Genomic DNA, 144,179 nt, shown 5'->3' with positions numbered 1-144,179 from the left:
ACTGATTGAAATTGACCGCGAAGTGAATGAAATGAATTTTCGACCATCGACCTAATGGAATCTTGGAAAATAAGTAGGTTGGTTAGCTAAAGTAGCATCTACTACCCCAAAATCCTATATGGTACGTCAAGTAAATCATTCTGGTTTAAGAGATATGTTTATTAAATGAATAAAAAAAGAAATGAATAAAAAGAGAGGAATTTTTTTTTATATGCTTATATATACATATTTATATAAATAACTTGTAACGCCCTGAAATTCGGGGGTCGAGCATAACTCAGCTTCCGAGTTTCAAAACATCACTTATGTAACATATGCAATGATGAATGTATGTTGTCTGTATGAGTGTACAAACCATGGAGTAGATTAAGCCAAACTGCAAACATAATCCAAAGATAGGTGAAATCTGCAAGCAGAAGACTGAAGAAACATATATGTATATCTATATAAGTCCCTGAGATATGTATGCTCTGCCAGGTCATAATTACAAGTGTTTGTTTTCAAAATATAAATATCAAAATGAAATCATCCATTACAAAAGAAACCCAGAATCCCCGTAGCTCAGGGCACGGCTCACATGAACCCGCCTGAGAACTGCATAAAAGAAAACGCGTCCTCGTCATCCTTATACTCCTGCTCTGCTTCGGGGGTCGCATCATCATCTGCATCTAAGACAGAGTCTGGTTGGTGTTAAAACACCGTCGCAGAATGTAAGAGTGAGTGATCAACTCAGTGGAACTATACAGTAAAAGTTAACATATTATCAAATCGATCAAACAGTAATGATAAGGCAATACAATCAAACACGTCCTAATTAATGTATTAGAGAAAAATGTATGAGAGAAAAAGTTCTCCTTGAAAAAAAAAATATATAGGTGGGACAGCGAATCGGGGTTAGCCCGATCGACCCCGACTCGCTGTTCACCCTCTTGCAATCGAAGGGTTATGGCTTCGGTTATATAAATATGTATGGCTACGATTATAATCCGTAGCCAAAGGGAACTCAGGCTTTTGAGCTGAAAAAGCAGGGGCATTTTCGACCTGAAAATGGGGCCGTACAGTTGGGGCTTATTCTTGGGAGCTCAAAATAAGTGGGCTTATTTTTGGGAATGGGCCATAAATGGGTCGTACAGTAGGAAATTTCCCAAAAACAAATTCTGTTTAAATATCGGTTTGCAAAAGGATTTCTCAACTGTCATCATTTTTTTTTTTCCTGTATCCAAATAATCGCTCTCCCCTCTTCTTCTAGTTGTAGGATTTTCCTGTCTGGTCGAATTGGATTTCCGCCTCTGGATTCGTGCTGTTGAGATGAAAAGCTTCCGAAACGATGGTGGTGGTTACCCGGCCTCTCAGTCCCATCGTGCCACCAGCAGTCTGTAAGCTCTCTCTCTCTCTCTCTCTCTCTCTCTCTCTCTCTCTCTCTCTCTCTCACTATCTAATTCTGTTTGATAGATGAATTCATTTACATCTATTTGTAGATTGTCTACATAGGTTTTCTTCTTTAGCTTTCTCTGCTGATCTTTCAGTTTCTAAGAAGAAGAATCTCTGTAAGATAATACGAATTTCAGGTTTTCCTGAAATCCCTACTGTTTTTAGTTCTTTCCACTATTCTTTCAGTGTATGTTTGGATATTGGGGTTGGTTTGATGCTTTTCTGCCCTAATTCAAAATCCAATCTATTCCTTGCGCAAATCTTATCGGATTTTGATCTGGGGCCAATCCGTGCCGCCCTAGAAGGAAAGTGGAGCTGATAACCATCTGTGAAAATATCGCAGTCACCCATGCTTCTGTGGACGCCCAAATGGTCACCGTGCGTTTTTCTTTCCGTTCTAAGGATTTGTGGGATTGATTGAGTTTTGGTGTTTGATTCTTGTTATTGCTGTTTGGGATGAAGGCATGGGAGACCCAACAATGTCCGGAAGCCAACAGCAAAGGATGCCTTATCCTATCTCAAGAATGTGAGGGAAACATTTCAGGATAGCAGTGAGAAATACAATGATTTCCTCGAACTCATGAAAGATTTTAAGGACAAGAGGTTTGAAATCAACTGATTGTTTATCCTCTCTTTTCCTTTCTCCTTCACTATCTGCAGCTTATTCATCTGTTTATTTATTTATTTTTTAAATTTACCCCGTGTTTGGTTACAGGGTCAACACCAATGGTGTTGTAAAGAGGGTGAAAGAGTTATTCAAAGGGCACCAGAATCTCATCTTGAATTTCAATTTCTTCTTGCCTAAAGGATCCCAGATCACCCTCAATGATAAGCCTCCAATGAAGAAGACAGTCAATTTTGATGACAAAGTAAAGGTGAGAATTCGATCTCAGCTGCATTTTGCAGGGTGAGTTTGTAGGACCCACCATTGAATCTAGCTGCCTAACCATCTGATATGTGCGATATTGTTAGAAGCGAAGAGCTGTGAATTACCATGCTGATCACGATCTCGGCATTGATGGTCCTACTCCAAATTATAAAGCAGTAATGAAAGTTGTCAAGAGGCAGAGGAAACACAAGCGGGATTATAAATATTTGGGGTGTGACAGCACAGATATAGATAATAGGGAGTGCTTCCCTCACAAACAGATGTCTGATGGGGAAGGAGCCAAAATCTTTGGAGTGCATCCCATTTTGGGTTTTTCTTATAAAGATAAAAATGCCTTCAAAAGTGAGTTCCCAATTATGCCATATGATGATACTATACATGTGTATATTGGTAGTTGGTTGTAAGCATCTTATGTTTGTGATTGATTTATGTGTTTTGTTGTTGAATAGCCATAGATATACATGTGCATGTTGTATTATGCATTTTACGTTTTTCATCGAGTTACTTGTTTCTTTCATGGTTTAATATCCATCACAACTTGCAACTATACATGCAGAAGTATCACTTTAATCAATCCTGTTTAGATGCACTGTGCAATATCTTTTATTCTTCAAACACGAACAGTGTGATAATACTGTTGGATTCATAATACCTTCTTGAACTGGACCACGATTTGATTCGGTGGTTGTTCTCCCATCGAACGGGCTCATGTGTGATTGTGTTGCATGCAGACCCAGACATGTGTGTCTGGAGTGGACCCACTTTGATCGTACTTATGATTGGTAGCAATTGATAGATGAGCTGAAAATAACTAATAATGCACTTCCATGGATTGGTTGTAAAAACAGTCTTTGTACATAGGGTATTTTTGAGAAGACCTTCTATAAAATTTATAATCTTTTAAAGCTGTTAGTTTGCTGTTTTAGTAAAACTCTCTGCTGTTAAACTGATAATCTTTTAGTGATTTATCATTTATCGTGTCACAGGATATTTTGGTATTTTGAAGGTCTTTCATGAAATGTAGAATCTTTTAGAAAGTTGCTTGTTTCATGTTTTAGTAGAAGTCTGTGTTAAATTGATAATCGTTTATATTTAACTAAATTGTCCCTGTTTCATCGAGTTACTTGTTTCTTTCATGGTTTATCAGTTTTATGTTAAACTGATAATATTTTGTATTATGCATTTTACGTTTTTCATCGACTTGTTTCCTTCATGGTTAAATATCCATCACAACTCAACTCTATAGATGCAAAAGTATCACTTTAATCAAATCCTGTTTAGATGCAGTATGCGATAATCTTTTATTCTTCAAACATGAACTGTGTGATAATACTGTCGGATTCATAATACCTTTTTGAACTGGACCATGATTAGATTAGTTGGTTGTTCTCCCATCCAACGGGCCCATGTGTTATTGTGCTGCATGCAGACCCAGACATGTGTGTCTGGAGCGGGACCCACTTTGATCATACTCGTGATTGGTAGCAATTGATAGATGAGCTGAAAATAACTAATAATGCACTTCCGTGGGTTGGTTGTAAAAACAGTCTTTGTACATAGGGTATTTTTGAGAAGACCTTCTATAAAATTTATAACCTTTTAACGCTGTTAGTTTGCTGTTTTAGTAAAACTGTGTTAAACTGACAATCTTCTAGTGATTTATCATTTATCATGACGCAGGATATTTTGGTATTTTGAAGAAGATCTTTCATGAGATGTAGAATCTTTTAGAAAGTTGTTTGTTTCATGTTTTAGTAGAAGTTTGTGTTAAATTGATAATCTTTTATATTTAGCCAAATTGTCCCTGTTTCCACTAATAGTCTTTTTGGGGTTTTTATCCCAAAATTCCTCGGAGATTTGCATTTTATCAAACAATGCCTTTATGAAATGAAATTTAGGGGAGATGCTTTCAAGCATTGAAAGTATCAAAATGCCCTTGTTTTGATTTTTCTTTAAAAGGTAGTGGAGTTGAGAATTGTGGGGCCCATGCAGTATGTGTTTAACATCCAATCCGGCTAACATATGAAAATCACCATGATGATGCAAGACATGAAAATTAAATATGATATGCAAGATCTCAGGCTTTAGATCAAACTAATTCAGAAATATTCACATAAAATTTCCACATCCCATACAAAAGTTCAAACATTCAAGCAAGGGGAATCTGTGCCGGTCCAGGTCTACATATGTTAGGCCTGGATCAATAAAAATTATAAGCCAAACGATACTCAAAGGGAAGTAAAACTCATCCACACGTGCACAGTAATCAGTCCCTAATCTAATGGATTCACCAGTTTCAATTTAGAGAACCATAGGATTAGAAAAAAGGGGTAAACAAATTGAAATAATGCAATCTAGGGTAAAGGTTATGGAAAAGAGGTATGAGAGAGAGATAAAATAGACGAAAATTCTGAACCTGGCGACAGTTCACGCGTGCGGACAGTGGGCCAGGCTTGATGCATGTGCGTAGGGGCCTGACCGCACGTGCTAGGGGGCCCCGAATGCGGAAAACACCTCCTTGGCTCTGGTCGGCCAGGGGAGGGCTTCAAAACCTTCGAGTTTCGTGTCAATCGGATACGCAGTCTGTGCGTGGTTCTCCGCCAAGTTTCAGCCCTCGTGCAGGGCTAGATTCTGGAAATTGGCTGTAGGGAGAAGAACTGAATGGTTGTACAAGGTGAGAAGTATGGATGATAGAAGATAGGGGCGGATTGGGATAGATGTAACTTCGTACTACGGTAGTTTGCCCTTTGATAAGGGAGGGCTTGTCACCCAATTGGATTTCCACAACTCAAGAACTCAAAGGAGTAGAAAAACGCAGAAATTTTTATTAATCTTCAATGAGAAAAAAAATTCTACAAGCGGTGTCTATTTATAAGAAAACCCGATACCCCAAAACTCACGCTATGTGTGCAACGTATTACTTGGCGATGAAGTAATAAAAAATAATAACTAATCAAAGTAATCTAAACCATCCATGATATTCTAAATAACATTAACAAGCAAGACCTAAAATATGAGATTAATCAGACTAGTGGGCCACGATCACGAAAACCCATGATGGGCTTTACTTGACTATCGGACCCACTCCAACGAACCAAAACTCAGTCTTCTAACTACGAGGCTCTCCCTGGACGTCATCATCGATCCAGATCGACGGTGGGGCCCTCCTTACGTACGTGCGCAAGGGGGGCGGCGTGCGTGTGCGTGATGTCCCCATCAACTCTCCTCGGCTACGAAGATTTCGCCACTGGCAAAACAAAACTCCTGAACCGCTCCAAGATGTCAGGATCAAGTCTCTGAAGTTCCTCCTCAGTGAGCCACGTGCTGTCTGAAGCTGGGCGCGCCTTCCATTTAATCAGGTACTTCTAAAATCCGCCGTTCGACGTTGAAACTATACGATGGTCCAGAATATCCCCCATTTCCTCTCTGGGTGTGTGAAGGTTATGTATGGGAGGTAGAGGCTGGGAAGAAAAGTCGGGAAGAGATCATGTATCAAGGGACAGATCTGAGAAATTAGGATGGGTGGGCGAAGGGCCGGAAAAAGTATCAGGGGTCTCCTGAAAAGCAACTAGATCCTCCACATTGAATGTGAAACTAATTCCCATGGAAGGGGGAATATCTACCACACGCATTGAGACTGCATCGTTTTATAATTTTGAAGGGCCCAGCGCTACGTGTGTGTAATTTACGAACGCCCCCCTGAGGATACCATTCGGGCCTAATGCGAACCATCACCCCTACATTGAATTTTTGAAATACTTATGTTGGTCTGCAGAAAATTTGTAATGTTCATTACTAGTAGTGATCTTTCGCCTGATTTCTTGATGCAATGAATGAATGTGATGTGCAGAAGACTCTGCAGACTCTGATGGCCTATGGGACAGTGACATAGGGACGAGGTCAATAGGCTTCCTAGGCTTATAACCAATAACGACCTCAAAAGGACTTAGACCCATGGACCTATTGACAGAACTATTGAACGCAAACTCGGCTATAGGTAGTACGGTGTCCCACGTCCTGGTGTGCTCCCCTACTAAACATCTGAGCAAACTTCCTAGGCTCTTATTGACCACCTCAGTCTGGCCATCGGTTTGAGGGTGATAGGCAGACGAAAATTGGAGCCTAGTATTCATCATGTGCCATAGTCTCTTCCAAAAGTAACTTATGAATCACATATCACGGTTAGACACTATAGTTTTTGGTAACCCATGTAGTTTGATGACCTCACTAAAGAACAACTTGGCAACATGAGATGCGTCTGAGGTATTAAAACAAGGAATGAAGTGGGCCATTTTAGAAAAACGGTTCATGACAACAAATATGGAATCGTGTTTTCGAATAGTCTTGGGGAGTCCAAGCACGAAATCCATACTGATGTCCTGCCAAGGGATGAATGGAACTGGCAAATGTGTGTATAATCCTGTATTTTGTTTCTTTTGCTTTGCCAGTTGACAAATACGACACTACCCTATAATTCTTGTCAGGTCTCACTTGAGGCTTGGCCAATGAAACCTATCTTCTTTGATGCGCTCGAGGCTCGTGGTATGCACAAGCGGTCACTCCTAAACAAATACCCGTTTAAAATCAAGTACTCATTGCTAGCTCCTGATGGACTCTCTAATAACGACGCGTACACAACTCCAAAATCTGGACACTCAGAATAATCTTCTTTGATGCGCTCGAGGCCTGTGACTTCGACACTTATGGAATTGAGTAACGCGACTCGACGACTCAACGCGTCGGCAGGCTTATTCTCTACATCGGCCTTGTGCTTAAGCACAAAAGTGTACTCTTGAAGGAATTGAGCCCACTTGGCGTTCCTAGAGTTTAATTTCTTCTAAGAGTTCAGATTTCTCAAGGCCTCGTGATTTGAGTATAAGACGAATTCTTGCGGCAATAGGTAATGACGCCAATGGCGCAGTGATTGCACTACCGTATAGAACTCTTTGTCATAGGTAAAATATTTTTGCTTCGCCTCATTCAGTTTTTCACTAAAAAAGGCGACAGGGTGCCCTTCCTGACTAAGTACTCCTATGCCGACTTCTGAGGCGTTACATACGACTTCAAAAGCTTTTGAAAAATCCGGAAGTCGCGTGACTTGAGCTTTGGTAATCTTGACCTTTATCTCCTTAAAGGCTTTCGAGGCTGCCTTTGTCCATTGAAACTCTTCTTTTTTATGCAATCCGTGATGGGAGTCATAATGGAACTGAAACCTCGAATGAACCACTTATAGAAGGTGGCTAAGCCGTAAAAGCTGCGCACCTCATGAATATTGCGGTGTTTAGGCCAATTGACTATGGCCTTGACCTTCTCGGGATCCGCCGATACGCCCTTAGTTGAGACAACAAAGCCCAAGAAGATAACACTACTAGACAAAAACGCACCCTTCTTTAGGTTGGTGTACGGTTTTTCAGCTCTAAGGATCCTACAAACTTGCCTCAAATGGTTGAGGTGTTGTTCCTTGGTCATGCTATAAATCAAGATATCATCGAAGTATACGACCAGGAACTTCCCCATGAAGGGCCTCAACACTTGGGTCATCACACGCATGAAGGTGTTGGGGCGTTAGTTAACCCAAAAGGCATAACTAGCCACTCGTATAGCCCATCATTCGTCTTAAAGGCCGTCTTCCACTCATCACCAGGGTGTACACGGATTTGGTGATAACCACTTTTGAGGTTAATCTTTGAGAATATGGTAGCATTGGCCATCATATCGAACATGTCATCAAGACACGGTATGGGAAACTGATACTTGACTGTGATTTTGTTTATGACCCTATTATCAACACATATCCTCCATGTGCCATCCTTTTTAGGTGTAAGAAGGGCGGGCATGGCACATGGGCTCATGTTCTCTTGAATGAAACCCTTCTTTAGAAGTTCGTCAATCTACCTCTTCAACTCAGCGTGCTTCTTTGTGTTCATTCTGTAATGCGGGAGGTTTAGTAGATTCGCCCTAGGGATTAAATCAATGGTATGTTGTATATCCCTTATAAGAGGAAGCTCATTCGGTAGATTATCAGGAAAGACATCATGAAACCCATGCTTTACCTAAACGGCCTCAGTGGGTAACTCTATGCTAGCCACAAGGGCGCATACCATCGAGTTCGCCTCCGTTTCTCGCTCAAAGTCCTTGGCAATTAGAATATGGAGTGATTTGGACTTGGACTCATTCAATTCTTTTGAACCGCCCGTACCACTGTGTGGTGGACTCCTTTCCAGTCATGTTCTTTGGTGGCAGTGGATTTAACTTTACCTTCTTGCCCTCGAACCAGAATGTACACACATTCGTACGAACAAATATGGTAACATCCCTGTTATAGAGCTACGGTCTACCCAGAATGATATGGCCAACATCCATGAGAACAACATTACACCATAGTGTGTCTTTATAAGATCCAAACTGAATAGGAACAAGACAACGGTGCGAAACTGGATGGAAGTTTCATCAACCTAGGACATTCTATAGAGTTGAGGATGAACTTCAAGCTTCAAGCCTAAACGGCTCACAGTGCTAGTCGATGTCACGTTGGCACAACAACCACTATCTACGATCATCTTACAACTCTTTTCTCCACATTTTGCATAAGTATAGAAGATCATATTGTGGTGCCAGTCATCAGTGTTCTTGGCTTAAGACAAAGCGCAACGCACAATTGTGAGGGTCGCAGACTCTTGCGCTCCCTCTTCCTCATCACTAGGGGTCTCTACGGGCTCATATTCTTCCTCTTCACCGTCACTCTCTAGGGGCACTACTTCCACTTGCCCATCAATAAAGAATACTTTGGTGCCCTCTCTCATGCTGCACTGGTGGGCAAAGTGACGAAACCCTTGACACCTAAAACACCTGGTTGCCCCACTTTCACGCGAGCTAGACCCGACAATTTCTTTACCCTTATCATCCTTAGGCCTGGATTGAAAATTATTGGAAGGTTTGTTTTGGTACCCAGTGTTAGGTTTAGCCCCAGAGGAGTTGGCCTTAGCACTAGGATCACGAAAGTCAAACCGTCTTCCCACATATGCCTTAAGGTATTACTCGACATCTAACACTACTTGATACAACTGTTCAATAGTGTCTCTGTCTTTGGCGAGCTATTCTCTCTTAATGTCAGGACGGAGGCCCGTTTTAAAACGAGCAAGGGTGAGTATGGGGTCCTCATCAACCACGCAACGGGTCAAGTACTTTTCGAACTTCTCAATATATTCAGTAACACTCATGGAACCCTGTCGAAGAGATTGCCATTTCTCAATCAACCGTAGGCGATAAGAGAAAGGGAGGTACTTCTCCTTAAGCGTTTCCTTCATTTCTCCCCAATGGACTATTGGAAACTCCCTCGTTCTTTCTTTCTTTCGCTCTACCATCGCCTAAAACCTCTTTGCTTGGCTCACAAGCTTCATCTTGGCAAATCGGACTCGACGAGCATCTGACATATTGTACCACTCAAAATAGTGGTCCATATTCTCCAACCAATCTAAAAAGGCTTTAGGGTCCAAGTGGCCATCAAACATAGGGGCATCTACTCTGACACCCTTGAGGAGTTGCGCATCTGGGTCATATTGATCATGATGTCCCTCACGGGGTGGGGGCACGGGTGCGCGCCCATGACCAATTCCTTGGCCACCTCCATTCTTTGGTCTAACCTCCAAACCACCTGCCTGAGATTAGGCATCTTCCCCAATGGTGGGGTTTGTCTCGAGGGAAGTCTCTAGTTGGGTAACGCGCACATTAAATTGCTTAAGGCGTTAGTCCATACATTGTTCCAAGTGCTTACCCAAAGACTCAACCTGCTGGGTTAACTTGTTCATTGATTCTTGCAGTTGCTCAATGTTTAGTGTAGGGTATAAGCCAAAACCACGACCCGTACGTGTGGGCATACAATTTCTAACTCCACCTAAGGACCTTCCACTACGACTATATGCAACTAAATGAGACAAAATGATCCGATGAAACTCTATATGAGGGAAACTACACAATGTTACCAAAATCCAGCAATATAGTTGTCAAAATAAGGGGATAACAAAAAGTTACAGCAATGTGAATTGCGAACTTCCTGATAACAGAAATTTTAGCAATTAATATCAGGAACTACGGATTTCTAAACAGCTATATACGATGAAACTGGATGCATGATGGACTTAAACAAACTAACCCTAAACATGTAATGCATTCCCCTATAAGAGCCCTAGGCTCTAATACCAAATTTGGTGCAAGACATGAAAATTAACTATGATATGCAAGATCTTAGGCTTTAGATCAAACAAATTCAGAAACATTCACATAAAATTTCCACTTCCCACAAAAAAGTTCAAAGATTCAAGCAAGGGGAATTTGTGCAGGTTCAGGCCTACACATGTTAGGGCTGGATCAATAAAAATTATGAGCCAAACGATACTCAAAGGGAAGTAAAACTCATCCACATATGCACAACAATCAGTTCCTAATCCAAGGGATTCACCAGTTTCAATTGGGAGAACCTTAGGATTAGAAAAAAAGGGAAAACAAATTGAAATAATGCAATCTAGGGTTAGGGTTATGGAAAAGAGGTATGAGAGAGATAAAATAGGCGAAAATTCTGAACTTAGCGACAGTCCACGCGCGCAAATAGCGGGCTGGGCCTGATGCACGAGCGCAGGGGCCTGGCCACACGTGCGAGGGGGCCCCGAATGCAGAAAAAGCCTCCTTGACTCTGGTCGGCCAGGGGAGGGCTTCAAAATCCCCGAGTTTTGTGTCGATCGGATGCGTGGTGCTTCGTCGAAGTTTCAGCCCTCCTGCAGGGCCAAATTTTGAAAATTGGCTGTAGGGAGAAGAACTGCTGCAAAAGCTGACGGATTCGAAGCGAGGATGGTTGTACAAGGTGAGAAGTATGAATGATAGAAGATAGGGGCGGATCGGGATAGATGTGACTTTGCACCACGGTAGTTAGCCCTTTGATGAAGGGAGGGCTTTGCACCCAATTGGATTTCTACAACTCAAGAACTCAGAGGAGTAAAAAAACGCAGGAATTTTTATTAATCTTCAATGAGAAAAAAAAACCTACAAGGGGTGCCTATTTATAAGAAAACCCTATACCCCAAAACTCGCACCATGTGCGCAACCTATTACTTGGCGATGAAGTAATAAAAAATAATAACTAATCAAAGTAATCTAAACCATCCATGAAATTCTAAATAACATTAATAAGTAAGACCTAAAATATGAGATTAATCAGATTAGTGGGCCACAATCATGAGAACCCATGATGGGCTTTACTTGACTATCGGGCCCACTCCAATGAACCAAAACTCAGTCTTCTAACTAGGAGACCCTCCCTATATGTCATCATCAATCCAGATCGACAGTGGGGCCCTCCTCCTTGTGGGGGGACGGCGTGCGTGCGCGTGTGCGTGTGCGCGTGATGTCCCCATCACATGATGTTCACTCCACCCAAAAATTAGGCCGATTGAATCACTAGATAGGCTACACATGAATTTAGATGTTCTTGAGTGGTGTATATTAGTTTCTTTATGGTTTGGCTCATCTTATCATTTAATTTGCCAAATGATATGGTCAATTTGTTGGATGGGGTGGATGTCAAACATATACCTTGTGGGCCCCACAATTCTCGATTCACCACTTAAAAGAGAACTGAAATGAGGGTATTTAGGTAATTTCTTTCCTCAATTCATGCCACTATACTCATGAGCACGAATTGTACTACCCACAAAAAATGCCTCTCCCAAATCGAGAGATGAGGAACCTAGTGAGCTTTCACATGACTAACCTCTCATGATCATATGATTAAGTGAATCGCCCTCGCTCCTCTCTCTCGCCTCCACCCATCCACACCCATATCCAAACACACAATGGGAGATTTCATTTCACATTAACCTTTGTCAGTTCCTCCTTGAGCTGTGACCCCAAGCTCAGATTAGTAATACTTTACACAATGAAACAAGTCAACTTGAACAGCAACCCCACAGCAGAGCAAATCATTAAAATCAAGGTCCCCACTCAATCCTCATCCTAGTATTGTAGCCTCAGGTTCATGGATTAAAATTGGCCGATACAGGTGTATTGTATCTGTATCAGCTCGATACAATATGCGACATGAGTTTGTATTGACCCCAGTTAAAAAGTTGGGCCATATCAGCCAATACGGGCTGTATCAGCATCAATTGGCCACAAAGGCCCAACTTTTGAAAAAAAAAAAAAAGTTCTCAATTTTTATCAAATTTTGTCTTATACCTTTTTTTTTTTTTCCCTTTTAGATCATTGAGGAATCTTAGGAATTTGTTTAGACTAGATCTAGATCTATTTTGGGGATATAACAAAACATTTGAGTGTATTCGATGAATCGAAGTGGAATAGACCATTATGGAGAAAAATCAGAAAAAGGTAAACCATTGCCTTTTTGTTTGTGTGTGTGTGTATGTGTTCTAATCGTCTTTTTGTTGTACTTCATTGTAATGGGTCCTTATTCACCAAATCATGTTTGATTTTTGTTCATTATGGTCCATGTGATTGATTTTCATCAGGTCAAGCTCACAAATAACATTCTTATTAAAGAATATTGGATACTCCATTATCTACAAGTCCAAAATACCAAGAAAAAAGGAGAGATTCTTGAATATCTCATTGTTTTCCTTTTTATGATATTTTTCCTTAATTCTTTGGCTTGAAAAAAATCAATCAATACAGTTTGATACAGGCTAATACTGGTATGCAATGCCATATTTTATCGTTTTTCAGCCAGGCCAATACATCCCCTGATACCGACATTCAGAACCAAGCTTGGGTTATGTTTCTTGGAAAAGATGCTAATAAGTTTTACTTCATTGAGCCAAAACAGGGTGGGTCACCTTAAAACCCAATTAGTTATGGGGATTACAGTTGTGTAAAAAAAAAAGAGGAAAAAATACTACATGTCAAAGCTTGAACCCACGTTGTTCACTTGAAAATTGCACTCTACTCATTAAACTGACTGCAGATTTGGTCAAGTACTTTTGTCTTTTATGATTTTTAATAAAGCAGATTTCCTGGCAAAAATGGGCCAGAGAGGGTCTGACCAGTGAGACTGAACTGCCCACAAAAATGGGTCAAGCTCTGGTCCAGGTTCTAAGACCATGCATTTTCTTTTTGGATTCTTAAGTTTTGAACCTTTTTTTAATAAAATATATACAGATCTTTTGCCGTGTGCAGAATCTCTAGGGAACAAAGTACATCTAGCTACACGTGAGGTAGATGACAGGGATAATGAAAGGGATTGTGAAAGAGACGATGGGGAAAAGGATAGAGACAGTGAAAGGGAGAGAGATGCACAGTGGGAGCAGTTTGACAAAGTGCCTGTGCTCCAAAACAAAGAAAAACATGTAACCAAACCAATCTCAGAGCTTGACTTCTCAAACCGTCAGAGCTGTAACCCTAGTTCTCATCGTCTTCCAGAGAATGCAATTTTGATTCCTAAGCCTTTCTGTTTATCTAGAAATTATGATCTTTCAATGAATTTTGTGGTTCCCTAACCAGTCTTTCATGTTTTTGGTTTTGCTTGACAGTATCGAAGGCCTCCAGCTAGCCACCGGACAGAACTTGCGGCATCTGTACTGAATGATGATTCGGTATCTGGAAGTGATGATTGTGGCAAAAAACAATATGAAGAAATTCTATTTAGATTGGAAGATGATAGGTGAGAGAGTTGCTCGTTGCTATTTTCAGCAATACTGTTTTTCCTTAATGTTAATCTTCAAATTGGTATCTACTCATAAAAACTGCCTGCTTGGTAACTGAGTTCTTTTTCCATCAATATGGTACCAAAAAAGATGACAAAAGGGGGAAAAGGGAGTTAGTCCTTGGTGCTAATTCTTCTCTGTAAAGCCAAAAAGAGTTTCTCCTTTCCCCAATGCCATTCTCTGCCTCTTGTTTCTTTTTCAGGAACGTTGACTTCCTGTATTTCTGTCCATTTGAAAGTCATTGCCTTCAATTATGCACAGAAATTATTATTATTATTTTTTTGCAATCAGTGATTGTTACTTTTACCGTTTCTGATTGCTGTCAGGTTTGAGCTGGACATGCTGCTAGGGTCACTTAATTCAACTATCAAGCGTGTGGAAGATTTAAAAGAAAAAATTGATAATACGATCAAGCCAGACAGTCAAATCCACATCAAGGACCACTTTACTGGTTTGTATATAAACTGATTTGAGAATAAAAGACTTTCTTGGACATGCTTATTTTTATATTTGGAGATAGATATATTTCTATGGTTTATGAACTTGTTTGTTCATCTCTTGCTTCCCCTTGCAGCTCTCAATCTAAGGTGCATCCAACGATTATATGGTGATCATGGGCTGAAATTTTTGGATGTACTACACAAGAATCCACGTGCTGCATTGCCTGTTATAGCAACTCACTTGAAGCAGAAACTAGAGACATGTTTAAGATGTCGTTCAGATTTTAATAACGCATGGGCTGAAACTAGGCTAAGAATTATCTCAGATCAGTTGACCACCATTGCCACGGCTCACATATAAGGCGCCCTACCAACTGACTTGGCTCCTTGCATTCTAGAAGCTTGCTGATGCTCGTTTCCCAATGTCTCCATCCGAATTCCTGCTTCATGTCCCCTGCCTGCATGCCACTAGGCGGCTTGGTAAGCGTTAGCATGCCCATAATTTATTTTTGCAGAATAGTTTTGGAAAGGATAATAAAGAAAATTTGTGCGTGCGTGTGTGTGTGTGTGTGTGTATTAAAATAAAGAGAGGTCATTTTTCTTTCTTTAAAGTTGTATGGCATTTGTATTATCATCTGGAGTATTGAGCATATCTACTCCAGCATTGGCTTAGTAATAGACCATACTATTAACGGCTTAGAGGTTTCATGTATTGGATATTGTGACAATAAAACTAGAACAGCAATATGGTCTGTTTGGCCCCACAGTATTGTCAGTGAATATACCCAAGTTCCCTTGATTTCTAGTAAGTTTGAATCAATATTCCGGACTGTGAACTCTGTTGTGAATTGTAAGAGAAAACTGAGTTATAAATTCAGATTGTAAATCATAAGATTTTTGAATTTTTATTTGAAAATCTTGAAAAGCATGGCAGGTCCTGAAAGGCAATGTTCGTACATTCGGCATTAATTTTAAGGATGTGCTTGGGTTTTTATGGTTCCCAAGGTTGATAAGATGCCGAATTGCTGCGTTTGAGACAAGAATGGACTCGTCATGTGCCAATCACCAAGTTTTAGATGATAGAAGGCAGAAAATTGCTTGTCTTTTTTAATGCAAGCTGCCTTTTCCATGCTGCCCATACACGAATTGCATCAGGTTGGATTGGGAAGCCGCATCATCAAACCACAATTTGACAATTTGCCGAACTCTACTCAGTAAATATATAACATCACAACAACATGTAGCATTTCTCTTTTGTCATGACCCATGTAGAGCAGCCAGAACTTCTAAACTTGTCATGGAAGTGCATATGTGTCTAAATTCATCGGGGAAAATTGCACAGTAAATAGTATTGAGAGCTTTGACATTATAGGTATGCGCAACTCTCTTATCGACACTCCATTTGGATTTTTTTTTGGGAGCACTAATGGTGCTACCCATCAATCAAAACATGTTTCATAGGAATTGTCCATCCTCCTTCGATAATTTCTCACACTGAATGATATGTGGACATTAGAAATATCTTCATCCTAGCCTTCTAATAGGCGTAGTTAGACTCTTCAAAGTACAATGGTCGGGTGACGGTATTACCCTCTTGGTTAGACGGCATTCTTAAGCTCTTAGGATCAACTCCAGGCGGTTAAGCTTTTCAGAAGCCACTTGCTCTTATACTAAATGAAATTACGGTTTTCGTGCCGCAATGAGTTTAAGTGCGGAGGTATGGTGGATCTAGAAAATGAAGGCTATGTCCTAGAGTCGAGGTGATTATGACCTAGTTAAAAATATGCATATTTAAATACTTAATTTTCCAACTTAAACTAATTATCAATTAAATTAAGTAAGGCAATATAACTCTAAGGCTTCCAAGCCAATAGAGGGTCCAATCACATAGACTACAAAGATATGCAAGCATTTATAATTAAGCATTCAATATATTAGTGTAATTAAACAAGATGCATAAATGATAATTCCAGACACAAACATGAATAGTGGCTTCGCTATTTGCTTACTCCACTCCCGGCGAACGCACTCAACCCATGAGTGTACCAGATTTCACTATTGGAGGTTTTAAATTAGGTTCACCTCTAACCTTTACAACCCTACACGAGGGACTCTAAGATTTATACCCTACACAAGAGCAAGGGTCCTACTCCCAAACTCGACAATTTAGGCCCTACACCCAAGCTAAGGTCCTCCATAAGAACCTGGTGGTTCAGGCTTTACACAAGAGCCAATGTCATACTCCTAAACCTTAGATTTATGCCCTACATAAGAGCAAAGGTCCTACTCCCAAACCTAATACGTATTATCCTGCCGAAGGCCTATACAAGGACTTGAGTTGGTTTTTCCTTTAGCTAACCAACAACCTAGGTCCTATGTAAGAACCACGAAATTTAGGCCCTACAAAAGAGTCAATGTCCTACAAAAGAACCTAGGTGAATTTGAACACAAACTCTTGCACTCCAACCTACACAAGGAGTACAAACATAAACTCCTACACATGACACTTGTTGAATTGAGTCCCTTTTGATGATCATCTTGGGTTGCTTGATCTCTGCTCTTCCGTGCTTCAATAAGCTCCTCCCTTGATCATGTTCTTGCAACTTCGTCAAGGCTTTAGCTCCATGATTAATCTCTTTGCATTTAATGCTTTTTCAAGATGACCAAGGTGATGAGAGTGAGTTGAATCTCCTACAACTAATGGGTAGTTGTTTATCCTAGGGGATTTAACTAGATGGGTATTATAGAAGAGTTGGAAAAGGATTTACCAAGAATGCTTAAGTCCAATCTCCAGGAAATGGAGGAGTTCAAATACATCTCAATGTTGAGCTTGGAATCTTCATTAGAGTTGTAATATCAAATGAGATGTCTTAAAACTCAATGGAATAGAGGCTTATGATGAGAGATTTACTTATGGAATCACCCTATCTTCTATTGCTCTAAAAAATCATCAAAAAGCCCAAGGACCGAATCCCCTTTATAAACAGTTCGAGCTCTAACGGTTAAATAATAGGCATATTTTGGTCATGTCGATGTCATTGAAGGGTCTTCGATGCCATCGATGATTCCTTTGATGCCATCGAAGGGCTCCCCGATGCCATCGAGATTTCCAACCAAAAATTGTGTTTGCTTGCTGGACAATTCTGGAATCATTTTGATTGCATCGATACGATTTTCGATTGTTCGATGCCATTGAGAGAGTCAGGGGAAAAATTCCAAAACCTTGCTGGACATTTCATGATCTTAATCGATGCTATCGAAACTTAAGTTTTCGGACCTCGATGCCATCGAGAATTCTAGCCATAAATCCAGTTTGTTTGTTAAACATTCCCGACTCTCAATTGATGATATTGGCCAGGTCTTCGATGCCATCGAAAGCTATTCGATGGCAGCTCGATGCCATCGAACATGGACTAGAATCTGCTATTTTGGGTTATCTTCTACACAACATATTCACACCTCTTCTAACATTCTTTATCATGTTTTTCTTGGTCTCGTATGGCTAAGGGATGATCAAATTAATATTCCTAGTTGGGATAAGATCATCTAGAGATTATAGGATTGTTTTGGTTAGGGATTAGGTTCACCAAGGCATCTCTTTTACCTGCATGTGCTCCTTGATGCTTTTGCTTCGCTTGTGTCTTCCGTCTTCACCTTCCAAAGGCTCAACTGACTACATGACATAACAATTCACGTGATTGACAAACCCGGGTGCAAAAATGCGTGCACTAACAATCTCCCCCTTTGTTAATTACGTGACACAAATCTAACCTAAGACATTGTCATGGTCCATACCAATGACATACCAAAACAACTAAACAAATTTATATGTCAAATATAAAAGATTTATAACTCGATACACTAAGACATGTAATGCAGCAATGCTACCCCTGAATTGCTTCCCTGATCAAATCTGCAACATAACAAACACAAGAGAATGCATTGTTTCGGTGGGATTTGATCTTTCTTCCCCTTTTTGTTAGTATTTAACAAAGGGTTAGTCCAAAACAAATATATCAATAAAATCATGTGTAAACCAACTTTATAAGTCAAAGATATACCTTAACATATTTATATTAACAAGGGTTAGGGATGCGTATTAACATGAAAAACATGGAGCATGCAAATTAAGGTCATTCAATGAAATATCAATGAAAACAAGAATGACTAAGGACGATTTAAGCTAAAACATGTAATGTATTGTTTAACAAATTTAAAGCTTAGATTACCTTAATGCAAATGAGGCTTAATCCTCAAAATTTTCCTATTATGCACATCATGAGGCTAGAATCCTCTTATTTAACTATATGTTCAAGTATGAGACTGAAATCCTCAAATTTAGCAATAGAGCTCAAAATAGGAGGCTTGATCCTCTGATTTGCCATTTTAGCTCAAATAGACCACTAAGGTCACCTCCTTGTGGAGTTATGATCTCCCAAATTTCTTGGGAGGGATGGTGTGATGTGAGCCGACAAAATGCACATGTGACTCTTATCTTCCACACTAGAGGACTCATCTTAAGTGGATTCAGACTCTTCCATATCATCATATGTTGCTGTCATTGCCTTGGCTTTAGATTTTGTTTTGTAGGCACAATCGGGGGCAAAATGTTCATAATATCTACAGTTGTAACATTAGACCTTTTTATATGGTTTAATGGATTTTCCTTTATGTTTGTCCACCTTCATGTTCTTGTTGTCACAACTCTTTCCTCTAGTAAATTCAAGGAATTTCTTAAGTGTATCAGTTTCCTCTTCGTCCACATCATCACTATCACTTTCAGATTTTACTTCTTTATGTTTATGTGAATGCATATATGATGATTTAAGGACGACTAATTTTTTACCTTTAGAGGGAGCTTTAAAGTATAGTTCAAATGTTTGTAGGGAACCTATAAGTTCTACTTTCATCTCATATATATTCTTACGCTCTTCTATAGAGGTTATCTTGGAAGTGAACCTATTCGGTATGGATCTAAGTATTTTCCTACGTATATGCCCTTCCGGAACCCTCTCTCCTAAACCCCACAGAGAATTGCAAATGTCATTCAATTTAGAGTAGATTTCCATGAAAGTTTCAGTCTCTTCCATCTCTCTTCCATCTTAATGTTTTCAAATTTTGTGGCTAAGAGATGAAGCTTCGATCTTTTTACGATGCTAGTTCCTTCGTGGGTGATTTCCAAGATGTCTCACACTTCTTTACCTATTGTACAAGTGCATATGCGTCTAAATTCGTCGGGAAAAACCGCATAGTAAATAGCATTAAAAACTTTGACATTATAGGTATGTGCAACTCTCTCATCGGCACTCCATTTGGATTTTTCTTTGGCCGCACTAATGGTGCTACCATCAATCATAACCTATTCCATGGGAATTGTCCATCGTTCTTCGACAACTTCCCACACTGAATGGTCTAGGGACATTAGAAATATCCTCATCCTAGCCTTTCAATAAGCGAAGTTAGACCCGTCAAAGTACGGTGGTCATATGATGGTATTGCCCTCTTGGTTAGACGCCATTCTTAAGCTCCTACGACCAACTCCAGGCAGTTAAGCCTTTCAGGAGGTAATTGCTCTGATACCAATTGAAATTGCGGTTTTCATGCTGTAATGTGTTTAAGTGCGGAAGTACGACATATCTAGAAAATGAATGCTATGTCCCAGATGGAGGGTGATTAAGACCTATTTAAAAATATGCCTATTTAAATACTTAATTGCCTAACTTAAACTAATTATCAATTAAATTAAGGCAATATAACTCTAAGGCTTCTAAGCCAATAGAGGGTCCAATCACATAGGCTATAAAGATATGTAAATAAGCAACTAGTCTATACAATGATAGTGAACATGTGTGTGGGATGTGCTACTTATTAACTTAAGCATTCATCTAATCATGCATTCATAATTAAGCATTCAACACATTAGTGTAATTAAACAAGATGCGTAAATAATAATTCCAAACACAAGCATGTATAGTGGCTCGGCTACTTGCCTACTCCACTCTCGGCAGACGCACTCAACCCATGAGTGTACCAAATTTCACTATCAGAGATTTTAAATCAAGTTCACTTCTAACCTTTACAACCCTACACAAGGGACTCTAAGATTTATGCCCTACACAAGAGCAAGGGTCCTACTCCCGAACTTGACAATTTAGGCCCTACATCAGAGCAAGGGTCCTACTTCCAAACCTGACAATTTAGGCCCTACACCAGAGCCAAGGTCCTACACAAGAACATGCTGGTTTAGGCTCTACACGAGTCAAGGTCCTACTCCCGAACCTTGGATTTATGCCATACACAAGAGCAAAGGTCCTACTCCCGGACCCGACATGTATTCTTCTGCCAAAGGCCTACACGAGGACTTGAATTAGTTTTTTCCTTTGGCTAACTAACAACCTAGGTCCTACATAAGAACCACGAAATTTAGGCCCTGCGGAAGAGCCAAGGTCCTATGAAAGAACCTAGGTGAGTTTGAACACAAACTCTTGCACTCCAACCGACACAAGGAGTATAAACATGGACTCCTACACATGACACTTATCGGATTGAGTCCCTTTTGATTCTCCTCTTGGGTTGCTTAATCTCTGCTCTCACATGCTTCAATCAACTCCCTGATGCTCCCCTGATCATGTTGCTGCAGCTTCACCAAGCCTTCAACTCTACGATCTATCTCCTTGCATGTGATGCTTTTTCAAGATGACCAAGGTGATGAGAGTAGGTTGAATCTCCTACAACTAATGGGTAGTTGTTTATTGTAAGGAATTCAACTAAATGAGTCTCCTAGAAGAGTTGGGCAATGATTTACCAAGAATGCTTAAGTCCAATCTTTAGGAAATGGAGGAGTTCAAGCACATTTCAATGTTGAGGTTGGAATCCTCATTAGAGTTGTAATATCAAATGAGATGGCTTAGAACTCAATGGAATAGAGGCTTAAGATGAGGGATTTTGTTGAGTGTCAAATATTACATATTTCTCCCTATTTATATCTTGTTTTTATGAACATGATAATTCTTAATGGGTATATTTTATACATGTTTATATTGCGAGGTGAATCTGAGAGCTTGGATTGAAAAGAATGTTAAAAGCATGGATTTGATGTTCAAGAATCACTAAGGCAAGGGATGGATCTTAGGAGACTAAGATTGAAGAATTCACATGCCAAAGATCCAAGGAAAGCAAGTGAGGAATGAAAATAATCGAAGATTTGAAGTAAATAAAAGAAATCCTAAAAATTCGTGCGAAATTCAGCTAGCTTGAGTTTTGGTTCGGCTAGCCCAAGCTTGAAATTCGGCCAACCAAAGAAAATTCGGGTGAAATTCCAGCAACATTGTCTTTTAAATTCGTGTGAAATTTGGCTAGCCTAAGTTTTGGTTCGGCTAGCCCGAGTTTGCGATTGGCTAGCCGAAGGCTACGCAGATTTTATGTGGACTGCGTAAATTTGAGCCTTTTTCCGGATTTTCCCAACTCGGTATGGAAGTTGGAGTTCCCCAATTATAAATAGGAGTTCCTAGGATGCTCCAAAGCATCTTCTAGGGTTTATAAAGGGAAATGAGGCCTAGGTGGAGCGCCGACAACGTTCTTCTACTCCGATTTTGTAACACTCCGTACTTTTCAGTACTCATGTGTTATTATGTAACCTAACTTGGTATAAATACAAACCTAACTTATTTGAACATTTAGCTTCACTCTAGTCTAAATCTGACCATGGAAAGTAATTCTCGTCCATAGATCGAGTCATCCGCCCGTTGAATTTCAAGATGGACCATCAATCATTAACAAAACTTAATGTTAGATTTTAATTTCCTATGATAAATAAATCTAACCGTCCATAATCAAATTTGAGACTTGGACCATTGGATTCATTGTCCATCAGACTCACAACCCATAATCTAACAAACTCACCCCTTGGTTAGCCCCATTAAGCCATCTGATCATCGAATCTACTATCGAATTTCATCTAAACAAGTCATAGGGCCCTTAAGATAGCTGATCTTCAGCTTCAGCGTCAATATGACCCTCAGATCGAAGGAGATAAGTGACTTAAAGCAATAAATAAATAAAGCAGGCCCACTATGATCATTCACTTAAATAAGTTGAATCGTTTGTCTGACTCTAGATGATAACCCAACCACTAGATTGTAGGAAATTGTCATTAAACACACTAGGATTAAGCGTTGTGTCCCACCTTGAGCTTTGAATATGTCTAACCTTTGATCAAAGATGTTGATTGGGCCTCAAAAAGCGAATGAATGGTCTGGATCTGCAAAATACATCACAGTGGACCCTATACAAAATTGTGTGTGCACCAGAGATGGTGCACCGGCAGTACACCAAACTGGAGAATCGATCAAATGAACTTTGACCCGATAAAAATAAGAAAAAGGAGAGTTTCTCTCCTTTGTTTCTCACCAGCGAGAGATTTTTAAATCGGGCCCACCGATTGAGTCCTGATCAACGATCGAAACCGTCAATCATGCTCAGTAGGTAAAACCGCCCAAAACCTCATCAGCATCACACACTCAAGCACATGCATGTGCTTATAAACATTAGCATAAAACGGACCCATGTGCAACGGCTTCTGAAAGTGGAAACTCCGCATTTTGCTTAGCTGGCAATCTGAAAGCAACGCCTCTCTCTTTAAATTAGCCGTCAGAGTGGAGAAATCTTAGCCCTTTAATCGAGCCGCACTAAGGTTGTCGCAGCTTTAGAGAAGTGGAAGGAATCCCACCGTTTTGTTGTTGGTATGATCCTAGCCCCTGTATCCCTTATAGAAAACTTCGAGGACATCACGACCGTCGATGTTAGGGCAATAAGAAGTCCCGCTCACAGCACGCATGCGTTCGTCTCGCAAAATGTCACGGCTGCGCAAGTTTTTCGGCCACAACCGAAACGCTCGGAACCCACCTAGAAATGGTGGACGACAGTCCAGATGGTGGGTCCCAAAAGCCCTAGGGGTCTCATTTGGACCCTTCAGCACTAAGAAACTAGAGGGATAAACCACTATATTGAATCCACCATTAATGATCTCGTCATCTTCTTGGTTTGGTGAGAAATATCACCAGATTATGTTGGGCATCGATCGAGAACGTCCACCATGTGGGCCATATCAATAGAAACACATAGAAGTAAACTGATCGGGTCAACACATTCAAATCCGAACGTGATCAGCTAAGGAGAGCACTAATAAAAATCAAGCTTGGTGCACTGGTTTTGCGCATCTCGGTAACTAATCCTTGATTAGTTACATTTGAACTATCATGAACGAGATTAGTAGAGTCTATTAAAGGCTGCCTTTAGGGTAGCCCTTTCGAAAATAGAAAGGAAGTGAGAAAGAGAGAATGAGAGCACTGTTTTTGGCTGCACCAACTGACTTAGTGAGTTGATAGGGCAAGCTTTGTTCTATCTAGCTGGGCGTTCTCTAGCTGGGAGCAAGAAGGAAAGACAGAGAAAGAAAGGAGAAAGGGGAGGAAGAAGCAAAGGAGAAGAAGACTCGAAAGAGAAAGAGACTGCGCTGGTTCATTGCATCAGCTCGATTCGAGTTGAGTTGCTGACTCGCTCGGGCTGGGTGGAGTCAAGTCCAGTTGCTGGACCTCCACAGCAGAGAAACAGAAGGAGAAGGAAAGAAAGAAAAACAGAAAAGAAAGTAGGAAAGAGAGAGGAAAAAGAAGAAGTGAGGGAGAGAGCCGGGTCGCCCACCAGCTGCACCGTTGTTGCCGAGTCCATCCATCCAAGTCTCGTCTCCACTGTTGTCCAGAAGCAGAAGAAGAAGAAGAACAAGAAAATAAGAAAGAAAGATGGGTTTGAGAGAGGAACAAAGGGAATGAAGAGAGAATGAGAGAAGAAGCCAAGTTTTAGAGGTCGACTCATTGCCGAGTCAAGTTGCAGCCACGAGTTCAGCGACTCAACGAGTCATTTGGGCTGCCGATACTCAACTTTAGGCTTGAGTTCAGGTCGATGGGCGAATCCTCTAGAGAAAGAAATAGAGAAAAGAGAAAAGGAGAAGATCAGAGGTAGGGCTGTTCACGAGTCAAGCTAACTCGAAGAGCTCGCTCGAGTTTAGCTCGGATTGACTCGGCTTGAATGGCCGATTCAAGCCAAGCCAATCTAATTATTTGAAGCTCGAGTTGAGTTCAAGCCAAGTTCGACCTAGGGGTATTTCAACTTGACTCGACTCGAAGCTCGAACTCGAGCTTGACTCGGCTCGATTAATAAATATATTAAATGTTAAATATTTTATATATATATATATATATATATTATTAATATAAGTTTTAAGTTTAAACTTAGAAATAAAAAAATAAAAAACAAACCTTAGAGTCTCTACCCGACTGCACGCACCCCCTTCCCTTTCCCTTTCTTCTCATTCTCTGCCCACTGCCAGCCGCACGCCCGCCTTGACCACCACCACCAGTTTTCATTTCAGCTCCAAAATAGTACGATTTCAATCTCTTGAGATCTACTTCTTAGGCGAGAAACCCAAGAAATTCGAGATGGGTTCTTTTCAGATTTGTTAGAGCTTCAAGGAAATCCAATGATCTGATTGGCTAGAGCTCTTTACTTAGATTTCTGATCTGTGTTTTGCTTTGTTTCTTTTCTAGTACTTGGATTTTTGCTAGTGGAAGAAGATCAAGAACAGATCGATTCTTACAGGTTTCCTCATCCGATTCGAAGCTTTGTTTGGTTTTTTCATCAAGTTTTTGCTTTGATTCTTTTAAGATTTTTGAATTTTTCATCAATGGAGGAGGATCAAGAACAGAATCCATTACTCTCTCACCCAACAAGCTCGAGCTCAACTCGAGGTAAATTCGACTCGACTCAAACCACTAGCTTGACTCGAACTCGACTTGATAGCTTTGGCAAACAAGCCAAGCTTCAATGTTGAGCTCGAGGCCAAGCTTGAGCTTGAGCTCGAACTCGAGTACATCATGGACAAGCCAAGCCAAGCTTGGCCCACCTCGACTCGACTCGACTCGATGCCCACCTCTAATCAGAGGGGATAGTGTTGCTGCCGAGTTGCTAGTGAGTCATAGTTCCGAGTCGAGCTGAGTTGGGGGTAGTCGGGTTGTGTTTGTCCTAGTTCAGGCCGAGCCTAGGGTTGCTGACATATCAGTTGGCAAAGAATGAAAGGATGAAGAAGAAGGAAGAGAGACAATGAAAGAAGGAGAAGAAAGGTGGATCAAGAGAAAGGAAGAAGATTGTTTTGAGTCGAAGCACAAGTGGACTAAGTTGTCAACTCAGTGAGGTAACTCCTTGCTTTCATACTTTTTTGAGTTAAATTAAGGGTCAGATTAGAGTTATTATTAGTTTTTAATATTTCAATTGTAGGAAAAATTATTTATCCTCATATTGGAATTCACCTCTTTCAATCAATAAAGTTGGTTGTCCTATGAAGGTGAGTTAACCGTATATCCCCTAATTTGAACATCAATTATAGTTTAAATGGAATTATTAAGCCCTCTTTGAATTGAATGTAGGATATCCAAATTATCAATGTAAGCCTAGCCTGGAACCTAGTTTGAGTGCACTTTTGGGTCATCTCTAATTACTAAGGTAAAGGACCTCTAGAACCATTCAATTAAGCTTTTCATAGACAAATATATGTTAAATGGCTGGTTTGAATGTGAGAAGTGGATTTTCGAAATTTTCATATTTTAATCCATAACCATTGGAGTACATTCGAATCCATTAAATCCTACTCATTCGTGTATGGTATTTTAGGCTAGAATGGGCATTTAGTAATCCTTAGTGATCTCTAATCAAGTAAGGAATGAATCCACATCTTAAGGTGAGGATCACCCTTCAAGCTTTACTATATCATGATAATTAGCGTTGTTTATTTATATTAATTGATTGTTTAATATAGTATTAAGAGGAAATGATGATAAATGTTAGTCTCTACATGTGTAATTATTTACAAATGATTGATAATTGGAGTTTAATTCAATTATATGAATATGCTATGGATCTCAATTACCTTTGTTTAGGTTAAGATGAACATTTTAAATGTACAAGTGCTACTCAAATTGTACGTGGCTTATTTTACCACTTGCGATTGCCATATGGTGTTTTGGGAGACCCTCAAACTAGTGGTCAGTTATCCTGATAAGATTAAATAGAACGTTTGTTGTAGAATTACCATCTTGTGGGTCATTTGTGCCTATAAGGCTTTTTGAGAATAATCTAATTTTTATCCCGTCCTTGGGACGGGCTATTTGCCCTGGTGGTTTTGATAGAATATTTGCCTATGTGGCTTTGACGGACCATTTTCGTACGACCTTGCGATGGTAAGTTCCACTTATAGAACTATAATTGGACACTAGTTGAGTAGGTTACCTTTAAACATCCTATTTGTCAGTCTTATGAGCCAGGGATGGTGGAGTAGGACAATATTCTTGAGCTGTCGGCCTATGCTGGGTGACAAACCCCCCATAGTGACCTTTGAGCTTCCCTAAAATGATTGTCTGAAATTAGAATAATAATAGTTGGGCTAATCCTGCATCTTCATCGCATACAGACTTTACCGGGTGGTCGATATAAGACGCGGAGTTTTCTTGGGGTCACTACGTGCTTTACTGTAGAGTATTTTACCTGGTGATCCTAAGTTTTTATTGCATGCATTCGACTACCATGGGCCATCCTTTTCACATGGACTTTTTCGAGTGTCTAGTTTTCTTTGGATGTACATAGAGTACTCTTTCAGGAAGCTAAGCCACCTTGGGTGTCCTCTTTACATGGTCTTTTCTGGGTGGATGGTTCTCCTTAGGGCGTATCATTGAGTACTTTTCCGGGTGGCTAGTTCTCCTTGGGTGACCTTTTTGCCAGCTGGATGTGCATCCACAGGTCTGTGAGCATATACATGCATTCATACATTTAAACAAGATTATCTTTGTGGAATTTATCTGATGAATGCGTATCTGATGAACCTTATCTAATTTCTAAGATAATCATTGTGGAATATTTGTTATGCACTGTTCCTGATGAATATGCTTAATTATCTTGATGATATGATAAATCCTTGGGGGTTATACTTCACTAAGATAGCCATTGATGCTATTAAACTGTTTTCAGTGTGCAGGACACATGGATGATGCGTGAGTTGACTCTAGTGCGTTGCCTGGAGAGATCAATGGCTATGCGGCTCTAATTTCTAGACTACTTTTATTATTTTATTGTTCAATCTTTAATTATGAAACATTAGTTTGTATAAGTTTTTGGAATAATTGGCTATGTATATTTGGACTCTTTCTTATACTTGATTTGCTCATATTTCGCTAGATTACTAACTCTGATAAAGAATACGCGCACACACACACACACACACGTGATATTTGAGCCATCGTTAAAAGTTAATGCTCAGGTTTTTGGAAAATGAGTAGTGTACTCGGGTTCCGACAACTGGGGTGTTACAAGATGGTATCAGAGATAGTCTAGACAAACCTTGCCTATGGGAAACAAACTTATACAAACATTTAATGTCTCAAGTTGAGACGTTGGATTTAGATATTTGAACCTAAGCAAACTTGTCCTAGACTTAGAGAAAATTTGAGAACGTAGAAACCCAAACTTAGGTCCCCTTTTGAAATTAACAGGATAGCCATCAGAACGTACATAAAATTCCCTTAGGATTAAGGAGAAATCGAGAACATAGAGACTCGAAATTCTAAGTTCCCTAGAATGTTGTTTGGATAATTGTAGAACCTATAAATGAACTTAGATTCCTTTGAAATTTACATTTAGTTATTTGAACTTAGAAACTAAAATTAGGAATTATGGGAGAACAAATAAACTGCTATGATGTATATTTGATTAAACAAGAACGATCCTTGAACTTAACTTCCAATGAACTTTTTCGCAATCTAGGATTTGAAATTTTCCCAAAATTTTCCTTAGTTGAAATGACATCGTCAAGACACTCAGTAAGTGAAATGAACTTAGGCATTACAGAAGTTCCTTACCATCATATTATACATTAAGTCAAACATAAGTAACTACTAAACTTAAGAAATCTTGTTAGCAATTATAATTTGAATTCCCTAAAACATCTCATTAGTTAGAGACAATGATTCTCCCAAATTTCAGCACTTATGATTAACTAAAAGTGATGTTATAGAATTTTGGGTAAATTTTCAACCCTAAGCCGAGCATATCGGGATTAGATTTGAAATCTTAGGGGAATCTGGCAATCTTTAAATTTAAATTTTATTTAGAAATTCTGATCTTAAAACTTGCAAGTAGTACCCTAAGTAATAAGATTGCACACTGAAAATATGACGGTCATTTGGATCTGTTCACATAGATTTCGGGGACTCTCGCCATAAAATTTTTTTTTAAAAAAAAAGAGAGAGAGAGAGAGAAGAAGAAGATTTCATGATATCCCCCAGGAGTCCGAATTAATCGAGATCATGAACTGACCGAAATGCATTTAAGCAAAACATATGCGGTTTGATCCAAATTTTAATCATAGCAAACCTCAACGATCTCAATGCCTTGATCAAGCAGAAGATCGAGATTTACCAGGATTGGAAGAAGATACTGGCGATTCCACTGTTTTGCGCAAGCAGAGGATTGATGTATCAGGTTCAAACTCACTACAAACATCCATTCGTGTTAGCTCGAACACCTAAAATAGAAAATCGTATTGTACCTTTAGGATAACCCTACCACTTGTACTGTAATAATTGGGATGTGCGCTATCGAATCTCGACAGCGAGATTCTTCTTTAAGGGGGGTAGATTGTAATGACCCTAGTTTTGATAGATAGTGATATGTGTTTGTACACACAAACAACCTTTATAAGAAAATAATGAATGCTTATAATTACCATAAATTATGTTGTCATTGTCCCTAATCATATTAGAAGCACTGAATTTTGATGACGAAATTCCCTTTAAGAGGGTTAGATTGTAACACCCTGTACTTTTCAGTACTCGGGTGTTACTATGTAACCTAACTTGGTATAAATACAAACCTAACTTAATTGAACATTTACCTTCACTCTAGTCTAAATCTGACCGTGGAAAGTAATTCTCATCCATATATCGAGTCATCCACCCATTGAATTTCAAGATGGACCATCAATCATTAACAAAACCTAACGTTAGATTTTAATTTCCTATGATAAATAAATCTAACCATCCATAATCAAATTTGAGACCTGGATCATTGGATTCATTGTCCATCAGACTCACAACCCTCAATCTAACAAACTCACCCCTTGGTTAGCCCCATTGAGCCATCCGATCACCGAATCTGCTATCGAATTTTATCTAAACAAGTCATAGGGCCCTTAAGATAGTTGATCTTCAGCTTCATTGTCAATATGACCCTCAGATCGAAGGAGATAAGTGACTTAAAGCAATAAATAAATAAAGCAGCATGGCCCACGATGATCACTCACTTAAATAAGTTGAATCGTTTGTCTGACTCTAGATGATAACCCAACCACTAGATTGTAAGAAATTGTCATTAAACACACTAGGATTAAGAGTTGTGTCCCACCTTGAGCTTTCAATATGTCTAACCTTTGGTCAAAGACGTTGATTAGGGCCTCAAAAAGTGAATAAATGGTCTGGATCTACAAAATACATCATAGTGGACCCCACACAAAATTGTGTGTGCGCCAGAGATGGTGCACCTGCAGTATACCAAACCGGAGAATCGGTCAAATGAACTTTGACTCGATAAAAATAAGAAAAAAGAGAGTTTCTCTCCTTTGTTTTCCCGCCTACGAGAGATTTGAAATCGGGCCCATCGATTGAATCCCGATCAACGATTGGAACCATCCATCATGCTCAGCAGGTAAAACTGCCCAAAACCTCATCAGCATCACACACTCAAGCACATGTGCGTGCTTGCAAACACTAGCACAAAACGGACCCATGTGTAACTGTTTCTGAAAGGGGAAACTCCACATTTTGCTTAGCTGGTAATCCGAAAGCAACGCCTCTCTGTTTATCTTAGCCATCAAAGTGGAGAAATCTCAGCCCTTTAATCGAGCCGCACTAGGGTTTTCATAGCTTTAGAGAAGTGGAAGGAATCCTACTGTTTTGTTATTGGTATGATCCCAGCCGCTGGATCCCTTCTAGAAAACTTTGAGGACATCACGACCATCGATGTTAGGGCAATAAGAAGCCCCGGTCACAGCACGCATGCGTTCTTCTTGCGAAATGTCACTGTTGCGCGAGTTTTTGGACTGCAACCGAAACATTCGGAACCCACTGAGAAATGGTAGATGACAGTCTAGATGGTGGGTCCCACAAGCCCTAGCGGTCTCATCTGGACCCTCCAGCACTAAGAAAGTAGAGGGATAAACCACTATATTGATTCCACCATTAATGATCTCATCATCTTCTTGGTTTGGTGAGAAATATCACTAGATTATGTTGGGCCTCAATCATCGATTGATAACATCCACCATGTGGGCCATATCAACAGAAACACATAAATGTAAACTGATCGGGTCAACACATTCAAATCCGAACGTGATCAGCTAAGGAGAGCACTAATAAAAATCAAGCTTGGTGCACTGGTTTTGCGCATCTCGATAACTAATCCTCGGTTAGTTACATTCAAACTATCTTGAATGAGATTAGTAGAGTCTATTAAAGGCTGCCTTTTAGGGTAGCCCTTCCGAAAATAGAAAGGAAGTGAGAAAGAGAGAATGAGAGCATCGTTTTTGGCTGCACCAGCTGACTCAATGAGTTGGTAGGGAGAGCTTTGCTCTGTCTAGTTGGGCGTTCTCTAGCTGGGAGCAAGAAGGATAGATAGAGAAAGAAAGGAGAAAGGAGAAGAAAACTCGAAAGAGAAAGAGACTGCGCTGGTTCATTGCACCAGCTCGATTTGAGTTGAGTCGCTGACTCGCTCGGGTAGGGTGGAGTCAAGTCCAGTTGCTGAACTTCCGCAGCAGAGAAACAGAAGGAGAAGGAAAGAAAGAAAAAGAGAAAAGAAAGTAGGAAAGAAAGAGGAAAAAGAAGAAGAAGTGAGGGAGAGAGCCGGGTCGCCCACCAGCTGCACCATTGCTGCCGAGTCCATCTGTCCAAGCCGCGTCTCCACTGTCGTCCAGAAGCAGAAGAACAAGAAGAAGAAGAAGAAGAAGAAAATAAGGAAGAAAGATGGGTTTGAGAGAGGAAGAGAGGGAATGAAGAGAGAATGAGAGAAGAAGCCGAGTTTTAGAGCTCGACTCATTACTAAGTCAATTTGTAGCCATGAGTTCAGCGACTCAGCGAGTCATTTGGGCTGCCGATACTCAACTTTAGGCTTGAGTTCAGGTCGATGGGCAAATCCTCTAGAGAAAGAAATAGAGAAAAGAGAAAAGGAGAAGATCAGAGGGGAGAGTGTTGCTGCCGAGTTGCTAGTGAGTCATAGTTTCGAGTCGAGCTGAGTTAGGGGTATTCAGGATGTGTTTGACCTAGTTCAGGCCGAGCCTAGGGTGGCTGGCATATCAGTTGGCAAAGAATGAAAGGATGAAGAAGAAGGAAGAGAGATAAGGAAAGAAGGAGAAGAAAGGTGGATCAAGAGAAAGGAATAAGATTGTTTCGAGTCGAAGCACAAGTGGACTGAGTTGTCAACTCAGTGAGGTAACTCCTTGCTTTCATACTTTTCTGAGTTAAATTAAGGGCCAGATTAGAGTTATTATTAGTTTTTAATATTTCAATTGTAGGAAAAATCATTTATCCTCATATTGGAATCCATCTCTTTCAATCAACAAAGTTGGTAGTCCTATGAAGGTGAGTTAACCGTATATCCCCAAATTGAACATCAATTATAGTTTAAATGGAATTATTAAGCCCTCTTTGAATTGAATATAGGATGTCCAAATTCTCAATGCAAGCCTAGCCTGGAACCTAGTTTGAGAGCACTTTTGGGTCATCTCTAATTAGTAAGGTAAAGGACCTCTAGAACCATTCAATTAAGCTTTTTATAAACAAATATATGTTAAATGGCTGGTTTAAATGTGAGAAGTGGATTTCTGAATTTTTCATATTTTAATCCATAACCGTTGGAGTACATTCGAATCCATTAAATCTTAACCATTCGTGTATGATATTTTAGGCTAGAATGGGCATTTAGTGATCCTTAGTGATCTCTAATCAAGTAAGGAATGAATCCACATCTTAAGGTGAGGATCACCCTTCAAGCTTTACTATATCATGATAATTAACATTGTTTATTTATATTTATTGATTGCTTAATGTAGTATTAAGAGGAAATGATGATAAATGTTAGTCTCTACATGTGTAATTATTTACAAATGATTGATGACGGGACTTTAATTCAATTATATGAATATACTATGGATCTCAATTACCTCTGTTTAGGTTAAGATGAACATTTTAAATGTACAAGTGCTACTCAGATTGTACGTGGCTTATTTTACCACTTTCGATTACCATATGGTGTTTTGGGAGGCCCTCAAACTAGTGGTCAGTTATCCTGATAAAATTAAATAGAACATCTGTTGTTCAATTACCATCTTGTGGGTCATTTGTGCCTATAAAGCTTTTTGAGAATAATCTAATTTTTGTCCCGTCCTTGGGACAGACTATTTGCCCTACTGGTTTTGATAGAAAATTTGCCTATGTGGCTTTGACGGACCATTTTCGTACGATCTTGCGATGGTAAGTTCCACTTGTAGAACTATAATTGGCCACTAGTTGAGTTGATTACCTTTAAACATTTTATTTGTCAGTCTCATGAGCCAGGGATGGTGGAATGAGACACTATGCCTAAGCTGTTGGCCTATGTTGGGTGACAAACCCCCCATAGTGACCTTTGAGCTTCCATAAAATAGTTGTTTGAAATTGGAATAGTAATGGTTGGGCTAATCATGCTTCTTCATCGCATATGGACTTTACCGGGTGGTCAATACAAGATGTGGAGTTTTCTTTGGTCACTACGAGCTGTACCGTAGAGCTTTTTACCTAGTGATCCTAAGTTTTCATTACGTGCATTCGACTACCATGGGCCGTCCTTTTCGCATGGACTTTTTCGGGTGTCTAGTTTTCCTTGGATGTACATAGAGTACTCTTCCAGGAAGCTAGGCCACCTTGGGTGTCCTCTTTACATGGTCTTTTCCGGGTGGCTAGTTCTCCTTAAAGCGTATCTTTGAGTACTTTCCAGGTGACTAGTTCTCCTTGGGTGACCTTTTTGCTAGCTGAATGTGCATCCTTAGGTCTGTGAACATATACATGCATTCATACATTTAGACAAGATTATCTTTGTGAAATTTATCTGATGAATGCGTATCTGATGAACCTTATCTAATTTCTATGATAATCATTGTGGAATATTTGTTATACACTGTTCCTGATAACTATGCTTAATTATCTTGATGATATGATAAATCTTAGGGTTATACCTCATTGGGATAGCCATTGACGCTATCAAACCATATTCAGTGTGCAAGACATGTGGATGATGTGTGAGTTGACTCTGGTGTGTCGCATGGAGAGATCGATGGCTATGCAGCTCTAATTTCTCGACTACTTTTATTATTTTGTTGTTCAATCTTTAATTATGAAACATTAGTTTGTATAAGTTTTCAGGTAACCACAAGAATAATTAGCTTTGTATATTTGGACTCCCTCTTATACTTGATTTGCTAATATTCCGCTAGATTAATAACTCTGGTAATGATATATATATATATATATATACACACACACACACACACGTGATATTTGAGCCACCATTATAGTTTAACTCTCGGGTTTTTGAAAAATGAGTTGCGTACTTGGGTTCCGGGAACCGGGGTGTTACAGATTTCTTCATGGGTTCTAGTAGATCTTTCTATTTTCTTATATTTTTGAGTTAGATATGACTAGCTAATCTTTTAGCTAGGCCTAAGAAGTGAAGGTTGTAGCGTGTTGGGATGTTTATTTTGCTATCATTCTTATTTATGTTGAACCTCATTGATTTCTAATATAATATTAATGGAATATTTTCAGTTTTCTGTGATTTATTGTGACTCAAATTACAAAAGACGTTGTGATAGCTTTGGATATCTTCTTTTCCTGTTTTGAGATTGTGAGATTGCTAAATCCTGTTGTTCGCCATTGTCTCATGGGCATGGTAGGGTGATGAAATCCCTTCCAGTCATTACAATTCTCCTCCATAGAGAATTAGGTCAATGAAAAGTTCATATTTGATTTAAATTGCTTTATCTTCTAATTGGATAGGATATGACTTCAATTCCAATTGTGTTTATTGAATTAAGTAAGGTAGCATCTTGGTAGCTACAAGTGGATCCTTGGCACCCTAGTTCCCACCTTTCGATTGATAGTTTTAATCAACATTATTCACAATTACTCTCTTTTATTCCATATTTAGGTTTAGATTTTTTTCTAGTTCTGGTTCTAGTTATTTTCAGAATATATACAAGTTTAGTCCCTGTGGATTCGACCTCGGTCTCACCGAGTTATTACTACATCGCGACCCCACATTTGGGGCTGTGAACAAGTTTTTAGCGCCATTGCCGAGGACTACGACTACATTTTTTAGGATTAATTAGCATTAGAATTAGTTTAGGAATAGGGTTAATTTTTTCTTTTAGGTTAGGATTTTCTGAATTGTTTTTAGGAAATAACATTGTTTTATGTTTTGTAGGATCATAACATAACAACTCTAATAGGGTAACCTCTCTCCAACTCTCTTTCTTTATAGATTTCTTATTTTCAGTAGTTTTCTCTTTTTTAGGTTTTATTTGTTTAGAAATTGAAGGTTGTGAGTATTTCATGCCAAAGTGGGTTCGTGACAACACTCAGAGACTTTTGAGTGAAAGAGGTTTAGTTGAAGGACTCACAATCCATTGACGAGTTAGAAAACCCCCAAATATTCCTGAAATATCATCTGCGAGCATGGCTCAAGAATATTATGTTGATGAAGATCTTGTGCATCACACACTAGCTATTAAGATAGTGCGTGATGAGTATGAAGTGCATTAGGTTCCACCGGTTCGAACTTTACGAGATTATTTACAACTGGTAAGAACAAGTACACCTTCCTGCATAATTCTCTCAATTAATATAGGAAATATGGACTTCAAACCTGAGATGATCCAATTACTTCCTAAGTTCCATGGACTTGATTCAGAAAATCCATATATGCATATTAAAGAATTTGAAGAGATTGTTACAACCATACATTTTAATGATGTTCCTTCTGATACAATTAGCCTTAAATTATTTTCATTCTCTTTAAAAGCAAAAGGCCAAATCATGGTTTCATTCACTAACGCCTAGATCCATTGGCACATGGACAAAGATGAGTCAGGAGTTCCTTAAAAAGTTCTTCCGGCTCATAAAACCAACGCTCTTAGATGGGAAATAATGAACTTTTCCCAGAAAAATAATGAGACATTCTTTGAATGTTGGGAACGGTTCAAAGACTTACTTCTCGCTTGCCCATATCATGGTTACAAAACTTGGCGAACAATTGATCTTTTTTATGACGGACTTAGTCCGAACATGTGCCAATTCATACAGATAATGTGTAATGACAAGTTCATGGATAAGAAACCAGAAGATGCCTGGGATTACTTTGACATGTTAGCTGAAAACTCCCAATCATGGGACACATCAAACCACGCTACTAATCCCAAGGGAGTGCCAAGAGAGTTAGGAATACGTGTATTCAAGGAGGAGGATGATTTTAATGTACGGTTGACAACTCTCACACGAAAAATGGAGAACTTGAAATCTAGGAAGGAATCAACTCAACCCAAAGCAGTCGTCGAAACCGTATGTGAAATTTGTGATAGTAATGTGCACCCAACCAAAGATTTTCTTACAATCCCAACTTTTCAAGAGGTATTTCGCATTCAAGCAGATACTACAAATGCTTATCAATGGCTACTTAGTGAACCAAATTCTTACACGCACACTTCTGATTGGCGGGACATTAATTAGAGAAATGAACCAACTGCAAATGTAACCAATTATCCACAAGGGTCATCTAGTGGACCTCCACCTAGGAGAATTCTTGAGGATACATTAGATGCATTTAAGTAGGAGCAATTGCAGGCTATGAATGAAGTTAGAACTTTGGTTGCAAGACTTGAGACACAACTGAATGTTAGGGAGACTGGGACCTCTCCGGCCTAGCCTCAACCTAACCTAAAAGGATAATTTGAAATAAGTGATCTCAACTCTTCAATTCAACATGGGAACATGTTAAAGCCATCACCACCCTGAGAAGTGAAAATGAAATAGACAAGGAGATTACAAGGAAGGTTGAGAAACCCAAGGAGTCTAAAAATTCAAAGGATGGTGGTGAATCTAGCAATGCTCCATATGACAAAGAACCATCGTAGGGATACAAACCCGTGGCCCCATTTCCCCAACGTCTCATCACATCAAAAAGGCTGAATGAGAATCAGGAAATTTTAGAGGTTTTCTAACAAGTCAAGATCAACATCCCCTTGTTGGATGCAATTAAACAGTTTCCATCTTATGCAAAATTCCTAAAAGATCTATGTACGGTAAAGTAGAAGTTGAACGTACATAAGAAAGCCTTTTTTACCAAACAAGTGAGTGCCATTATAAATCAAAACACTCGCTCAAAATACAAGGATCCTGGAAGCCCTACGATCTCATGTGTAATAGGAAACTTCCAGGTTGATAAATCACTTTTGGACCTTGGGGCTAGTGTTAATCTAATACCATACTTAGTATACGAGCAATTGGGCCTTGGTGATTTGAAACCCACCAAAACAACATTACAATTGGCCAACCGCTCGATTAGAATACCAAGAGGTATGGTAGAAGATGTATTGATCCAAGTTGATAGATTCTATTACCCGGTAGATTTCATCCTCTTAGACACATACCCGGTTACAAATATGGGCACTCAAATTCCTGTCATATTAGGCTGACCATTCCTAGCCACTGCTAATGCCAAATTAATTGCCGGAATGAAATTATGAAGATATCTTTTAGGAATATGACCGCAATATTAAATGCGTTTAACTTGCACAAACCACAAAAGGATGAAGACATGATTCATGAGGTGAACTTGATTGAAACATTTGAAGAAGAAGAGCCTCTTTCAATTGAAACTCCTGAATCACTGGAAGTCTGCTTGGCACACTTTGTGGATTCAAATGATCCAATGATACAAGACAAAGTGGATGCCTTGTCGGATTGTGTCCCGATGCCTAATATTGGCTGAGAAGTTGATAACACTCCTTCCACTAACACTGAATTCTTACCATTACAGGTGGAGGAGACACTTTCTGAATTGAAGTCTAAAACTTTGAATTTTAAAGAGACCACGATGATAAAATTTTCTATAATTCAATTATTTATGGCCTCTTATTCACCGCTGCCCACTAACATTGAATATTTTTCTGCTGCAGGTAAAACATACACTCTTTGGACACCCCAAGAAGTAAAGAATAAATTTTTTAATGAGGTGCTTAGATTTCTCTAGCCGATGACGGTCCAAAACATCCAAACTTACTCCAAAGTAGGTTTTTAGATGATCTTTTTGAAAACTTTGTTGAGAAATCTATTAAGATACTCGCTGGAGGAAGAACCGTTGCCTTTGGATAATCATTAGATTAGGATTAGATTTCTTGCTTTCCTATGATTAGGATAGTTGTTTTAATTTGTGTTTAGTCTTTTTACTAACTCATTTACATGTCAAAAACTTTGGAAAAGCTTTAATTCTACTTCTTTAGGTATTATCTTCCCATCACTTCCCATTTCTTTTCATTGTCTCATGCGCATTGTATGCTTATATCTTTTACATTGAGAACAATGTAGATTTTAGGTTGGGGTGTGTGAATTAGGTAAGATTAGGTAAACTAATCAGTATTTTCTTAGTCTTTGAGCAAATTTTTTTGAAAAAATTCAATTTTTCATATTAAAAACCTATTTGGGAAGCGATAGTTTGTGCACTTAAGAATGCTTTGGGTATGATGATAAGATAGAGATTGAACTTTGAATCGTTGGAATTTGATCAACTGAGTAGCATATCACTTAAGCTCTCTCATCTAATCGACTAAGAGGAAGTTTGAATATCATGTTGATCTAAGTCACATGCCACATTCAAATTGCTTTTTGTGAATTATGCTAGAATTCCTGATTGTTATTATGTTTATCATTGATAGATGTTGAGAATTAAGTCTGGAGAATTTTATCCACCTTAAAAGATGAAAAGAACTAATTAAAAAATATTGAGATCGACAAAAAGGTCATGTATGGTGAAAAGACTGAAAAAGAATGAAAAAGAATGTAAAGTTTGAGAAGAATTAATAAAAACAGACCATCGATATAAAATCAAAAACTGAAAAAAGAAGGAAAAGGGGATAAGTTCGGAATCAGCACTTGATTATTCAAGTAATCCTGAGTTGATGAGCATAACTAACATTATGAAATAATAGTACTTTTATGGAAAGTAAGTTGAAATTCATTAAGCACGTTGGAAAAACTTAATATATGAACTTATGCTCTTAATTAATTGATGAAGAACCTAATTGATTGATTGCTTGTTTGATTCGACTCTAGGTTTTCAAATTTTCACTCTCGCTTCTTTGGATTATACTCATTCATATTTGTTTACACAAAAAATTGTTTTCTGGAAGAGCTTTGAACATTGAGAATTGAAGATTATGTCACGCATGTTTTGCTCGGGACTAGCAAAATGCTGGCAGGGGGGTGTGTTAAGTGTCAAATATTGCATATTTTTCCCTATTTATATCTTGGTTTTATGAACATGATAATGCTTAATAGGTATATTTTATACATGTTTATATTGCGAGGTGAATCTGAGAACTTGGATTGAAAAGAATGTTAAAATCATGGATTTGATGCTCAAGAATCACTAAGGCAAGGGATGGATCTTAGGAGACCAAGATTGAAGAATTCACATGTCAAAGACCCAAGAAAACCAAGTGAGGAATGAAGAGAATCAAAAATTTAAAGTGAAGAAAAGGAATCCTAAAAATTCACATAAAATTCAACTAGCCCAAGTTTTAGTTCGGCTAGCCCGAGTTTTGGTTCGGCTAGCCCAAGCTTGAAATTCGGGTGAAATTCTAGCAATATTGTCTTTTAAATTTGCACAAAATTCAGCTAGCTGAAGTTTTGCTCGAGCTAGCCCAAGTTCGCGCTCGGCTAGTTAAAGGTTATGTAGATTTTACGTGGACTGCGTAAATTTGAGGCTATTTCTGAAATTTTCCAACTCGGTGCAAAAGTTGGAGTTCTCCAACTATAAATAAGAGTTCCTAGGATGCTCCAAAGCATCTTCTAGGGTTTGAAAAGGGAAATGAGGTTTAGGTGAAGCGCTGACAACGTTCTTCTACTTTGATTTCTTCATGGGTTCTAGTAGATCTTTCTGTTTTTCTTATGTTTTTTTATTTAGCTATAACTAACTAATCTCTTAGCTATGGTTAAGAGGTGAAGGTTGTAGCGTGTTGGAATGTTTATTTTGCTTTCATTCTTGTTTATGTTGAACCTCATTGATTTTCAGTTTGATATTAAAGGAATATTTTCAGTTTTGTATGATTTATTGTGACTTAAATTACAATAGATGTTGTGATAGCTTTGGATATCTTCTTTTCCTATTTTGAGATTGTGAGATTGGTAAATCTTGTTGTTCACCATCGTCTCCTATTTTTCTTATGTTTTTGAGTTAGCTATAACTAGCTAATCTCTTAGCTAGGGCTAAGAGGTGAAGGTTGTAGCGTCTTGGAATATTTATTTTATTTTAATTCTTGTTTATGTTGAACCTCATTGATTTTTAATTTGATATTAAAAAAATATTTTTAGTTTTCTATGATTTATTGTGACTTAAATTATAATAGATATTGCGATAGCTTTGAATATTTTCTTTTCCTGCTTTGAGATTGTGAGATTGGTAAATCCTGTTGTTCACCATGGTCTCCTGGGCATGGTAGGGTGATGGAATCCCTTCCAATCATTGCAATTCTCCTCCATTAAGAATTAGGTCAATGAAAAGTTCAAATTTAATTTAAATTGCTTTATCTTCCAATTGGATAGGATAGGACTCCAATTCCAATTGTGTTTTTTGAATCAAGCAAGGTAGCATCTTGATAGCTACAAGTGGATCCTTGGCACCGTAGTTCCTACCTTCAATTGATAGTTTTAATCAACATTATTCACAATTACTCTCTTCTATTTCATATTTAGGTTTAATCTTTTTCTAGTTCTAGTTTTAGTTATTTTTAGAATACTTACAAGTTTAATCCATGTAGATTCGACCTCGGTCTTACTGAGTTATTACTACATCGCGACCCTACACTTGGGGTTATGAACAGATTTACATATGGAATCACCCTACCTTCTATTGCTCCAAAAACCCATAAAAAAGCCTAAGGACTAGATCCCCTTTATAAACAGTTCGAGCTCCAACGGTAAAATAACGGGCAGATTTCGGTCTTGTCGATGTCATCGAAGTGTCTTCGATGCCATCGATGATTCCTTTGATGCCATCGAAGGGCTCCCTGATGCCATCGAGATTTTTAGCCAAAAATCATGTTTGCATGCTGGACAATTCTAAACCCATTTCGATTGCATAGAAAATCGTTGTTTGATGCCATCGAGAGAGTCAGGGAAAAAATTTCAAACCTTGTTGGACATTTCAGGATCTCAATCGATGCCATCAAAGCTTAAGTTTTCGATTCCATCGAAGGGACCTCAATGCTATTGAGAATTCTAGCCATAAATCCAGTTTGTTTGTTGGACATTCCCGACTCTCAATTGATGACGTTGGCCAGGCCTTTGATGCCATCGAAGGCTGTTTGATGGTAGCTCGATGCCATTGAACATGGACTGGAATCTACTGTTTTGGGCTATACACAATAGATTTGCACCTCTTTTAGCCTTATTTACCATATTTTTCTTGGTCTCCTAAGGCTAAGGGATGATCAAATTAATATTCCTAATTGGGATAAGATCATCTAGAGGTTATAGGGTTGTTTTAGTCAGGGGTTAGGGTCACTAAGGCATGTCTTTTACCTATATGTGCTCCTTGATGCTTCTGCTCTGCTCCTGTCTTTGGTCTTCACTTTTCAAAGGCTCAACCAACTACATGACACAATGGTTCACGTGATTAACAAACCAAGGTGCAAAAATGAGTGCACTAACAATCTTCAATTGATTTCCCTTCAATGTTATGCATTCCGCTATTAATGTGATGATACAAACCTTATGACGCCTTTGAAAGGGTGAATAGTTGCATGCCACTTAGCCACGATAAACGTGTCCAATGATGAGGAAACACATCGGCCACGCTTAGAAAAGACCTATCGAAGAATGAATCTATCATAAATATGGTGATGATTCTATCAGCGAGGCCGTCTCTCATAGTTCTTTCAAAATAAGAGATCTTCCTAAAGATGTTCAGAGAAGTAGTAGCGATTGAGAAGTTTCTAAACATTGGAGATTGAACCCTTGTCCAAGCCAACCTGATTTGGGTCTGAACCTAAGTTGGGGGATAGATTCTCATTGGATAATTCTTAGTCGTCCATTAATTGGGATAAAGGCAATGAAAGAGTTGCTTGAGAAGGCAAGATCCGGTCCACTTGACACATTAGGGATATGAAGAGACAAAGAGTACCTAGATGCTCAAGAGTCCCATCTCAATATGTGACCTGAGGAGAGTTAGGATTTAATGGATCCATCGTTCCGAGCATCCAAAACTGCCCTATAATGAATGATCAAATGCCAAAGCAAGCCAGATCTAGACTATCCAATACCTTTTGATGACTTCTGGCCAAATCCATTTAGTAGAATGACATCAAAGATATAGAGCGATCAAGACTGGCCTAGGTCCAGCCCTAGATCGGGTTATTCTGATCAAAGGGATTTCAATAGATCTTGGCCTAGTCTCAGATAGACTATGGACACCCTGCAATGGATAAAGATCCAAGAAGCTAGGGAGTCTGAATCTACTACAATCATTCTTCCCAATCAAGTCACTAGTTTCGGAGTAATCAACGGGATTTACATATCCAGAACAATGACGTGAGTGTGAAGGATCCAGAAGTTATGAAGAAGCCCTAACGAGGGTTTTACTGCTTTGACAATCTATAAAATGAGTAATTGGAGAAGTGCTCAGTGCCCTACACCAAACACATCAGTCTATCTTTTATTTTTCATTCCTTTATGTTTCTTAGCATAGCTTAGCTTAGTTTAGAACTACCTAGCGGCTCCTACTACAGTACCTTATCAGTAGAGATAGTCTTTTTGGAACCTTATGTTGTAAATTTTGGTCATCTAAGTTACAATTTGGTTGATTACAACTTTCTTTATTCATCTATTCTGATAAGTGTTGTGAATGCCTCCCCCCACGCGCGAGCGCGGCGGTGGTGCCCTCGCTTCCTTGACTTTGGTATTGATTTATTATTATAGCCAAATATGTTATTGACTCGGGTGTAAAAATGTATTTAATTCGGAGTCGCCACTAGCTAAATGAAGCTTAAAATCTACGACCAGCTAGAAATTGTAGAATTGCTTAGGGATCGGGGAATCGTAAGGGTCGGGGAATCTCACGATTCCCTAATTCAAGTGACTCCATGGTTGGTCTTTGACCGTAGATTTTGAGTAAGGGCCTCTGTGACAGAAAAGGAAGAGATTAAACACAATTTTTCGCTTGCAAAACATGCGATCTCTACTCCATAAGATTTTATAAATTTTGGAGATTCGATTGAGTTTTGACATTTTTATATTTGGTTGTGCTTCCAAAAACCCATAAGGTCGAGTAGGCAAAAATAAGAAAAAACTATCTAGCCTTATTACATTGCAAAGCCAAGTGGCCCTGGGTAAGCAAAATAAAAATAAAAATGCAGTGAATAAAATAAAATGACAACTAGCCTTACTTTTAAGATACTGGGTAGGCAAATAAAGTAAGAGAAAATGGAAGAGGGAGAATAATGTAAAATGAGATATAAGAAAATGTGGATATAATTGATGCACTTGCAATGTGTTGAGTGGAATGCGAATTAAATAGAGATAGACAAACTCTTAACTTCAATAACTTCTTTAATAGTCATTTTTTGTCTCCTATATTAGGCAACATGTCGGCATGTTGGAAATCTTTAAGGTACCTTTTGCAGCACCTCCAGATGAACTCCAACCCTTGGACCCTCTCTTTATTTTTCAATTTATCTTTCAGCTCTTTGAGTTTTTCTCTCTCGCTCTTTGTTTATTTCTCTTTCATTTTCTCCCTCTCTCACTTCCCTTGTTCCTCTCCCTCTTCGTATTCCTTCGTTCATCAGATTCCTTATATAAGCGTTGGCAGCGGCATTCTGCTGCCAACGGCCACTACTCATAGATTTAGAATAAATAAATAATAATAAAGATAAGATTATATATATATATATATATATATATATATATATATATATATATATATATATATATATATATATATATATATGTCATGAGAGAGAGCCATTATCACAAAATTCTCGAACATCGAATCCCACGCCGACAACCTCCGTAGTACCCTATTCTCGGCTCCTGACACCCATATACTAGGTTCCGATCCTGGGATCCTACAAGGAGGATTTTTCAACTTGAATTTATTCCGTAACAAGCATAACCATAAGCATAACCCATGAACAATAACCAAGACACCATCACAAAATCCACTATAATAAAAAACTTTAAGGTACAATGCTCATAAAGGGAAATACAATGATAATAATAACAGAAACTCCTGAAGCTTGACTGTACGCTCCTAGCCCTACTAAGCCACGGCTGTGTTCTGGCGTCACCTGGACGCATCAATCGTGCATAAGCTTATAGAAAGCTTAGAGGGTGGTGGGAGTGTGTGCACAATATAAACATGCTCAGAATGCAATATCAGAGTAATGTGGAATATGCTGGCGAATCCATGAATACTATCAGCCGTACCAAGGCTATACGATGCAAGGCATGAATGCTATCGGCCATATCAAGGCCATGTAATGCAAGATGCAACTCAAGCATACCAGTCCTCATCCGAATCCACATATCAATGCAGCTCATCACTAGAGCATCAAATATCAGTATAGTTCTCACTCTGGATAATCATCGGGGTCTGAAACACTCTATGCCAGCTTACCGCCCCTATCCGAGCGTACAACTGGGTAAGCGGAAGAGACCTCACTATCCACCTACCAATATCGGGCCCGGCTCATCGATAGTGGACCCATTCCTCAAGCTGATCAAACTTAACCTAGATATTACCTTCTCACTCAGGCGGGTAAGGTCACACTCCTTTCTAACTGACCACAACACATTGGGAGATGGGGCCTACTGGTATACGGCCCTCGTGCGCTCATGTATGCACTCGGTCTCGATGTTGGAGTCATCCTCTGGTACCATCGGGTTTAGAAATTTTCACCCAGGGACATCTATGGCGCCCCGATGCTAGTAACAGTATTTTTGGTATCTAATCTGGCTCTCCACGATGTGCCTGTGGAGGCCATGACCCTGATGTCGCTAAGGCATATAATAACCATATCACACAATGCAAGATGCATGAGTCATACAATCCAGTCATGCATCAATCCTGCACGTACCGTGCGCTCATGCGGGACAACACCACCTATCAGGGAGTCCCATAAACAACTTGCCAGAAGGTATATGCAATGGTCAACCTCATCTCATCACAAGCATGCAGATGATGCATTTGAGCATGTATCATGATGCAATGCTGTCACATACTCATAATCGGTATTGATAATTGGCATCAATAATTGGCCTATATACAAGGCGAGATCCATAGATGAACAGCCGATCTAAACCATGATATAAAGAACGGCCCTCGGCCGTGGATATATCAATTCCGGTAGCATGGAGTCTACGACGAGGATGGACCATGTAATATCAATGGGTCCTAATAATTTGGGTTAACACACTAAGAGAATGATGAGAATGGGCCTAACAAGGCCTAAAGGAAGGTCACAATATGGACATTTAACCATCATTGCCCATCAATGTGGACATTTAACCAACATTGCTCTCAAGGAGTGTCCCACATAGAGCCACATGTATAGTGGGCCCATGGCCTCACACAAGGGCCTAATATACATCACGATGGGCCTCACTCAAGGGCCTAATACACATCACGATGGGCCTCACTCATGGGCCACATATGCATCATATTGGGCCTCACTCATGGGCCTTATATACATCACATCGGGCCTCATCATATGAGCCTCGTATACATCAAATGGGCCGCAATATATGGGCCTTATACACATCAAGTGGGCCGCATCGCATGGGTCTCATATACATCTCATTGGGGTGGGCCCTGCACATTCCAAATGGGCCCACCAGATGAACAGCATGGGTGTACAACACCTACATCAAGTGGGCCGCATCAATGGGCTTTATATACATCAAGTGGGCCGCATCACATGGACCGCACCAATGGGCCTCATTACATCAAGTGAGCCGCATCACATGGGACGCACCAATGGGCCTCATATACATTAAGGGGGCCGCACCATCTACACCATTCATCTATTTTAGAGATCATTTTAGAGCATTTCCTTAAAAAAATAATCATATCGAAAGATCATTTGGACGATACCACAAATAACAGTGGAGATGATGATTTCCACTGTTAATAATACACAGGGCCCACCACAACATTTATTTTCCATCCAATCTGTTCACATGGTCACCAATGACCTGAATTAAGAGGAAAAATAAATTTCATATAGGTCTAGAACTTCTGTGACTCTACAAGGTTTCAATGGTGGACGATCATCTTCCACTACTGCTCGTGGGTCCCTACCGTCCAGATGGATGGTGGGATATAACATATACCTCATGATTAGGGCCCGCCGTCTAGATGGATGGTCTGGATGAAACACATACCACGGTGGGTCCCTCAGAGCTTGGTGACGTCTAGACACAGCAATCGCTATGCTACTGCCCACATAGATGGATGGTAGGATATAACATATACATAGAGGTGGCGTCCACAGAACTTGCTGACGTCAGTCCAGATGAACGGACGGCTGGGATAAAACCCATACATCATGACTAGGGTCCACACGTCCCAAAAACGGACGGTTTGGATATAAACTACATGCAACATGGTAGTGGGGTCCACGTAGATGAACGGTTTAGATGATTAGACCCCACCTGCTGACGTCAATTTATCAGTTAACAGCTGGTGGGAGGTATCCCAGCCAATCTGATTCAACAGGTGGGTCCCACATGGGGCCCACCATATACATACATACATACATACACACACACACACATATTGAAAAGGTCCAGCGTCTAGACCTGGACGCTGGAAGGACGGTATGGATTTAGAATACATCCATCAAGGTGGGCCCACCCCAAATGTGTGGCACATGTGGGTGGGTCCCATGTTCTAAAGAGGACGACGTGGATATAAACCACATACATCGGGTGGTATTCCACCTTGGATGGACGGTCTGGATCATTGCTGGCCCCACGTGTGGGTGCCACACATACATTCCAGTGGGTCCCACAGATGTACGTTGGGATATAACACATATATCATGCAGGACCCATGCTTACTGACGTAAATACAACAACTATATAGCTGGTGTGAGGTACCCCAACCAATCCACTTTCATATCAGGTGGGTCCCACGTATGGCCCACCAGAGTTTTGAATCAAACAGATATTTGTGTTTTTACTTCATCCAGGGATGCTGGACCAGGTGGGCCACACTCCATCACAAGAGAGAGAGAGAGAGAGGGTGTGTGTGTGTGTGAGGGAGGAGCTCCGCCACTATGAGCTCCTCTCCGTTTACAACACATACATCAAATGGGTCCCACCACAAGTGGGCCCTAAAATAAAATTAACGGTAGAAATTCTAGGATCACCCACCAATTGGCCTTCTTCTTTAGCTCCTTGGAATGCTAATCTCCTAACCTCATTCTTTAATGGAAGACGATGAAGATTGAAGGGGGAGATGAGAATTTAGGGGTAGGGAGTGGGCCACACACTAGGCTTTCTCTCCTTAGAATTTTTCTCTCATGGAGGCTTGGAAATGGTGGAGAGAATGACAGAGGAGAGGGTATTGTAAGAGAGATGGAATGGGAGGAATGGTTGTGCAAGGAAGGGTGAGTAGTGTAAGAGAGGGGACATACGAGTTGACTTTGGGGATGGGAGAGAGATAGGTAGGGTATGGGTTGGTACTTGACCTGTGATGGGTTGTGTACTTGATTGATTGATGTGATGGGTTGTAGAGATTCTCTCGGGATTTACAACGTGCGGCGTTTTCCTCGAAATAAATGCGAGCCCACAACTCATGGCCTGGGTATCTCATCGGCACGCGAGATGCGGTAGGGTACAAGTATCGGGCGAGCCGACTCTGATATACGGGATGCGACTTAGAGTCACGTGCAAATGCTATCTACGCGTTGCGGGTCGCCCAAATTCGACCACGGAAGCCTATGGAATGATACATCTTAATGGGCCTTACAATATATATATATATATATATATATATATATATATATATATATATATATATATATATATATATATATAAGTTAATAAAAGTAATGAGTACTTTTATATATTAAAAGTAATTATCACTTTGTATATATATATATATTATATATTGTATATATAAGAAACGTAATGATTAGGTTTTATTTTTTTCGAACAATTGTTTAAATGTTTATATCTTCTTTGTTATTTGTCCATTTTCGATTGTCTTAATCTTGTTGGAAAGATAATCAAATAAACTTCCTAACAAGATTAGAATCACTTCAATCGGACTCCATTTGACCTGTCGAAAGTACGACCATTCAATATATGAAATCGATTATTTGCAATTTGACCGATGGTCTGTTTTTGATGATCTTAGGCTCATTGGAATTATCGCTTGATAAGCTTTTTAATGCAACTAAAATCACTTCAATTGTATCCCGTTTGACTAGTCTAAAGTGTGGCCAAAGTTTTTACGGCTTTAGTCGTTGGGCAATGCATGGTTTTGATAAACAAGCCGGATCTTTCTCAATATTACCCAGATTGGAGGAAACTTAGGGCCCGTTTGAGAGCATCGATTTGGACCCCTTGGATTCGGAACTCCCTGTATTTGAAATCCTCTCACTACAAGAAAATCCACTTTTACCAACGAAAAAATTCGTCGCTAAATGATGATTGTTCGTAGGTAATGGGTTTTACCGACAAATTTTTTCGTCGGTAAAAGACCGAGGGAAAAGGCTTTTACGAATGAAAAAAGTTTTAGTAGGCAAAGATAAGACTTTTACCAACGAAATTTTTCGTAGGTAAAAACTTTTGACAAAACTTTTACCGACGAATTGTTTCATAGGTAAAAATGATCACGAAACTTTTACCTAAAAACTTTTACCGACGAATGTTTTCGTATGTAAAAATGTTCACGAAACTTTATACTACAAAATGTTTCATAGGTAAAAATGTTCACAAAACTTTTACCTACGAAATGTTTCGTAGGTGAAAAATATTTATGAAACTTTTACCTACGAAATGTTTCGTAGGTAAAAATTTTTGCCTGTGAAATTTTCCATAGGTAAAAATGTGGTCGAATCTTTTACCTAAAAAAGTTTTCGTAGGTAAAAAACGTGGATGAAACTTTTACCTACGAAATATTTCGTAGGTAAAAGTCTCCTTTTTTTCTTTTCACTATTCGGGCAAAAATTCCTGACATACACCTGTTACAATATATTTCATCATATTCTTCATGATATACACCTGTTATAATATATTTCATCATATTCACATTCACATCCATCTAAACACAAACTACGTACATCCATCCAAACATAAACAATCTTATCTACATCACATTCATCCACGCATAAATACATATAAGTTTAACATCATAAATAAAATACAAAAAATTATTCATAGCCTATTTCCTAGTGGGGCTCACAAAATTCAGTGTGGTGAACACATCGCCGAGATTATTGTGCATACACACGTAGGTCCTTACTCATGCCTTCATGGTAGATTCAAAATAGTTTCAATACAAGGTCACGAGTTCAAGTACCCATTATGGCCGTAAGCGACTCTGGTGTGTGAGTGTGTCTTAAAAGAAAAAGAAAGAAAGAAAATACTGATTTATCTTTTGGGTTGAGCCTAATGGTACTTGGTGATTTCTCATCAGGTAGAAATTATTATTAGTTGTTTTTAGAAAGGTGAGATTAGGCCACTTATAATTATATTAACATGATAAAATGTTGTATGTATATTTGAGCAGACACCACAAAATAAACAATCCTATGGAAAAAAATAAATGAAAAGAGAGAGAACATATGAGAGGTGATCCTTATCTTCTTTGATGGATTCAAGCTGCATGTGCCCTACCCAACTTCCTATAAGGAGAAGTTATATGGGTCTTAGAATAATGTTGGTGACAAATCCACCTTGTCTATTAATATTATCATATTGTGTTAGGATATGAATCTAAAAATGAGATAAATCCAAATCTCAAATAATCTATGCAATAAGCGATAGTGGAGATGGAAATAGATGCATTGTGATGCTTGAGTTTGAGTATGCTTGCCAACATAGCAAGATTTTCTTGTTTGTTGCCATGTGATTGGGCTACATTATTACATCAATCGGGTTCGGGTTCGGGATCGGGTTTAGGTTTGGGTTTTCAAGTTTAGGTTTAGGTTTAGGTTAGGGAGTTGGGATTAGGATTAGGTGTAGGTTTAGGTTTAGGGATTTGAGAATATATTTAGGTTTTAGGTTTAGGTTTAGGTTTTAGGTTATAGGTTTAGGTTATAGGTTTAGGTTTAGGTTTAGGTTAAGATTAGGTTATAGGTTATAAGGTTTTTTCTTTTTTTTTTAACACACGCACACACACCCCCACACACACACACTGTGGGATTTCACCACCGTGGGTACTCGAACCCTTGACCCGGTGTTGAAACTCCTGGGAGTCTACCACCTGAGTAAGAGTAAGGACCCAGGTTATAAGTTTAGGTTATAGGTTATAGGTTATAGGTTAAGGTTTAGGTTATAGGTTTTCGTTTAGGTTAAGGTTATAGGTTTAGGTTTAGGTTTAGGTTTTAGGTTTTAGGTTTAGGTTAAGGTTTAAGTTTAGGTTATAAGTTATAGGTTATAGGTTATAGCTTTAGGGAATTGAGAATAGGTTAAGGTTTAGGTTTAGAAAATCGGATTCGGGTTCAGGATCGGGTTTAGGTTTGGGTTTTCAAGTTTAGGTTTAGGTTTAGGTTAGGGAGTTGAGATTAGGGTTAGGTGTAGGTTTAGGTTATAGGTTTAGGTTTAGGTTTAGGTTTAGGTTAAGGTTTAGGGAATTGAGTTTAGGTTATAGGTTATAGGTTATACGTGATAGGTTAAGGTTTAAGTTAAAGGTTAAGGTTTAAGTTATAGGTTTAGGTTTAGGTTTAGGTTATAGGTTTTGGGATTTGAGAATACGCGTAGGTTATAAGTATAGGTTTAGGTTAATGTTGTAGATTATAGGTTTAGGTTATAAGTTTATGTTAATGTTGTAAGTTATAGTTTAGGTTTACGGATTTGAGAATACATTTAGGTTTTAAGTTTAGGTTTAGGTTTTACGTTTAGGTTAAGGTTACAGGTTTAGGTTTAGGTTATAAGTGTAGGTTATAGGTTTAGGTTTAGGTTTAGGTTAGGTTATAGGTTAAGGTTTAGGTAATTGAGTTTAGGTTATAGGTTATAGGTTATAGGTTAAGGTTTAGGTTATAGGTTATATGTTATAGGTTAAGGTTTAGGTTATAGGTTATAGGTTTGGGTTTAGGTTTAGGTTAAGGTTTAGGTTTAGGTTATAGGTTTTGGGATTTGAGAATGGGTTTAGGTTATAAGTATAGGTTTAGGTTAATGTTGTACATTATAGGTTTAGGTTATAAGTTTATGTTAATGTTGTAGGTTATAGGTTTAGGTTTAGGGATTTGAGAATACATTTAGGTTTTAGGTTTAGGTTTAGGTTTTACGTTTAGGTTAAGGTTACAAGTTTAGGTTATAGGTTTAGGTTTAGGTTATAAGTGTAGGTTATAGGTTTAAGTTTAGGTTAGGTTATAGGTTATGGTTTAGGGAATTGAGAATAGGTTAAGGTTTAAGTTTAGGAAATCGGGTTCGGGTTTAGGTTTGGGTTTTCAAGTTTAGGTTTAGGTTAAGGAGTTGAGATTAGGATTAGGTGTAGGTTTAGGTTTAGGGATTTGAGAATACATTTAGGTTTTAGGTTTAGGTTTAGGTTAAGGTTATAGGTTTAGGTTTAGGTTATAGGTTATAGGTTATAAATTTAGAGAATTGAGAATAGGTTAAGGTTTAAGTTTAGGAAATTGGGTTCGGGCTCGGGATCGTGTTTAGGTTTGGGTTTTCAAGTTTAGGTTTAGGTTATGGAGTTGAGATTAGGATTAGGTGTAGGTTTAGGTTTAAGGATTTGAGAATACATTTAGGTTTTAGGTTTAGGTTTAGGTTAAGGTTATAGGTATAGGTTAGGTTTAGGTATAGGTTATAGGTTATAGGTTATAGGTTATAGGTTATAGCTTTAGGGAATTGAGAATAGGTTAAGGTTTAGGTTTAGGAAATCGGGTTCAGGTTCGGGATCGGGTTTAGGTTTGGGTTTTCATGTTTAGATTTAGGTTTAGGTTAGGGAGTTGAGATTAGGGTTAGGTGTAGGTTTAGGTTTAGGGATTTGAGAATACATTTAGGTTTTAGGTTTTAGGTTTAGGTTTATGTTTTAGGTTATAGGTTTAGGTTTAAGTTTTAGGTTTAGGTTAAGGTTAGGTTATAAGTTATAAGTTTAGGTTATAGGTTATAGGTTATAGGTTAAGGTTTAGGTTATAAGTTTTAGTTTTGGTTTAGGTTATAGGTTTAGGTTTAAGTTAAGGTTTAGGTTTAGGTTATAGGTTTAGGTTAAGGTTTAGGTCTAGGTTATAGGTTGTAGGTTATAGGTTATAGCTTTAGGGAATTGAGAATAGGTTAAGGTTTAGGTTTAGGAAATCAGGTTCGGGTTCGAGATCGAATTTAGGTTTGGGTTTTCAAGTTTAGGTTTAGGTTAGAGAGTTGAGATTAGGATTAGGTGTAGGTTTAGGTTTAGGGATTTGAGAATACATTTACGTTTTAGCTTTTAGGTTTAGGTTTATGTTATAGGTTTAGGTTATAGGTTTAGGTATAGGTTAGGTTATAGGTTAAGGTTTAGGGAATTGAGTTTAGGTTATAAGTTATAGGTTTAGGTTATAGGTTATAGGTTATAGGTTAAGGTTTAGGTTATAGGTTAAGGTTTAGGTTTAGGTTATATGTTTTTGGATTTGAGAATAGGTTTAGGTTATAAGTATAGGTTTAGGTTAATGTTGTAGGTTATAGGTTTATGTTATAAGTTTATGTTAATGTTGTAGGTTATAGGTTTAGGTTTAGGGATTTGAGAATACATTTAGGTTTTAGGTTTAGGTTTAGGTTACAGGTTTAAGTTTAGGTTATAAGTGTAGGTTATAAGTTTAGCTTTAGGTTAGGTTATAGGTTAAGGTTTAGGGAATTGAGTTTAGGTTATAGGTTATAGGTTTAAGTTATAGGTTATAGGTTATAGGTTAAGGTTTAGGTTATAGGTTAAGGTTTAGGTTTAGGTTATAGGTTTAGGTTTAGGTTAAGGTTTAGGTTTAGGTTATAGGTTTTGGGATTTGAGAATAGGTTTAGGTTATAAGTATTGGTTTAGGTTCATGTTGTACGTTATAGGTTTAGGTTATAAGTTTATGTTAATGTTGTAGCTTATAGGTTTAGGTTATAGGTTTAGGTTTAGGTTTAGGTTTAGGGATTTGAGAATACATTTAGGCTTTAGGTTTAGGTTTAGGTTTTACATTTAGTTTTAGGTTACAGGTTTAGGTTTAGGTTATAAGTGTATGTTATAGGTTTAGGTTTAAGTTAGGTTATAAGTTAAGGTTTAGGGAATTGAGAATAGGTTAAGGTTTAGGTTTAGTAAATCGGGTTTGGGTTTAGGTTTGGGTTTTCAAGTTTGGGTTTAGGTTAAGGAGTTGAGATTAGGATTAGGTGTAGGTTTAGGTTTAGGGATTTAAGAAGACATTTAGGTTTTAGGTTTAGGTTTAGGTTTAGGTTTAGGTTTAGGTTTAGGTTTAGGTTTAGGTTTAGGTTTAGGTTTAGGTTATAGGTTATAGGTTAAAGGTTATAGCTTTAGGGAATTGAGAATAGGTTAAGGTTTAGGTTTAAGAAATCGGGTTCGGGTTCGGGATCGGGTTTAGGTTTAGGTTTTCAAGTTTAGGTTTAGGTTAAGGAGTTGAGATTAGGATTAGGTGTTGGTTTAGGTTTAAAGATTTGAGAATACAATTAGGTTTCAGGTTTAGGTTTAGGTTAAGGTTATAGGTTTAGGTTATAGGTTTAGGTTTAGGTTATAGGCTATAGGTTATAGGTTATAGCTTTAGGGAGTTGAGAATAGGTTAAGGTTTAGGTTTAGGAAATCGGGTTCGGGTTCGGGATCATGTTTAGGTTTGGGTTTTCAAGTTTAGATTTAGGTTTAGGTTAGGGAGTTGAGATTAGGATTAGGTGTAGGTTTAGGTTTAAAGATTTGAGAATACATTTAGGTTTTAGGTTATAGGTTTAGGTTTAGGTTAAGGTTAGGTTATAAGTTATAGGTTAAGGTTTACGTTATAGGTTTTGGTTTAGGTTTTAGGTTTAGGTTTAGGTTAAGGTTTAGGTTTAGGTTTAGGTTATAGGTTTTGGTATTTGAGAATAGGTTTAGGTTTAGGTTATAGGTTTTGGTATTTGAGAATAGGTTTAGGTTTAGGTTTTGCTTTAGGTTTGGGTTTTGGGGTAGATCCAAAGCTCAAGTGGACCTTGAAACGAATTGGGGCCACAAAAGTTTTCGATCAAGCTGATATTTGTGTTATTCCTTCTTTAGGTCTAGGTCTGTGTGAACTTACCAACAGGTTGGATCTCATATAACCACCATGGTAGGTCCCAGGAAGGAATCAACGGTCAGGGGCACTGTCCCCACCATGATGTTTAGTTTTCAGTATTATTTTTACGTGTAGGTTTAGGTTTAGGGTTATACTAGGGTCTGCTTCAACAATTTCGAGCTAATACATAAACACGGCCTGTCCAAATGGCCAGGCCACTCCAATGCTGTCCATAGAAAATAGATAGCTTCATCATGATTATAACAGTGGTTCCCACCTTCCAAAGACCCCTACTCAACATCCGGATAGCTCCGACGCACATTCGGTTCTGCTCCATCAACTTCGAGCAAATACATAAACACGCCTTGTCTAAATGGTCAGGCCACTCCAATGCTGTCCATAGGAAATGGACAGCTTCATCATGGTCATAACAGCGGTTTCCACCTTCCAAGGACCCCCGCTCAACATCCGGATAGCTTTGACGCACATCCGGGTTTGCTCCATCAATTTCGAGCTAATACATTTGAAAATAACATAAAAGGTAAGTAAAGCAAGAAACATCCATATGAAGATATTGGGGAGAATTACTAGTGTATCTATATTCCTTCTATGTACTAGGTTGATTTTGAGTTGATTATGACTAAGATGTTGATATTACATTATATGTGATGAGGGTTGCATTATTAGTGTATCTATATTCCTTCAAAGCAATCACTTGGACAGTTATGAATCACCAAATGGGAGGCCAACACATGTACAATTTGCTGGTCCTAGTAAAATTAGTTGACTGAACATTGTGTATTTCCTCTACTTAAAATGGTGTCCATTAAATGCAATTCTTAGAAGAAACTCACAGTTTAGTGGGCTTAGAACTTCTTTTCTCCTGCCTTCCAATTTCTCCTTCATATCAAAAAGAGACTTGAACTGAGGAGCATACGAAACCTGTAGTTGATTCCTTAGGAAAACAAACTCATCTATTTTCCTCTTTGCAAACCTGCAAAAATCAGGCCACATATTCAAATACACCATGCTATGGCCCTACATTCACAGTTGAATACTCCAATGGCCACATAATGGAAATTATGAAAAACAGAGGTATATTTGTTGCATTTTGAATCTATTGCACCTTATTGAAAAACAAAATGTGCATATTCAATTAAATAGCCCAAATTAGATGCTAGAACATGTTATAATTAAAAATTCATTATGAAAGAAATTCAAATAGTCCAAACAAAAAGGAAAGATGGATGAGGGAGAAATTTTTAAATCAAATGGTCCTAAAAAATGGATTAAAACAATCACTTCATGACTATGAAAAATCAATGCCATTAGCAAATATCACACACCAAAAAAAAAGAGAAAAAAAGACATTGCCTGCATTTAAACTAAGAGACGCTTCACATCTGTTTGGAGGCAGGCATGTCTAATCAAACCAGGGATACCAAAGGCTACACATTTCATCTGAAAGGAAATGGATTTTAGAAGTACGTAGTTCAAACAACCCAAAAACCTGATATGCAAATCGTAAACCATTGAGATTCACTCCTAATCTAAACAGTCAAGAAATTCAACATGATTTCAAAAGGGGGGATGTTATTATCCTCACTCATTCATTTTTTTTCACTGGTAATTGTCTCAAGTACAAGTTTCTGCTTCTATGGAGTTGGAACTCTCAACACCTATATAAAATGACACTGACAAAGGCCCAACCTGTTGTGTTACGATAATTCCGAATGGAGTTAATGCTGAAAATGAAACAAGATTGGTTTTTAGTAAATTTCTAAAAATTGGGATCATTTCATGCATTCTTTGATGATTCTGATATCTTGTTTACTTGTAATTGCTTCATATTCAAGAATGATGAAACTTGCAACCATGTGCAAGAAAAGTAAGCACCAGAAAAGGGAAAAGCAAGTAAAATCAGGTTTGACAATGCTAGAAGCCAAGTCATATCTGAAAAAAGTGAAATAAAAGTTGATGTGGAATTCTGAACAATTCTAGTGAGGAATGGTTAATTGATTCAAATTAACATATCATGCAACATACTTTTCTAGCTCATGTCTGATGTCAAGTGCTACTTCTTTGATAGCAATTACCTTATAAAGGCACTTATAACTGAGTCAAGGGAAGACGTTCTCCATTTGATACATGGATCTGCCACTCTACAAGGTGTTGGCCAACAATCATCTCAATTACAGGGTGCTCAACCTATGAATATGCTCAACCTCAAAAATAACCACCTGGTTGAGAATATTGGAAGTACTAGTGGATGTCTACTACTTGTTAGATGAGCTGGTAGAGACAAGTGCACCTCTATAAAATTGCCTATGAATGGCAGTTGATTCCACCTCTGTAAATGTAGAAGGGAGACCCTGGATTGGGACCATCCACCTAATCTGGTCCTACTTTGCATAGACCATGGTTAAAAGCATCTAGTTAGAAGGATAACCTAAGTCACATTAGTGAACAATTGCATATTGATAAGACGATTCAATTTTGAATAAATAAATAACAAAACCATATCAAAAAAGACATTTTAATTTCTATTTTATACATTAGGAAAACAAGGTACAAAAATTAGTTCACTGATGTAATTGAAAGAAAGTGAGAAATACCAAGTCTAACCCAAAAACATATCTAGATCCAAATCTCTTTGATTCTTGGAAGTTTCCAGAAGCTGAGACAAACTATTAGCTACAGTTAAGTCTCATCAAACTTGAGGGTTGGATTGCTATAATTTCCAAAAAATTTCCATGAACCAAAATGATTTTATCTCAAGCCCCAAATCTGCGTCTAGCTCTCAGCAATTTTTCTCACAAACAGATGTCAGTTACTTAAACTATTGAGAATCAGTGAAAATGAAAGGATCTCATGCAAACAGATCTATTGAACAGAACTGAAAAAAAGAAATGCAACTATACTTAAAATTTTCAAAGAATTCTTCAGTCATGTTTGCGCTGATTTTGATATGCTGATTTAATGGCAGAGTGATGTTATCACTATCTTTTTTTTTTCTTCGAACGGCGACGCCTCATCACCACTATTAAGTGACTAGGCACGAGTGACCTTACATTCAATTAGATGGCAAATAAACATCATGGTGGGCCCCAAGGAAGATTTAACGATGGGTGCTCCTCCATCTTGGTGGATGTTCCATCAACACTGTTTCTTGGGGCGGGCACACAGCGGTTTTGGATCAAGCTAATGGTTGTGTTGTCCCTTCTACCACGTTTGTGTGACCATAACAATAGGTGGAGGGCACATCACCATCATTATGGGCCCCACTAGAAGATTCAATGGTGGGAGTCAATCACCGTAATTGCCTATGGTGGGGTCCATTTAAGCTTAGATCAAGCTGACATTTATGTCTTCCTTTACTACAGGTCTGATTGAAAAAAAAAAATAACAACAACAGCATGGTGGGCCCTATAGAAGGGTTTCAACGGTGGACAGAAAACCACTGTAGCTACTGTGGTGGGGTCCATCAAGCTTTGGATCTACCCCATCTGTGGGCCCTGCCCCCACGTCCAGGTCTAGGTGACCATATGGATAGGTTCGATGATAGACAGACATCACAGTGGGCCTACAAAAAGGGTTTCAACGGTAGAAAACCCAGCACCATTTTCTGTGGTATGATCCATCACACTCTGTAAGATATTTCAGACATGATGAAACCAGGAGAGAGAGAGAGAGAGAGAGAGAGAGAGAGAGTAGCATACTGCTGCGGCTGTTGGAGAAGGGGAGTTGCGGCTATTGGAGAAGGAGAGTTGCGGTTGTTGCTGGTGCTTGTTCCTCTTGCCGGCCGGAGTGGAAAAGGGAGATCGAGAGACGTTGGAGAGAGAGAGACTCTTTCGGGATTTGGGGATGGGGCACACGATTTGGGGATGGGGCGATTTGGGAGAGAAGAGGGAAAAAAGGGTTTTGGGAGAAATATTGGTGTGCGTGATTTGGGGATGGGGGGAGGAAAAAAGCCCTGATAACAATGTTTCTTGTAGTGAGAGAGACTAAGAGAGGACGGTGGAGAGATCAGAGAGAGAGGAAGAGAGAGACAGAGAGAGGGAGGGAGAGGATGCGTGAGAGAGAGAGAGAGAGGAACGAGAGAGACAGAGAGAGAGAGAGGCATAAGGCCTCTTGGACGGAAGCGGATTGCGTATTGAGTAACTCAGTATGTTAGTGTACTGAGTAAACTCTGTGGGGCCCATCGTCATTCATGCATTATATCAACTCTGTTCATCTGTTTTATCATATAATTTTAGGGCTTTAAACCAAAAATTAATCATATTCAAAGTTCAAGCAGACCACACCACTTGAAACAGCATGAATTGAAGTATACCGTTGAAAAGTTCTTAGGGGCCCGCAAAAGTTTTAGATTAAGATGATATTTGTGGTTTCCCTTCATCCATTCGAAGTATGATCTTATGAACAATTTGAATGACAAATAAACATCACTGGGTACCTTAGAAAGGTTTCCAACGGTGGAAATCAATCCTTCCACAGTTTGCTTTAGTATGATCTACTTGAGATTTTGATATACTTCAATTTTGGGCTCAACCCTTAAAATGATCTACAAAAATGGATGGACGGCAAACTTTTGTTGCCTTTAGAAGTTTTTAATGGTGGGTGTCACTGTCCCACTATTTTCTGTGCTGGGGTCCACTAGAGCTTTGGATTTAACTCGTTATTTGGATATTGCCCTAAAATGATCTCTCCAAATGGATGGAAGGTGTGGATATAAAACATACATCATGGTGGGGCCCAAAAATGAGAGGTATATAAATATCAGGTGGACCACACCACGTGAAAACAATAGTGATTGGATATCCATCATTAAAATCCTTGTAAGGCCCATTGTATTGTTTATTTGGCATCCAATCTGTTTGTTAGGTCATACAGGCCTAGATGAAGGGGAAAAACAAAAATCATCTCGATCCAAAACTTTTATGGCCCCCAAAATGTTTTAAATGATTGACGCTCATTCAACACTATTTCCTATAATGTGGTCCATTTCAGATTATGATATGCCTCATTTTTAGTCTCATGCCATAAGATGATCTTTAAAAATAGATGGACAACATGGATTAAACACATACATCATGGTCGGGCCCACACAGCACCAACCACCAGCCATTGGATGGTGTAGGGGGAGTAGCCAATCCGTTCCCCTTATTTGTCGTGCGGTCTATTTAATATTTGGATATGATTCATTTTTTGGATAATTCTATAAAATGATCTCAAAAAATGCATGAACGGTGTGGGTTGATCCCAAATTTTTAGTAAATCCAAAACTCAAGTGGACCACGCCACACAAAACAGTGTGGAATACTGATTTCCACCGTTGATACCTTCTTTGGGCCTACATTAATGTTTATTTGTCATCCAACATGTTCATAATATCAAAAAGATATGAATGAAGGGAAAACACAAACATCAGCTTGATCCAAAACTTCTATGAATGTTATTATTAATGGTGTATGTTCAATCCCCACTTTGTAGTCCACTTAGGCCTTGGACCCGCCCCATTTTTTTTAGTTAATATCTTAAAATGATCTGAGAAAAGCATTGAATGGTATGAAGAATGTCAATCCATGACTTGGGTGGGCCAAGTGCTTAAGAATAAAGTCAATCCATGACTTAGGTGGGCCACACAACATAATATAGTGGAGAGGAGTTTCCTTAAAATTTCATAATCATATATTAGGACTGCAACTCACATAATATAGTGGAGAGGAGTTTCCTTAAAATTTCATAATCATATATTAGGACTGCCTAAATGTGATTCACATATCTAACCCACTCATTATGTGTGTCCCACTTGGATGAGGGGTCAGACCCAGTTTCAACCACATTCAAAACTCACGTGGGCCCCATCAAGTACTTTTATATTTTTTTAGATGTCTTCACATAGTTTTAGATGGTATGGCCCACCTAAGTTTCGTATACGGATGATTTTTAAGATATCTCATAAGCTAAAGGGGACACATCAAATGCACGGTGTTGATGTTTGACACACATCATGATGGGCCCCAAAAAACTTACTAACATTAATTCTTAGGTTCTCAGGGTGTCAATAAGTTGGGTGACAATTTTGACCAGAATATTTGACCCATTTTACATGTCTAGTCCATTCACTCTATTTTACTGATCATTACCCTCAATTTGACTAGTTACTCGCCCCGATCATGCTACATATGAGAAAGATATTGGGCAAACAAGATTGATCAACAATTTGAGTGAATTTTGATTTAAACATTTGAAGTTATTTACTCTTCAATCTGGACTAATCAAATTGTCCAAAAATGGTTAAAGGTTGTTCATAATATCAAAAATATATGAATGAATCGAAAACACAAACATTAGCTTGATCCAAAACTTCTATGGCCTCCAAGAAATTTTAAATGGTAGAGGTTCAATCACACTATTTTTTGTGGTGTGGTCCACTTGAGTATTGGATATGCTTCCTTTTTGTTCTTTAGACCTCAAATTATCTATTAACATAGATGAATGGAGTGGATAAAATAAATAAATAACAGTGGACCCCATAGAGTTTACTCTGGTAAGGGTAACGAGTAACTCACCTAAATGTAGTGGAGAAGGGTTTCCTTAAAACATTCATAATCATATATTGGGCCTGCCTAAATGTGATTCACATATCCAACCCACTCATTATGTGTGTCCCACTTGGATGAGGGGTCAGACCAAGTTTCAACCACATCAAAAACTCATGTGGGTCCCACCAAATGCTTTTATATTTTTTAGGATGTCTTCACATAGTTTTAGATGGTGTGGCCCACTTGAGTTCGTATACAGATGATTTTTGAGATATCTCATAACCTAAAGGGGACACATCAAATCCACGGTGTTGATGTTCGACACACATCATGATAGGCCCCACAAAACATACTAACATCAATTCTTAGGTTCTCACGAGGTCAGTAAGTTGTGTCACAATTTTTACCAGAATATTTGGCCCATTTTACATGTCTGGTCCATTCACTCTATTTTACTGATCAATACTCTCAATTTGACTAGTTACTCGCCTCAATCAGGCTATATATGAGAAAGATATTGGGCATACAAGATTGATCAACAATTTCAGTGAAATTTGATTTAAACATCTGAAGTTATTTACTCTTCAATCTAAACTGATTAGATTGTCCAAAAATGATTAAAGTTTCAATTAGTGGATGTGCCTAATAATTTAGTAATTTTATTTTTCACAGATAAATTTCAATTTCCGTTTAAAAAAAACATTTTTTTCGAAATGTATATTTTTTTACTCTTAACAAAATATCATTTTTATTATAAAATATTTCAAAAAAAAGTTAAAATACAAATTTTGAATTTTTATTTTCAAAATCTCAAAAAATGTGTCATATTTTAATTTTTTTTCTCAAAAATTTCAAAATGCCGATTTTTTTCTTCAAAAGCATCATTTTGTTCTCAAAATTTTTCTCCAACATTGTTAAAATTTCTAAACTTCTCAATATTCTTTTTCATGTGATATTACAAATCATTTAAATATTACCTTTTAATTAATTATATATATATATATATATAATTCCACTCATATGATATAAAAACCACACACACACACACACACACACACACACACACACAAACATATTACCTTTACCGACGATTTTCATCCGTCTGGAAAAAATGCTTTTACAGAGGAATTCTTTTTTCGTCGGTATAAACATTATTCCCGACGGCTTTGGTTCGTCGGTAAAACTCTTACCGCGAAACTTTTCAAGGTAGCGGGAAAATTTTCTAACTTCAAATTATATCATTATTCAGGATGAAATTTTTCATTACGTTTTACCGACGAAATTTTTTTCATCGGTAAAAATATTATTCCCGAAAACTTTGGTTCATCAGTAAAACTCTTACCGCGAAACTTTTCTAGGTAGCGGGAAAATTTTCCAACTTAATATTTACCGACGAAATTTTTTGTTGGTAAAACATAAGTTTTACTGACGAAATTTTTTTCATCGGTAAAAATATTATTCCCGACGGGTTTGGTTCGTCGGTGAAAACTCCTAGCGGGAAAATTTTCCAACTTAAAAATTATAACATTATTCCTGATGAAAGTTTGTCAGTAAAAACATTATTACCAACAGTTTTCAGCTGTCGGGAAAACATTTACCGATGACAAATTTTTGTCGCTAAAACACAAGTTGTACCGACGAAATTTTCTTTCGTCGGTAAAAACATTATTCCCGACAGCTTTGGTTCATCGGTAAAACACTTGCCTTGAAAAGTTTTCAAGATAGCGAGAAAATTTTCCATCTTAAAAATTATAACATTATTACCGACGAAAAAATTTCATTGGTAAAAACATTATTACCGACGAAAACATCATTACCATCGGTTAACATTAAAAAAAAAAATCAGTAAAACACTACTTTTACCGAAGAAATTTTTTTCGTCAATAAAAGCATTATTTCTTGTAGTGTCTTGTTGTGTTTGGCACTCTGGATTCATAATCAACTTTAATCCAAAAGTATCTATGCATAATATATTTACAAGGGGTTGAATTTAATTACTAAATCAACTTTAATATCTTTAATTAGTGAACGCATGCAATGTTTGACACAATGGTTGTAATAAGCCCATTGAAATATATACTTTGCCCGAAAATGATGAAATTCCAAGTCTTGGATGGGCCACAAGCACAAGATCACGTCTGAGTGACTAACCAACGATTTTTAACCGTTGATTTACATGGACAATGTTTAGACGATGCTTATTATCATATTAAAGTAATTATAGTGCTGCAATTTATAATCTAATTATTTTAGGATATCATTGGTGGGTCATGTGTCCAATAGATTAATAGTTTAGTGACACATGCTGCACATGCAACTCTTGGAAAGATTTTAGACATAATCCTAGCTTTCACCATCAATTTCAAACCCCCTGGATATGAAACCCCCTAAATTCATTGTGCCAAATGACTCCTTAAATTTGTTAAGAAGATGATTTGACCACCTTTTCAATAAATCATAAATAATCTTGATTGGTTAGAATTTGCTCTCAATAATACTATGGCCACTTTGTGGACAAGGACAACTGTACTTTCCTTAATCTTGAAGATATGACCTCCCATACCACAACACAACATTATTCAGGAAGACTAAATAGTATAGAGAGCATTACGTGGGTAGAGAGAGTTCATTTTATCCTTTTTTTCGCACATCAATTGCCACATACAGAGAGTTTCTGGAGTTTTGGAGTTCAAATGCACGACCGTGACCAAATTGTTATTGAATTTAGTGCTAGTTGATCAGGTCCGTTAGTTATTTCCGGGACATGCCGAGTATGCTCCCAGTTCAACCCGTTTGGATTTTCAATGATTTCTAAGTCAATATGAGATAATTTATTGAAGTAAAGTTGAAGCTCAAAGAGTGGCTTGTCTTCATTATAGGCGGGGTGTCTACAAACGTATCAAGTAATTATCCATTTACATTTTTTTTATTCATTTGGTTGTCTAACAAGTTGTCGGCTGTAAATAAATATTATTTTGCAATATCTAATGAAATCGACAATATTTTTGCCTTATTTAATTTGAATGTGTATCTTTTTAATTTGAGAAGTGTTTTGAACTTTAAAGTGTAGGTAAAAGAACAAGTACTTAAAGCCACAGACTCACATCTATTGTCACAGGATAAAAAAAGAACTCATTCGGAAGGATTAATCTCATTTCCTTTTACTAGTCGCTTGAACATAGTGCAAAATTGATGGTTAAGAGGACTTCAGATCTTTAATCCCAATCTCCAATCTATCTCAGTGAAGGGGACACCAATAATTCAATTAACCTTTGAGTCAACCAAACTCTAGCACGCTTATGCATCCTAATCACACATACATATATCCAATCCAGACCCTCGGTAACATGAGTACTCTAATTTGATTGAATTGAAGTAAACACCCACCATAGAAAAATATCCAATTTTGTCTGGGGGCCACGGTCGTTTATCCCACCCGTGCATAAGGAGTTTGCTCCAAAGGTCGAGGGACACTTAACATATTAGAATGACCCGAAATTCGGGTGGGCTACACACTTCAATTTAGAGGTTCAGCGCATGATTTTAATTGTGGGCCCACCTCACCTGAGTCTTGAATCAAAATGAATTTTGAGGTGACCTATCTTCATAGTGGGTCACATATAATGTATGGTTGGAATTTCACGCAGCATCAAGATGGCCCGCAAACAAGGGAAATTTACGACTGTGGACCCCACCTTTTATCCATTAGATATTCTTGAAGCAATACAAACTTAACTTCCGAACTTAGACCTGCACGTGCGGAGACCGATTTCCAAGATGAAAATACCCCTCCTTTTCACTGTCGTGGCTTTTCCTCTCCCTTTCCACCGTTTGCTTTTCCTCTCCCTTTCCACTGTTTCTTTCACTGCCATTGCTTTCATCCCCTTTCCACACTATGATAGACAAGTTGTAGGGCATCACCCCTTAATGTAAAGCAGTGGAGGCAAATTCAAGAGTTTATACTCGAGGTCACTACAGGGAGGCTCGTCACCTTAGCGTAGGCCGACAGCTCGAACACGGTGTCTCATACCACCATGCTTGGCTCACAAGTTTAGGTTGCTCACTGGTCACTATGGGGAGGCCCGTCACCTTAGTGTAGGCCGACAGCTCGACCACGGTGTCCCATACCACCATGCTTAACTCATGAGTCTTAGCGGATCAAGGTACCATGGTTGAGACGGGTCTTTATATTAGTAAGAGGTACCTTAGATTCAAGCAGGGATGTCCATACATGGTAAACACACAATAGGCCAATCAATTTTGTTGGATAAGTTCGATTGGTACGAGCGCATGCTGAATTAATCAACATGGAGCGCATAAGCACTCCACGTGGCCTAACCACTGTCGACAATTGTCATACGACTCGGATTCATCGAACGTATCAAATGTGGCGAGACTAATTCGGCCACTCAAACGAGAATTGTTACCAATTGCCTGGGCCAGGGCATGGCCCCAATCTTACTCAAGTGCAATAAGCAGACACATGTGATAATCATAACAGCATTTATCAAACAATTTATATACAATTCTCATGTGAGGATTTTGTCAAACATATTGAACATGTTACCCAATATTTGTATTTCATCCATAAATTGCATAATTGAAATTATGATTACATGACGGAAGCTATACATATAGATAAGGTAATTGAGAATCCCATCTCAATACCCTTAAAAAACATAATCCATCAACAATTTCTCATTCAGACATTTTATCAAACACTTAGACTACACCTTACTAAATACATAAACTAAATTAGTTACGACATGTACCATAGCAATTCATTACACAATATCGATTATAAAGAATATAACATACATGGATCTTAAATTAGAAATCACGTCAAGCACAAATCAGTATTTCACGCTCATTCAAACATTTCAACAAACACATGGGATGCATCTTATATTCAACATAGTTCACACTTGTATATTTTATCGAAAGCATCGTAACTAAGATCATATGGTAGCAATCAAGTTAGACATAAATCATTGTTGACATTGAAAGCCTTGAAAACCATAACCTAAATGTTTATAGTCCGCACCTTTAGTCGAAAAGCTCGATTTGAACTCAGTTCCAACACGATGTGCGCGAAAACGGAATGACGGCACCTAAACAATGAAATAGGTTAGCTATTTTATCGATTACTCTATTTGGATTTCTAAAACAAGATTAGGGCTAGGATTTCTTACCTAAATCGCAGGTCGTGTAGCGATGTGGAAAGGCGATCTACTGCGTGTAGTCGTGGGAGAGAAACACTGCCACGATCTCCCTGAATCTCACTTCTCTCCCTCCTCTTTTCTCTTCTTTTCTCTCTTCTCTCTCATAGGGTTTTGAAAAAATTCTTATGGGGGAGAAATGGGGTGAAATAAGGGCTTTATATAGGCTCAGAAGTGATGTCAATGGCCCCAGGGCCATGGTATGCTTAGGTTATAACCAAAGGGTGCCTGTTTCTGACAAACAGGGCCCTTAGGAAGGTCCATTTCTCACCTACGTCATAGAGCAAGTTCCTTGACCATGGATCTAAGCCAGGTTATGATTTCGGTTCGATCGGATTAGCGGATCGACCGTGGAGGACCAGTATCAGATCAACAGTCGTTGTTACTCGATCGGGGCCACAAGTATTCGGATATGTGCAAGAAAATTTCCCTTATCCATGGGTGAAGTTCGGCCAGAATCTGATGGTCTGAAGTCTTCAATTTTGCCCATAAACGAATGGCCCAATTTACTTAAGTTTCATTACGTTTTCTAAAGATATTCGTGCGCGTTTCTCACACACTTCGCTCAGGGCTCAAGTTGTGCGTTTCTGGATATTATTTGGGCTCGATTCCCGCGATGGTTGTCAAGCCCAATAAGGTGGTCATAACCCTATAGTTTCGCGATCATCGGACTTTCGATGTGCGGTCCAGGTCCGATACGGAGTTTCAATGTTCTCCCGAGAGCAACTGGTTTTGTGGATTTCTCCTAGGTTTTTAGGTAGTGTTAAGTTAGTGATTCTGACGGTTTTGGGTCTTGCTATTTGTATAGATAGTGGTTCGAGACAAAGCCATTGATTATTTAGTTTAGTACTTAATTTTTGTTTAAGTCCTACAGAATATGGTCCTTAGGGATTTCTGCTTGAGGTGATACTTGGGCCTTTGTACGGATTTTTCCGAGACATTACAATGCCGTCCATCCATTTTTCCATCTAATTTAAGGGGTTGAGCCCCAAATTGAAGCATATCAAAAGATCAAGTGGATTATACCACGGGAAACGTGGGCATAATGATTTTCTAGTTTGTCCCGCTGATTTCATGTTTCCCCCGCTCAATTTTATGTTTACCCCACTACTTTTCTAGTTTGCCCCGCTCAATTTAATGTTTGCCCCGCTGATTTCTAGTTTGCCTCATTGATTTTCTAGTTCGCCCCACTCAATTTCATGTTTAACCTGCTAATTGTCTCGTTTGCCCTGCTGAATTTCATGTTTGCCCTGCTGATTTTTAGTTTGCCCTGCTGAATTCCTAGTTTGCCCCACTGAATTTCATGTTTCCCCCGCTGAATTTCATCTTTGCCACGCTCAATTTTCAATTTGCCCCGCTCGACCATGTTTGCCCCGTTGACTTTCATGATTTGCCCTGCTGAATTCCATGTTTCCCCCGCTGAAAATCAAGTTTGCCCCGATCAATTTCATGTTTTCCCCACTGAATTGAATGTTTCCCCCGCTGAATTTCATGTTTGCCCCCATTCAATTTCATGTTTGCCCCGCTCAATGTCTAGGTTCCCTCCCTCAATGTCTAGGTTCCCTCCCACATATGGGGTTTGGTGTATACATATTCCAATGAAAACGGAGGGGTATTACATAATCCGATGAACATGATGAATTACAAATAACGCATCATTGTGGGGCGTAGCAAGCGTAATCGGATTGCGTACTGAGTTAGTTAGTACACTCCCATTGTACTAAGTAAACTCAGTTGGGCCCACATTGAATGTATGTAGTATATCCACGCCGTCCATCTGTTTTTCCATCTAATTTGAGCGGTTAAGCCCCAAATTGAAGTATATCAAAAGATCAAGTGGATCATACCACGGGAAATAGTGGGCATAATGATTTCCACTGTTGAAACCATAGTGGGCCCAACAGTTATGTTTGTTTGCTATCAAACCTATTCATAAGATCATAAAGACATGGATTAATAGAAAATACAATTATAAGCTTGATCCAAAACTTCTGTGGCCCCTAAGAAATGATCAACATTAGAAGTTCAATTCAAATTTTCATGTAGTGTGGTCCATTTGAACATTGGATACGTTTAGATTTTTCGGCTCAAGCCATGAAATTATCTACTAAGTTTGCCCCACTGATTTTGTAGTTTGCCCTGCTGAATTTCATATTTCCCCCGCTAAATTTCATGTTTGCCTCGCTCAATTCCATGTTTGCCCCGTTGAATTTCATAATTTGAGCCGATGAATTTCATGTTTCCCCCGCTGAAAATCAAGTTTGCCCCGATCAATTTCTTGTTTTCCCCACTGAATTTCATGTTTCCCCCTCTCAATTTCATGTTTGCCCCGTTCAATTTCATGTTTGCCCCGCTGATTTTCTAGTTTCCCCCGCTCAATTTTATATTTGCCCCACTGATTTTTCCAATTTGCCCCATTGAATTTCTAGTTTGCCCCGCTGATTTTGTAGTTTGCCCTATCAATTTCATGCTTACCTCGCTGATTTTCTAGTTTGCCCTGCTAACTTTCTAGTTTGTCCCGCTGAATTTCTAGTTTACCCCGCTCAATTTCATGCTTGCCTCGCTGATTTTCTAGTTTGCCCCGCTGAAGTTGTAGTTTGCCCCGCTGATTTTCTAGTTTGCTCTACTCAATTTCATGTTTCCCCCGCTGAAATTCAAGTTTGCCTAGCTCAATGTTTTCTCAAAGTGATCGTTTTTTATATATCGTAATGGACAATTCCATCATTTATAGTTGAAAAGAAGAGTCACAAGAGGTGATAAATAAAAGAATACTAAAGATTCGAGGCATAGACTTTCTCAATTCTAACACAAGGTATTATTAAATCGAATAAGTACATTAGATCTAATATAATTATTTTGTCATATCCAAAATAATACGAATCCAACCCATTTCATGAAGAAAATGTGACTAATTAAGCAACCAACAAAACTAGTTACAAATAACATCTTCTTGTTGATACTATCAATATAAATGTTCACTAATCTAGCTAACATTGAACTTGGTAAAATGCATTGGTTGAATAATTGAAAAATGAAATTATTTAGGAATACACATTGAATGCTGAGATTATGCATTGAATTTCTGGAAGTTTTCCCCATTGAATATCTAGCTTACCCTGGTCAATATCCATTTTGCCCAGCTCAATTTGCAGTTTGCTCCGATCAAATTATAGTTTGTCTTGCTTATATTGATAGCATAGCATGAAATTGAGTGAGGCAAATGTGAAATTCAGCAAGCATAGCATGAAATTGAGTGTATGTAATCCCCATCAACACATACAATTAACTAAGCCTGACGAATGAAATTGACTAAGCCTAACACATGCGCATCAACTTGCATTAAATTGACCTAACCTAGCATCAAATAACTCCATCAGTAAATTCACTAAGCTAGCATCAAATAAACAACCAAAGCTCATACGAATTAGGCCTTCAACGATACGAATGATTTCATGTGGTGCTCATTTAATTTTGTGACACTATCTATCATGACATTGAGCGAGGCAAGCATGAAACTTGATCAATGCAAACTAGGAATTGATCGAGGGAAGTATGAAATTTTAACGCGGCAATCTAGAAACTGAGCGAGGCAAGCATTAAAATTGAACGAGGCAAACTACAAATTGAGCAGGGCAAATTAGAAAATTGAGCGGGGCAAAGTAGAATTTCAATGGGGCAAAGTAGAAATTGAGTGGGGGGAAAAATGAAATTGAGCGGGGCAAACATGAAAATTGAGCAGGGCAAACTAGAAATTGAGCGGGGCAAAGTAGAAAATTCAGCGGGGAAATCCGAAAAATCAGTGGGGCAAACTAGAAATTGAATGGCGCAAACTGAAAATTGAGCGGGACAAACTATAAATTCAGCTATGCAAGCAAACATTAAATTGAGCGATCGTAGCATGATACTGAGCTGGGCAAACGATATTTCGAGCAAGCTTAGCATGATATTGAGCTGGGCAAACATTAAATCGAGCGAGCATAGTATGATATTCAGCGGGGTAAACATTAAATCGAGCGAGCATAGCATGATATTACGTAGGGCAAACATTAAATCAAGCGGGCATAGCATGATATTGTGCAGGGCAAACATTAAATCGAGCGAGCATAGCATGATATTGAGCTAGGCAAACATTAAATTAAGCGATCCTAACATAAAATTTATCGAGGCAAACATTAAATTGACCTTATCTACCGTGAAATTGAGCCGGGCAAACATTAAACATTCTCACTTTCATCATTTGGCCAATTACATTCCTAATTAGAATTGTTCTTCAAGATCTTCGCGTAATCCACTAGCCTTGTGGTCAGTTATATTCTACCATATATGACAAGAAGAATCACTTCCAACCACTCATGTGATCATGTCCACTATTTTAGGACATTAGATGAACTATAATCTTTCATTCTTCACCATGTGTCTGGATGACAACGATCATGACATGTTTCTTGTGGCAGCGATCATCCTGACTTTTCAGGATACGTGTTGGTGTTACTTCTGGCTGTTTGATCTGAGTGATGTCACATCAGGTGTAAACAATTTCATCCTAACAGCATATAAACACTACGCTGGCCTACACAAAATTAATGGGAAGCGTTCTATCCCAACTTTTTCCCAAAGTGCAGCCCACCTGAGTTATGGGACAGTCATGATTTCTGAGTTCTAAGGAGAACACGAGGCAACTTACCTTACTAGTTACTATGGGTGGATCTCGTGAAAGTTCTACCCATATGGCTCTCGGTACATGGTTTAGTGTGTGAGTGCACCGTGTATTGCCTGGCCCAAAAGGAAAGAATGCCGACTTACAAGGTGGGCCGATGCGTATGTTGGGTCATCATTGTACGCGCGTGGTCCACACGAATTCTGAGCCACCCAGTTCACAGTCGGGACCGCCTGCTAGACGGACTCGGTTTGCGTAGTGTATAGCAAAGCACCACCATCGTACTCTGTATATGTGGCGGAGCTCTGTGTGCCCCACCACGATGTATGTGTTTTATCCACGTCTTCTGTCTATCTCTCTCTCTTTTTTTTTCAATCTTTTTTGCTCGTATCATTTTAGAGCATGAGCCAAAACCGAGACACATTCAAAGCTCAAGTAAACCACAACATAGTAACAGTGGAGATTTGAATGCCTCATTGAAAACTTCATAGGGTCACAAAAGTTTTGGATCAAATTGATATTTGTGTTTCCGTTCATCTTAGGGCAGATTTGTGTTTTCATTGATTTAGGGCTGTGTAACTTTATGAATAGATTGGATGGCAAACAAACAACATATCATGGTAAGCCTTACAAAGTTTTCAACAGTGTCCCCATTGCTTTTGTAGTGTGGTTCATTTGAGTTTGAATCTGCCTCCTTTTTTAGCTCATTTCCTAAAATGATAGGAGAAATGGACTAGCAGTATGGATAAAACAAGTACATCATGGCAGGGGTACAGAACTTTCCTACGTATACACGGTATCGAAGTTGGTCGTGTCCCAGATCTAGCACGCGCATGACCTGGATGGCTTCTTCAAATATCTCCTCGTGAGAATCGCTACCCATCCACGTTTCAAGATGCACATGCGAGTAGTTACTCCAATGGCGACACAGAAATTAAAGATTGAAATAATAAAATAAAGATTGGCGTCAAAATACGAGACAGTGAAAGGAGAGAAGCATTGGAGTTTGGAATCAGAGTACGCGAATCGACTGTTCCTGTGTTCACATGAACTTCCTGTGGTAGGAAGTTAAGTGGGGCCACAGATATTCCCGTCACAAATCTACTCCGTTCATCAGTTTCTCGGATTCCAAAAATCAGATAGATCCAAAACTCAGGTGAGCCATACAACACGAAACAGCCGAACTTTGCGAGGATACAGAAGTTTTGTACCAGGATGATATTTGTTAGTGAAGTTTCTGAGCTGCGATAATCCATGAACAGTTCAGATGGCATATAAACATTGGGGCGGCTCCAGGAAGGTTTCAATGGTGGACGTTTTCGTTCTCTGTTTGGTGAGATGTGGCCCACCTGACTTTCGAATGTGGCTACTTTTGGACTTCTGTCCTATTGTGATCTTGAGAAACTGATGAACGGTGTGGTTTGTCACGGGCTTTTCTTTGGGACCCACGTAGCTTCCAACTACCGGTCTGTTAGTACATGGTTAGAAGATAACTGATCGCATACTACAACGGCCGTAAGTGAACTTCCAATACAGCCATGAATATCAGATACGTTCAAGAGGTGGGCCACGGCATGATTATCATCTGCTGTGAATAGGTACAGAACGAGGGTAAGTATCTCTGACGTGGGGAAACGATTTAACATGCATGAAATCCACGCCGTCCATCCGTTTTTCCAGCTAATTTGAATTAGATCCAAGTACCAGGTGGACCACACCACGGGAAACAACGGTGAATGAACCCCACCATTAAAAACTTCATGGGCCCCACCGTCATGTTTATTTGCCATCCAACCTGTTGATAAGGACAAACAGACCTGGATGAAGAGAAGAAAAAAAATATCAGCTTGATTCAAAATTTTCGTGGCCTACGACAAGTTTTTAACATCGACTAACCACTGTTTCCTGTGGTGTGGTCCACCTGAGATTTAGATCTGCTTCATTTTTGGGCTCACGCCCTGAAATGGACCGGCAAAACGGATGGACGGCGTGGTGCACCCAGGTCAGGGGGCGCATCGTATTGGGTGAATCGGGAGCCGCACCTAATCCGCTTCCCGCTGTGATTTTTCATCGTGCCCACATCAGATGAATGGACAGCGCATAACAGTGGGACCTACACAACTACTGGGGGATTTCCCATCCAAACAGTTTCCTATGGTGTAGCCTATCTCAGCTTTGGATCATCACGATTTCTGGTTTCCTGAGTGAAAATGAGGCAGGGTACCCGATGAACAGTGGGGATTTTATGAAAGTTTCACCCACGCAACGTTCGGTCAGAGTTGCGTACCTACCTCCAGTTATGTTCATGTACCTAACCGAGGTACACTCGCGCGGTCCCAACGAAAATCAGGCCGATCCTCATTGTCAAGCCGCTGGTAGGACTCGGTGTATTGGTCTGGCCCACCAAACGACCTGATCTTCAAGGTATGGCCCACCTTTTCACGGATCCGATATTCTGCGCGTGTGTTGGCAGGGAAAAAGACTGAGCGAGGGTACAAGTGAGCTAATGTAAACCGCACAACACATTCGCCAGCGAGACAGACAGGTGCAATATCCAAGCCATCCATCAGAATTAAATGAACAAAAGCACTGTTGTGGAAAAAAAAAAAAAAAACTTATTTCTATATCATGGCAGGCCCACTGAGTGGACAGCCTTTATTTTTCAGCAAGTAGCATCTACACGATAAGGTTGATATGATGGATGGCTTGGATATTTCATTTGTGTGCCGCGTTGAAGCGTGTATCAGTAACCCTATTCACGGTTCGGGCGACTGTATAAACGCAATGGACGCGGATTGCGTCCTACCCCTTCTCCAGCTGGGAATGGGCAGGAGCTTTGAGTGACCACCGTGATGTATGGGTCTTATCCACACCGTTCATCCATTTTTTCGTATCAGTTTAGGATATTAACCTAAAAATGAGACAAATCCGAGACATATGTGGACTACAGTGGAGATTAAACACTTACAGTTGCAAACTTCTTTCGGTAGAAGTTTTGGATGGAGATGATATTTGTGCTTTCTCTTCATCCAGGTCTATTTAACTTTTCAACGGTGAGAATCATTATCACCACTGCTTCCTGTGGTGTGGTCCACTTAAGCATTGTATCTGCCTTAATTTTTTTTTGTTTATATCTTAAAATGATACGAAAAAAATGGATGGATAAGAGCCATACATCACGGTGGCCACTCAAAGCTACTGTTCGTTCCCAGCTGGAGACGGGCGGAGGTAGGACGCAATCAGCGTCCACAATTTCATCAACCACTGTCACCCAGCTGACAATGAGGGGTTATTTGATGTTCTGGAAGAGTATAATGATTAATACACAGGCACCCACACGTCTCGTAAATTAGATTGCGTTGAGTTTGCCCAAAAATCAGATTGGTTTACGCATTTAGAATCCCTGATTTGTGTACGCATGTCAGTTGAAATAGGAATATTGGATATTTTTCATTTCTAAATATTCACCGATCCAATATTCAGAAGATTAAATAAGGGTAATTTTTAGCTCATGATATATCTAAACTGAGATTTATCATTTGGACGGTTTAATTTATATTAATTACATGCCACGTATCCAATTCTTAAGTGCTTGTGTATCAATCATCATACTCTGACGGAGTATCAAAGTTTTTCTCTTTAACAACACTATTCTGAATGCAGAAAAAAGTAGTTTTTTTCTGATGCATGACCGTCCAGAAGCATGCATACTGCCAAATACACGTGTCACAAAAGCACCTCAACCCAAACAAAAAGCCTGACCAGATGAACAATTCATTTGTTGAATTTAGACCATTGATTGTCTACTGATCAGATAATTCGGGATTATCCTCTACTAAGAGTTTTGGGTGGTGGCCCATCTACGCAACGCCGATAATTTAAACCATCTGGATTGGAATCCATGTATGCCACGTGTACAGTGGCTTCGTGCAAGTGTGTGGATTGCCATGCTCTACCAGAGTATCAATGTTTCATTTTTCAGAAACCGAACACACCTTCTGCATCACCTCTGCACTACTGCTACTGCTTTCTTCACTGCATTGCTGCTCCACAACAGAGAGAGGCTTGTGTTGCTTCCATCAATGGACATATACCATAACCAGAGAGAGTAGCTTTTTTTGCTTCCATCAATGGACATATACCACAACCGAGAAGAGAGAGAGAGAGAGAGAGAGAGAGAGAGAGAGAGGAGTGGCTTGTGTTGCTTCCATCAATGGAGAGATAACATTACCAAGAAGGAGAGGTGCAGGGAGAGCCAGAGGTGGAAGAAGAGGCCACATTGCTGTCGGTGGTGCCGCCACTGACAGACGCAACAAGGGATCGGCTGTCCATAAGAGTGACTGAAGCCGCGTTGACGGGAAGCTTCTTCATTGGCGTCAACGGTGGGGTGAAAACACAAGCTGAAGGGGGCGACATCGACTCTGCATTCTCCTCCATGTCCGAGCAATCTTCCCTTTCCAAATGGGAAGGGGACGTGTCCGGTGTCTGAAAAGGCGTACTCTCAATCCAAGCTTCCCCATCATATATGGGATTAGATATGCAAACAAAATGCTCGGCAGCAGCTGCCCCACTGCCTCTATCACTGCCAATGCCAGCGTATTCTTCTTCCACTGCCTCGATTTCTACCTGCAATGAAGTAGACTTCTTTTGAAAGGGAGGCGAACGACAAGGTAGGAGTGGTGGAAGCTGAGTTTGGGGCGATGTAGAGATGAGGCCAATGAGATGGAGGCTAGTACTTGGTTGGTAGCAGCATTCTAGCTGCTCTGCTTCTTCTTTGTTGCTAGCGAAGAATAAGCTTCTTGGAGGGGAACGAAGGACTCCTTGGGTGTAGGCGCTGCTGCTTGGATAGAGCGGGTTGGAATGAGGGGTTGTGTTCTCCTTTGATTCTTCTTCAGCTGGCTTCTGATGAGCGGCGGCATTGGAGTTGGTGGTTGGGAGGCGACGCCTGCGGAGGAAAGAGCAGTAGAGCTCAGCTAGTAGAACAAGGACTAGTCCCAACACTATGAAGAGGCTCAAACCCATTATCAGCATAGCTCCCATCACTAGCTTAGACATGCGAAACGGTGGTGGTTTCTGTTGTCTCCCCTTCTGCGGCAGAGTGCTTGAGCTTGGCTGTTTTTTCACTCTCACACACACACACACACACACACACACACGCAGAGAGAGAGAGAGAGAGAGAGAGAGAGAGAGAGGCTGGTGGGTTTATCATTCAGTTACTTATTATAAGAGGGGCAGACAGCCTTTCGTTTTTTATTTTATTTTTGGCGGGAAACCTTTGCAGATAGTCACTGGGTGTATTTGGGGTTTTGTGGGTTTCTGACATTCAAAGGTTATTTTGGTCTTCTAACAAGGTGTACCTACTGTCTTATTCTTGTACCCAGATAAAAGGGTCTGCGTCCTTTTAGAGCATGTGGTTAACTGTCGTGCATCAATTTTTTTTTTTCTTGATTAAAGTGGATGTTCACAATTCAATCATCAGCATTGAATGGAGATCTCCGGGGAACTTACGCAGGAAGATGCCAACAGAAGACTGGAATTTGTCTCTCTGAAAGCTTTTGGATCCTAGAGAATAACAGCCTCCCAGTAAATGTCTTGCATCAACCGCAGCTACATTTTGAAGCTACCTTCTTGACAAACAAACAATAAAAAATTGAGCAGGTTAGATGCAAGGAAAGGGAACAAACTCACCAGGAATTGTATTGAGAGTGAACATGTAGGTTTTCACCACTTGATTTCTAGTTTATTCCAGAGCATTCCTGTATCTGTCTGCAAATTTACATCTCAGCGGACACATGTCTGGCAAACCAGCGAATCTAGCAGCTGTAAACTACAGAATTGACATCAACACCCTGCTTTCTGGAGGACATCCCCTCTACAAGAAAAACAAACAAAAAGAAAACACAAGGAAGATCTATATCATGATTTATTCAGACTTAAAGAACAAAAAACAAAAGTCTCTGTTCTCACGAGTGCAAGGACCTGTTTGGGAGCTTGGAAAATAAAAGGAGAATGAAAATTGCCAGAGAGAGAGAGAGAGAGAGAGAGAGAGAGAGAGAGAATATGTTAAAAATAAAATCACAGCATATAAAATGTAGATCTATGTTCAAAGAACTTAGATCTGTGTTTAAACAACATAAATCTATCATATTCCCCAAAGAAATTTTCGAAAAGAAAATAAAAAATGCATAAAAATGGCCCGAAATATAAAAATAATTTAAATCCAATAGAAAATGATAAATCTATGTTTTTTTTATATATAAAAAAAAGATTTACCTAGATCTATCATTCAACTAATTTCCTTAAACCACGGCACACATTTATTTTTATAATTATGAAGCATGGCTAAGCGATCCTACTCACATTGAACTCAGAGCTCAGGTGGTTTGGCCAATAGTGGGTCAAGGAATATTCAATGGTGAAGTAGGCTATCTTTCATGTGTACAACTAAACACTTTGGTGGTAAGGATTCAAATGCTAGAGAATTCATTTCTAATAGATACTTCTATTAGGAAAAAAAAAAATGAAAATGCCCCAAAAAATCGTATGAAAATACACCCAAAAAAAAAGTTGTAAAATAATTATTCAAGCAATGCATGTGTAACAAGGTATTCCATATCGGTAATGGTGGTAGTAAAACAGCTACCTCCGTTACTGTTAGAATACGGATTGTAATGGCTGTTACAGTTTTTTTTTTCCCTAATAACCTATTTCAGCCCCAGAATGAACTGTTATGGGGCCATTACAAGTCAATTTTTTCGTATTCATATGCGCATTGGTCTAACAAATACACGTATGCCGTGTTGATGCCAATATGAACCAGTTTTTTTTCTTTTCTTTTCTTTTCTTGACAGGTCAATATAGACCCTTACCATGAATCGTACCATGCCATTATGGACATGATATATGGCCGTATCGGCTGATATAATACCGATACCCATAGCAATGTTGCAAGCTAAATGTTTACTTCGTGCACACCAAGAGTACACCATGTTCCAATATCAATGGACGAGGGTTTGAATCCTAACATGAATTTCAAAATGGGATCTTCAAATCCGATTCCATTCGAAATGAATGTTAGGATTCCAACCATTGTTCAGGTACCATTTGGAAATACACGTTGGACACCCAACATCAGTGGCCAATTGGATATTGGTGAACACCAACTTCTTGTTGTACAATGTCCGCTAAAAACAGGCCTTAAAATTAAATATTCACTCTACAAGGAAATGGTATAATGGCACAAAGTGTGAAGTTTCTGTAGCAGGTTTGGGTGCAGGGGCAGGGAAGCGTCAATTGCAAAATTTTAAGTAAATGTAGCTAAGAAGAGGTAGTGCAGTCTAAGCGTGATTCTAAGCAGGAGTGGCACAGAGGTAGAACATTCATTCTACTAAGAAAATAATTCCAACTGCAAAATTGCGTCCATCAAAACAATTTTGCTGCTCATGGTCAGAAAGTTAAATAAAGAGTAACCAAAGCCAGCCTATCCACATGTGGAAATCTTGTAGCCATTCAAGAGCATTCTTTTCTTCTTCAATCAGATTTATTGTCTGTGGCAAAATGAATTTTCAAGTTCTAGGGGTTTTTTGTTATATCTGGACAAAAGGTGGAAACTGTGCCAGGGAGAAATGCATCACACAGTCTGACACCAAGATAAAGGGTTGATATCAGATAGGCAGCTAATCATATTACTTTTGCCAAGAAATCATGAGATTCCCCATTCCCAATATGATTGGCAAAACAGGAGTTGCAAAGCCAACCTCAAAGTTGGAATAAGGCTATGATGATGATGATGATGAAGAAAGGGTGTAATATTCATTTGGTTTGCAGTGAAAACTTTAGTAATGAAAGAATGATATCAATACTACTTCAATGGATAGGCGCCTCGTCTTGCTCAAGTCTTCAGTGAAGTGACTACCTTGTGGATCCCATTCTAGACTTCTAGTAGCCATTGACATACACAGCTTCTCTTTTGGAATACCAAAAGCACATAGATATTGCACTTGTTGGAGCTCACTTTAAATGCCTCAAAGTCTCCTTAGGAGATAAGTCACCATGTCTAACCTCCAAATGTCGGAATAACATAAAGGGTTGATGAAATATATGCTCCTAAATTAGACCATTGAGTATTCCTTCACACTGGGCTCAAAGTTTGGATCGGGCTTCAGGCCTTGGGAGTTGAATTGGGAACTGTTTTGGCTCCGAATATAGCTGGACTGGAGCGATGCTTAAGGGACAAGTTTAGGCAAGGCTTAGCAATGGTTTTCTGCAATGAAAGGTGGGGTTAGATCTGAAAAGTGGACAAGTTGGGGGACTTTCTCTTGATGGATAGGGGTTGATGAGCTGTGGAAAGTTTTCTGAAGTTACATGGGACAAAATTACGATGGGAGGTGAGAGTAAGTGAAGCTAAACTTAATTCTTATGATCTTTATAATAGATTGGGGATGAGAATGTGGTAAAGATGTCTTCAAATTTGCAAATTTGAGAAATGCTAGGGACTTAGACCACATTAGACGCATTAACAGCAATGATCACAGGGCATTGGTTAAGGATGATGAGATCAATTAGAGGTGGAGAAGCTATTTCCAAACTTGCTAAGTGACGACCACTCAAAGAGCTTGGGGGTAGAAGGAAGCATTAACTCATATGAGGTTGGAGGCCATGGATATTTTTGTAGGATTAGGATATATGAAGTGAAAGAAACTTTGAGAAAGACAAAGTCAGGAAAGGCTCTCAAACTAGGTAGTATAAAAATAGAGGTTTAGAAGTGCATGGGAGATAGTGGTTTATTTTGGTTGATTGAATTATTCAACAAGATTTTAAGATCAAAGAAAATGCCTCGGCGAATTGAACAAAACTTCAGGAATAAATAGATGTATCAGAAAATCAGTTTGGTTTCATACCACGAAGGTCAATCATTGAGGCTATTTTTGTACTTAGACTATTGATGGAGAAATATAGGGAGAGGAAGGATCTACACATGGTCATTATTGACTTAGAGAAAGAATACGATAGGGTCACTAGACAGTTTATTTGAAGGGTGTTGGAAAAGGAGTTTCAAGGTTGTTGTCCTTTTTAAAGACAGAAGTGTAAAATTTTGAAAACTTAGTTTTTAATTATCTCAATTCCCCATCTATATAATGATCAAATTTCAAAACGCTCAATTGAATGGTTCAGATGTTACTTTATGTTGTGAGTTTTTTATAGGAAGATTCGACGCCCTTCCTTCTTAGATCAAGAAGGCCTCTCCAAATCTATCCGCAAAAAAAAAGGGTTGAACCAAGGTGTTCCATATCTATTATGATACGAGAGTAAAGGCCGATACGTATAGTTTGTTTTTTGGGACCATATCAACTGATACAAGAGCCATAACAACCTTTATGGGCCATAACAACTGTTAGTCCCGTAATGATTGAAAAATGACTACCTTTAAAAAAATAAAAAAATAAAAAAATCCATTTTCTCCTCATTTTTCCACTTTTCTTATTTCAAAAACTTTGATAGATTATTTAACAATAGATTTCAACCACTCTCACTATAGTTTTTAAGATTAAAATCATAGATTGAAGCAATTTGGGTGAATAGAAGCTCTGATGGCCATTTTTTTTAAAATCGAAAAAAGTGGTATTTATGCCTTTTTTTATCTGATGGTCCAGAATATCCAGGTACTTCTGAAACCTGCCGTCCGACGTGAATATTATCTGATGGTCCAGAATATCCTCTATCTCCTCTCTTGGTGTGGGAAGGGTAAGTATAGGAAGTAGAGGCTGGGAAAATGGGTCGGGAAGGGTTGGTATGGTAAGTAGAGGCTGGGACGATGGGTCGGAAAAGGTAGGTATGGGAGGTAGAGGCTAGGAAGATGGGTCAGGAAAGGGCCATGGATCAAGGGAAAAGTCCAGGGAATCAAGATGGTTGGGCGAAAGGCTGGACAATAAATCATTGGCTCCCTGAAATGCAACTAGATCCTCCACATTGGATGTGGAACTAATTCCCATGGAGGGTGGAAGATCTACCTTATACGCATTGCGACCGTTTCGTTTTATAATTTTGAATGGTCCAGTGCTATATGCTTGTAATTTGCGAATGGCTCCCTGAGGGTACTGCTCTGACCTGATGTGGACCATCATAGAGTCTCTTACATTAAATTCCGTGAAACGTTTATGTTGATCTGCAGAAAGTGTGTAATGTTCATTAGTAGTCATGATCTTTTGCCTGATTTCTTGATGCCATGAATGAATGTGATGCGCAAAAGACTCTGCAAACTCTGACGGCCTATGGGACAGTGACATAGGGACAAGGTCAATAGGTTTCCTAGATTTATAACCAGTAACGACTTCAAAAGAACTTAAACTTGTGAACCTATCAACGGAACTATTAAACGCAAACTCGGCTATAGGTAATATGGTGTACCACGTCCTGGTGTGCTGTATATCCCTCACAGGGGGAAACTCATCAGGCAGATCATCAGGAAAGATATCACGAAACTCATCCACTACCGGAATAGCCTCAGTAAGTAACTCTACACTAGCCTCCGGTGCACTCTCTCTAGCCACAAGGCTGTACATGTCGTACCACTCAAAAAGGTGGTCCATGTCTGCCAACCAATCGTGAAAAGCTTTAGGGTCCACGTGACCATCAAACATAGGGGCATCTACTCTAACTCCTTTGAGAAGTTAACGCATCGAGGTCATAGTGGTCTTGATGTACCTCACAGGGTGGGTGCACGGGTGCACGCTCATAACCGATTCCTTGGCCACCTCCATTCCTTGATCTATCCTCCTGACCACCTGCCCGAGATTGGACATCTTCCCCAATGGTGGGGTTTGCCCTGGCGGAAGTCTCTAGTTGGGTAATGCGCATATCAAGCTGTTCAAAGCGTTGGTCCATACGTTGTTCCAAGTGCCTACCCAAAGACTCAAACTGCTGGGTCAGCTTGTTCATTGACTCTTGCAATTACTCCATGCTTAGTGTAAGGTGCAAGCCAAAACCACGACCCGTGCGTGTGGGCATACAACTACTAACTCAATCTGAGGACCTTCTACTACGACTATATGCGCCTAGATAGGACTAAATGCGTAGGACTCTATATAGAGAAAACGACACAATACTACTCAATTTTCAGCGACCTATTTGTCCAAAAAATCTGTCAAGAAAAAATCCAGTAAAGAGATGCGGATTTTCTGATAGTAGGGAATTCAACAGCCTATATCAGAAGTTATGGACCTCTAAACAACTCTATATGATGATACTTAATGCATAATGGATACAAATAAACTAAACCCTAAACATGTAATGCATTCCCCTAAAAAAACCTTGTTCCCTAATACCAAATTTGATGCAGGACATAAAATTCAAATATGATGTGAAAGATTTTCAGGCTTTAGATCACACTAGTTCAGAAACAATTACACAAAATTCCACATCCTACACAAAAATTCAAGTATTCAATCAAGGGGAATCTTATGTGGATCCAGGCGTACACATGCTAGGGCCGGATCAATCAAAATTATAGACCAAACAAGAATCAAAGGAGGGTAAATTCATCCACACATGCACAGAAATAATTCCCCAATCCAAGGGGTTCACAAATTTCAAATTTGGGGAACCCTAAGGTTGAAGAAAGGGCATGCAATTGGGGATTTGAGTAATTTAGGGTTAAGGTTAGGGATTTGGGGTGAAAGAGGGGTAAAAGAGAGGAGAGAGATGAACCAGAGAAGTATCGCACGTGTGGACAGCAGCAATGGCCCAGACACACATGTGTGTGATCTCGGCTGCACGTGTGTGGGACCCACTATTCAGAAAAAGGCCACCTTGGCCTTGGTCGGCCAGGGGTTTACTCTAAAACTCCAAAATCTCAGCTCAATCCGATGCACGGTTTGTGCGTGGTGCTCTGCCGAAGTTTCAGCCCTCCTGCAGGAGCAGATTCTAGAAATCTACTGTAGATGGGGAAGCGCATGCAAATATTGATGGATTTGTAGATGGAATGCTTGTAGGAGAAGAGAAATATGGATGGAAGAAGGTGGGGCCGAATCGGGATAGGTGTGGCTTTGCACCATAATAATCAGTCTTTCGAGTAAGGGAGGGTTTCACACCCAATTGAATCTCCACAACTCAAAAATTTAAAGGAGTAAAAAAACGTAGAAATTTTATTAATCTTCAATGAAAAAAAGGCTACAAGGGATGCCTATTTATAATAAAACCCTATACCCCAAAACTCGCGTCATATGCGCAACCTATTACTTGGAGACGAAGTAATAAAAAATAACAACTAATCAAAGTAATCTAAACTGTCCATGATACTCCTAATAACAATAATAAGCAAAACCTAAAGTACTAGATTAATTATAATAGTGGGTCACGATCATGAGAACCCATGGTGAGATTCACATGACTATTGGGTCCACTCCAACGAACCAAAATGCAGTTCTCTAACTAGGAGGCTCTCTCTGGACGTCATCATCGATTTAGATCGATGGTGGGGCCCTCCTCCTTGCGTACGTACGTAGGGGGGCATATGTGTGCGCGTGATGTCCCCATCAATGTGCCTCTAGATTTTTATGTGATCACCGCATGCCAATGAAAATGAAGAGGAAATTTTATGTTTATTTTTGAAAGGTAACACTGCCAGGGATTGAACCCTAGAGTCTGGATCACTCACACACACTACATTTGTCTCTACCAGCGCATCTAATGAGCAGGAGAGATAGCCATGCTTTAAGGGACAAAATGTTGAACACGAGGAACAATTTGTTCATAAGATGAGCATAGCAAAATGAGGACGTTGAGATGGATGAGTGGCAAGACAAACAATTAGGAATAAATGTGCTAAATGGAACTTACGAGTAGCATCAATAGGTGATAAGATGAGGGAAAGTATACTTAGATACAATGTTTTAAATATCGTTATCGCATCCTTGGGATACAGATACATATCAGTTATTGCATGGGATATGTTAGTTGTATCACATAATGTATCGATGTTGTTGGGAAATGTGGGAACATTGGGAAGTTGGTTGAATTTGTCAATGAAACTTCAGGGATTGTTGAAAAAAAATAATCAATACACACTTAGAAATCAAAACATTACAAAAAAAGTGCACATAATAGGGGTTTCCTTTGTATGGGGTCCTAATATATGCGCTTTCCAACTAAACTAATGCAAGTATATTCAAAGTCTATTCATATAATTTATAAACATAAGAAGACATGTATGGAAACATAAGCAATACATTCAAAAGCAAACGAAGAATCACTAGATCAGGTTACATACATGTTTAATTTTGTGTTTAGATATAATCATTGCAACTGATTTGTGAGAAATTAAGAAATTTTGATTTTTCTTAATTTTCTACAACTCAACTTATCTCCCCCAAATCTCAAAATCGAAGTTCCAAATCCATGATTTTTCATGGAAAATATGAAGAATCATAGATTTGTAACCATTTGACACTGGTTTAACATGATTTACAACAAAAACATGGATTGAAAATCGAAAATGCTCATTGGATCGAATAGGTGGGATATATCGGCACTACTTGTGTGTTTCGTATCACATAGGTCGGATACAAGATATATTGTGGGATATGTCGGCTGATATCATCGATATTTAAAACACTGCTTAGATCGTTTTGGCCATGTGCGACGAAGACCAAGAACTGCACTGATTAGGAGCAAGTTGCTTCAAGTTGAAGGTTCTAAAAGGGCAAGGGTAAGGCCTAAAATGACATGGGATGAGATAGTAACAAAGGGCTTGACGACCTATGGTTTAACTAAAGATATGGTCTATGATAGAGTGGAAAGGCATAAAAGGATTCATGTAGCTGGCCCCAATTAGTTGGGATAAGGAATTGATGATGATAATGATGAAGATGATGACCTGGGAAAGAATTTAGGGTTGAAACTGGCTTGAGATACGCCTCCAATGAAGGTTGGTTTTGGGTCTAAACTGTGGACAGACTTCTGTAGGATTTGAGTGTAGGTTTCCTCGGACAGTTTAAGGGAGTTTAAGGACTGACAGAAGACTGAGTGTGACCTGTAAACATGGATAGATTGTGTGCAGTCTTTACATGAAGCACTATTAATACAACCCTCCATTACAGCCATAATCTGCACAACAGCCAGTCCCTGAAGGCAGTCCAATAGCCCCAGCCGCAATTCAATCTTAGTTACGGCCTTAATAGTCCTCTAACCATGTCCAAAACTTGTCTCTAAATCCGACCAATACAGTGCTTAATTAACCATAAACCAGACCGTACACAGTACACAAATAATGCCATGCCCAGTCCACAACACTCAGTTTCCCAGCCCACATCCAACCCATAATGTAATACCAAATTGCGGATGTCCGCTAGATGGGGGACTTATTTTAGTCTTAAGATGTCGAGTGAAGACCAAAGTGATTTATGAGAGCCATGCAACAGATGGCGACTGACTAAGCAGATGAATGACCAAAGGATACGTGATGGTACAGATTAATTCTGTTGATGCTAGTATTGCTACGATAGAGGAGAACACAGGAGATGACTCTTACCCATGGGTTAGTGGTGTATCTAAATAACATCTTGATTTAGAGGGATTCATGGAAGCAAGCAATATCTTCCGTAGGTAACCTGAGCTCCATGCACCAGGCAGAGACTACTATAATTTTGGAGACGAGCACAAACCTTACGATGGGTATCGGTAGCCTTGCTACTCTTGTCAAGGACCAAGAACACTCATGCTCCCCCATTGGGATTTATCCAAATTAACCAGAGGTTGGACCTACTCCACCCATAGAAGATCTGACAAACGTGTAGATGTTGAGACCAAATACTGCGTTGGTGACAATGATCCCCAGACCTTTCACAATTGGCAAAGGTCAATGGAAAATTATTCCTGATGGTGCTAGATCTTGGAGGACATCAAGCTTTGTTATGCAGCATTCAGGCTCAAGGGGTCAAGTAAGAACTGGCGGGGTGCTGAGTTGAAATTTGATTTGTGGCATAATGATCTTCCTCTAGTGTCTAATTGGGAGTAAATGAAAGCAAGAACAAATAGAAAGTTCCTACCTCTAGGTTATGAGGCTCATTCCTACCCATGCAATAAGATATCCAGCCATTGAACAGTACACATAGTACTATAAATTGGCGGTTCATATTGAGTTAGTGGAAACAACCGTGCAACAGGCTGTGCATTACTAAAATGGACTAAGATGGATATCCAAATTCCAGAGAGAGATGGTAGCTGTCAGGCTGAACAAGATAGATGAAGCCTATCATATGGTGCTACAAGCTCATGAGCATGATAAGAGAACAGTGCCAAACATAGGAACTTCTAAGCCAAGGGTTATCCACCATTCCATGCTCATTCAAGAAGTTCCGAACCTTGTGCTATAGTACTACGCATTAAGAATAACAAATGTCCTCCTATGATCACCAATGGTGATAGCCAAAGGGCCACATAGGTATCTAATGTAACCTGAGATAAGAGAGACATCAGAAGATCACAACCATGTTTCTTGTTATAAGTGTGGACATAAAACTATCAGCATCTATGAAAAAAGTTGTTGAAAATGTAGTAATGGAGGAAGAACATGATCCAGTGGGAGATGTCAATGAAGGTGTAGATGGCCTTAAATAAAACTACTTGGTTCAATGACTAACTGTCCGATAAAGAAGTGAATGAGGATTGGCTAACTAACATAGAAAACCACCTAGAATCCCATCAGATTGTTTGGGTGAATAATGAATAGCTACCAACAAACCAACATTGTTTGGTGAATTACTTACCGAGACCGCATTACAGAGTCTTTATGGTACGACCAGTATTTTAAATAGCGGTAGTGTGATGCGTAGCACTCAGCCCTCTATAGCATGTAGCATGTAGTGTAAGCTACACGATACTTTTATTTTTTTTAATTTAAAAATAGGACAAATATAATAAATAGTGGAAAAAAGGAATATATATATATATGTGTGTGTGTGTGTGTGTGTGTGTGTGTGCCTAAAAGATGATTCATTTGATCAATTATAAGCATGTTCAAACAAGTTAATAGTTATCATTTATCAAAAGCCAATCCACATATATAAACTAAATCAAATAATTATCACATAAACTACTTTCTAAGCAAACCACTATAATTAATAATGTCAAATTGAAACCACAAGTCACAATTATGAAAAGAAATAAAAATCCCGTAGGTTAAAAGTATCAAGTACAATACAACTGTCATATTCCTCAACATTAGATATAAAGAAAACATGAAAAAATAATAATAAATAAAATAGTAAAAAAAATATTGTAGCATACGCTACGACCCTTGTAATGTATGCTACAGGGGATTTACGCTATTTAGGATGCTACATAGCACTACAGCCACACTACGCTACGTAGCGTAAGCTACGGGCACTATTTGAAACACTGGGTACGACATTGTTCCAGTGAGAGTCTGCCATGTCACCATCCATGGATGAATGGTCATGACATGCAACATTTTGTTGAGAAGACAAAGCCTAAGAGAGATGATCCCCCACAAAAAGGCTATTGCTATGACACACGAGAACATCCAAGAAGGTGACAAGATTGAATGGACTGCAATAGAGGCCGATGTCAAAAATGAGAGACAACAAACATGACACGAGATACAACCTTCGCTTGAGGAGTACACATCCCAGAAGAAGAGTATGAGAGGGTGCAAGATGAAGAGAGCACAATACATTCAAGATTGTGCATAGTTGACACAGAGGACTCGATGCAGGACGGAATGATCTAACCTAATATGATGCCATGAAATTAAAAGACAGATTAACTAAAGCAATGGAACAAAAAAAATAAAGCAAATTTACCATAAATTCAGAAATTTCAGATTCATGACATGTCCAAATTCAAGCCTACGACAGTCCCACAATGCAAATCTCATAAATTACTGATTAACTGGGACCTATGGAGATAGAACCCCCATCCTAACATAGGGTTAGATCTGAATTTAATGGAAATCATATGTCTTGTAAGAGTTTTGACATGTTAAGGTTGTTTAAAGGCTAAGGAATGTGGAAAATGAGTATGGGGTATGTAGGCTTAGGGGAATTAGGGTTTGGAACATTAGGATTGAAGTTTTGAAAAGTTTTGGGTTAAGATTTTAGATTTTAGGTTTCCGGGATTTAGGATTTAGGGTTTCTAGATTTGGAAATATGGTTTTCAAATTATGGAGATTGGGAATTTATGATTTAGACACGGGATTTTCAAATTTTGGGGATTTGTGTTTGGAAAATTTTGGGATTTTAGAATTTGGGAATTTTAAGGTTAGGATTTGGTGAAATTAGTTTAGGGATATTGAAGAGGGAAGCAAAGGGGAGGGAGGAGAATTCATGACGAAACAAGGGGGCCATTGTACAAGGCTGTCTATACAGACAATCGTACGTACATGCATCTGTACGTCCGTACGGACAACAAAGGTTGGCCGGTTGTGGTTGGTTTAGGGTTAGGATGGGTCGATTTAGATTTTGGAAGGTAATAAAGAAAGAAAGAAAAAAAGGGAAGAGATAAAGAATGAAGAAAAAGAAGAAGATGAGAGAAGATGATACCTTGTTGAGAAGAGAGAAAAGTAGAAAAGATAACTAAGGAATCATTCCCCGTGCTTTCGCACCACCAATCCAATTATAGGATGAAATTTTGCTCAATCTCAAAGCAAGAGGAGAGAAAACTATTTCATTTATAACATGCATAATGGCTAGGGGGACATCCAACCTTTTATAATCTTAGAAAAGACCTTTTACAACAAGGCGCTCTCAGATAAGATTATCAACAAAAAGATGCTTAATGAATTAAAAGTTGTTCCTAACTTCTTAATCTCAATACAAATATGAGTTATACTAAAAATAACGAAACATGTAAATAAACTAAACAACTAAACTATTTCGTGGCCCATGAGGGTCCACGATCCAGATGTCTGATGATGATGATGATCCAACCGTCAGAATGGTCCACAGTTGAAATCCACCAGTCAAATCATCGTGTCAACGTGATTCAACTGTCAAATGTGTCCATCAAACTCCCATATGCAGCCCATGTGCATGAACATGCACATGAGATCTTCAACATGGCTAGGAATGTGAATTTGGCCAAGTGGGCCGCATGTAATGGTCTACTTATAAGGAGACTGGCTCAACCCTCCTCCACTGGTATGTTACTCAGATGTCCTCATCAATTCCTCTTGGCTAAGGACATTTCACCTCTAGCAAAATAAAGTTGCGGTGACGCTCGAGGAGGTCCGAGTCTCGTTGCTAAACATCTGCCTCTGTGATCCACATGTTGTCTAACTTTGGCCTGCCCTTCCCCTTGATGAGGCACTCCTGGTAATCTCCATGTCGTCTGGAAACCACTCGCTCATCCCAGATATCCTCTATCTTTTCTATCTTGGTAGGTATGTATGTCAAATAAGGTAGATGCTGGGAAGAATAGTTGGATATAGGCCAAGGATCATGGGACAGGTCAGGAGGGATATCATCAGGATCAAGGTGAAGGTCTGAATAAAGGCTAGTAGGTGTAGATGTTTGACCCTTAAAAGACTTAAGATCTTCCACATTGAATGTAGATTTAATAACCATGTCAGGTGGAAGATCTACAGCATACACATCATGATGAGGACATCAAACCCTCAAAGTTTATCAAAGACGAAGGCGGCTGACGAATACATTTTTATGGCTCGATGATGGTTCGTGGCATAACCAAGGAGGATTTTGAAGACCTTACACGTGTCCTTGGATTAATTGAAGGCCCCACATTAGGAGGACACACGTGTAGGATGAGTCAAGACCGATCTGTTACGCGGGATTTTTTTAAAAATCTTTGTTTTGCGCTTTTTTTTATAGGCGTAGTTTAGTCTTTTTTTTTAATCTAAATTTTATAAATATGGTGTTTTCTACACTAAACCTAATGATGTTTTTTAATGAAAGCTTAGTGCCTCCTTCCCCTTTCTCTCTGTGGTAATTTCTTCTATTCCCCTAATCTCTTCCCTTCTTCTAAATTCTGTTTCTAACCCTTCAACCTTCTTCTTCTCTTTCTATGCCTACTATTTTTTTATTGCTACTATTTACAATTAGATTCTTTGAAGTACCCTTATCCTGAAAATATGAGAATTGATCCCAACCCTCTCTCAGATTTTCCATCCGTCCCTCTTCCAGAAATCCTTTGATTTTCTGGATTTGAAAAGTTGCATTGACTGTTGGATTGAAACCATGCAAGATCGGGAGGTCCCATCCCTCGCTGGATCCAATCCACGCATGATTTGAATACGATACTACAAGATTGTGATGATGGTCTTCAACCGTTGCATGTTTCGTTTGTTATTGTCTTTACTATGATGTGGAATGTTGAATATTTCAATCAATTTGCTTACTTTATTTCGCTGGATAATTCCTGTGCTCACACGTGCATTCTACTTTAGACCGTCCTGCATCAAATTTGGTATCAAAGCTTTAGGTTTGCATGGTTTTTGTTAGATCGGGTTATCTGAACTTAGGATCATTTGTTTTCTCATCTAGGATTGTCTAGATAATTCCAGATCTACATCCCACATAAATTGCGAACTTGATTTTTCAGATTCAGTCCTATGAGATATAAATCTGAATTTCCATATTTGTGTTCTCATTCTAGTTAAATTTGAAAATCTGCAGCATTCATACATCATATAGAGATAGGATTATACATCCATATTGAGGTATGTTCAAACCTTAGAGTCGAGCTTAGGAAAATCGAGTTTGAGTTTTTGGTGTATGCCCACTAGAAGAGGTAAAGTATTTGGCCAACACGCCATCATGAGTAATGAGCAATTGACCGATCACCTTGCTCAATTACTCCAAAAGATAACTGCCATAGAGACGTCCAACAAAAATATCGAACGAAAACTGACTGCCACCGAAGCTAGACTTGGGCAATTAGAGGCATCTCAAAGGGAGAACCCCACTGTTGGAAGAGATGTGCAGTCACAGGTAGGTGGTGTTGGTGTGGAGCCAGCCCTTAGACAAACCCCCACCAATGGCGGGCATGTGGGTAAAGAACGGGCATATTAGGACCACTTTGATCCTGACGAGAGGGCCACGAAGAATATCAAGATTGATGCCCCGAGCTTTGATGGTCGCTTTGACCCCAAGGCATTCCTTGATTGGTTAGCTGACATGGACCACTATTTTGAGTGGCATGAGATGTTAGAGAACCGACAAGTGCGGTTTGCCAAAATGAAGCTTGTGGGGCAAGCGAATATGTATTGGACCAATACAGAGTGTGGGATTAAACGGTGGGAGGAGCTCTCGTTACCTAATGGAGCGAGATGAAAGCTATATGGCGGGCATGTGGGTAGAGAACGGGCATATCAGGACTGCTTTGATCTTGACGAGAGGGCCACGAAAAATATCAGGATTGATGCCCCAAGCTTTGATGGTCGCTTTGACCCCAAGGCATTCCTTGATTGGTTAGCTGACATGGACCACTATTTTGAGTGGCATGAGATGTTAGAGAACCGACAAGTGCGGTTTGCCAAAATGAAGGTTGTAGGGCAATCGAATATATATTGAACCAATACAAAGCGTAGGATTGAACTGTGGGAGGAGCTCCCGTTACTCAATGGAACGAGATGAAAGCTATGCTAAGAGAAAAGTACCTCCCTCTCTCTTATCGCCAGAAGCTTCTGGAACAATGGCAATCTTTACACCAAGGATCCATGCCTGTCACCGAATACATCGCAAAATTTGAAGAATTCATGATGCAGTGTGACATTGAGGAAGACCCTCTAGTAACACTCACGCGTTTCAAGACGGGCCTTCGATCGGATCTTCAGCGCGAGCCAGGGTGTCCCGTATTGGTTATGATACGGGCGTATTGGCCGATACGTATCGGTAACAGCCGATGCCGTTACACGATACGGGGCCGTAACGGGCACCCCACCGATATTGTAGCCGTAACGGCCCCATAACGGTCAAAAAACGGTAAAAAAAAAATTTCTTGGCTTTTTAAGGTCCGTTTTTTCACTTTTTTTGAAACTTCTTTCTTCTAAACTCTTTTTAAATCATTCTATTACTATTTTCGACCAATCTTAGCTTGATATTTCAGATAAAAACAACTTATATTAAGGATTTTCTTGATTCGAAGCTCCGTTGGCCATTTTTCAAAAATTCCTCAAAAATAGGTATTTATACTTTTTATTGAATGTTTTACCATTTTAATGATAGAATATGATGTGTTAATCATAGTAGAACATGTTAATGTGTATTTTACATATTTTCAATGTCATTTTATATATTTTTTAAAATTTCTCTATTTACACACAATTTTAGGCCTTTTTTTGAAAATTCGAAAAATCATTTTTTATTGAATGTTTTACTATTTTAATGATAAAATATGATGTGTTAATCATAGTAGAACATGTTAATGTGCATTTTACAGATTTTTGATGTCATTTTATATATTTTTAATTTTTTTCTATTTATGCACTATTTTCAGCCCTTTTTTTGAAAATTCGAAAAATCATTTTTTATTGAATGTTTTGTTGTTTTAATGATAGAATTTGATGTGTTAATCATAGTAGAACATGTTAATGTGCATTTTGCAAATTCTTAATGTCATTTTATATATTTTTTAATTTTTTTCTATTTATGCACTATTTTCGGCCCTTTTTTAAAAAAAAAAATCGAAAAATCATTTTTTATTGAATGTTTTGTTGTTTTAATGATAGAATATGATGTGTTAATCACAGTAGAACATGTTAATGTGCATTTTAGAGATTCTTGATGTCATTTTATATTTTTTTTAAATTTTTTTTTCTATTTACACACTATTTTCGGCCCTTTTCTTAAAAAATTCAAAAAATCATTTTTTGTCGAATGTTTTGCTGTTTTAATGATAAAATATGATGTGTTAATCATAGTAGAACATGTTAATGTGTATTTTACAGATTTTTGGTGTCATTTTATATATTTTTTAATTATTTTCTATTTACGCACTATTTTCGGCCCTTTTTTTTTTAATTCAAAAAATCATTTTTCATTGAATGTTTTGTTGTTTTAATGATAGAATATGATGTGTTAATCATAGTAAAACATGTTAATGTGCATTTTACAAATTTTTGTTGCCATTTTATATATTTTTTAATTTTTTTCTATTTACGTACTATTTTCGGCCCTTTTTTTAAAAATTCGAAAAATCATTTTTTATTGAATGTTTTGCTGTTTTAATACTAGAATATGATGTGTTAATCATAGTAGAACATGTTAATGTACATTTTACAAATTGTTGATGTCATTTTATATATTTTTTAAATTCTTTTCTATTTACGCACTATTTTCGGGCCTTTTTTTTTTTTAATTCGAAAAATCATTTTTTATTGAATGTTTTGCCGTTTTAATGATAGAATATGATGTGTTAATCATAGTAGAACATGTTAATGTGCATTTTACAAATTGTTGATGTCATTTTATATATATTTTAAATTTTTTTCTATTTACGCACTATTTTCGGCCTTTTTAAAAAAAAATTCGAAATATCATTTTTTATTGAATGTTTTGTTGTTTTAATGGTAGAATATGATGTGTTAATCATAATAGAACATGTTAATGTGCATTTTACAGATTGTTGTTGTAATTTTATATATTTTTTAATTTTTTTGTTATTTTCGAATTAGTGACTTTATGTTTTTATTTTCTTATATTGGACAGGTTTTGGAGCTTCTTAGGGTTCAGAACATAAAATCATCTTTATTGATTAGATTCTGAAACTGTATATAAATTTATAGTGAGTGCCAAGTAGACTGGACTCACAATCTCACATAGACATAGGTCATACACTCATACTCATATCTATTCTATATCTAATTATCTAGTATCTACCTAAATGTAAAGAAATATCTAGGTTCGGCCAACAAGTAAGTGAGGATATTGGATGGCAACATTGTTAGAGGGATGGTGATACTAGGCACCAAATGAAGTGCAACTATTGTGATAGACTAGTGACCGATGGAATTATCTGTCTTAAACAACATTTGGCACATTGAAAGGGTCAAGTTGCGGGATGTACTAGAGTACCAAAAGAGATAATGATTTTAATGCAAGCTATTCTAGATGAGTTGAAGGGTAAACGTGCTACTATACAAAAGAAGAAAGATGAGATTTTGGATGCAGCTCGACAGGAGGTGTTTGGTCCTGAATATATGGGCGTTCGTGATGAAGATGTTATTGATTTTAACGAATATTCAGATCGGGAATTAACTATAGCTAGGAGAGAGAGCTTGCGTCTAGCTCGTGAAGAGGAAGAACGTCACCGCATGTTTGGCGCGCATGGGTCAATACGTGATACAGGAGGGGCAGTGGGAGTGGGAGTGAGAGTGCAACTGCTTCTGCAAGGAGGGTAGGTTTGGTGGGTTACAAGATGTGTTTGGGAGCCAACGACAGACATTTTCACGTGATGCCCTTATATGTTTGGATGAAGAAGTAAATGAACCTAGAAGACCCTCTATTGATCCAATCCTGCTGAGGAAAGAATCAACTAAACAAAAGAAGATAAAACAAATGTGGAGTAGAACTTCCGTTGAGAAGCTAGGTAGAGCAGCAGCAAAGTTATTTATATATGCCAACATACCTCTTAACGCGGCCAATTCTCCATATTGGCAGGTGGTAATTGATGCAGCAGCAGGAGCAGGTAAAGGAATAAAAGCTCCCACGGCTAAGGAGATTAGGGGGAAATGGACAGATGCAAAGTATGCGGATGTGAAAGTATATGTAGTTACCTTCAAACCTGTATGGCAAGCCAGAGGATGCACGATCATGTATGATGGTTGGACTGGCCCAACCAGACGCAGCATGATCAACTTCATGGTGTATTGTCACTTAGGAACTATATCACACAAGTCAATTGATGTTTCAGAGGTAACAAAAGATTCTAATTATATTCCTGGACTAATGGATAAAGTTGTAGAAGAGATTGGAGAGGAGAATGTAGTGCAGATTGTGACAGATAATGAAGCATCATATAAGCTTGTAGGACATAAGTTGATGAATAGGAGATGACATCTTTTTTGGTCACCATGTGCTGCCCATTATATTGATCTTATATTGGAAGATATTGAGAAGAAGAAGAATGTTAAGGAAATGGTCGAAAGGGCAAGAGAACTGATGATGTTTATTTACAACCATAATCAAGTAGTCGCAATAATGAGAAAGTTCACGAAAGGACGAGAGTTGTTGAGGGTTACGGCGACTAGATTCGCAACAAACTTTATAACATTAGAGAGTTTATTCCAACATAGAGGAGAGTTGAGTGAGATGTTCTCTTTCCGAGAATGGCTCAACACAAAACATGGGCAGAAGACATCATGGACACCGGTTGAAGTTGCGAACACCATACGGGACAACAAATATTGGAAGAGGGTCAAGTTAATCCTAAAGGTGATGGAGCCACTAATGAGGGTAATCTGTCTTGTTGAAACCCACGAAGCACTTACCATGAGCTTCCTATACGATGCCATGGATAAGGCAAAGTTGGCAATTCAACGTGATTATAGAAGCTAGGAGTCTTATTGAAAGATGATTGACAGGAGATGGACAAAACAACTCCATCACGATCTTCATGCAGCAGGTTACTTCCTAAATCCTAGGTACAGATATGCCTAATTATTTGTTGCGAATGATGAAGTTCATGTCGGGCTAAAGAATGAGATAAAGAGATTAGTGTCAAACAACCATTTACTCCAAAAGCTTAAGCTATCAGAGTGTGGTGTATCAATGTATATCAAGGGACTTTATCACTTCAACACCCCCCTGCACGTGCGAGGTGGGAACTCCGCATGGGAACATATTGACGAAGGTGGAGGGACACTCACACCATAAATAGGCCGGGCTTAATTTCCCGGTCCCTGGGCCGGACCTGATTTTCCTAACCCCCCGTGGGAGAATAATATATTAGCGAGGCATATTTGCTACTATCAAGATTCGAACATAGGACCTTCCGCTCTGATACCATGTCAAACAACCATTTACTCCAAAAGCTTAAGCTATCAAAGTGTGGTGTATCAATGTATATCAAGGGACTTTATCACTTCAACAATTAGAGTCTGACTTAAATATGAAAATAAAGGCGTTGAATGAATTAGATACGTTTGGAAACCGCCTGGGTAGCTTTGGAGATGCTCTTGCACAGCATGCAATATGTAGGTTGCAATCGGCCGAATGGTGGATTAATTTCGGAGAGAGTACGAAGGCTCTCCAAAAAATTGCAGTAAAAGTTTTGAGCCAGACAACATCTTCCTCTAGCTGTGAAAGGAATTAGAGTTGCTTTACGCTTATTCATTCAAAGAATAGGAATAGATTGTAGACTAGGACATTAGATAGACTTGTCTTCATGCACTACAATATAAAACTAAGAATGCGAAGACATCATAGGAGCATTATAGCCGCTGATGACGCAAACTACTGTCCAATAAACATGGACAATATTTATGATGAGGATGACCCGCTTCTACCTTAGCTGGAAACAAGGAAAAAGCAAATTGAAGAGGATAGTGAAGAATTGGAAATTGATAACCCAGAAATACGCAGAGCACAACAAGATAGTCGTGCAGATGTGTTGGACCTAGTAAGAGGGGCAATGTTTATGCCAAGTACGGCTCAAGTTCAACAAAAGAGTACGAGCAGTGGTAGCGTGACCGTGTCAAATGATGGTGATGATGACTCCCCTGCCCCTGGCGCTGGTACTTCTGGTGTTGCTCAGCACTCTATACAGCCGTCTACAGTTCGTGATGCCGATGAACATCGACGAGGTAGTACACGAGGTTGAACTTATGAGTGTACCGAGTCACGATACAGCCAGTAGGAGGAGGGTACGTCTAGTGGTGCACCGGGTCCGGCAGGTCTGGAACATCAGCCATTCGGCTGACTCATATGCAAGATTGCACGTGAGTTTGGCTACAGACTTGGGGCGGAAATGCCGGTGCCGACCCATTACATCAACGAAACTACTCTCAATCAGATGGAAATCGGGCCACGACAGCGGCAAGCCCGACTTGATGAGAGTGAGGATGAGACGGCTAGTGAGGAGTATGGGAGCGAGGAATAAAGCAGAGAAGAGATAGAGGAGGAACAGGAAGAAGAGGTGGAGGCTCAGGACACGGATGAGAGCTCCCCTCCTACGGCAACGGAGCATGACACTGATCAGGCTGCTAGGGAAGCCCGTTTAGTTCGACTCGAGGAGGGTCAGGCTGCCCTGCGACAGGAGATTATCGATACCCGGGCCCTCGTGAAGCACAAGTTTAAGAAGGTGACTCGCACCTTGAAAGCTATCCTGTGTTGCCTGCAGGATAAGGGCGCCCCTCCTCCGTCGCCAGACTCGGATGTCTAGTCATCTTTGCCGTCGCCCTGTAGTTTGTGTTGTTGCTGTTTTAGAATGTTTGTGTTTGGTAGTTTGTTCTACTGTTTACAGCCTTGCTTGTAATAGCTCATATGCATTTCCTATCATGGTTCATATAATGTGTATCTCATGTATTGTGACAATTTTGGTAAATGAAATGCATGAAGTTTCTTAAAACTGTGTGTGAATGCTGTGTGGTTGAGTAGTAGGCATGCTGAATCTAACCTAGGTTGCACCCTATGTTGTATATAGGGAATACCACCTAAGGCCGCATGGAGTACGGCACGTCTCACTATTGGCAAGTCATTTGACGGGGCACCTCCCCTGAGCGATAGCCATACGGACCCCAGTTCGGGCACGTCTCCCTCTGACACCATGCCGGATTCTCAGCCGGCCACTGGCCCTACCAATGGGCCTACACCTATTGTAACCCCCGATTCTAGAGCAGAACCGTGCGTCCTCTTTGACGCCATCTGGACCTCAGTCAACCCCCCCTACTGATAGGTTGGAGCAGATGATGTTGTTGATACAGCAGCAGTAGGTACAGCAGTAGCAGCAACAATTTTTTACCACCATGGCAGGGATTTTTGCCCAGGGCATGGGCGTGGCTCCCCCTGCATCACCCGTGCCCCCTGCTGGGAATGTGGGTACTAGCGGCCTTTTTAAGCAATTTCACCGCTTGCGGCCCCCTACCTTTGCGGGTACTCACAGACCCGAGGAAGCCGAATATTGGCTTGACCTCATCTCTAAGATGTTAAAGCCGCTGCACTGCACAGAGCCTGAGCAGGTGGAGTTGGTCACCTTCATGTTCGAGAAGGAGGCCAGCTTATGGTGGGACAGTGTCCTCCGTACTGTTGCGGTCGGACACATATGGACGTGGGCAGCCTTTGAGACCCGCTTCCACGAGAAATACTATCCCATCACCTATCGCCACGAGAAGGAGAGTGAGTTCCTTCACCTCCGACAGGGAGGGATGTCAGTGGCAGAGTATGAGAACAGATTTACGGGGTTGGGCAGGTACGCCCCGTTGATTCTGGCAGATGAACCGATGCGTATGCGGCGTTTTTGAGGGCCTGCAACCCGATATTCGCTTGAAGATGTGCTGCGTTAGCATACCTAGCTATGCTGAGCTAGTGAGCATGTCCATGAGAGCTGAGCAAGACGGGGACATGCAGTCCCGTATGCGAGCACCTATGGCTCCTAGGCCGCGACCAGATCTTCCGAGCAGACCATTCCTCGGCAAGAGGCCATGCGCAGACTCACTGCCGAGGCTGATGCCTTCACCTACCCCAGTGAGCCGACCTGATGTGTGGTGTGCCTACTGCAAGAGGCCAGGCCACACGGAGGTGAACTGCTTCACCAGGATGAGAGATAGCGGCTTCTCACCGCCCCAGAGGATCAACCGCCAGCTTCCCCAGGTTATATCAGCACCACCTCTACGCTCGGCACCAGCTCATCCATCATTCCGGCCACCCGTACCTCGATCTAGGCCGCCTCAACAGCCTATGCTACCTCAGCCCAACCGTTTTCAGCAGGCTCGAGTGCACTCACTTACAGCTGAAGCATCAGAGGCAGCACCTACGCCACCTATGGCTTTTGATGTTACGACACATATCCAAGGTACTCCAGTCTTTTTATTAGTGGACACCGGGTCCACTGTCTCTATCATATCATGCGCAGCAGTCAAGCGGCTGGGGTTGGAAACTAGTCCTATGGTTGGGGTGAGAATCCTTACCGCCACAGGGACTTTCTCGGACACTACCAAGATCTGTAGGGGGTGTTCGATAGATGTAGGGAGCGGGACAGTGCTCCTCGACTTGATTGTCACTCCATTACATCACTATGACGTCATTCTCGGCATGGATTGGCTCACAGAGGTGAAGGTAGAGATCGACTGCGATACTAGAGTGGTGATAACCTGTGAACCAGAGGGCACGACCTTTACATTCCCAGTGCAGGTCAGTTGGCCCTATCGCATTGATTGTTATGCTTCCATGCTGGAGGACGCTCATGGTCCAGCACTTGAGGACACTCCTGTGGTCCAAGAGTTCTCAGATGTGTTCAGGAAAATACCTGTACTACCCCTTCAGCGTGAAATCGATTTTACGATCGATCTAGTGCCTGGTACGACACCTGTGTCTCTTCCGACCTATCGCATGGCTCTGTGTGAGATGGAGGAGCTGAGGAAACAATCGATGATTTATTGGATGCAGGCTTTATACGACCCAGCGTGTCTCCATGGGGAGCACCCATGTTGTTCGTAAAGAAGAAGGATGGATTTCTGCGAATATGTATTGATTATCACAAATTGAACCAAGTGACGGTAAAGAACAAGTATCCTTTGCCCAGGATAGATGACCTGTTTGATCAGTTGAAGGGGGTAAAGTATTTCTCGAAGATTGACTTGCAGTCGGGGTATCACCAGTTGCGCGTCAGGGATGAGGACGTGCAGAAGACGGCCTTCAGGACCAGTTTTGGACACTATGAGTTTCTCATAATGTCGTTCGGCCTTACGAACGCACCGGCCGTGTTCATGGACCTGATGAACAGGGTATTTCGGCCATTTCTATTTCGATTCGTCATCGTGTTTATTGATGATATCCTGATATACTCTAAGAGTCGGGAAGAGCACGAGGAACACCTGCGAGCAGTCTTGGATACTCTGAGGAAGAACCAGTTGTTCACCTAGTACAAGAAGTGCGACTTCTGGAAAGAGGAAGTCAAGTTCCTGGGACATGTGGTGTCCAGGGAAGGGATAGCCGTGGACCTTGCCAAGGTAGCCACAGTTCAGGACTGGGAGCAGCCCGGTTCGGTTACTGAGGTGAGGAGTTTTCTTGGGCTGGCAGGTTATTATCGACGATTCATTCGGGACTTCTCCAAGATAGCCAGACCTTTGTCTCAGTTGACTTGGAAAGATCTTAAGTTCGCCTGGAATGAAAAGGCAGAGGCAGCTTTTCAGGAGTTGAAAGACCAGTTGACGTCCACCCCTATGCTAGTATTGCCAGAGCAAGGGGTCAAGTATACGATATACACAGAAGCGTCTCGCGTCGGTTTAGGCAGTGTTTTGATGCAGAAGGACAGAGTTATTGCCTACCTATCACGACAGTTGAGGAAACTACCCTACGCACAACCTGGAGTTAGCTGTCATCATCTTTGCTTTGAAGATCTGGAGACATTACCTTTATGGAGAGGAGTTCAAGCTCTTTTGCGACCACAAGAGCCTCAGATATATATTCACTCAGTGGGACCTAGATATGAGGCAGCGGCGATGGATGGAAACCTTAAAGGACTTCAAGTTCGAGGTTTCTTACCATCCTGGTAAGGCCAACTTTGTGGCTATCGCATTGAGCTGCAAGAAGACCATAGAGTTTGCGGCTCCGCTAATGGTGGCAGAATGGGGTATGGTAGAGTTCGTGCGAAACTTCAAGCAGAAGCTCACCGTGAAGGAGCCGTTCGAGAGCGTCGCACACGTTCATGTGCGGCCACTTATTGATGATAGGATCATCGAGGCCCAGAAGGGCGATGGACGATTGTCTGGACTTCGAGAGTAGGCTAGCGACAATGAGGACGCCGAGTGGAGAGTTGGTATGGATGGGGGCTTGCGTTACCGTGGCCGCCTACCTGAGGAAGGAAGTTCTTGAGGCTGCGCATAATTCGAAGATGGCAATACACCCTGGAAGTACGAAGATGTATCGCGATATGAAGAGAACATACTGGTGGGACAATATGAAGGCCCACATAGCAGATTACGTGTTCCGTTGTTTCACATGCCAGCAGGTCAAGGCAGAGCATCGCCGACCTCCTGGACTTCTTCGGCCCATGCCCATAGTGAATGGAAGTGGGATTTCATCTCTATGGACTTTATCTCGGGATTACCGAAGACGAGGAAGGGTTATAATTCTATATGGGTGATCGTGGACCGGTTGACGAAATCGGCTCATTTCCTCCCTATCAGAGTTTCGAACTCTGCAGACGAGTTGGACAGGTTGTACATCAAGGAGATTGTACGTCTATATGGAGTTCCCTTGGAGATCGTGTCAGACCGGGACACGCGATTCACATCTATCTTCTGGACTCATATCCAGGAAGCAATGGGTGTGAAGTTGAAGTTCAGTACCGCGTTCCACCCAAATTTTGGAGGATATGCTGCGAGCCTATGTGCTGGATTTTAAGGACAGTTGGGATGATTGTCTTCCTTATGCAGAGTTCGCCTATAACAACAACTTCCAGGCGAGCATTGGCATGGCTCCCTATGAGGCACTGTATGGGCGCCCGTGTAGAGCGTCGCATTGCTGGGCAGAGGTTGGCGAGAAGAGCTTGATTGGTCTGGAGTTAGTTCAGGCGACTTCAGAGAAGATCAACATTATCAGGCGCCGACTTCTGACAGCACAGAGCAGATAGAAGAGCTACACCGATATGAGATGGCGACCGCTAGAGTTCGAGGTCGGAGACCATGTGTTCCTCAGAGTTTTCCTTATGGGGGGAGTCCTTCGGTTTGGCAAGAAGGGGAAGCTTACGCCGAGATTCATTGGCCCATTCCAGGTACTTGATCGAGTGGGTGTGGTGGCATACCGCCTTGCTTTGCCCACTCCACTCGTAGGCGTTCACAACGTATTTCATGTCTCTATGCTGAAGAAATACGTTCCCGATCCTTCCCACATTATCAGATGGGAGCAGGTACAGTTGAGCGAGGACGCTACATATATACTGCGACCGACGCGTATCCTAGACAGGAAGGAACAGGTGCTGCGTAGCAAGGTTATCCCACTTGTGAAGGTACTGTGGACACACCACACGGAGGAAGAGGTTACTTGGGAAACAGAAGCCAAGGTTCGAAAGAACTACCCTCAGATTCTCGAGGAGTACGAAAAGGTACTAATTTCGAGGATGAAATTTTTCTTTAAGGGGGGTAGATTGTAACGTCTTGGAAAAATCCGTACAAGGACCCGAGTACCACCTCAGACAGAAATCACCCAGGACCAAATCCTTTAGAAATTAGGCTAGTATTAGCAAGTGCTAAACTAGAGTACTTGTGAAATTAGCACTAATCACTTTAAATATGATCTGCAAGACCCAAACCGTGCAGAATCATTAACGCTACATTACCCTGAAACCTAAAATCCATCCCTAAACCCGGTTGCTCTCAGGAGCACACCGAAACTCCATATCGGACCTAGACTGCACGTCGAAAGTCTGATAACCGTAAAAATATACAGTTATGACCGCATTACTGGACTTGACGACCCCCTCGAAAATCAAGTCTTAATTGTGTCTAGAAATACACAACTTGAGCCTGGAGCAAAGTGTGTGAGAAACGTGAATATATTTAGAAGTAAATTCTGAATTTAAGTAAACTGAGCCGTGTCGCTTGCGGGCCAAATACAAGGATTCAGACCGTCAGAATCTGACCCAAATACACCCTCGGATCAAGGAAATGTCCCATACATGGCAATGTACTTGTGGCCCTGATCGAGTGCCCGTGACCGTTGAACTGAAACTGGTCCGCCACGGTCGATCTGTAAACCCGATCGGAGTAAAAACTCAGCCTGACCTAGATCCAATGTCAGGGAGCTTAAGTCCGACCGCACGCAGAAAAGGGGCCAGCAACCGCTGGGCTGAAACAGACGCCCTTTGGATATAACCTAAGTATACCTTGGCCCTGGGGCCATTTCCATCAAACCTGGGCCTATATAATGGCCTTAAACCCCCCTCTCTAATATTCCATACGAATTTTGAAACCCTAAGGAAGAGAGAAAAGGAAAAGGAAAGAAAAAAGGAGAGAAAGTGAGAGTGAGAGTTGGAGATTTCATCCTGGGATTCGATCCCGTTGCTCCATGCACTTAGCCACCCTATCTGTATCGCTATACGGGCGATTCCAATTCCGTTCTTAGGTAAGAAAACCTAACCCTAACCTGTTATAGGGTTTCAAACATTGTAAGTAATGGAATAGCTAACCTATTTCATACTGTAGGTCGCCAATCCGCCGTTGACAAAGGCTAAGTGTCTAAAACGAATCCATTACACGTTTACCGGCGTAAGGTGAGGACTATAAATGTTTAGGTTATGATTTTCAAGGCTTTCAATGTCAGTTAATGATTTATGACTGACTTGAATTGCTATCACATGCTTAGACACGATGTTTCCCGCACTTTACACATATATATGAACTATGTTGAATATAGTGTATTCTTGTGTTTGTTGATATGATTGAATGAGTATGGAATTTGGATTCGCGCTTGCCATGATTATCCGTCGTGGATATATGGTTGTTGTATATGTGACAACTCCGTGGTGAAAGGGTTTGCCCTAACATCCGTTATAACCAACATACGTCATGTATGTTGAAGTGTGTAGACTAAGTGTTTGTTGAAATGTCTGAATGAATATGGAATTATGATTAGTACATGTTATGATGGATGTCTGGTAATACATGATCGTTGTATGTGTTGCAACTCCTATGTGAAAGGATTTTCTATAATATACGTTTTAAGTAAATTAATCTATGTATATGATATGTGTAGTGTAAGTGTTTGATAAAATGCCTGTATGAGGAAATGCTTGTTTAAATGTATGAAATGAGGGTGTTGAGATAGGATTCTCAATCCCCTTCTCTATAACTATAGTTTCCTTTATGTAACCTATCTTCCTACTATGTGATTTATGGAAGTAATGCCTAGGTAAGATAACATGTGTACTATGTGTTTCATGAAATGCTAAATGCTTGAAATGGTTGAACTGTTGTGTAATGCTACTATGCATATCATATATGATATACAGACTGCAACTGAGTGTGATTGGGACAATGACTTAGTCCAGGCATTCGGTAACAGATCTCAATTAGGTGGCTGAGGTTGTTTTCACCACACAAGACGCGTTCGATGAACCCGAGTCGTACTTTGGTTGTCGGCAGTGGTTAGGCCACACGGAGTGCTTACGCCCTTCATGTCGATCAACTCGAGGTGCGCTCGTACTAGTCGAGCTCGTCAAGTAACCCGATTGACCCGATGTATGTTCACCATGTATGGACGCTACTGCTTGAATCTAAGGTACCAAACTCACCAGTGAAAACCCCTTAACCTTGGTACCTCAATCCGCTAAGACTCATGAGCCGGGCATGGTGGTATGGGACACTGTAGTCGAGTTGTCGGCCTACGCTGGGGTGACGAGCCTCCCCGTAGTGACCAGTGAGCAACCCAGACTCGTGAGCCGAATACGGTGGTATGGGACACTGTATTCGAGCTGTCGGCCTACGTCTAGGTGACGAGCCATTCGTAGTGACCTCGAGCATACTCTAAGACTGCGCAGAGGCAACGAGTCTTTCCGTAGCAATTAGAGTATAAACTAGGCCTGCACTGATAAGGTGACGAGCCCTTTGCAGCGACCTAGAACCGCAACATCGTATGAGATTTGCTAGGACTGACGACCCTAGAATGGATCATTGTTTGGAAATTGATATAAGGGAGGTACCTTAGCTTCCCAATCCTGCTGTATGAAAAGGACTAATAAGAACTTGGTAATCACGCTCATGCACCGCACTGCATGTGCCGTTTGGCGTTGAGTAGAAAGTGCGAGGAAGTGACTGACATGCGCGACCGTTAGATGAAGATCGCAGAGGGAGTGCAGGTGAGGGCATGCATCATACATACCATTCTTACATTAATCAGAGTACTTAAGGATGTTTGATTGTATTGTTTTATCATTACTGCTTGAATGAATTGAGAACATATTAAACTTTGCTTTATTGTTCCACTGAGTTGATCACTCACTTCCACGTTACGGGACGGTGTTTTAAACACCAAACAGACTTTGTTTTAGTTGCAGATGGAGACCCGACTGATGAGGTAGAGACGGACTTCGCAGACGATGAGGATGCTTTCTCATATATGCAGTATTCAGGCGGGTTTATATAGACCGCTCTGATCGACGGGGCTTCAGGGTCATACTTGTGGACTATCACACTTTTTTTTGGAAATTTGTATTTTGAAACAATACTTGTAATTATTGACCTGGCAACACATACATACTTTGAGGACCTATATTGGTTTATAAAGTTATACATATTCATTTCAGTCTTCCGCTTGCGTACTACAATTGCCTTTGGATTATGTTTTGTTGTTTTGGCTTAATTTCATTCATGTTTTATACACTAATACAGACAACATACAACCATCATTAAATATGTTGCATAAGTGATGGGTTGGAACTCGAGAGTTGGGTACCTGCTCGACCCCCGATTTTCAGGGCATTACGGTCTAATATTGTTAAGGTCTTTTTCGATCGTGTGGATTGTCTCCATGGTTTACCTAAGACCAGTGTTTCAAATAGCGCCTGTAGCGTAGCGGTAGCGTGGCCGTAGCGCTACATAGTGTCCTAAATAGCGTAAATTCCCTATAGCGTACACTATAGGGGTCGTAGCATACGCTACAGCTACGTAGCGCGTAGTGTCCGTAGTGTAAGCTACAATGTATTTTTTTTACTATTTTATTTTTTTAATTATTTCTTTCACGTTTTCTTTGTTTCTAATGTTGAGGAATGTGACACTTGTATTATACTTGATACTTTTAACCTATGAGATTTTTATTTCTTTTCATAATTGTGACTTGTGGTTTTAATTAGACATTATTAATTAAAGTGGTTTGCTTAGAAAGTTGTTGATGTGATAATTATTTGATTTGGCTAATATATATGGATTGGCTTTTGATAAATGATAACTAATAACTTTTTGAACATGCTTATAATGGATAAAATGAATCATCTTTTAGGCATTTTTATATTTTTTTTCCTTTCTTTTTCACTATTTATTATATTTGTCCTATTTTTAAATTAAAAAATAGAAGTATCGTGTAGCTTACACTACACGCTACGTATTTATGCTACACGCTATGGAGAGCTGAGCACTACGCATCACGCTACCGCTATTTAAAACACAACCTAAGACCATAGTGTCTTACCGTGATTCAGCTTTACCAGCTATTTTTGGAAGACACTATGGCACATGATGGGAACACGTTTGCAGTTTTCTACTACATACCACCCCCAATCTAATGACCAAACTGAGGTGGTTAATCATAGCCTTGGAAACCTTTTACGATGCTAAGTGGGTGAACATGTGAAAACTTTGGATTCAATTCTACCTTTTAGCTGAATTCGCCTACATTAGTTCAGTTAATAGATCTACATGGTCAAGTCCATTTGAAATTGTTAGCGGGTACAAACCTATGATGCCCATAGACTTGTTACCCATGTCAGTTACCCAAAGATCTTTTAAGTCAGCAGATGCATTTGCACGACACATTCATGACTTGCATGCACATGTTAGACAACGAATAAATACGAGTAATGATAATTATAAATGTTCAGCTGACCAACATCGTAGGTGGACAGAATTTAGTGACGGGAATTATGTAATGGTTAGGATTAGACCAGAGCGGTTTCTTCATGGTTCCGCTAAGAAATTACAAGCTCCTAGTACTGGACCATTCAAAGTATTGCGTAAAATTGGGTCTAATACTACAGGGTAGACCTTCCACCTGAAATATGAATAAATCCGACGATCAATGTGGAAGATCTAGTCCTCTGTCTTAACCCTTCCATTGTTTCTTCTTCCCACCCTTCACCATTTTCCAACTTTACTTCTCAACCCACTCCACCCCTTCCACCATCAATTGACCATAAGAAAGAGATTAAAGGGATAATGGATGAGGAGATTGGTTCCACACGAGATGGGGGCTTCCAAGGGTACCTTGTCAAATGGAAGAACAAGCCACCATCCGATTCGACGTAGCTTACGGAAGCGGAACTGCAGCGGATTGATCTAGACCTTCTCGAGACGCACAAAAGTCTTAACTCGCCAAAGCCGAGTTCTTCTCACCCGAGGGGAGTTAATAAGGACATCAGACTGTTCAAAATTTATTAAAGACGGAGGTGGCCAACGAATACATCTTTATGGCTCGATGATGGCTCGTGGCACAACCAATGAGGATTTTGAAGACCTTACACGTGTCTCTAGATTAATTGAAGGCCCTACATTAGGAGGACACACGTGTAGGATGAGTCAAGATCAATCTATTAAGAAGATTTTTTTAGAAAGCTTTGTTTTGCCTTTTTTTCGTTATGGGGGTAGTTTAGTCTTTTTTAAATCCGAATTTTATAAATAGGGTATTGATGAGGACATCATGTCACATACACCCTTAAGTACATATCAGAGGAGGCGGCCCATGCCGATTTCCCTGTGGCTAGGCAAGTACCCGTGATTGTGTTGAAAACCCCATGTGCATGTGCGAGCAACTGGAAGACCCCATACTGGGAAGATGCACATGAGCTAATTTATGAAGTGATCAAGACTGTTGAATCGGAGGGACGCAATGATCAAGCCATTGATCGTTGATCGTCCACATCAGTTTTAGAATTTATTATATTTTAGGATTTAGTTTTTGATTATTTTATATTTCGACACATTATGAGTGTTTTAGTTGATCTTATTTAGACTAGGGTTATTTTCGTTAAAGTTCACAAGATGGGGATTTTTGTAATTTTTGAAACTTCTTAGATCTATAAAAAGAGGAGGGCGTGTGACCTCTCCCACATTGAATTTCGTGTTTTTAAAATAAAAAGAGAGAGAGAGAGAGAGAGAAAAAAACTCTTGCTTTCTTCTCCCATCTTCATGCGATTTGAAGATGCTTGCATGCGATTTAGAAGGAATATTGGTGCGAGGTTAATCTTCATCAACGAGGGTGCAAGGTCTTCATTTATCCCCGCATCATCTTCTCTTTTCTTCCCCATCCAGGTATTTTCTTCAGATTCTTAATTCTCTTATCTCAAATCTTCGTCTTCTCTCAAACCCAACTTTCCCATACCCATCCACAATCCAAACCCTAACTCTAAACCTGAATTTCCTAATTTTCCTACTTTCCCAAATTACCCAAACCTTAATTTTCACCCTAGGTTGTATTAGGTTTCCTATTTTGAAATAGATTATACCCTATGTTAATTGGATGTCCCTACATTCATTAGATCCTAGTTTCTTTTTTATTTAATGATCCTGTGTTACGAGGTTGGTAGCTTAGGTCAGGATTATGCATGATTTTGAAATAGATCCATTAGGTTTCCTATTTTGAAATAGATTATACCCTGTGCTAATTGGATGTCCCAACATCCATTAGATCCTAGTTTCTTTTTTATTTAATGATCTTGTGTTACGAAGTTGGTAGCTTAGGTCAGGATTATGCATGATTTTCTTTTGATTTTCATTATATTTGTGATGAATATAACGACGTTTATGTTTTTTCGTTAAATATCTTAATTCGGTTATTTGATCTCACATGTTACTCTGTTCATGCATCGGTACTGCATCAGGTGTTTTCTACCCTAAACCTAATGATGTTTTTTAATGAAAGCTTGGTGTTTCCTTTCCCTTTCTCTCTGTGGTAATTTCTTCTATTCCCCTAATCTCTTCCCTTCTTCTAAATTTTGTTTCTAACTCTCCAACCTTCTTCTCTTTCTATACCTAGTATTCTTTAATTGCTACTGTTTACAATTAGATTCTTTGAAGTCCCCTTATCCTGAAAATCTAAGAATTGATCCCAACCCTCTTTCAAATTTTCCAGCCGTCCCTCTTCCAGAAATCCTTTGATTTCCTAGATTAGAAAAGTTGCATTGACTGTTGGATTGAAACCATGAAATATCGGGAGGTCCCATCCCTCGCCGAATTCAATCCACGCGTATTTGAATACGGTACTGTAGGATTGTGATGATGGTCTTCAATCATTGCATGTTTCGTTTGTTATTATCTTTACTACGATGTGGAATGCTGAATATTTCAATCAATTTTCTTAGTTTATTTCGTTGGATAATTTTTGTGCTCACATATGCATTCTAGTTTAGACCGTCCTACATCACATCGTGTCCCAAATTATTCAGTATGTTATAAGGTTCTGCACTACGAGCTTGAAGTTTCTTAATGGCCCATTGCGGAAACCGTCCAAGCCTTATATGAACCATCACATAGTCACCAAACTGAAACTTTTTGAACATGTGATGAGAGTCAATAAATATCTTATACATTTCATTGCTCATGCTAATCCATTTTCTAATTTCAACATGCGAATTATGTATATGACATGTAAAATGCATCTGCAGACTCTAACGACCTATGCGAGACTAGTGTAAAAATAAGACCTATGGGCTTCTTAGGTTCATCTACTTGCCTTTCCAGATCCGCTTCCTCCGCGGGACTCATTTGATCATGAGGAAGGTTTGGTAGAGTCAACCCAGGGACAAGATCTAAGGCCCCGTTTGTTAAATCTGAAGTCTAAAGCCTGAATCTGAAAGCTGAAGCCCGAATCTGAAATTTGAAGCCTGAATCTGAAATCTGAAGTCAAAAAACATGTTTGGTAACTATGACTGAAGTCTGAAAATTAAGTACTGAATTTGAAACAATCTGTTTGTTAACAAACATCTGAAATGTCTGAAATATGTTAATTTGACACATTTGCCCCTATCAATCTCCTGTTTGGAAATGCTTTACATGCTGTCCATATATTTTTCCAGATCATTTTATAGTATGAGACCAAAAATGAGGTATATCCCAATCTCAACTGGACCACATTACAGGAAACAGTGTTGAATGAGCTTTATCCATTGAAAACCTTTTGGGGCCATTAAAGTTTTGGATCAAGCTTATTTTTAATTTTTCACTTCATCTGGGCATGTATGACCTAATCAATATATTGGATGTCAAATAAATAGTACAGTGGGCCCTAAGAGGATTCTAATGGTGGATATCCAATCACTATTGTTTTCCCATGGTGTGGTCAACTTGAGATTTACATCCCTTTTATTTTTGGGATAGAGATATAAAATGATATGTAAAAATAGATGAACGGAATGGATGAAACACATACATCATAGGGGCCACAGAGCACCGACCACCACCGACCGAGCTGGTGGCAGGGGGAGTATCCAACATGGATACGGGTTGTGCGAAGAGGAGTGGACGAGGATTTCCTGCAAAAGCCTTTCGCGGTAAGTTCCAGCTGGAAACTTAGGTGGGACCCACTGTAATGTTTGTCAAGAATCCATTCTTTCCATCCGTTTTGTGAGCTAATTTTAGGAGCTTAGACCAAAATTCAACAGGATCCAAGACTCAAGTGGGCTGTACTAAAGGAAAAGGTATTTAGGGAAATTCCTACTGTTGAAACCTCCCTGATTCGACAGTGATGTTTACATGCCATCCATACCGTTAATAATGTCATTCCTACTGGGATGAACTGAAAACACGGATATTAGCATGATTCAAAACTTTTGTGGCCTTACGAATATTTCAACTCTGGACGTTTAATCATCACGTTTTCAGCCCACTTGAGCATTGGATACGATTCATCTTTAGCCTCATGTCCGAAAATGAACTCAAAAAACGGATGGACGGTGACGATTTCTCACTAACATCCTAGTGGACCCCACCAGCGTTCCCAACGCAGGAACTTCCTGCAAAAGGCTTTCCCAGGAAATCTGCGTCCGAGACGAGCGGAAACGGATTGGCTACTCCTGCTGACACCAGCCAATGGTTGGTGGTCGGTACTCTTTGGGCCCCACCATGATGTATGTCTTTCATCAATGTTGTCCATCTATTTTTATAGATCATTTTACCTTATGAGACAAAAAATGAGGTATATCACAATCTCAATTGGACCACATTACAGGAAACAGTGTTGAATGAGTTTCGACCATTAAAAACATTTTGGTGTCCATAAAAGCTTTGGATCAAGCTGATTTTTGTTTTTTCCCTTCATTTGGGACTACATGACCTAATTAACAGATTGGATATCAAATAAACAGTACAGTGGGCCTTAGGAGGATTTTAATGGTGGATATCCAATCGCTATTGTTTTCATGTGGTGTGGACCACGTGAGATTTATATACCTCTAATGTTTTAGATCATGCCCTAAAATGATCTTTAAAATTGGATGAACGGAATGGATGAAACACATACATCATGCTAGGGCCCACAGAGCACCGACCACCAGCCCGGCAGGGGGAGTAGCCAATCCGTTTCCGGGACGAGCGCCAATGCTCGTCGAGGTCTGAGTTGTACGAACGGTTCAAAGAGATCAAAGTTACATGGGCCCTACAATAATTTATTTATTATATCCACACCGTTCATCAAATTTTTGAGATCATTTTAGAGCATCATCCAAAAAATGAATAATATCCAAAACTCAAATGGACCACACCAAAAATAGCAGCGGGATAATGATTTTCACCGTTAAAAAATTCGCAGGGCCCACTATAATGTTTATTTTCCATCTAATTTATTCATAAGGTCAAAAATATTTGGATGAAGAGGAAAAACAAATTTCATATTGATCCGAAACTTCTGTGACCCCAAAAGGGTTTCAATGGTAGACGTTCAACCACCCACTGCCTTTTGGAGTGTGGTCCAATTTATATTTAGATCTGTCTTATTTTTTGGCTCAAGCCTTACCACGAACTCGCAAAATGAATGGACGGTTTGGATATAACAAATACGTCATGATGGGACCCACAAAACTTGCTGACGTCAATACACCATCCAATCTGCTTCCCAATCCGTCCCAGCAGCGGATTGCGTCCTACCCCTGGCCGGACAGATTACCGTCTGGGTAGGGCTCTGTGGGGCCCACCGTGATGTAAGTGTTTTATCTAAGCCGTTCATCATTTTTCTCATATTATTTTAATATAAGATTCAAAAGATGAAGCAGGTTCACAGCTACAGTGAACCACACCAAAGGATGCTGCAGTGATAATGACATCTACCATTGAAACCTTTCCAAGGGCCACTGTGATGGTTTTTTACCATCCAACCTATTCATTAGGTCATGTAGACGTGGATGAAGTGAAAACACAAATATCAGCTTGATCCGAACTTCTCCAACTCCCAAGAAGTTTTTAACAGTGGACATTCAATCCCCACCTTGTGGTCCAATTAATCATTTGACCTGCTTCTTTTATTAGCTCACACCTTAAATGATCTGAAAAAGTTGATGGACGGTGTGGATCAAACACATAAATCATGGTGGGGCATAAAGAAGTTTCACAGGTTAAAGGTTGATTTTGTATTTCGCAAACAATTTAAAAGAAAAAATTGCCGTAATAACTTGAAAAAGGGTACTTTTGGAAGCAAAAATTTTTGTTTAATGAAAAATCACGAAGCGCATTCCGCGTTCACCATTAAGCCAGACTCCTATCACGGAAAGAATTCAGTGAAAAACCACTTAGCGCTTTCCGTCTTCTGCGTTAACAACACATTAACAAACACCACTAAACACGGAAAATTTTCTCAATTCCACGTTAAGTGCAAAAATTAAGTGTTAACAAACACGGCCGAAGGCATGTTGAATGTCCCGCACAGATGTTAGCTCATCTGTTATGTCCTTGGGATAACATTACTAGACTCATCCAATACTGAACTCACCTCAGGCGGTAACTCTACACTACCCTTGGGTGTAACGTCAGGTAGCATCTCCATACTAACCCTATGAATGACCTTACTTGCCACGTGGGCATACACCGTCAAATCAGCTTTCAAATCACATAAAATCGCATAAGCCATCAACCTAGGCTGATCGCTTGTGCCATCGCATAACCGCATAGGCAATCACTCCAGTTGATGGCTATTTTTTTAATTATAAAATTTGAAAAAAAAAAATGATATAAAAATAGAAAAAACCTGAAAAATTAAGAAAAACTGTATAATTACTACAAGTGATTAGATTCGGTTTATTTACCTATTTCATTGTAGTTTGACTATTAGGCCATCTATATGTAGAGTTATATTATATTATATGTAACAAAACAAATTTAAATAATCAACAAGTTACACTAAGAAAGAATTAATTATTGAAAACTACAAATATAGAAATTGTATTGATAACTTGAATATTGATGAGTTGATGCATACAATACAACTTACAACTTACAACTTAATATAATATACAGGAAACTTGATTGTTGGCCATTATGCCATGGCATACTAAAGTATGCCATAATTATACAATTATGCAATAATTATGCAATTATGGCATCGCATAATACCATTATGCAATAATTATGCGATTATGCAATCGCATAATTATGGCATACTTCCTGCATGGCACATGTGACCATGGCATAAGTGATCTGAACCATGGTATGTGATTATGAGATCATATAATCGCTTATGCGATCGCATATGACAACACTGACTTTATCTCCCTTTCAAACTCTTTCGCATTTATTATAGGGAGAGACTCAAGTTGGAATTTTCTCACATCTTCAGGATCACGTTTCTTGACGTCCTCCTTTTCTAGGGTGCTTTGGGGCAGGAGAGGATTCAACTTTATTCTCTTACCATCATGCATAAATGAACACGTATTCGAGCGACCAAATAGTTTCGCATCGTGATCATACAAACAGGGTCTGCCCAAAATGATGTGGCCTACATCCATCGGCAAAACATCATACCACGGTGTGTTTGTATAGGAACCAGTGTTTAAATTATCGGCGATATTATCGAATTATCGCCGATAATTTCGGTATCGCTAGAGTTGCGACACCGAAACTCCCTTTTTTCGTTTCTCTTCCTAATATCGCCGATTTTTCGGCGATTTTATCGATTTTTTGCGAAAAGTCCAGTTATCACTTAGTGTTCACAATATCGGCCGATAATGTCGGTATCGCAGTCCAACGATACGAAACACGTCGGAAGAAATATTTCGAAAAATTTGGAGAGAGAGAGAGAGAGAGAGAGAGAGAGGGAGAGAGAGAGAGGGTGGATTTCCGCACCTGTAGAATAGATTACCCTGATTGGAAGCTGTATTTGGTGGGCCATTTGAATCGAAGCTCGCCATTCGTAGGTTACCGTAAAGAAAATCTCGATTCCCTTTTCTTCTTTCTTCTATTAGATTGTTAACGGAATTGATTTAGGAAGAAAATGAGAAAAAAAATAAAAAAATCCAGAGAAATCCGGAGATTTGGAGAAGAATCCAGGGTTTCAGGGTCTCTCGGATGAAAAATGGGTTCGGAGCCCTTTTTTATCGAGTGCGGATGTGCTACTGACGGGTTGAGTAGCGAACTCGCTACTGAAGTGACGTCACCAAGTTCTGTGGGTCCCACCATGATGTATGTTTTGTATCCACACCGTCCATCCATTTTGAGAGACCATTTTAGGTCATGAGCCAAAGAATGATTCAGATCCAAATCTCTAGTGGACCCCACCACAGAAAAAGTGGAGAGAGTGACGCTCACCATTAAAATTTCTAATGGCCATAAAAGTTTTCAATGAAGTTGATATTTGTATTTTACCTTATTTAATGTTTGTGTTAACTTATGAACAGATTAGATCTCAAATAAACATTACGGTGGACCTTAGGAAGGTTTCAATGGTGGGTGTAACTCACACCATTGTTTTCCGTGGTGGGGTCCATTATAGTTTTGGATCGGCCTAATTCTTTTGATCATGCCTTAAAATGTTCTCTCCAAATGGATGGACGGTGTGGATACAACACATACATCATGATAGGATCCACATAACTTGGTGACGTCACTTTAGTAGCGAGTCTCGCTACTCAACCTGTCATATTGCTAATCCGCGTCCTTTTTCATCGGGCACGGCTACATGAGGCATGTATGCATCCTTTCACACGTGTAGTGGGCCTCCAATCTGAACTGTTTATGTGATGTGGCATCCCATGAAATTCCCAGGAACCAAATTTTACCCTGATCTAAAACTCTGGTGGGCCATAACAAAGAATGATGCAAATCAATGGAGAAAGTTGTTTTCTTTTATAATGGCCCACTGAAGTCTTAGATGAAAGCAAAAGTTGAACCATAAAAGTTTCATGGAGTGCTGCATCACTTAGACTTCAGATTTTGGACTCGCATCACATTTGATGAGTTCTCAGAAAGTTCTCAGGTAACTCTGCTGCTGGGAAAATCTGCGTTGGCGCGGATCAGGAGCCTAGAGATGGATGGTCTATCAGGGCTCTGTAAGGCCCACCATGATATATTTGTTTTATCTACACCGTCCATCCATTTTGATATGTTATTCTAGGGAATGAGCCCAAAATGTAGCCAGATATGAGGCTCAAGTGGTCCACACCACAGGAAGTTGTGGTGAGAATGATATCCACCGTTGAAGCTTTCCTGGGGCCCATCATGATGTTTATTTTCCATCCAATTTGTTCATAAGGTCTAATAGACCTGGATGAAGGGAAAACATAAATATTTGCTTGCTCCAAAACTTATGTAGCCCCCGTAATTTTTTAAATGGTTGTCATTCAATGATCACTTTTTCATGTGGTGTGGTCCACCTAAGATTTGGATTCATTTCATTTTTTGGCCCATACCATAAAATGATTTGTCAAAATGAGTTAACGGTGTAGATACCAAATCATTTTAGCTTATTATCCAAAAAATAAGTAAATCCAATTATCAAGTGGACCATACCAAAGGAAAAAGTGGTGATTGACAATTAATGGGCCACGCAAGTTCTGGATCAATCATATATTTGTTTTTTTCTTTGAGTTCATTTACTTTTACGTGTCTTAATTAATGTATGCCAGCTGCATTTGTAATATATAAACTCATTTTTGTTGCTATTAAAGTGATTTTTTATGGCATCGCATGCTTTTTGGGTCCCATTAAGTGAAAACTTATTATGTAATGTATTCTTTTCACAATTTTTTATTCCTAAATATGTAAATATGTGTATTTAGCCATGTCTTGAAGTTTCACTAAAAAATTCCATCATTTTCCCCAAGTTTCCCCCCTTTTCCCTGCATTTCCGGTTATCAGCGATATTATGCCTACATCCATAGGCAAAACATCATACCACGGTGTGTTTGTATAGGAACCAAACTGGATGGGAATGGGACAACGCTAAGAAACAGGAATCGAAGATGCATCAAGCCATGAGACTCGATATGACTTAGGGTGAGGAATGACTATCAAACCTAAGCAATCTACAGTGCTAGTAGAAACCACATCAGTACAGCTACCACTATCAATGATCACCTTTCAGTTTTTGTCACCACACTTGGCATAAGTATGCAAAATTGAATTCATGCATCAATCATCACTTTTTATAGTCTGGCCTAAGGAGTGTTTAATGACCGCAAGTGGCGTGATCTCAAGTCCTTCGTCTCCTTCATCACTAGTACCAATTTCGGGCTGATATCTTCTTCTTCACAATCGCGCTAATCAGCCACATCTTTATTTAAATCGCCAATGATGAGGGCCTGATTTCACTCTTTTGCAAGACATTAATGTGTGAAATGCCTGTATCCTCGACAGTTGTAACACTGCACTTGCTCACCTCTCTTTAAACTAGTATTAGCTAGGCACTTATCCTTGACATCCCTAATGTTGGATTGAGTACCAATAAGGGCTTTGGATTGACCTCCAATGCTAGGCTTGGCTCCTTGGCGAGTGGCCTTGACATTGGACTCACGAGGGTCGAATCCACTCATGAATTGTGGTCTCAGATACCGCTCAAGGTCTTACACCACTTGATAGGCATGCCCTAAGGTGCTGACATCGTAAGGGATGAGCTCACAATGAAGCTCGAATCGAAGGCCCATCCTGAAACAAGAAAGCGTCACTAACAGGTCCTCCTCAACGTTACATCGCATCATGTATCCATCGAACTTGGCGATGTAATCAGTCAGGGGCATTGATCCCTAGTGAAGGGATTTCCACTAATCTAAGAAGCCTCTGGCAGTACAAGAAGGGAAAATACTTTTCTCTCATAATCTCTTTCATCTCGACCCACAGTGAGATCAGGTCATCTCCAGACCTCTCCATCTTACGCTCGACATTTGTCCAAAAAAACTTGGCTTGGCCCACCAACTTCATCTTGGCAAACCTCACCCGACAACGATCAAACATAACATACCACTCGAAGTAATGATCCATGTCCGCAAGCCAATCGAGGAAGACCTTAGGGTCCAAGCGACCATCATAGTTTGGGGCCTCAACCTTCACACTCTTCATGACTCGATCATCAGGATCATGGTGATCTAAATACTCTCTACGGGGTGGCTAGGTATGCACCCCACCATGGCCAACACCTCGGCCATTGTCTCTTCCACACCCTCCAATTTGGTTTTCTCTAACTTCACTTCCCGCTTGAGATTGGTTATATTCCCTATCATCGGGGTTTACATGGAGGGAAGCTTCCAACTGGGTCATGTGATTATCGATCTCATTCCTAAGGGCTACCAATTGGTTACTGGTGATCCTACCTTGGGCCTCAGTGGCTGGAAGACGGGTGTTGATGGTATTGATAGCCTCGACAAGCTATTCTGAGTTCATTATCTGGTGTAAACAAAAAACATGCTCAGTACGAGTGGGCATAAAGTTACGGACCTAATGGGGAAACTAAAATCTAAAAACTAAAATGCAGTGTGATGAGAATGGAAAGACTCCTAACTCCGAACTCTAAATGCGATATGAAAATCCTGTGGTAGAACTAGTCTCTGATGACAAAATTTGATGCAGGATGGAATGATCTAACCTAATATGGTGCCATGAAATTAAAAAACAAATTAACTAGAGTAATGGAATGACAAAATAAAACTAATTTACCATAAATTTAGAAATTTCAAATTCATCCAAATTCAAGCCTACGACAATCCCGCAATGTGAATCTCAAAAATTACTAATTAGCCGGGACCTATGGAGATAGAACCCCTATCCTAGCATAGGGTTAAATCTGAATTCAATGGAAATCATGTGAATCCTCTTCTTCTTCTTTTTTGAAAAGGCAATAACTTTATTGAAAAGTTGCATCAAGACGATGATGGAAAAGAATGCATAGGGAGATTCCTATGCAAGTATTCTGATAAAAACAAAAATAGGCCCTGCACGTAAATAGTGAGTGAAGATTATTGATTGAATAAAGTCTAGATTAGTAGATTTCTTGTCTCCTTCAATGGGGTTCAAGTTTATGTTGGTGTCAATGTCATGCCCCAGAGTTGGAGTGAAAAGATGTCACATATCTATCCTTTTCTTTATTGTTTTCCTTTTTCTTTTTTCTTTTTCTTTTTCCTTTCCTTTTGTTTCATTTGAGAATTATCTTTTTTTTTATTGTAATTTTTTATTTGCTGATCTTGGAATGACTGAAGTTCAACTAAGGCATCTTGGAGAACATTAGAAGCCTTAAATTGGTAACATTTTCATATATAATGTAATTAATTCTAGTTATTCAAGTTGTTGTACCAGTCATGTAAGTCAATGGTTTTTTATTTTTAAACCAGAATTTTTACCATTGAAAAAAATAAAATACTGAATTGTAGGTTTCTCCTTGCTGAGATGAGATCCATATTTTTAGTCCATGCCAAAATTGCAAACAATCCATTAACGGTTGGAAGAGCAGTAGAAGATAATAAGATGACAAGAGTTCGCTGATTGCCTTCCAGTCAAACCCAACTTGCAGGGAGTTTCAAATGTCAAGATTTGTTAGGTTTTACTGATGCAGAGTTCCACTGATGTTTACTCAAACACTACTTAAAATTTAGGATTTCAATGAGAACGAAAAATGATTTTATTATTTGTTGGTCATATTTGTGTCGTTTTCTTCACATTATGAAATTGAAATTATTTTGTCATTTTCTCCTAGCTAATTGGATTCGGCTATTTCTGGCAAGAAACATATCATAACTTTGAGACACATGAATAAATCCGATACAAACAAAGGCGACAATAGTACAGTACTCAAGAAAAAGGTATATCTTGTGACAAATGCCAAAAAAAAATCATATGACTAGGATCCTTGCAACATGTGCCAACGTGAGACAAGTTTCAAATATCTAGTCCATTCAGGCCAAAAACCAAACTGGTCTATGCATTCAGTGCAGAGCATGTTAATGGTGGGCCCTACCTGTCGAATAGCCAGGATATTGTGCACACGTGTGCCACACTGAAATCTGTGGAAGGTCCTATTCACCCTTCCTATTATTTTGAGGGGCTACACTCAAATGTGTGCTCACGCAGAAAGCGCATGACTTCATGGAAACTCGTCCATGGCACAAAGGTGGATGTAACATAGCCCAAAAGCACAAATGGCAATCCACGCAGTCCACATTATCAAAGTCATGGGTCCTGTTGTGGATGGACCACAAACTGGAAATCACTAATCAGATGATCCCAATGGCATGGTTGCTGATCATCGGATGGAAAGTTCGAAGGAAAACGATCCAACAGTCTAAATTCAAAGGGCGGATTCAGATGTCTAAAATCGTCTAAACAATGTATGGGGAAGATGGAGAATAATAAGAAAAAGGAATTGGGTTTCAGCTTCACAAATAATGATGGAAGATAGTAGTTGTTGATTCCAAAAACATAACATTATACAATAGAGTGAGATAAATAAATAGGAATTCCCAAATTCAGAAAGGAGAAAGAAGACGGATGGTTACCAGGCATCCATGTCGAGGCCACCCATGGAGATTTTTGCTGAAATCAGAACAAAAGCGAGAAATTGTGCTGCAAAGATCAAAGATGAAGAAAACCGTCCACGGCATGCCCAGATCTCTCTCTCTCTCTCTCTCTCTCTCTCTCTCTCTCTCTCTCTATCAAACGAGATGGATCGAGAGAAATTGCTCCGATTGCAGGTAGAAATGAAGCTGTGCGGCGTTCGTCGTTGAAGAGGAGAGAGAGAGAGAGAGAGAGAGAGAGAGAGAGGCAAAAACGGAATTTGAAAAAACAGAAGAAAAAAAAGGACGAAAACAAAAATGGGAATGAGAACGTTGGCGTGATGGACGACAACTTTGAAACGCCTGTTTAACTCAGGGGGCCCACCATGGTAAATGTAGAATCCACTCCGTCCATCAGGTTTTATCCTCGATTTTTGGCCCAGGGGTCCAAAATCATCTAGATCTACAACTCATATGGGCCACACGACATGGAAAAAGTGGGACACGGAATGCCGACCATTGGTCTATATTTTAGGGCCACCATGTGATGTATCTTTCATCGAACTTGTTAATCAGATCTTAATCGATGAAGACCGCGGATTGCGTCCTACCCACGCCCGTCTCCAGCTGGGAACGGGCAGGAACTCTGAGTAGTCACTGTGATGTATGGGTTTTATCCACACCGTCCATCCATTTATCCGTATCATTTTAGGACATATGCCCGAAACTGAAGCAGATCCAAGACACAGGTGGACCACACAATGGGGATTAAACTCTTACCGTTGAAAGCTTCTTAGGGGCGACGGAAGTTTTGGATCGAGCTGGTATTTGTGTTTTCCCTTCATCGAAGTCTAGGTAACTTTACCTGTGGTGCGGTCTACTTGAGTCATGGATTTTTTTAATTTTAGGTCCCATTCCATAAAATGTCACGGAGAAGTAGATGGACGGTGTGGATAAAATCCATACATCACGGTAACCACTCAGAGCTACTGCCCGTTCATAGTTGGAGACGGGCGGGGGCAGGACGCAATCCGCGTTCATCGATGAAAGCCTGATAAAAATAAAAGTAAAAATTAAAAACACTCTGGTGGACCGCCACTTGCAAAGCGAATTCACGTAAGGCCTGTTTGGCCGGACCGATCCCACGGTATTGGGTGGGATGGGATTTAAAAAACATCATTATTACCCATGGCAGGGACTGTTCCATTTGAAGCTCGAGTTGAATTCAAGCCAAGTTCGACCGGGGGCATTTCAACTCGACTCGAACTCGAACTCGACTCGACTCAAAGCTTGAACTCGAGCTCGACTTGGCTCGATTAATAAATATATTAATTATTATATATATATATATATATATATATATATATATATATATATATATATATAAGTTTTAAGTTTAAACTTAAAAATAAAAAAATAAAAAACAAACCTTAAAGTCTTTACCTTACCGCACGCACCCCCTTCCCTTTCCCTTTCCCTTTCTTCTCTTTCTTTGCCCACTATCAACCACAAGCTAGCCCCGACCACCACCACCAGTTTTCATTTCAGCTCCACAATAGTATGATTTCAATCTCTTGAGATCTACTTCTTAGGCGAGAAACTCAAGAAATTCGAGATAGAGCTCTTTACTTGGATTTCTGATCTGTGTTCTGTTCTGTTTCTTTTCTAGTACTTGGATTTTTACTGGTGGAAAAAGATCAAGAACAAATCGGTTCTTACAGGTTTCCTCATTCGATTCGAAGCTTTGTTTGGTTTTTTCATCGAGTTTTGCTTTGATTCTCTTAAGATTTTTGAATTTTTCATCAATGGAGGAGGATCAAGAACAAAATCCATTACTCTCACCCAACAAGCTCGAGCTCGACTCAAGGTAAACTCGACTCGACTCGAACCACTAGCTCGACTCGAACTCGACTCGACGACTTTGGCAAACAAGCCAAGCTTCAATGTTGAGCTCGAGGCCAAGCTCGAGCTCGACCTCGAACTCGAGTACATCATGGACAAGCCAAGCTAAGCTTGGCCCACCTCGACTCGACTCGGCTCGATGCCCACCTCTAGGTACAATGAAAGGATATACCCACCATCATTTGAAACTATTGACAATAACACACGTGTTATATCTAAACTGTTCATTTGTTTTTTAACCTCATTTTATAGCATGGGCCTAAAAATGAGGCAGATCCAAAACTTATGTGGCCCCAAAGAAGTTTTCAACGGTAAGTATTCAATCCTCATTGCTTTCTATGGTGGGGTCCACTTGAGCTTTAAATCTAACTGGATTTTTGGCCCATGCTCTAAAATGATCTCAAAAAAATGGGTGGACGGTGTGGATATAGCCCACAATTCATGGTGGGACCTACACAACTTGTTAACATTGAGTGATATTAGCACAGGACCCGATACGATTCCATCCAGCCAACTTCCAAGCTTTTCCACTCTTCCCAAACATGGGGTGGAATTGGCACAGATGCAATTCCATCCCACCTAAGCCCATCTAATCCAGCCGGCCAAACAGGCCCTAAAGAGACGCGCTCAACCCGCACACTGGCCATTGCAAGGTGGTGGTACTTCTCTAGAGGAAGCATTAGGTGCCCTTAAGTGTGGGACTCGGATTGGGTACTGAGAAAACTCTGTGGGGTCTGCAGTGATGTATTTATCTTATCCACACCGTCCATCCGTTTAGCAGCTCATTTTAAAGCATGAATCCAAAATTGAAGCATATCCAAAGTTTAAGTGTACGACACCACAGAAAATAGTGGATATAATGACGTCTAAAATTGAAACCTTCCCAAGACATGTAGTGATGTTTATTTGTCATCCAACCTGTTCATAAGGTCATAGATGAAGGGGGGAAATAATCAAAAAAGAAACAAAAATATTAGATTGATCCAAAATTTCAGTGGCCCCGAGGAGTTTTCAATGGTGAGCCTTCAATTCACACTGCTTACTGTGGTATGGTCTACTTGAGCTTTTGGATATCCTTCAATTTATGGTCTCATACATTAAAATGAGCTGGTAAAATAGATGGTAGGAGTGGATAAGACACATAGATCACAGTGCCCTACAGAGTTTACTCAGCACGCAATTCACCTCCCTTTGTGTGAACCTGACTATATAAAGAAATCAGGCTAGTCTGGTCATCGGGTGGGCCATCTAGTTAAAAAAAGAATAGATGGTTCAAAAATGAATTCCAGGTGACCCACATTCAACATACGCCTGCATGATTAGTCAAATGGCCTAAATCTAGACATAATCTTGATGGTGGGAAACACCTAATCCAGATTGTTGAGTGTGTGGCTCATAAACCTTTCATATAAAAGAGGAACATATCCCATTATGGAGACATTCTCACAGGAGTGTGTGGCCAGCAAAGATCTCATTTAATTTTTATTAACTATTTGTGCTATGATTGACTCCAAAACTGTTACAACCATGCCCAAAGATATGTATAAACCAAGTATTTGTGTGGTTTATAGCCCGCACCCGTCCATATTTTACATGACCTAATATCATTAGCTCATGAATTGCGCATAATTAGAGTTACGTGGAGCAATAGTATTTATGGTAGTAGGGATAGAGTAGCTATAAATTTTCATTTGAATAGGAGGCCAAGGTATAGTGTTTACTATTTCTCGCATTTAGTTATATTGTTTGTATTTTATTGCTTGCATTGTTTGCCATTTGAATGATGTGAACTAAGACCCCATTTTGGTTTGCAGATTAAGTGGAATAGAATTGCATTAGATTGGAATTAACACCATTATTGCATAACAATTGCATGTCTAGAAATACTATGGTATTTTTACTGTCCAATCTCACGTTTGGGATCAAATTCTTCATTGGAAGGAAAAAAAAAAATCATTGTATTAAGCAAAACCTATGTTTGGTGGACCCTGAAATTATAATCAATGGATCAAATTCACAACTAATGCTAGTCAACTTTACACATATGCAACCTGAATGTCATGTGTAAAGGACGCATATGGATAGCCTACGTGAATAAAACACGTTTCAATGTGGGAGACACAAAAGTAGTAGATTTCAAGATCCGCTAGAAATCCCGCAGTATCTCCTGTTGGGACTGGATAACATGACACCTAGATTAATCCAATCCTTCACATAGTTTCCAAACAGCAGATGAGATAGAATTTGCTTGGGACCAAATGTAATTTCATACCACCTAATTCCATGTTCCAAACAGGCACTCAATTTATATATACTTGTATCTATTATGCATATGACAAGGCATAGTTTTGTGCCTAGACTATTTTGAGATTTTAATGTCTAATCATGTGACTTCCTTTTATGGTCCCAACCATCCATTTCCAAATACAATGTATGGATGGTCGGGACCATTCATTGACTTTTTTAAGCCTTGCCCAGCTCTGCCCAGTGGATATATATATTGGAAACGCTCACCTGCGAACCAGTTCGTACGTACTGACTACGAACTTTTTTGAGAACCCATCATACGTGATGTGGATCCGAAATCTGAACCGTTCATCTAAAGAAGCACCTCCTGAAACCCCCAGGGTCCAAGTTTTACTTTGATCTAAAACTTTGATGGGCCATGAAAAGTGAAAACAGTTTCCTCCCTCGATTTTCATTTCTCTTTGCTATGGCCTACCAAAATATTAGATTGGGGTGAAAATTTGTCTCATGGGGTTTTATGGGATTCCACATCACATGGACCGTTCATATTAGATACTCATGGTACTTGTGCAAAGGTGCGCACGTGCGTAGGTGCGCAGGGGAGCATGACTCTATATATATATATATATATATCCCAACTCCTTTTCTAATGAAATTTCCAAGGACACCCACAACTTGTGTTACACACTTAATGGTCCTAATCATGATGCATGGGAAAGAGGGAGAAAAAGGCGGTAACATCAAATTCTAACTGAAAGAGGAATTAATGTGGAGAGGGAAAGAAGATGCTAAAAGAAGAAAAAAATCAAGGAGCAATTCAATATCAAAACAAAAGTTTTCTATATAGACAATTCAAGGATCAATTCTCTATCAAAGCACAAGTTTACTAGTTCAAAATGCAGATTGTATTAATTAAATTCATTTTCTCCCTCACATATAGAACTACCCAAAAAACTCATTTACATCACTCTAGCTCCCGAGAAGCATGCTTATTCAATACCTACCTTCAAGACCATATGGAATTTAAAGCAAAATGTACCTAGTCCCAGTAATAAAGTTCATAATCAAACACACCTTTTCCTTGAATCTTTTCCTTTGCATGCCTAAGAAATGCAAAGCCACTTTTTTCTCAACAACTTTCCAAATAATGGAATTTAAAGTTCATAATCAAACACCCTTTTTTCATGAATCTTTTCCTTTGCATGCCTAAGAAATGCAAAGCCACTTGTTTCTCAACAACTTTCCAAATAATGGCTTGCCTCCAATTAGAATCTTTAATTTTTCCACTTGCATGTCATTGCCAAGTCACACACATTGGGCCCCACCACATCTTTCATATGTGACCACTTGTAACAATGGCGTGTCCCACCATGTGTGGTACATCAGAAATCATTGGAAAAACCAATAGATTACAAGTGTTTCAGGCTAATAAACAAACCTGGTGTAATTTCCGGGCTGGTTCTAACATGATTTTGTTGTGCTCTAAGAGTAAGGGAGGCATTAGAATCCTCTCATCCATTGTAGAAATTCTATTTCTGCAAGTTTTCATGCTTGTGAGACGCTACAAAAAGTATCATTCTGATAGGCAACTCGATCAACATCACGAGAACCATCATGTGTAACCACAGAATCTCCATTTTACCAAACTGACCGTGTGGGAACTGGCTCGTTCTGCAGGAATACTGTTACTGCCATTGCAAACTGGGTTTAGACGTTTCAAGCTGGCCGAACTCGTAAGCTTACTTCACTTCTTCTTACAGCATGATTCTTATGTTTTACCACATTTATGTGTCTCTTCCCATACCATGGGATCGAAGAAGAACACCCGGCAAGGGCTCCAAATCCTTGCAACTACTTGTTCCATAGCAGAGCAAACCTCTCCTCAGGAATATTGATGACCTCGTGTATTATATCTTCATGAATGTATGAATCAGCATGCAAAATCCATATTTGAAATTCTAGGAGACCTGTTTCCAGAAGCCATAGCAATCGTCCTCTTTGCGCTTCTTCCCATTTATTTCTTTGATCTCAGAGAAAAGAGCTATACAGAGCATGACAGCTAATCATCATCAAGGTACAGTAGAAGCTCATAGCATGGATGCAACAGAACATTAGGAAAAAAAACCACTTGAAATAGAATAAGTACATACTGTTACACTCGTAACATGATAAAAACAGGTATTTCCATAAAATGTTAATATGGGCAGTGTTGGATTACAGAAATGGCGTAGGGAATACATATTATCACAAGGGAGGCAACTTCTGCAGAGAGAAAGGCATCACCATCTGTGTAAAAATACAACTCTTTGGAAATTTGAACCATTTACCTGGAGGCGATTTTTGCAGGGACCAAATGTCATAAACCCTTCCAAGAATGTAGCACTTTCAAAGTGCTTCCGTAAAACAGCAGACAATTGCACGAGCGGATATTTTGTGTTTTTAGGAGTTCATTTCAGTAAAATTTTAAGAATGGCAATTTCCGTGTCAGGTGCTTAAGCCTGGAATAAAGAAAATGTGTTGGCATCATACTTCTAAAGCTGCTGACTTGACTTGAAACTTGGCCAAATCAACTCGATTTGGTGAGACTTCAAGCCGAATCACCGGGAAATTCAATCGTGGCTGTGGCTTGAAACAGAGTTAACTCGGTGAGTCATTCTCACATCAGCAGAAAAATGCAAAAGCTGAAATAGGGATCGAAACCACGACCCTGCTAGAGATAAGAAGGCACTTAACCAGTGCATGAAGTAGTGCATTGCAGTTGGATTAGGGTTTTTTTTTTTTTTTTTTTTTTTTCTTACACAATATTTCCAATTAATTTAGATATTCTAGGGATCGAAACCACAACCCAGCTAGAGATAAGACACACTTAACCAGTGCATTGCTGTTAGATTTGTTTTTTTTTCTTCTTACACTATTTCCAATTAATTTAGATATTCGCTCCTATCCCTAGTATTTTTAAATTATAGTAATTAAATATTGAGTCGAGTTAGATCGAGTCCACACGACCAGACTGAAGATTGAATCAATTCGAGCTTTCAAGTTTTCAAATTAAGAGGGGGTGGGGGGGTGGTTTGTGGACGTGGAAACCCTTTTGCAGGAACTTCCTGCACTGGGAACCTAGGTGGGGCCCACTTTGATGTTTGTGAGAAATCCTCCCCACCCATCCGTTTTTCGAGCTCATTTTAGGACGTGTAACCAAAAAATGAGCCGGATCCAAGACTCAAGTGGGACATACGAGAGGAAACAGTGGGGATTGAACAACCACCATTGAAACATTCGTATGGCCACAAAAGTTTTCTATTAGGATAAGTTTTTGGTGTTTTCAGTTCATCCCAGTGGGAATGACCTTATAAACAGTTTGGATGGCATATAAACATCAAGGTGGAGCCTAGGAAGGTTTCAATGGTAGGCATTTCTTTCCCCAGTTTTCTCTATTGTGTCGCCCACTTGAGTCTTTGATCCCGCTCATTTTTGGTTGCATATCCTAAAATGAGCTTGCAAAATGGATGGGGTGGGGTGGATTTCTCACAAACATCAGGGCGGGCCCCATGTAGGTTCCCAGTGCAGGAACTTCCTGTGATGGCCTTTCAGGAAATCCATGTCCCTTGTTTGTAAGCAGTGGACAATTGTACTAGAACATATTTCTCGTTAGAACCCACCAGCACAACACACACACACAAAAGAAGAAAAAAAGGGGGGGGAGGGAGAGAGGGAGAGAGAGAGAGAGAGCCTATCCACACCTTTTTCTTTCTTTATCAATTATCCTATTCAAAGCCAATTAGTAATATAAAAAAATAATTTTCGGCCTATTAATTGCTATTAACTAAAAAAACACGCAGAGAAGTTCAATCAAGAGTTTCAAATACCACAGAGTTCTGATGGTTAATAATGAATCATGGATGATATTTGGTAAGGTCTGCAGAATTCTTTTCAGATACTTCTGACAATTAAAATGAATCATGGATTAATGAAGAGGGCAGACAAGGACCTTGGGTAACTTCATGAGAATCCAAGGGTGCTGTCATAAATTATATCATAGTCAAGATATGTCAGGAAATTTGTGAAGACTGAGGATACTTTAGAAGTTCTGCAATTGCCAGAAATGTTTATAACCGGGTCTCCCTCCCTCCCTATGTCAGGGATTTGTTAAAGACTGAGGACATTTTAGAAGTTCTGCAAGTCTCCCTCCCTCCCTCTCTCTCCATATGTCAGGAAATATTTTGTTAAAGACAGGATATTTTAGAATTTCTGTAATTGCCAGCAATGCTATAACCAGGTCTCCTCCCTTCCTATCTCCATATGTCAGGAAATGTGTTAAAGACTGAGGATATTTTATAAGTTCTGCAATTGCCAGCAATCTTATAACCAGCTCCATCCCTCCCTCTTACAAAAGGAGTCTCCAATCAAAAAGACTCAGACGACTGGGACTCCTTTTGCCAAATAGTTGGCTACTATATTAATATCCATATTTACAAATGGGGAAGGATACAGAGATGGCCCCCCTAATTTAAATAATCTCATCCATCCATTGACAAAACGCCATAGTTATGAAACCTAGGAAGAAGCTGACCTGATCACATTAATCAAGTCTCCTTCTACAATCTGAGTAGCATGAAAATAAATAACCCACTACCCATGCATACATTTCCAAAGAGATCTAACTAGTGTTTTAAATAGTGAATAGCATGTAGTGTAGCATTCACCCTCTGAAGTGTGAAGCTTAAGCTACATAGCGTGCAATGTAAGCTACACATTACTTCTAGATTTTTAGTTAAGGATGATGCGCCTAATATCATGAAATTTCATTATACTTTTGCACCAAATTAATCTGATTATTAATGACGTTTGATGCAACCAAGTACAGCCCCAAAATAATAGGGAAAATAGGCAAAGATGAAGTACAAAGGTAAAGAAAGAGCAACCAAACTAATTTAATACTACTACTTATACTCTTTTACTAAAATCACTGAAAGATAAACTATTTTTTTATTAAAAAATGAAATATGTAACAAATCTTGAAAACAATAAGTTATTTTAACATTTTAGTGAAGAATAACTTGTAGTGTAAGCCATGTAGCATGTACCATAGGTTATGTAGCATATAGTGTTTGCAAAATTAGCATGCAGCATAGGTTACATGTGACTTAAGCTATTTTAATAAACCATGTGGCGTTAAGGCTAAGCTAGCCACGTACCGGAAGCTACAGCCACATAGAGAAGCTATTTAAAACAGTGGAAGCTCTCCTAATAGGACTGGAGAAGGCTCAACCAACTTCACTTCGGTCATCTCTTGTAACACAATCAATCCCTGCTGGACATAACATGTGATGGTACTACCCCACTGCTTGTCTTCCATAGCTTCCCGCCATCCTCTTCTCAGATTGTACCTTGAAACACTTTTGAATTCCTTTTGAACCAATGCCCACGAGATAATTTTCCTCTCGTGCTACCTGGGAAATATTTCGACTCTCATTCCTGAATGCCTGATTATTCCTCTCTCCAAATGGACCACCAAATTGAACAGATCAACTCTATAATATTTTCCCCCTTTCATTTTTGAAACCAAAATCCAATTCTTCCAATAACTTATGCACAATTCCTGGCATCGACCTAGCTACTACCTCAAAAGCATTGAGAATACAGTTCCAAAGCCCCTGAGCAAAAAGGTAACGAATCAAGAGATGATTTACAGATTTCCACATGTAAGCACTCAACTATTCACGATAATACATTTCCTTTTATGGAAGTAATCCTGAGTAAGAATCTTGGTAATCCCAGCCACCAACAATGCTATAGCCGGTCTTTGGCTAAAGGTATACAGATTTTTTTTTTTACAAATATTTCTGACAGCTAAAATGAATCATGGATAAATGAAGGGTAGATATGACCTTGGGTAACTTCATGAAAAGCCAAGGGCACTCATATATATATATATATATATATATATATATATATAATAGATAACATATTTTAAGAAAATTGGCAAAGATAGAGGATTATTCTAGAAGTTCTATAATTGCCGAGGACGTTATAGACAGTGCTTTGGATAAATGTGTATCTAGAGTTTCCGGATGCTTATCTATTGCATTGATAGATAAGATGACCAGTTCTTTTCCTCCTCTGACAATTTTGTTGCTTATCAGAAAAAGAAAACAAAAATGACATGGATGTTGTAGAAATTTTAGGAGGGTATTTTTGTACACCAAAAACATTTAAGACTTTAAGTTATACTAGGTAATTTTCAAATATTGTGACATGCAAATATCTAGATAGACAATCTGTAACTTTATTCTTTTTCTTTTACTTGGAGGAAAATATAAAAAATAAACAAAATCCTAATATTAATGAGTATCAGAATATCCTAAGCTTGCTTTATCATACTGTCTTTCTCCTTTCCATATTTAGTTCAATCCTATGAATTAAAACCCTAAGGTTCATTTCTCAAGGAAAAAAAAAATCCTAATCTTCATGAGTACCATATTATTTGAGTTCAATCCCATAGAAAGTTATTTACAATGCAAATTGTATGTGCTTGAACAAAAAATTGAATAGAAAGCAAGACACCCAGAAAAGAAAAAAAAAACGATCAAAAGTTTCGTGGTTGTTAATGATTTAAGAAATAACTTTATTTTAATGGACTAAACATCTTGTTAAGAAAATGGTAAGTTTTATTAAAAGCAACAAAAAAGCATAAAGGCTACAACGGCCGTACAATATAACCAAATGATGAGGATTTGCCTGGGAATACAAAAGAAAGACAAATTAGGGGTGGCAATGGGCCGGGTCACTTAAGGTCCAAGGTCTGAGCTTGGCTAAGCCCAGAATGGGCCTAACACAGCAGCCCCAGGCCCATGCCCAACCCGACCAGCCCGAATATTGGCAAAATCCCTATTTTCCACTTGAATGCTCCTAATTTAGCCATTGATCAAGTGAGGCGCACACACACGCACAAATATACACCTAGAGGAGCGAAATCAATGGTCTACATTCAAGATGTAGGGGTCGCCAAATCAAGGATTAGAATGACATATTTGTAAGATATAAGACATGTACATATGAAATTGGGCTAGGCCAGGCCAAAATGACGAGCCCAAACCCGACTTGGGAATTGATCAGGCCATGCATGACAGGTCCAAGCCTGGCCCAAAGGCCAAGCTAATAGGTTCAAGCCAAGTCCAAGGCCAAGTCAGGCTCATCGGGCAAGGTACCACCCTTAAGACAAACCCCACCCAACCAAAATCAATTTCCCATCACACCCAGAAAATCTTTTAGTCCCAACACCTGGCTTACAATTCTATTCCTTGTGATGTTGAAAACAACTTCATGTGATTTAGCTTTGTTACAAAAGGTCATGCAATTTTGTTGCTTCCATATTGACCACAAACCAATTAGCAATGCTAGGCCAATGTTTTGAATAACGGTACTGGTAGGCATATCAGCCCGGCCCAAAAACAATACGATATGCAGTGTAACAAAGCATATCAAACTCGTATTCATACTATTGACTGATTTTTTTTGGCTAAAAAATCTTGAAAATTTATTGAGAAAACAGGAAAGAAATGTAATCATTGTATTTTTAACATGTATTCAACGGTCTATCATACTCATACCATTATTTGATAAGAATGTTCTTTATCGGCTTGAACTATTGGAAATCAACCAAGTAGACTCTAATTGAATACAAACCAAGCATGATTTGGTGGATTATGGCTCATTTCATCAAAATACTACAAAAAGATGAAAAAGTGGTGGTTTCCTGAGTCTTGCATGTTCCTAGCTTCCCCTTAAATCTATTATCCGTAAGCTCTCTTACGAAATCTTTGTATTGCTCAGTCACTTTCTTTCCGTCTTATTGTGTTTTAGAACCTCTAGACGAAGCGGACGATTGGTGGGGGCCATGAACGTGGAGGAATTTATTCCCTTGGTTATCACCTGCTATAGCTTCCAATGTTTTGTCCTTGGATAAGGAGTCCATGTCCCAATGGCATTGCCTTTTAGGGCATCCATCATTGTCTAGTCTCAAACTTTTGTTCCCCTCCATATCTGTATCAAAACCTTTAGCATGTGAAACTTGTGAGTTCACTAAACATCACGAGCTGTGTTTCCTCCTAGTGTATCTGAGAAATAACCCATCCCCTTCGAGTTTGGTCCACTCGGATGTTTGGGGACCTGCTCCTGTCACCTCTCTTTTTGGATATCAATACTTAGTTACGTACTTACGTTTATTGATGATTGCACCAAGATGACTTGAGTTTATCTTCTAAAATCCAAGAATGAAGTTTTTAAAATGTTCCAACTTTTCCACAATGAAGTGACTAACCAATTTCAATGCCCCATCAAAGTTTTGCATTCTGATAATGGGGGTGAATATATGTCGAATGCCCTTTTGTCCTTCTTGCAGGAGCATGGTATCTTATCCCACAAATCATGTCCTCGCACTCCTCAAAAAAATGGGGTAGTTGACCGGAAGAATCGTCTTCTCCTTGAAGTCACTTGGGCTTCCAAAACGGTTCTGGGGTGATGCCTTACTACTATCTTCTTGATTAATCGTATTCCGTCTCAAGTACTATCTCATAAGTTTTCATTTAAACTTTTGTATCCACAGGACAGACCTTTTCCCTGACCCCCTAAAGTATTTGGGTGCACATGTTTTGTTCAGCTCCTAGATGGGAGTAATGACAAGTCAAGTCCTCAGGCCATATAGTGTGTTTTCTTAGGCTATTCCAAAGTCTCAGAAATGGTATAAGTGTTATGATCCTTTGACTTGTAAGAGGTTTGTGTCCGCGGATGTCACTTTTTTGTAAAGAAATTTCATACTTTTCCACTAAAGAGAGATCTATGCATCATCCACCTCCTAGTTAGGGGGAGCGTTTACACTCTAATTCAAACTCCACTCCTCTCCCAGTTGTATGTCTTGATGATGATGTAGTTCTTCCACCACCTGCTCCGAAGCCTATACTTGTGTATCATTGGTGAGCTAAACCTTCTACAAATCATCAACCTACCACTTCGTTTGCTCCTCCTAGTGGTTCAGGTATAATCCCTTCATCTCAACTTCACGATGACCTTCCGATTGCTTTGCGTAAACCTTCCCGTTCATGCACAAAGCATTCCATTAGTAATTTTGTTTCCTACCATCATCTTTCACCTTTCCTTAAGTCTTTTGCAGTTTCCATATCTTCATCTACCATCCACCGTAATCTCAAGGGAGCCTTGCGTAGCACCAACTAGACTAAGGCTATGATGGAAGAGATGCAAGCGCTTGAAAAGAACAAAACTTGGGAGTTGGTTCCCTTACCTGAGCGCAAAATAATTGTTGGATGCCGATGGGTATACACTACCAAGGTTCGCCCTCATGGTTCTGTTGATCGATATAAGGCATGTCTTGTTGCAAAGGGCTTTACTCAGATATATGGTGAGGACTACTTTGAGACGTTCTCTCCAGTAGCCAAGCTTAACTCCGTTCGTGTACTTATCTCTATAGCAGTGAATCTGTCATAGCCCTTATTCCAACTAGATGTGAAGAATGCCTTCTTACATGGTGATCTTAATGAGGAGGTCTATATGGACCAACCCCCAGGTTTTTCCATGACTCATGGTCCTCATGATTCTCCCCTAGTATGTTGATTGTTAGTGCACTGATTTATGCACCCTATTCATTAATCACGTGAGTCCTTGTGTCATGTAGTCGGTTGAGACTTTGGAAGCTGAAGACTGAAGACACAAGTGAAGGTGGAGCATCAAGGAGCACAGAACAAGTATATATGGTGCGTTGGTGACCCTAACCATTGACCCAAAACAACCCAAACCTCTATATGATCTTAAATCCAATAGGTAAAACCATTATTGATCATCCCTAAAGCCATAGGATCTTAAATTGACCACCCTTAGATCGGCTTTAGAGGTCCCAGGTTGCTGAGAAAATTGCACAATTTCAGCAACCTTCGGTCCCACCGAACCCACCATCGGTCTGACCGAAAATGGCTAAAACAAGACAGCAAGCCGAGGCATATTTCTGGGTAATTCAGTTGCAACCAAGTGTCACCTTCGGTCCCACCGAAGACCAACCTCGGTGCGACCGGAAGTGCCTGAAATTGTCCAACAGCTTTCCTGTCTAAATTGGTTCAACATATCTCCAAATTCGGTGTGATTGAAGCTCCACTCGGTGCGACTGAAGACTAGCCATTATAGATCCGCTGAAGTCTTTTTCTTATAAATCTAGCAACCAGATCTTTGTGGAGCAAATGAATTTTGGCATTTTAGAGACCTTAGTATATCACAAGCTATGCCAAACCTCTTAGGCTGTATCCCATTGAGATTCATGCTCTCTTCTTAATGATTCTTCACTCTAATGAGTATTCCAAGCTTCTCTACAAGAAGACCATGATCTCAAGCCCTCTCTAGAGTTTAGACACCATTTCTCTGGGCAAACGCAAGTGTCTATCACCTTCTAGAGTGTCCATCGGGTAGAATCCCCTAGGTTTTACAACTTCCCATTAGTTGTAGGAGATTCTACCCAACCTCTCATCACCTTAGTCACCCCATTGGAGCATCACATGCAAGGTGTTTGATCTTGGAGTGGCAAAGCATCAGCATCATGATCGGGGGAATAAAGGGGAGCTAATTGAAGCACGGGAGAGCATTGATCAAGCAACCCGAAAAGGCGCTACAAAAGGGGCTCAATCCGATAAGCCAGTTGTCATGTGTAAGAGTCCGTGTACACTCCTTCCTTGTGTAGGATTAAGTGTAAAGTTTGAATTGCCAAACTCGACTAGGTTCTTGTGTAGGGCCTAAATCAAGTCCTTGTGTAAGCCACCGGACAAGGGTGCGTTCGTGTTAATCTCCATGGAAGCCTCCGGCGGGAGTAAACGTAGATCCTTGGATTATGACTGAGGTTGTTGGTTAACCTATGGAAAACCAACTAAAGTCTCTCGCGAGAGCCTCCAACAGGAGTGTAGGTCAATAAATTCTTGTGTAGGACCGAGGTTCGTGGCAAGCCTATAGAAAACCACGGAAAGTCTCTTGCGGGAGCCGATCCTTGTGTAGGATTGTAAAGGTTGGAGGTGAACCTGATTTAAAACCTCCGATAGTGAAATCCGGTACACTCATGGGTTGAGTGCATCCGTCGGGAGTGGAGTAGGGAAACCGAACCACTATGCATGCTTGTGTTTGGGAGTATATTTGAGCATCTGTTTAATTATGCTTATGTGGTGAATGTTTAATTATATATATGCATGATTAGATGAATGCTAGGAGTTGATAATTAGCACATCCAACACACACATGTACACTATCATGTTTATATACTAGTTGCTTAATTGACATATCATTTGTAGTATATGTGATTGGACTCTCCATTGGCTTGGAAGCCTTGGAGTTAATTGCCCTGCGTAGCTTAATTTGCATATTAGCTTAAGTAGGCAATTGAGTTTAAAAGACAAAAATCTCCCCCCACACCCCCCCCCCCCCCAAAAGGACATAGCCTTCATTTTATAGCCCTGCATAGCTTCCGCATCGCAACCGTGGTAATCCCATTACATCACATGTGAATTTTCAGACTACAAAAGTCTATGTATGATCTCAAGCAATCTCCTTGCCTGGTTTGATACGTTTAGTCGTACTCTTCTGGACTTTGGATTTATCCGCAGCCAAGCCGATCACTCCTTTTTTTATTTGTCGTCGACCCACATGAATTATGTTCCTAATTGTCTACATGGATGATATTGTACTATTTGGAGATGACACTAAAGGAATGGTGGCTGGCTGTTAAATCTTTTCTCAAAAACCGCTTCGAAATCAAGGACCTATGGATTTTTCGGTACTTCTTGGGGATTGAAGTTGCTCGATTGAAATCGAGAGTAGTGCTCTCTCAAAGAAAATATGCTCTTGATTTGCTCTCAGAGACTGGGATGCTAGGCTGCAAACCTGCTACAATGCCTATAGATGCTACTACGAAACATGTCTCTGACGATGGTACTCCTCTCTCTAATCCTGGGATGTATCGTCGGTTGGTTGGTCAGCTTATTTATCTTACTATTACCCTGTCAGATCTATCTTATGCCATGGGGGTTGTTACTCAATTCATGCATAACCCTTGTATAACGCATCTGACGGCCATGTATCGGATTCTTCAGTATCTTAAGTCTGTTCCCAGGAATGGTCTACTTTTTCAGCAGCATGGTCATCTTCATCTTTTGGGTTACTCCGATGCTAACTGTGCTAGCAGTTTACATGATCGACGATCCACTTCTGGGTACTGTACGTTTGTAGGTGGCAATCTTGTCACCTGGAAGAGCAAGAAGCAATCAGTAGTTGCTCGATCGTCTGCCGAAGCTTAGTACAGGGCGATGGCTCATGCCACGTGAACTTATTTGGCTTCACACCCTATTGGAGAAACTTGGTTATGGTCCTTCCCGCCCCATTCCTTTGCATTGTAATAATCAGACCGCCATCAAAATTGCCAACAACCCAATATTTCATGAGCGCACGAAACACATTGAAATTGATTGTCACTTTATTCGAGAGATGGTGGCTAACAAGGAGATTGTTACTCCCTTCATCCGCCCTAGAGAACAACTAGTTGATGTCCTCACCAAGTCTCTTACTTGCGATGCTCTTATTCACCTTACTGGCAAATTGGGCATGATTAACATCTGTGCTTCAACTTGAGGGGAAGTATAGAGAGTCTAATGTAATGTATTTTATTAGTGTGAGTGTGCACTCTTCCTTGTGCTCCTCAAGAGTCTGTAATAGAACTCTTTCTAATATTACAAAAGGGTGTGTTAGGGCTTTAAACCCTAGACACGATGGTCCCTCTTTCCTATCTCTTCCCTCTTCTTTCTTTCTTCTTTCTTCTTTCCTTCTCATCTCTCCTTCCTTCCTCTTCCAAACCACACCAACCTACTAGCTCTTTCCATGCTATTGTTTATAAAATAAAATATTAAAAATTTAAATTTAAAAAAAAAAAAAAAAAAAAAAAACCTTCAAGTTTCTTCTTCCTTCATGAGATGTGAAGAATTCTCCATGTGACTGGGAGAATAGGTTTCGTGAGAGGCCAATCCTACTCAACGGAGGTGTGAGGCTTCCACTTTATCATTCATCTTCTTCCTTTTCCCCTTTAGGAGAGGTATTTCCTTCCAAACTTTCTTCTTTCATCTTTTCTTTCAACCTAACCCTTCCAAATCCCTTCCTTTCTCCTTTTTTTTTAATCATCTTACACAAACCCCACGCTTGAAAGTCTCAAACCCTAACCCAACACATCCACATGTGTGACTGTACGGCCACACGTGTGAACCCATAGAGCTGGTCGTATGGTCCAGCCCTTTTCCCCTTTTGGATTCCTTCTCGTCCCACATCAAAACCCCTAGATTCCTCTCTGTAACTCTAACCTAAAACCTAGATTCCCTACTTTTCAATTTTCCCCAAATCTCCCAAACCTCAAAATTCCGATTTCCCTAATTAACCTGAAATCCCAAACCTCCAACCACTCAAATCCCTAATTCCCTTCAATTAATACCCAAAGCCCCAAAATCCCTTCATCAATTAGACAATCTAAGCCCTAAATTCACTTTTCCCCATATCCCTTGTACCCTAGGTTAACCTAAAACCCAATTAAGCCAACCCTAGATCATATTAGCTTCCCCCTTTGAAATTAAACCAATTCCTATGCTAATTGGATGTTCTTACATCCATTAGATCCTCTCCTTTGGTGTTTAATGACCATGCATCGCATGGTTTGATATATGTGAATGTGACCTAAACCTCTCATGGTTATATGCTTGAATATTGATGTATGTGGTGAATTAGCAAGAATTGTGAATTTTAATTATTTAGGTTAACTTACCGATCACTCTCACTTGATTATCTAGCTACATGCATGCATACTGCATCACATCATTTCTGCTAGACACACAATTTAGGATCCTAAACAAAATAAACTTATTATGTGCATTTGTTTTTTGTGACTTTTAATTTGTAAGTGTATAATAATGTCTTTTTTAACATCCCCTTAAGTTTCATTGAAAAATTCAACCAATTTCCCAATGTTTCCCAAAAGCAGCGAGACATCCGATATTTCCCATGCAATACCTAATATGCTTCGATATCCCCAGGGTGCGATGCATCCGTCAATACCAATACTAAAAACATTCCGTACAATATAGTTTTATATACCAATCAATATTGTAATTTATATATAAAATGATGAATATTATTGGTCCCACATGCATAATATTATATGTATGATATACATTTTGTTGCATAAATCAAAGTATAAATCTCTACATATTGAATATAGATAGACATCACAAGTAAATCTACCCTGGGGTATAGAAGCATAATTTTGGCTCAGTAATCTGGATCACAAATGACCCACAACCCAGATCGTGGGGTTTGGAATGGAAAATGTATGGGGGTAGGCAATTCAAGTAAAATTGACCCAAATGCATCATTAAACTTAATGTCAGATGTTAGAATATTGTTTGTTATGTCATGCCATAATATTCCAGATTTTCAAGTTAAAATTCAGCAATCTTATGATTTATGATCTGATTATATTCTAATAGCGACCTGTACCAGCCAATACAGGCCCATATCAGCCATGGATCAACCCCATGTGGTGCATAACGGGGTGGACCAATATAGATAAGATATGGACGATACAACTGTATTGTAATGGATACATAAAACCATGGTTCAAAACTAACTACAAGTCAAGGAGACTCAGGTATATTCACCAATAATGTTGTGGTGCTGGACAGTCGAAAGTACATAATGCTATTTTGTTTTTATGTGTCCCTATATGGCATAATACCCAAGTCTAAAGAAAACAGAATATCCACTAAATAAAACCGCTAAATCATTTAATATAGACTCTGTTACTAAGCTAGTGATGGGGTACTCAATATGCTCAGAATTCCGAATGACAACAGGCATGATATAATGCTTCCAAGCACAAACAAAAAGAAAAACAAAAATAAAAACAAACAAACAAACAAACAAAAAAAAAAAAAACCTTCTTTACACTTTCCAAAATTATTCCACATAAAAGGAAATCACGTATACACCAATATTGGGTTTGAAAAGTTGAATCATGTAGCATTTACTATTTGACCACCAACTTCAAAAAATGTTGCAATAATGATAGTAAACCTGCTTTTTCTGCTCAAGCTCTGTGTATCCCCTTCCTTCAACTAGAAGTACAGTGGTCAAGTGATTTGTGATAGTTCTTGGCATAAATTTCAGCCCAAAACTTATTATAATCTGAACGACATTTTAACAATTCTTCTTGTTTCTGCTTCAAGCGAGCTAATATAACAGGCAATGCGGCACTCATATTCTTAGGAAGTACATTCAGAACATCCAGCCCATGATCACCATATAATCGTTCCATGCACCTTAGATTTTGAGCTGCAAGAAAATAGCAAGAGATAGACCAAAGAGATCATAAACAATAGAAATAGATAAGCACCAAATAAAAAGAAAAGGATGTCCAAGAAAAATCTGCCTGTCATTCCTAAATCAATTTATGTACCAACCAGTAAAGAGGACCTCGATGCGGATTTGACTGTCTGGCTTGATTGTATTATCATTTATCTTTTCTAACAACTCTTCCACATGCTTGGTAGTTACATTAACTGACTCTAACAACATGTCCAACTCAAACCTGACAGCATATCAGAAACAGTAAAGTTAAAATCACCGATTGCGAAACAAAAAAAGCTTGTGCATAATCAAAGGTAATGACTTTCAGATAAACAAAAATACAGGAAGTTAATATTCTTATAAAGAAACAAACGGCAGAGAATGACATCGGATAAAGGAGAAGCTCTTTTTCCACCTTTTATCATTTATAGATATATTGATCGAAAAAGAACTCAATTTGAGAAAAAGTACCATTTTTAAAAAATTAACCTCCAAGGAAAAACACTTTTGCTGAGATATTCAACAAGCAGATCTCTCACCTATCATCTTCACATCTAGATAGGCTTTCTTCAAATGGGTTTTTGGGCATGTCTTTAAAAGAGCAGTCCTCACTTTCAGATGGCACCGACACCCAAGTGTCATTCAGTACAGATGCCGCAAGTTTTGTTCGGTGGCTAGTTGCAGGCATTGGATACTGTCAAGTAAAAACAAAACATGAAAGATTGATTAGGAAAATGTAAATTTCATTGAAAGATCACAATCTCTAGATAAGGCTTAAGTTAAGAATCAGGATTACATTCTTCGGAAGAAGTCGATAACTAGGGGTACAGCTCTGACAGTTTGAGAGGTCAAGTTCCCAGATTGGTTTGTCCATGTAGTTTTCTTCATTCGGGACCAAATGACCATTGGGATGTGCAGAATCTTGAGCACCATTTTTGTCAAACTGCTCCGACCCTTTATCTCTCTCCTTTTCACGCTTTCTATTCTTATGCCTATCATCTCTTTCATGCTCCCTGTCTTTATCCCCATCCTCTACCTTAACTTGTCCAGCCAGATGCCCTTTGTTACCTGGAGATTCTGAACATGCCAAAAGGCCCAGATGTATTTTACAAAATAAAGGAGAAAGAAGAAAGAACTTACAAATCCAAAAATAAAAATCAACCAAACATTGGTGCAACTGCTTGGCAACAAATTCATCACCCTTCCGAGCAAGTATCTGTCTGCGAGGGAAGCATTGCATATTATCTGCCTCCCTATTGCTGTGATGCTCCAATTCTTTACCATCCCGCTCGCGTTTCCTCTGCTCCTTCTCAGCTTTCACTACTGCTTTACTATCCAGATTGGGACAGTCAGCACTGAGATCGCGATCAGCATGGCAATTCACATCTCCGTCTTTCTAACAATATCACACCATAATAGACGGTTAGGCAGGATGGATTCAACAAGATATCCAAAGACATTCACAAAAGCAAGAAAGCTAGTACCTCTTCTCCATGAATTTGCCGTACTATGGGCATAGCCAAGCTCCTCTCTTCCAGAGGTATTAAATTTCCAGATGACTTTCTTCCGACCAAAGCATGCTGCATGGGAACCGCCTCGGCAGCATCAGGTCGGAAACGTGCAAATTCCTCTATCAAATCTTGATGTTCACGAAAAAGCAAGGCTACCTGCAAACAAAGAGTCGAAGCATTCCTAACACAATCGTCAACAACAAGAAAATAAAACATGAAAAGCCCATTACGAACAAGAAATTAGAAAATGGAAGTATATTTCTACATGCATATACCTCTTGGTAGACATCATCAATGGATATGCACTCTGTTCGGTACATATTTAGAATTTGTAAGAACGATTTGTAAACTTGATCATCATTTTGAAACCGAGTCTACAAAAATAAAGGATAATAGTCAAATCATAAGAATCCCACAAAGAAATTAGTGTCAATGAAAATGCAGGCCTTTCATAATCATAATTGACGGTGTTTCTGGTTATACAACCAAATCATGGTTGTTAGTGCTTCCCAAGCATGCTCACAACTAATGTTTGGGTCAACATAGAAATTGGAACCTGCATTGAGCAGGTTGTTGTTTCCCAGCTTGATGAGGACATCAGATCCTTCAAAGTTAATCAAAGAGGAACGCGGCCGACGAATACATCTTTATGGCTCGATGATGATTCGTGACACAACCAAGGAGAATTTTGAAGACCTTACACGTGTCCCTGGATTAATTGAAGGCCCCACATTGGGAGGACACACGTGCATGATGAGTTAGAAACTGATCTATTACACGGGATTTTATTTTTATTTTTTTAAGCTTTGTTTTGCACATTTTTTTTTCTTTTGTTATAAGGGTAGTTTAGTTATTTTCTTTTAAATCCAAACTTTATAAATAAGGTGTTTTCTACCATAAACCTAATAATGTTTTTTCTTTTCTTTTTTTTTAATGAAAGCTTGGTACCTCCTTCCCCTTTCTCTCTGTAATAATTTCTTCTATTCCCCTAATCTCTTCCCTTCTTCTAAATTCTATTTCCAACTCTCTAACCTTCTTCTTCTCTTTCTATGCCTAGTATTCTTTAATTGTTATTGACTCTGAAAATCTGAAAATTGATCCCAACCCTCTCTCAAAATTTTCAGCCGTCCCTATTCCAAAAATCATTTGATTTCTTGGACTAGAGAAGCTGCATTGATTGTTAGATTGAAACCACGCAAGATTGGGAGGTCCCATCCCTTGCTGGATCCAATCTACGCATGATTTGAATACGGTACCCAAGATTGTGATGATGGTCTGCAACCATTGCATGTTTCTTTCGTTATTATCTTTACTATGATGTGGAATGTTGAATATTTCAATTGATTTGCTTAGTTTATTTCGCTAGATAATTTTTGTGCTCACACATGCATTCTAGTTTAGATCGTCCTGCATTAAATTTGGTACCAAAGCTTTAGGTTTTTCATAGTTTTTGTTAGATCGAGTTATCTAAACTTAGGATCATCTATTTTCTCATCTAGGATTGTATAGATGATTCCGGATCTACATCCCACTGAAATTGCGAACTTGATTTTTTAGATTCACAGTCCTGTGAGATATAAATCTGAATTTCCAAATTTGTGTTTTTATTCTAGTTAAATATGCAACATTCACATATCATATAAAAATAGGATTATACATCCATATTGAGGTCTGTTCAAACCTTAGAGTCGAGCTTAGGAAAATCAAGTTTGAGTTTTTGGTATATGCCCACTAGAAGTGGTAAGGGTTTTGGCCAACACCACATCATGAGTAATGAGTAATTAACCGATCATCTCGCTCAATTACTCCAAAAGATAACTGCCATAGATACGTCCAACAAAAATATCAAATGAAAACTAACGGCCACTGAAGCTGGACTTGAGCGATTAGAGGCATCCTAAAGGGAGAACCCCACTATTGGGGGAGATGTGCAGTCACAAGTAGGTGGTGTTGGTGAGGAGCCATCCCTTAGACAAACCCCCACCAATGGCGGGCATGTAGGTAGAGAACCGGCATATCAGGACCGCTTTGATCCCGATGAGAGGGCCATGAAGAATGTCAGGATTGATGCCCCGAGTTTTGATGGTCACTTTGACCCCAAGGCATTCCTTGATTGGTTAGCTGACATGGACTATTATTTTGAGTGGCATGAGATGTCAGAGAACCAATAAGTGCGGTTTGCCAAAATGAAGCTGGGGCAAGCGAAAATGTATTAGATTAATAAAGAGCGTAGGATTAAACGAGTGGGAGGAGCCCCGTTACCTAATGGAGCGAGATGAAAACTATGCTAAGAGAGAAGTACATCCCTCTCTCTTATCGCTAGAAGCTCCTGGAACAATGGCAATCTTTACGCCAAGGATCCATGCCTGTAACGGAATACATCGTAAAATTTGAGGAATTCATGATGCGGTGTGACATTGAGGAAGACCCTCTAGTAACGCTCATGCGTGTCAAGACAGGCCTTCGATCGAATTTTTAGCGTGAGCTTTGGGCTCGTCTCGTGACAAATTTAGACGACATGTACCAAGCGGTGCAGGAATTAGAGCAGTATTTGAAGACTCCCGTCATAAGACAGTTCGATTCTCGAGACTCTAATGTTAGGACTAGTTTTCAGGGAACTAGACCCAACATTGATAATCAACCCAGGGCGTAGGCGATGTTTTGCCTAAGCTTAAGGATGACAAAGGAAAAGGCGTCCCTGGTGCTGGTCCAGGTGGCGGACAGAATGTGTGATGCTACGAATATGAGAATATTAGTCATTTTGTAACTTAGTGTCCCGCTAAGAGCAAAGGAAAAACCTTAGTCATAGGCGATTCCTAGAATAGTGAGTATGATCAGCGCAACTCTGAATTTGAAGAATATCAGCCCGTAGGATCATTGAGTGATGAGGATGAGGTGAGTGATGATGCCACACTAACAGTTATCAGGTGTGTGCTAGCCCAGACTAGACGTAGTGTTGACTGGAGTCGCAACACTATTTCTACATGATCGCCAAGTGTAGCGAGAAAAATTGTAAGGTGATAGTGGACAGTGGGAGTTGCCAAAATGTAATTTCCACTAGCACCTTAGGCCATCTAAAGTTAGAGATCACCCCTCATCCTGACCCGTACAAAGTCTCATGGGTAGATAAGACTTCCCTTCCTATCATCCATCAATGTCTTGTACCCATCGAGTTCGGGTCTTAAAAGGAGTCCATGTGGTGTGATGTGTTGCCCGTGGATGTAGGTCACATCATCCTAGGCAGACCGTAGCTATTCGATAATGACGTCATGATCTACAACCGTTCTAATGCGTGTACATTCATGCATAACGGCAAGAAGATCAAAATTAATCATATACCACCACAAAACATTGCAAGGAAGAAAGGTGGGAAGGCTAGTGAGTCTAAAGAAGTGAGGAAATCCACACCCTAAGTCTCTCCACATCATCACAGCTAAAGAGTTTGAAAGAGAGACTGAGGATGATTTGACGGTGTATGCCTTAGTGGCCAGAGAGGTTACACTAGAAGTACTAATAGAGTTACCCCACGAGGTAGCCCCGGTCTTAGAGGAGTACAGAGATGTATTCCCTAAGGATTTGCCGG

The 144,179-nt window shown here is 39.5% G+C and overlaps 4 protein-coding genes, 1 long non-coding RNA gene and 1 other non-coding gene across 12 annotated transcripts in view; 2 read left to right on the top strand and 4 right to left on the bottom strand.

The window, feature by feature from the left end:
• The first annotated feature begins 1,145 nt into the window (after positions 1-1,145).
• LOC131258280 (paired amphipathic helix protein Sin3-like 4) lies at positions 1,146-27,666 on the top strand. 5 transcript variants are annotated; one of them, XR_009178040.1, is made up of 9 exons: positions 1,151-1,376; positions 1,894-2,034; positions 2,147-2,306; positions 2,404-2,662; positions 13,484-13,749; positions 13,855-13,985; positions 14,355-14,479; positions 14,603-14,948; positions 27,537-27,666. XR_009178040.1 is itself a non-coding variant. In XM_058259494.1 (8 exons), the coding sequence occupies exons 1-8, from the start codon at positions 1,309-1,311 to the stop codon at positions 14,827-14,829; spliced, it is 1,374 nt and encodes a 457-aa protein (XP_058115477.1). In that variant the 5' UTR covers positions 1,150-1,308; the 3' UTR covers positions 14,830-15,025. The 5 variants fall into 5 exon arrangements, 4 of the variants coding, with proteins under 4 accessions (XP_058115479.1, XP_058115477.1, XP_058115478.1 ...); XM_058259494.1 differs by lacking the exon at positions 27,537-27,666 and having other exon boundaries at positions 1,150-1,376; positions 2,407-2,662; positions 14,603-15,025; XM_058259495.1 differs by lacking the exon at positions 27,537-27,666 and having other exon boundaries at positions 13,502-13,749; positions 14,603-15,025.
• An 8,110-nt stretch (positions 27,667-35,776) lies between these two features.
• Positions 35,777-35,883, bottom strand: LOC131217845 (small nucleolar RNA R71). The gene has a single exon (XR_009157433.1). It is a non-coding gene; the product is annotated as a small nucleolar RNA R71 (small nucleolar RNA).
• A 38,601-nt stretch (positions 35,884-74,484) lies between these two features.
• LOC131258278 (uncharacterized) lies at positions 74,485-119,772 on the bottom strand. 2 transcript variants are annotated; one of them, XR_009178037.1, is made up of 4 exons: positions 119,517-119,772; positions 76,444-76,590; positions 76,227-76,345; positions 75,525-75,663 (listed from the first exon to the last, which is right to left on the bottom strand). XR_009178037.1 is itself a non-coding variant. In XM_058259492.1 (2 exons), exons 1-2 carry the CDS (start codon positions 119,540-119,542, stop codon positions 74,946-74,948), a joined length of 744 nt encoding a protein of 247 aa, XP_058115475.1. In that variant the 5' UTR covers positions 119,543-119,751; the 3' UTR covers positions 74,485-74,945. The 2 variants fall into 2 exon arrangements, 1 of the variants encoding a protein (XP_058115475.1); XM_058259492.1 differs by lacking the exons at positions 76,227-76,345; positions 76,444-76,590 and having other exon boundaries at positions 74,485-75,663; positions 119,517-119,751.
• Positions 119,773-125,067: 5,295 nt separating this feature from the next.
• On the bottom strand, positions 125,068-129,572 carry LOC131258279 (uncharacterized). Of its 2 annotated transcripts, XR_009178039.1 has the most exons (3): positions 129,551-129,572; positions 129,000-129,316; positions 125,068-125,703 (listed from the first exon to the last, which is right to left on the bottom strand). It is a non-coding gene; the product is annotated as an uncharacterized LOC131258279 (long non-coding RNA). The 2 variants fall into 2 exon arrangements; XR_009178038.1 differs by lacking the exons at positions 129,000-129,316; positions 129,551-129,572 and adding an exon at positions 128,858-128,986.
• A 5,828-nt stretch (positions 129,573-135,400) lies between these two features.
• LOC131217485 (uncharacterized mitochondrial protein AtMg00810-like) lies at positions 135,401-136,000 on the top strand. Its single transcript, XM_058212423.1, has one exon. It carries the CDS (start codon positions 135,401-135,403, stop codon positions 135,998-136,000), a length of 600 nt encoding a protein of 199 aa, XP_058068406.1.
• A 2,661-nt stretch (positions 136,001-138,661) lies between these two features.
• LOC131217484 (paired amphipathic helix protein Sin3-like 4) overlaps positions 138,662-144,179 on the bottom strand; it is an 11,171-nt gene continuing 5,653 nt past the window's right edge. Inside the window, exons 4-10 of the mRNA XM_058212421.1 lie at positions 140,872-140,970; positions 140,570-140,752; positions 140,286-140,481; positions 139,882-140,162; positions 139,625-139,779; positions 139,199-139,326; positions 138,662-139,070 (exon numbers count right to left, since the gene is read on the bottom strand). Coding sequence (XP_058068404.1) covers positions 138,850-139,070; positions 139,199-139,326; positions 139,625-139,779; positions 139,882-140,162; positions 140,286-140,481; positions 140,570-140,752; positions 140,872-140,970 — 1,263 coding nt within the window. The 3' untranslated portion in view covers positions 138,662-138,849. The remainder of the gene's footprint in view (positions 139,071-139,198; positions 139,327-139,624; positions 139,780-139,881; positions 140,163-140,285; positions 140,482-140,569; positions 140,753-140,871; positions 140,971-144,179) is intronic.

This window comes from Magnolia sinica, chromosome 10, assembly GCF_029962835.1.
Source record: "Magnolia sinica isolate HGM2019 chromosome 10, MsV1, whole genome shotgun sequence".
NCBI classification, from domain to species: Eukaryota; Viridiplantae; Streptophyta; class Magnoliopsida; order Magnoliales; family Magnoliaceae; genus Magnolia; species Magnolia sinica.
The sequence above is the reverse complement of the archived record's forward strand: the minus strand, read 5'-3'. Positions and strand labels throughout refer to the sequence as shown.

Coding starts and splice junctions, on each gene's coding strand:
- LOC131258280 (XM_058259493.1), top strand. CDS start 1,309: ATGAAAAGCTTCCGAAACGATGGTGGTGGTTACCCGGCCTCTCAGTCC. Junction 1,377..1,893: donor CATCGTGCCACCAGCAGTCT/GTAAGCTCTCTC, acceptor TTTGGGATGAAG/GCATGGGAGACCCAACAATG. Junction 13,750..13,854: donor CTCATCGTCTTCCAGAGAAT/GCAATTTTGATT, acceptor TTTGCTTGACAG/TATCGAAGGCCTCCAGCTAG.
- LOC131258278 (XM_058259492.1), bottom strand. CDS start 119,542: ATGGGTGGCCTCGACATGGATGCCTG. Junction 75,664..119,516: donor GGCCTCGACATGGATGCCTG/GTAACCATCCGT, acceptor TTTCCTCCGCAG/GCGTCGCCTCCCAACCACCA.
- LOC131217485 (XM_058212423.1), top strand. CDS start 135,401: ATGACACTAAAGGAATGGTGGCTGGCTGTTAAATCTTTTCTCAAAAAC.